Here is a 144179-nt window from a genome sequence, read left to right as displayed (position 1 = left end):
GATGTGGCTCAGTAGTTAAGCACCCCTGGGTTCAATCCAGGGTCCCAAATAAAGAAAAACAAAAAATGAAAAGGAGAGTTGTTGGCCATTCTCAAGACCTCTGGGGCATGTATTCTTCATCTCCCCAGCTCTGCTCTCTAATCTCCAGTCAGAAAGAGGGAAAAGGAGGAGAATGATAAGGGACCAGTCTACAGCCTAATAGACAGTGCTCTGTTTTGGATTCCTCATTGTGCTGCTTGGGCAGTGCATTAATTTTAAGAGTGCTTCTCTAGTTTCCTGCTGCCAGTAGCACAGGAATTAACTTTGGTGGCCTCTCATTCAAAGAATCACATCATTTAGATTTTACACAATAGTAAACCATATCCTTTTATAGATCCACATACACGAGCGTACGCACACATACACCATACACAATACCTTCCATTCACTATAACCACAAGATTGTTACCCCCAAAGTCTTCCCATATTTCTGGGCCTTTGTCCAAGTCTTTTCCATGTCTCGTGGTTCTCAAATCCACCTACCCAAACCCTAAATTACCCTGTCCTCTGGGCTGTCAGAATACTTTATAATAGGACTCTCCACTGTCTGCGTAGCACTCAGGATAATTGTGTCCACTCCTGCCATCCCCACCCCCAATGCCCATGCGCATAGGAGGCTGAGTTCTCTGAGGGCAAACTGTCTCTGTGATGGCCCAGCAACAGGGGATTGGGCACCCTCAGAGAATCCAATTTAAGATGTTTCTAGTTCAAAATGATGCCAGGCTAGCAGTTCCCACCACAATACCTCTAAATTTCCTTATGAAGGCTCTGGAAAGGTGGAAAATTCACATCTTTGTTTTTGAAAACAAAGGAAAACTGACATGGGACCTAGAACTTGGGCATGTGAAATACCCTCAACTGTGTTCCCAGAACATGGTGTCCTGATACTTGACCAACACAGCTACCCGAGCACAGGCTTGGAAAGGGGCACCCTTCCTCTCTTTGATCCAACAATTCCCCTTCTAGGAAATTTGTCATAAGATATTGTTAAATATGTCAGTAAAGACTTGACCATAAAGGAAAAACAGAAACATATTACATGCCCACCACAAAGGACAGACGGAAAACTTGTGGTATATTCATGTAAGGATGTACCACACATCCAATAAAAATTATATTCTAAAGGTATATTTACTGATAGGGAAACATGGGTGTGATTTATTATTGAGGGAAAATTTTAGTTACAAAACAGAACATATTATCTTTTTTTGTGTGTGTGTGTGGTGCTGGTGATTGAATCCAGGGCCTTGTAATGTGAGGTATGCACTCTATCAACTGATCTATATCCCCAGCCTGACCATCCAATTTTGTTTTTTATTAAAAAACAAAACCCTACACATACACACACACACACACACACACACACACACACACGATAAAGATTGGAAAGGTGTTTGTCTAAACGTTAACAGTGGTTGTCTCTAGGTAGTGGAATTATGACTCACAGTTACTTTCTTTGATTATTTTTGCTTCATCATTAATATATGGAAGGACAAGAACTAGAGAGACAACAGACAGACACGAGTAAAAATGTAAGTTCGTTGGCAGACCACTGAGTTAAATTTCATCCACCAATTACTTATTGGGGGATTCTGAAGAAAGTCTCTTAACTTTTCTTTTTCTATAAAAGGTACATAAACATAGAATCTAAAGCAATGCAATGAGGAAAAGATGTTTGTTTTAATACACAATGCTGAAACAACTGGAAATCTATATTTAAAAAATTCATCTAGACACAGATCCTGCATAAAAATTAACTTAATGAATCAGAGGCCCAAACTATGAAATTCCTGGAAAGATAACATAGGCAAAAACTTAGATGACCTTTGGGCATGGTAATGACTTTAGATACACCACCAAAAGCAACCATCCATGAAAGAAAAAAAAAACTGATAATCTGGACTTCATTAAGATCAAAAACTACTCTATGAAAAACAAGGCCAAGAGAATTAAAAGACAAGCCATAGAAAATATTTGCCAAAGACCCATCTGATAAAGGACCGTTATCCCAAACAATCAAAGAACACTTGAAACTCAAGAGTAATAAAACAAACAACTCTCCGGTGCACTAATGTATGCCTATAATCCCAGTGGCCTGGGAGACTAAGATAGGAGGATCCTGAGTTCTAAGTCAGCCTCAGAAATTTAGCAAGGCCCTAAGCAACTCTAAATAAAATACAAAAAAAAAGGGCTGAGATGTGGCTCAGTGGTAAAGCACTCCTGGAATCAATCCCTGGTAGAAGAAGGAAGGAAGGGAGGGAGGGAGGGAGGGAGGGAGGGAGGGAGGGAGGAAACAACTCAATTTAAAAATGTGCAAAATACCTGAACAGACACTTCACCTTAGAAGTTGTAGGGTTGGCAAATAAGCATAAAAAAGGATGTTTAACATCATATATCATCAGGGAATTGCAAATTAAAGTAAGGTTTTAACACTACCTATCTATTAGAATGGCCCAAATACAAAACACAACATCAAATGCTGGCAAGATGTGGACAAAAGAAACTCTTGTTCACTGCAGAGGGAGGGCAAGAGGAAATGGCCATTTTGAAAGATAGTTTGTCAGTTTCTTACAGAAACTACATATATTCTTACCAAATATATTAACTCAGGTTGCCACAATAAAATACCATATACAAAGTGACTTAAACCCCTTATACAAAGTCACTTCTAGAGAATGGGCATTGAGGTGACAGAGAGAAAGAGGGTGAGGGAGGGATGGTAGGGAGAGTGGGGGTGGGGGGTGCTCTCTGGTGTCTCTTCCTGTAAGGACAATAATCCTACAAGATCAGGTCCCACCCTATGACCTCATTTAACCTTGACTACTTCCTGTGACATAATAAGAAATGCATGTTTGGTGTCTGCCCTTAGTTCCTGACACAGAACTCCTAAATCCTTTGGAATTTCCTGGGTGATAGGCACATCTATTGTCCTAATGAGGTAACTCCTGGTGAGCTCTTGGGTGTCTTCAGAATACTAGGCTGGTCACCAGAAAGACCAAGCCATGACTGGAAGCTTTCAGTCTTATCCCCCATCTTCTGGGAAGTGGAGGAGGACTGGGAACTATTAGTAATAAACCATGCCTACAAAATGAAGGTTCCACAAAAATATCCTTAAACTGTGAGGCTGAAAGAGCTTTAGAGTTGATAAATGCATTCACATGGTACATCCCGACTCCATGGGGACAGAAGCCCCTGTGTTTAAGACCCTTCTGGACCTTATCCTGTGTACCTTTTCATCTAGCTGTGTATCTATATATGCTATGGTCTGAACATTTGTGTTCTCTCAGAACTTGTATGTTTAAATCCTTACTCCCCAGGTGAAGGTTTTAAGATGTGGGGACTTTAGGAAGTGATTAGGTCACTGGATAGACCCCCATGAATGGGATTAATAACCTTTATAAAAGAGATCCCAAGGCTGGGGTTGTGGCTCAGTGGTAGTGCACTTGCCTGGCATGGGTTCAATTCTCAGCACCACATATAAATAAATAAAAATAAAGGTTCATCCACAACTTAAAATATATATATATATTTTTTCATATTTATATATATATATATAAAGAGAGACTCCCGAAAGCTTGTTCATCTCTGTGTCACCATGTGACCACACATTGAGAAGTTGGCTATTCATGAGGAAATAGGTCCTCACCAGACACCAGATCGGCAGGAACCTTGATTTTGAACTTCCAGCCTCCAGATTGTGGGAAATACATGTCTTATGTTGATAAACCCTAAATCAATGATATTTTGTTATGGCAACCCAAATGGGTTATCATTATCCCATTTGTTATTCTATCCTACAATCAATTGACAAATATTAATAAATTGCTTCCCTGAGTTTTTATAAGTCATTCTAGCAAATCACCAAAGCTGAAGGCTACTTTATCGCCATGTGTGGACTCATTTAGTTGTGACTAGGATTTAAAGTAGAAGTCTCTTGGTATTGAGCTCTTTAACTTGGTATCTGATGCTAACTTCAGGTGGTTTGTGTCAGAATTAAACTGACATTCAGTTAGAGTCTGGAGAATTGGTGGTTGGTGTGGAGAAAACATACATGTTTGGTTATCAGACGTGTTGTGAGTAGAGAATTAGTTTTCCTTTACTTCCTTACAGGGTCCAGCTCCAAATAAAGCCATTCCAGGGTTATAGAATCGACATATGAATCTGGAAAAGACACAAACATTTAGTCCATAACACCATTTAATCTGGCAATTGTGTCCCTTGATGTTTATCCAAATGAATTGAAAACTTACATCTACACAAAAATCTACATGTGGACACCGGCACCGTGGCACAAACCTGTAATCCCAGCCACACGGAAGGCTGAAGCAGAAGACCCTCAAGTTTGAGGCCAGCCTCAGCAGCTTAATTAAAAAAAAAACTGTCTCAAAATTAAAAATAAAAAGGGCTGGAGATTTGGCTCAGGGGTAAAGTGCCAATGGGTTCCATCCCCCCAGTATAGGAAAAAACATCTGTATATGGATGTTTTATTCATAATTGCCAAAACATTGAAGAAAACAAGGTGCCCTTCAGTAGGTGAGTGGGTAAATAAACTGTAGTACATCCAGAAATGGAATAATATTGTGCCCAAAGGAAATGAGTTATCAAGCCATGAAAAAGCATAAAGGAACCCTAAATGCATGTTACTAAGTGAAAGAAGCCGAGTTGAAAAGGTTAGGCATTATATAATCTGACTTTATGACATTCTGGAAAAAGCAAAACTGTGGAGACAATAAAAAGATTAGTGTTTTCCAGGGATCAGTGAGGAGGGAGGGAGGAAGGAACAGGTGGAGCACAGAGGATTTATAGGCAATGAGACTCTTCTGTATGATACCATCATGGTGGATACAAGTGGTTGTGCCTATTTTGAATGTCAACTATAGAATGTCCAAAACCAAGAACCAGCTGGAATAAAACCTATGGGCTTTGGGTGATGATGATGTGTCAGTGTGGGTTCATTAATTATCATAACTGTACCTCAGTGTTGTGGGATGTTGATAATGGGGGAGGTTATGTATGGGGAAATGGGGGACACGTGACTTCTCAGTGCTTTTCACTCCATTTTGCTGTGAAACTAAAACTGCTGTAACAAACAACAACAATAACAAAGACATCATTGCATTTTTTTAAAAGTATCTACCTCATTGGGTAGCAATGACCATAAAATGACTTTATTCTTGTCGAGCTTTTAGAATAGCTCCTAGCACAGCACCCAACACATTTTAACTAAAATTCAGTGAATAACAGCACATACACATAAAGGAGAAGACAATTTTTTAATACAAATGAAAGCAGATTCCTTATCTGGCTGGAAAAGAAAGCCCAGGTGTTTCCTACTCAAGGCCACAGACTCTGGCACATTGAAAGTGTTCGATGAATCCTTGTCAGCTGGTGGGCAGTGGCTCCATCCCAGTTTAAAACCGAGGACGAATGAGATAGGTCAGGGTAAAGTGTTGTATGAGAAGAGAAGAGCCCAGGACTGAGTCTTATGGTCCTCTAAATGTAATAATCAGATAGAGATAGAGAAATGGGGGCAGAGGCAGACAAAAAAACAGAAAGTGGCCAGAGAAGAAACAGGAGAGTACAGTGTCTCCAAGTCAAGAAAGGAAAGGAGGAAGCAGTCAGCGGTGCCTGGTGCTCTGTTGAGCAGCCAAAGAAAGAGGAGTTATGGAAGGCACAGGGGCACACGCCTGTAATTCCAGCAGTTTGGGAGGCTGAAACAGGAGGATCGAAGTTCAAAGCCAGCCTCAGCAATTGCGAAGCGCTAAGCAACCCAGTGAGACCGTGTCTCTAAATAAAATACAAAATCGGACTGGGGATGTAGCTCAATGGTTGAGTACCTCTGAGTTAATCCTCAGTACCAAAAAAAAAAAAAAAAAAGAGAGAAGAAGAGGTTTGAACACAATTTCTTTCAGTTCTTATAATGACCACAGGATCCTAATTTCTGGGCACTTCGAACCCTTTTCTCTTCCTCTCTAACCCTCACCCTACTAATCCCTCATCTACCTTTTATCTAACTAATTAAAAAAGCCATCACTTAAAATTACTTAATCAAAGAAGCTATCCCTGATACCTGAAGAAAATGACCTCTCTCTACCATAGTATTTATCACACTGTGTATGTGCACTTATGTGCTTGTGTGCACGCCTGTACTGCTGGAGATGGAACCCAGGGCCTCTCTCATGCTAAGCAAGCACCCTACCACTGAGCTACAACTCCAGTCCTTTATTTATTTATTTATTTTTTCCATTTTTGAGATAGGGTCTGGCTGAGTTGCTGAAGTTGGCCACTTGAGATCCAACTTCCCTGAGCAGCTGGGATTACAGGCCTGTGCCACCACACCCAGCTCCGAGGAAGGTTTTCATTTGTTTTAAATTTTATTTATTTGTTGTGGTTCTGGGGGGGTGAAACACAGGGTCTCATCTGTGCTAGGCAAGTGCTGTTCCCCTGAACCAGATCCCCAACTTGACATATTCAATTGAAACACCAATAAGAAAAATGCTTCCTCCACGTATTGCAGGGAGGGCGGAGCATGGGCACAGATGAACTGGTATGAGATTGGGTCAACACACATCAGAGATGTCATTTTTCTTTGTGAAATTGGGAACCAGATAACTTGCTAAGAGTGAGGAGAATGGGGTTGATTTGGGATCTCAACATAGTGGAGATTAGAAAAGTTCTCTAGGGAGAGCAGGTTGAGCAAAGACAAAAATATAGAGGGAGGACTATCTTCACACATTCCTCATGTCTTCTGCCTCACCTGTGATTTTGCAGTGAAGGATGTGCAGGTCTAGAGAGGAAAAGCAATTTGCCCAAAGTCATGGAGCAAATTAGTAGAAATGCTTTGACTAGAGACCTGGAGGGGAGGTCTACAGTTGAAGACACTTCCCTCAGGCAGCCAGCCGTGGTGTCCACCGTGGGGCGTGCAGCTCAGCATCCTCCTTTCAAAGCACGGAGTCTTCCTATTCCACGTTCCATCACCCCTTCACACACAGCCTTACACACAGAAGGGACTCTAGCAATATTTTCCAATAAATGATGATTAGAATGATCCAGCTAGCCTTCCGTTTCACTCTTCCTTCTGCCTCCCTTTACGCACTTCCTTTCTTGCACCTATCGCTCCTATTTTTGAACACGTCACGGGTAAGGCAGAAAGGACACCTCGTCCCCTTGGTTAGAAATGACCAGTATCTGTAAGAAATCAAACACGTGTCGAAAGTGAGTCGGCATGGCCAACCTTGACTTCAGGTAGAAGAGCGTGCTAGGGGAACCGTGCTAGCAAACTCACCTGGGCTGGCACGCCTTACTCAGATCTGGAACCTAACGCAGCGCTGCCCTTCACTCTGATTGGAGGAGTTCCTGGTTACCGACTATGCGATTGGCTAATTTTAGAATTAGGGAGGGCAAAAGGGAAAAGTTACAGTTGGATCCAATTAAGTTCAAAGATTAGATTTTGAAAATGAATTTCTGTTTCTCACACCTTAAGACTTGGGGCAGCAAACTTAGATTCTTAGAAAATTGCCTTCCCTAAATTGGGACATAGATAACATGTTCATTTATAGACACCCTACCTTATTCTGGGAAGGATTTCTAGCCTCAGGATCTATCAATTGCTAAAAAAACAAAAACAAAAACAAAAAAAAAACCCCAAAAAACATATATAAGTCCTGTTTATTGTGAGTGTCCAAATGTTCCACATAACTCAGTTTAGCCATTATGGATGCTGCTATTTAAATCACGGTGTTTCCTAAGGGCATCAGAGCTCACTATGTACATGAATGCAAATACATTGCAAATTAGAATTCCTACCACTAAAGCTTGTCACATTGGAAAGAGGAGTAATCACCATTTATCTCCTCAACAGACTAGCTGAGCTAATAAGGTTCTCTGCAGCTACATGGATGTGAGTCAAAGAGGAGACTTTGTTACCTTGCTGTGGAAGGAAACAGGCTCTTGCCCATGAGAAACCTGAGTAGAGCTCAATCTAGGGCTGCAGAGAATGTGACAGATCAATAAACATGGGGTTGCTAGGCGCCCTCTATTCTTGGCTTTTTTCTTTCACTATCTTTCTAAACCAGTTCTCTTCTGGGTCTAGTTCTTGATGGAGTAGATAAACTGAAGCATTCTTGCAGCTCCAACACTGAACTTTTAGAATCAAAACCATTTCTGGCTGTGGATAAGGCCTTCCACAGTTTCTAGGGTGCTGAGGGCACAGAAGCCACCTGCTGGTCCTGAAGGCAGTGTCCGCACTTTCACGTGAACACAGAGCGGCTGCTTCTAAATGGTCAAATGACTCCCCTGTGACCCACATAGGCTCTGGGCTTGCTCCTCGGTACACATCCTGGTTTCTAAAACTCTGCCGCACTCTAATGCAGGGTAAACTGGCAAGTGTGTGTAGCTTGGTGGCATTAGCTTTCTCTATCACCTGCTAACTAAGCAGGACCTGCTCCTATCTACAGTCTGGCCCAAGGAATTGCACACAGGAAAATAAGCAAAGACCTTAAAGTAGCCTGCCTGGGAAAAAGTCTGCCAGTGGCCTGCACTTCTCTATTTCTGCTTCCACTTCCTGAATCCTTACTATGAGCATTGTGCAAACTTAGGCTAGGGTTCATAAAAGCAGGAGGAGGCCCTCAGGCAGGTGGGTGGGTTCTGCCTTCAGCTGAGGGGGCTCCAGCCTCTGGTTAAGCCTCGGGGTCAGGCCACCAGGCCCTGGGAAGGGTGCTACCCCTGTGGAGCAGGAGAGGGTGCTCTGGCTAGATCAGGGTATGCAGGCTGCCTGAAACCAGTTAACCGTGTTGTAAGCAGGCGCTCTGCTGGGCACCAGGAATTTAGAGATGCATAGGACAGGATCCCTGTCCTCAAGAAGTTCACAGGTGGCCAGTCATAAAGAGGTATTACTTCCAAGCCTGAGAAGTTCCAGAAGTGGCTAACACCACTGGACATGCAGAACTGAAGACCAGACTCTTAATACTCTTTAAACCCAGCATGAAGTTGCGTGCCAAAGAGCTGAAAAGCCAGCTGGACTTTCTCCCTTCCCTGCCCAATTAGCAGACTGGATGGCAGTAACCACTTTCCCCTCTAACCAGGCACAGGTTTATTAGTATGTTAGAATATCACGGTTTCCTTTTATATTTAACTTGCAATTGGCAATGCGTCTGCCCATATTCTAACCATTCGCAGCTGAAAACCAAGAGAGGAAGCAGTGTTCTTTGTGTATCTTCCTTATTATTATTATTATTATTTTATTTTTTTTAGCAAAACTAGAGATTGAACCCAGGGGCACTTTACCATAAAGCCACACCCCCAGCCCTTTTTATTTTGTATTTGAACCAGGATGTTTTAGTCAGCTTTTTTTTGTTGTTGTTACCAAAAGATCTGACAAGAACAATTTTAGAGGAAGAAAGTTTATTTGGTGCACCAGCTCAGAACATGACAATCAGGAAGCAGAGAGAGAGAGAGCCCTGCTCACCAGGGGAAAAATATATACCCCGAAGACATGCCCCGTGACCTACCTTCTCCAGCCACACCTAACCTGCCTACAGTTACCTCCCATTTAATCCCTATTAGAGGATCAATGCACTAATTAGGTTAAGGCTCTCATAACACAATCATTTCACCTCTAAAGTTTCTTGCTCTGTCTTATACATGAGTTTTGTGGGGGACACTTAATATCTAAACCATAATACAGGGTCTCACTAAGTTACCCAGGCTGGTTTCAAACTTGTGCTCCAACAGCTTTAACCCCTCAAATTGCTGGGATTACAGGCATGCACTAGCATGCCCAACTCCAGCTTTTAAAATTGTAACATGTATCATATTTACAGAAGTTTATATGCACAGTTCAAAGATAAGTAATAGAACAAACACTACTCACTAGCACCTTAAGGCCTGGCAGCCTGCCTATGTATACCTTTCTAGTCTTTGCTTCCCTCAACTTTCTCCACCCCCAGGTAAACACTCGGCTGCCTTTTTTTATTAACCATTCTAGTTTTCTTTATGGTTTACTCCCTATGCAACATATCCCTAAATAATGCATTACTTAAACTTGAATAACTGAGTGGTTAGCATAAACTTAGCTGTGAAAGAAAAGAGCACTATTTACTGCCAGTTTTCAATGGGATTTTCCAGGAAAACAAGCAGAATGGAATGGCTGAGTTATAGTGTAGCATTCAATTTCCTGAGCTTTCAAAAGCCTCTTCTAAGCTAGGCATCGTGGCACATGCCTGTAATCCCTGTAGCTCAGGAGGCTGAGGCAGGAGGATTGCAAACTCAAAGTCAGCCTCAGCATTTTAGTGAGGCCCTAAGCAATTTAGTGAGACCCTGCCTCAAAAAAAGGGGGGAGGATGGGGTTGTGGCTCAGTGGCAGAGTCCTTGCTTAGCATGTGTGAGGCACTGGGTTCGATTCTCAGCACCATGTATAAATAAATATATTTTAAGAATATATTCTGAGGGAAGGCAAAGGGCAAAGTCATAAGCAAAGCAGATCCAGGATTTGCAGAGCCTAAAATCATACAATTTGGAGGACCCATTAAGAAGATTATAAATCAAAATGACATACACTAAATTATATACAGGGTACAGGGAGGGGACATTACTGAGGAAGGGACATAAGTTTCATTAGTAATGTCTCTAGCCATGAGCGCCCACCTGTGGCTGAGCATCTGGCAGGTCTGCAGTGTGGCCAAGCCGGGAATACCCTATAGAAATAGGGTTAGTGCAAGAGGGATATTTTATACTTTCTGTTTCTAAGCTTACCACAACCTGTGGCCCACTCTCAAGAGCATGTCAAAGAAGAACACTTCAGAAATGGGGATATTTTTTTGTGAAATGCATATCCTTAGCTAATTCTAGCAGCAGGGCCTAGAGAGGTGAACAGGAATTTCCATATTATATGATGAAGCTATGACAAATGTAGGTAAACCTGTCCTCAAGTTTGAACAAGGGTATAATATCAGTGGAGATTGTAATCATGACAGTTCTCAACATATCTATTTTTATTTATTTATTTTTGTTCTTGTTGTGGTTTGTTTGTTTCTTTTTGTTTGGTTTTTGCAGTGCTGACGACTGAACCATGTCTTACACGTACTAGGTAAGCACTTTCTCTGGGCTCTGGGCTCTGGGCTCCAGCACCAACTATTTCTTGAGTTATACTTTGAATGGAAATGTTGCCCTCTACATATTAGACACAACTGTAACCGCAGGATTTCCCTTTATAATCTTCTTGGGGAATCTCTTTGCCTCTCTGCTCTTTAGCTCCTCCTTCTTGATTTGCTCCATCTTTGGGTGGAGTATATTCTTCATTAGTTTATTGAGAAATATTGGGTGATAGGTAAAATTTTTAAGAACTTTCATATGTGAAAATAATCATTTCTACTCTTATACTCAATTGATAAAATGGCTGAGTATAGATTATAAACTGGAAGTTATCATTTTTTTTTTTTGCATTTTAAAGGCATTGCTTTATTGTATTTTGGCTTCTAGTGTTACTGATGAGAAATCCAAAGTCATTCTAATTCACAAACTCCATATATGAACCACTCTCTAAAGGTTGTAACATCTTCTTTTGGTCCTTAAAAAATAGTACTGGCCTTTAATGGGCCTCTCAATCTCCCATTTCATTCTGTTTGTAAATTATGTCATTGCTTGTTTTCTCCCGTTGTTTGCTCTTTCTCTTTCTGGAAGCACTGATACCCAGATGTAAGACCTCCTGGACTATTAATCTAATATTTTAATCTTTTCTCTCATATTTTCTTTTCTTTGTTATATTTTGGGTCTCAGTATGTTGCCCAGACTGTCCCAAACTCCTAGGCTCCAGTGTTTCTCCTGCCTCAGCCTTTAGGTAACTAGCACTTTGGGTGAATTCCTTCACTCCTCACTTTTATCTCTTACCTTCTATCTGTATTTTTGGTTCATTTTCTGGGAACTATCCCAGGTGTTATAGTTCAATTGCTGTGTTGAGCATTTTTTTCCTCCTAAATGATAATTCTTCTTTGCATATATCCTTATCATTTTTTCCTTACCAGAAAGCATTAGATGTACATTATTCAGAAATGGAGTATTGCAAACAAACAAATGAAGTATTGCAAAAATCAGCTGAAAATTCCATCAAGTAGATGATGAAATAGATTAGAGTCTAAAAATAGATTCACATATATATGGCCCAAATCTTTGTATATGAACCACATTGTATTTATATTTTTGACAAAAATGCCATATAGTAAGGAATCCAGACTCCAAAAAGGAGTCTGGCCTTTTCGAAAACTTCTGGAGGATACCTCTAACGCCCTTGGAATTTCCTGACTGATAAGGTTGTCTTTGCTATTCATGATGGGTCTTTGGAAGTAAGCATGACATTTTAGGCTAATGAAGTTCCTCAGGATAGGATCTGGTCATGGCAAAAAAGACCAAACGTGTTAGAGGATTGGTGTTTTGGTACACGTGATATCAGCCCAACTTCCAGAAAGAAGGGGCTGGAAATTGAGTTCAACCACATACTCAGTGATTCAACCAATGAAACCTCAATAAAATCTCTGGACACCAAAGCTCAGGTAACTGTCCCTGGTTAATTCAGGTAGGAAAAAAAAATTACTGAGGACAGTAGAAATTTTGTGTTTGGAACCATCCCAGAATTCAGCCTATGTATCTATTCCTTTGGCCGGTACTCAGCGGTATCCTTTTGCTAAACTGTAAGAGTAAGAATAACACTTTCCTGGGCTGGGGATGTGGCTCAAGCGGTAGTGTGCTCGCCTGGCATGCCTGCGGCCAGGGTTCGATCCTCAGCACCACATACAAATAAAGATGTTGCGTCCGCCGAAAACTAAAAAATAAATATTAAAAAAATTCTCTCTCTCTCTCTCTCTTAAAAAAAAAGAAAAAAAAAGAATAACACTTTCCTGAGTCCTGTGAGTCTTTCTAATAAAGTATTCAGAAGTTTTGAGAAGCTCCCAAACTTGCAGTTGGTGTCTTGACTGTTCTCTCTGATTGTGCAGTTTCACAAACTCCTTACAAATGCAAAGACAGTTTAATGAGAATGGGGCACTCTTTTCTCACAAGGAGGGCAGCAAAGATTGATATTCATATGTCAACAAATGAACCTCCTATTATATGCAAAAGTTCACTTCAACTGAATCAGAGACCTAAATTTAAGGGCTAGAGGTAGAACATTCCTAGAATAAAAAAATTGGAGAAAATCTTTGTGACTTGGGTAATTTTAACATATTAAACAGACCACAAACAGCAGGGGGAAATGCTGAGTTCAACTGCATAAATTTTTTTTTAAAACTTCACTTTTTAAAAGCTGCTGTTAAGGGGGCTGGGGTTGTGGCTCAAAGGTAGAACGCTTGCCTAGCATGTGTGAGGCACTGGGTTCCATCCTCAGCACCATGTAAAAATAAAATAAAGGTATTGTGTCCACCCACAACTAAAAAAATAAATGTTAAAAAAAAGATGTTGTTAAGAAAATGAAAAACAAAAAGACAAAAAAGAAAAAAAGAAAAAAGAAAATGAAATGGTGAGCTGGGGCTGTAGCTCAGTAGTAGAGCACTTGTCTAGCATGCACAAGGCCTTGGGTTCAAACCCAAGCACCACATACACACACATGAAAAGGTAGAAGTTATTGGCAAAACACATACCTGTCAAGGGACTTGTATTCAGACTATGTAAGGAATTCTATGGCAATCAGTTGAAAACAAACTTATTTTTTATAATAAGCTAAAGGTGTGAATAGATAATGGCTATATTTCAAAACTGTCTCCCAAACTTCAGGTGTTAGAACCTTGATCTCCAGTGTGATGATGTTGGGATAGGAGACCTTTAAGAGGTGAGTAAACCATGAGAGCCCTCAGGAATACATTAATGCTGAGATGATGAGAGCGGATTTCTTATTGTGGGAGTGGGTTCCTTGTAAAAGAATAATTTGGCCCTCTTTTCATAAAAAATTGGAGTCTCCCCTCCTTTCTGTGGTTCTGGGCACCAAACCTAGGGCCTCACACATGCTAGGCAAGTGCTGTACCACCGAGCTGCATACGAGGAATGGCTGAATTTTAAAATATGAGTCATAAGCAGTGTTGGCAAGGAAGTGGAGCAAGTGTACTCTCATACATTGCTTATAGGAATGCAAAATGGTACAGTTTGGAAAACAGTTCTGTAGTTTAAAAAAAAATAACATTAAATACATATTTACCATATGTCCCAGCAATTTCACTACCAGGTTTTTATTTCAGATAAATGAAAACATATGTCTACATTTTAAAAATCTGTGCTAATCTATAAAAGGGAAAATTGATGAGTGAGACTTCATTAAATTTTTTTCTGTGAAAGACTGCTGAAAGGACAAAAAAGCAATGTACAGGGCATGACAAAAATCTCTGTTAGGACCCAGGGCTTCACCCATTCTAGACAAGCCCTCTGCCACCAAGCTACATCCCTAGCCCTGGCAGTTTCTTATAAAATGAAACATGTGACTCCCACGCAATCCAGCAATTGCTCTCCTTTATCTCAGAGAAAAGAAAACGCATGTTCACATGAAAACCTGAACACAAACATTCATATCAACTTTGTTTATATTATTTAAATACTGAAGTGAAACTCGATGTCTTTCCATAGGGGAATGGTCAAGTGTACTCTGGAACACCCACGCCATGAAACACTACCAAGCAATAAAAAGGAACAATCTACTGATGCATGCAAAAACTTGGATGAATTTCCAGGGAATTATGCTGAGTGAAAAAAGCCAATTCCCCAAATTACATATTATTTGGTTACACTTACATTTCATTCTTGAGATGACAAAATTATAAAAATGGCGGTGAAATTAGAGATTGCCAGGGACTGGGGAGGAGGAAAGGGAAATGAATGTAGCTATAAAGGACAACACAGGGATTGCTATGAGGAAGGAACAATGTTGAGTCTTTTTTTTTTTTTTTATTGTTGGTCGTTCAAAACATTACATCTAATTTGATATATTTCACAGTTTGATTCAAAAGGGTTATGAACTCCCATTTTTACCCCGTATACAGATTGCTGAATCACATCAGTTACATCAATTACATTTCCATTGATTTACATATTGCCATTCTAGTGTCTGATGAATTCTGCTCTCTATCCTATTCTCTTTTTTTTTTTCATTTTCCATATTTTAATTACCATTATTGCACCAATACAGCATACGCTTTATATACATATATCTTAAACTTCATTTTCAATTTTTCAGCAATTCAAATACATAATATATTATCATCTTGAGAATACAAAGAACACAACATGGAAGAAGATTGAGAAAATAGGTTCCCAATAGTTAATCACTAGTGATTCTACAGACTTTCTTTTTAGTGTTTTCTATTGGAATTTTAAAATGTCCTGCCATGGCTCTGCAAGAATAGAGCTGCCTGGAAGGGGAAGCAATGAAAATTATGGACCCAAAGTTAGAAAGAGTTAAGAATGGAATCCAGGAGAAACAATATATTTTCAAACTAAATACAAGGATCCCCCTTCAGCCAGAATGTAAATCTCCAAATAGGTGCTATATCCTATTCTCTACTATCCCCCCTCCCCTCCCCTCCCCTCCTCAATGTTGAGTCTTGACTGTATTAATATCACTGTCCTGGATTTGGAGCTGGAGTGTGGCACAGTGGTAAAACATGTGCAAGGCCCTGGGCTTTATCCCCACTATGTGCGTGCATACACATGTAAGTGCACACACACACACACACACACACACACAATTCTTCATTTCAGTAATATTCTGTACTCCTACAAATTGTGACCACTGGGGGAACTTGGATAAATGGACCCTTTTTTTTTTGTATTATTTCTTACAACTGTGTATGAATCTATAATTTCTCAAAATTAAAAGTTTAAATAGGGGCTGGGGATGTGGCTCAAGCGGTAGCGCGCTCGCCTGGCATGCGTGCGGCCGGGGTTCGATCCTCAGCACCACATACAAAACAAAGATGTTGTGTCCGCCCATAACTAATAAATAAATAAAATTTAAAAAAAAGTTTAAATAACATTTACATGAATGTTTATGAATTTATTCCTGATCTTCAAAAACTGGGAACAAGCCAAATGTCCATCAGTTGGTAAATGAAGGACATCCTCAACATATGTGATAGTGCTCAGCAGTGAAAAGGAATGAACCATCAATATGTAAAAACAAGTGAATCACCAAAGCACTGTGCTAAGTGAGAGGAACCAGGCTCTAGTCCAGATATCTTATAATTCCATTTATATGAAATTCTAAAACAAGTCAAATACCTTAAAAAATCAGATCAGTGGATGCCAGAGGCCAAAGGATAGAGATATAAATGATTACAAAATGTTCAAAGTCACTTTTTGGGTAATAGAAATGTTCTATCAATACTTGATTGTTAGGGTTACATGACAGTATAGATTTTTTACAACTCATCTAATTGTGCACTTAATATAGGTAAATTTTATTGCATTTAAATTATAACTAAGAGGCTGTAGGTGTAACTCAATGGTAAAGTGCTTGCCTATCTTGCGTGAGGCCCTGTGTTTGATCCTCAGAACCATTAGTCTCATTTTGACCATGAAATGAGAATAATACTTTTAGACTATTTTGCCAATTGCTATTTTCATTTAAGTGTGTATTTTGAATTTCTGGCTTTGGACATATAGCTTTGCCTTCTTTTTAATAGTTGCATAGATTTTCATTATACGGTTATATTGCAATTCCACAATTGATTTAATTAGTGCTCCTTTGATGAACATTCTGAGCTATTTCCAATTTTTTATTCTTACAAATAATGTTGTAATGGTCAACCTTTTCATATGCCTTCATACACGTGAGCATTTCTATTAAGTGAATTCTTCATAGTGCTTCATCACTTAAAATCTATTTCCATTTATAATTTTAATCTGAAGTACCAATTGCCCTACAGAGTAAGGTTGTGTCAACTTGCATTATCCCCAATGGTGAATAAGAGTCCTGTGGTTATTTTTAAAGCATTCTTTGTAAGATTATTGACTTATTCCTTTTCCCACAGCATTTTTATCCAGTTGATGTTTCCTTAATCACAACTCTATAGGATCTGTAGCTCCAAGCTTTGATTGTTAATGCTTTGGTAGGGCTTGTAGAATGACCTAGTTATTTGATGATCATTCAGTTAACCAGGAGCCTATGAGTTGGTGAGGAGACACACATCAAAAGCAATACTACAAAGCATTAAAAAACGACAACACATATTATACATACTGATAATTATGATGAAAGAAGATGATATTGATGAGGATAATAATAATCATATACCAAGAGGTCATTTAAGAACTAACTACACATTAACTCATCTCATTTTCACAACTCTCTTTGGCAAAAATTACTACAGTTGTCCTCATATATAGATGCCTGGCTGGGCACTGAAAAATGAGTGGGTGTTAACTAGGTGAAGAAAGAGTGTGAATTAGATGGAATCCCAGGAACATAGAAAGTAGACATACAGCACCAAGCTATAAGAAAGTAAAGTGTATTCAGTAGTTCTGTAAGTTCAGATAGCAGGCACCCAGGGGGACCATAGTCAAGGGAAAGAAGTTGGAGGGAGTTCATGAGTAGGTGAATGTGGATGTTTCTCATATTCTCTTGCTAAACACACACACTCTATCTATCTATCTATCTATCTATCTATCTATCTATCTATCTATCTATATCTGTCTGTCTAAATATCTATCTAAATTTTGCTGGCCCAGTCTTCCGCAGTCAAGGGGAAGACTCCTCATTAGGCAGTGATACCTGACTTGAGATCCAAAGGTTAAGAGTCAACAAGATGATTGGGAGTGGGGGCACTTGCCTGTAATTTCAGAGATTTAGTGGGCTGAGGCAGGAAGATTGCAAGTTCAAGGCCAGCTTCAGCAACTTAATGATACTCTGTCTCAAAATAAAAAGCATTGGGGATGTGATTTGGTGGTAAAGCACTTCTAGGTTCAATCCCCAGTATAAGAAAAAAAATTTCAAACTTCAAGGTGATTTCAAAAATCAATAAATGAAAAAGAAATGATTTGGCACTGGGGCTATAGCTCAGTGGTAGAGATACTTGCCTAGCAGGTATGAGGTTCTGGATTTGACCCCAGCACCACACATGAACACAAATTATCCAGTCTCAGGTATTTTGTAATGGCAGCACAAAATGGACCAAGACACTGGGCAATTTATAAAGAACAAAACTTTATCTTTCAAAGTTCTGGGTTCTTTATTTGCAGGGGGAGGGGGTACTAGGGATTTCAGGGGCACTTGACTGCTGAGTCACATCCCCAGCCCTATTTTGTATTTTATTTAGGGACAGGGTCTCACTGAGTTGCTTGGCACTCACTTTTGCAGAGGCTGCCTTTGAACTCACTATCCTCCATCCTCAGCCTCCTGAGCTGCTGGGATCACAGGTATTCCCAGCTCAAAGTCCTGGATTATTGGAAGTCTAAGATCAAGATGTCAGCAGGTTGGTCTCTGGTTCCAGGATGGCTCCCTGTGGCAATGTCCTCACACAGCATAAGGTAAGGGGCAAGAGAGGACAAATGTCATATCCTCACATGTCAAAACAACAGAAAATAACAAACCCACTCCTGTGAACCCTTTTAATAGCAGCATTAATTCCTTCCATCCTCTCCATTCCCTCCCATTAGGTCCCACCTCCCAACAGTAACACTTTTGGGGATAAAGTTTCCAGCATGAATTTGGAGGGACACATTCAGACCATAGCAGGTGCGTAAGGTCAGATTGCTCAAGGTCCCATGCACAGTGCTGGAGAGTTTGAGTTGAATCTCCTGAGGGCAAAGGATCATTCTCCCTTTCTCAGTAGGAGACAACTTGATTAAGGAATTGTGTTTGATGATTAATCCTGCACAAAAGAGAAGCAAGTCTGGGAGACAAGAGATCAGTGGAAGTGCTAGATCAGATTGGTTGCAAAAAGGAAGAAATGAGGCCTGGAGAGGGGATGAGTGTGACTGATATGAAAACCACTGGGCAGGAAGGCTGCTTTCTTCCTTGCTGGTGGAATCTGTGCAACAGTATGGTGGTTTTTTTTTTTTTTGGTGTTTTTTTTTAATGGTGCTGGGGATTGAACCCTGGGCCTTGTGGATACAAAGCAAGCCCTCTACCAATGGAGGAGCTCTATGCTCAGCCCTGGTATGGTATCTTTTATCAATGTACATTCAATTTCTCCAAAAACACTCCCTCTCTCCACCCCCTCTCTCTCTTGATGTGTTCACTTACTTTAATAACCATATGTATACCATGTTATCACCATCAAATGACAGTATTAAAACATTCTTGATACAAAGATAAATAGATAAACATTAATTAAAGGGATATCTCATCTTTTTTCTAAGGAACTCTTACTGTTTCTCTTTATTTGTACCTCTTCTACCAAATGTAGTAGTTCTTCTCCTTTGTTAGGTCAGGAACCCATGAGACTGTGTGTGTGTGTATGTGTGTGTGTGTGTGTGTGTGTGTGTGTGTGTGTGTGTGTGAGTGAGAGAGAGAGAGAGAGAGATTTGTTTTGTTTTTCTTTTTTGTTGTTGTTTTTTTGTTTGTTTGTTTGTTTGTTTGTTTTTTAGTACTAGAATTGAACCCAGGAACCCTTTACATCCCCAGTCCTTTTAATTTTTTGAGACAGACTCTCGCTAAGTTGCTGAGGCTGGCTTTGAACTTTCTCAGCCTCCCAAATTGCTGGGATTTCAGGCCTGAGCCATCATGCCTAGCAGAGACTATATGTTTTAAAAACATGGATCATCACCCTGTACAAGAATGTATGCAATCTGAGGGGTTCATGGACTGCTGAAATTTGTAGCCTCCAGGTTGAGAATCCCTGCCCCTATGTCCAGTAGACAAGAGCTGCCTGAAGGCCACGCAGAACTGAGACAAAATTCTATCACCTCTACATTACTAGGGGAAAGGAAGAGAACGTATGAAATAAATCTCAATGAGGAAATTGAATAGATTTTTTTGGACTCCTGATTAATCATTTTAGTGAAAATCTATTTTAAAGACACCTAAAGCCATAGCGTCTTAGTACAAGAGGCCATAATGTTTTCACTTTACCTTAGGAAGGGCCAGAAGCGTTAAGTGATCTGTCAGTGATGAACCAGACAGTGACAAGCAAGACTAGGACACAATCCTTCAGACCAAAACTTTCCTCAGGCTGTTATGTTAGACTTCCCAATGGAGGCTCAGGGCACTGTCATGATCAAGTTACCCTGTTCTAAATTCTAAATCTCTGTCATTTTAAATTCTTCCCTGATCATTTCTTGTTCCTGGTCATACTCATTGTCCTAATGCATTGTTCTTTTGTATTGTTCTCCTTTCCTTTCTTATTTTGTCACCATTTGATTTGTTTCCTCTCTCTGTCACTTAAACTTTTCCTTTCCTCTTCTGATAACCTCTTCTTATTCTACTCTTATCTCCGTTCTCCTACTAAATCATCTATTTGCTCTTCATTTTTTATTATTTTTTTATATGACAGCAGAATGCACTATAATTCATATTACACATATGGAGCACAATTTTTCATATCTGGTTGTATATTGAATAGATTTTTGAAAGGGAAGGTTAATAATAACCAAAAAAGTTCTGTCTATAGACACTGTTAAGATGTTACATAAATTTAAGGGATTCAGTGTCCATTCATGTGTCATATGTGCAGAGCTGAAGGAGGAGGAGAAAGGTTATCCCTTTACTTTCTGTCTGCACATGCACTTGGCCCTGCTGGGGCAGGGCTGGACAGATTTCCAAGATAGTCAGCACTTTATTGAGGAAAATTAGCCCACAATGCAATAATGTTGGGAAGTCAAATCCCATGGTGATTTCAAGATCAATCAATGAAAAATAAGTGATCAAACATGTGCACCAGGCAGCCTAGTGAGAGACTTTAGGGGCGGGACTGTTCTGGGCATCTGAGTGGAAAGAAAGACCTTTGCCCTGTAGTGATGTTTATAGCCTGGGAAGTGGGTAGGAGAGAAAAAGAAAAAAAAAAATCACACTAGTAAAATGTGTCATGTGATGCGCTAAAACAGGTGTGTGGAAAGCTTTGGAGGAAGGCGGTGGTACTCATCCTCTCCACCACACACACACTCATGGGGCTCATTTTGTTTGGAGACAGAACTTGGCAAGAGCCCAGAAACATGGAAAGAGGGGGCAGGTGGAGAAGTCGTCTCTTTTCTCCTTATAGCAACAGGAAGAGAGAACTCCTGGGCCACCTATGCTCTCCCACCAGGCTTATTGCCAGCTGTTTCCAAAAGGGAAAGGCCAAGGAGTACTCCCCCTCCTCCTAGCAATACACAGAAGAGGTCACTGAATGTGAGGAGCTCTGCCAAGCTTTGCCCAACTGTGCTCTCCATTCTGACAATGACAAAATAGTATAACTATTATCACCATTTACCATTGTACTGAGAACTGCGGGTGACAGAGCTGAACCTGTCCATGGTCACGGTGGCTAAGCCAGAACTGTGCCAAGACAGCCTCACTTCAAAATGCACTTTCTTTCCTTTGTTTCATATGGCTGCTTTGGGTTGATTTTAACAACTTGTGATAGTGCATGGCATACTCAAAAAGACACACATAGAGCCGAAATTTAATACTTGTCTAGTGAATAAATGGAGAGGTAGAAAAAGAACAAAAGACTACACTCAGTAGGGAAGTTACCCAAAGGTCCATTCTCTGCACCCTGCAGAACGATCTCATCTGCCTTGATATTTCCTTTTGTCAGCCAGCCTCCAGGTGCATAGGGATACCCCAAACCAGGATAAAATGTGTGGGAGCAACCCTTGAGCTTCAAGAGAAAAGACAGCTTTTGAGCGGTGGAGGCTGTGCTTGGGGCTGCAATTCAGGAGTGGGGCACTACCATCTGAAAATGTCTGTTTTGTTCTGTTGTTCAGCTTTTCTGAGGCTCCATTCTTTATTTGTCTTTTCTTTTTTTCTTTTTTGTACTGAGGATTGAACTCAGGGACACTCTACCACTGAGCCACATCCCCAGCCCTTTTTTGTATTATATTTAGAGACAGGGTCTCACTGAGTTGCTTAGGGCCTTCTAAGTTGCTGTGGCTGGCTTTGAACTCATGATCCTCCTTCTTCAGGCTCCCAGGCTGCTGGGGTTATAGGTGTGTATCACCACGACCAGTGACTATGGAAAATTTCTAATATAAAAAGACAGAGTGGGGCTGATGAAGTGGAGTGCTTGCTTAGAATATAAGGCCCTGGATCCAACCCCTGAAAATGGAAACAAAGAAAAGAAGGAAAGAAGGAAGGGGGAAGGGAGGGAGAAAGGGAAAGAAAGAAAGAAAGAGAAAGAAAGAAAGAAAGAAAGAAAGAAAGAAAGAAAGAAAGAAAGAAAGAAAGAAAGAAAGAAGGAAGGAAGGAAGGAAGAAGTTGGGGGAGGGAAAGAGAATAGTTTAATGAACTCCCATGATCTTATCACCCTGCTTCCATAACTCATTGCTAATTTTTTAAAAATAAGGATTTTAATTGGCTTTATTTTCAGTTCTACAGTTGGGCAACACTTCATTCCATATAATAGAATAAGCGTTCTCGCCAATATCATTTTATCACTAATCCCTCCCTAGATTATTCTGAAACAAATCATGTCATCAGATCACTTTCATCTATGAAGATTTTTAGTTATGCCTCTCAAGTTTCTTTCACTTGGTAGGATCCTCCTCCCTATAATTTATTTGTTAAGGAAGCTGGATCAGATCTGGTACAGTGGCACATGCCTATAATTCCAGCTACTTGGAGGGCTAAGGCAGGAGGATCACAGCTTCAATTGCCAACCTCTGCAACTTCGTGAGACCCTGTCTTAAAAAAATAAAATTGAAAGGGCTAGGAATGTAGCTCAGTGGTAAAAGGCCCCTGGGTTCAATCCCCAGTACCAAGAAAATAAATAAATAAATGAAATTCAGGTATAATCATTTGGGATTGCAAAATTGTGATATTTTAATTCTTCTAGTCCTTCTTTATTTAATAGTTACAATTCACTCATAAATAGAGTCTTTCCTGATTGCCTATGTGGTTTACCTAAGATATATTTACCATTGCAAAGTTAGGAAAACCTTTCTTCTTTATTTATCCATTTTAAAAAGAATGAATTCATTACAATTTATTTAGAGCCCATCAAAGGTGCCCATTGGACTTGAGTTTTAAAATATTATGAATTTTTGGCTTAAGATATATTTGATGAATTTGAATCCATTGTAATAATAATTGTTTTGATCCCAGTTTTGCTTAGTAGGAGCCTCTTTGATTCTTCTGTCCTTTTGATATCACAGGGTTTTTACTATCTGGTGTATAATATAACATTGTAGGCCCATCTCATATATTTCCTTACAAGATGCCCAGATGTGGAATCAGCCATTTTTCTAAGAAACCCTGGTTTCAAAAGGACATTTACAGACCACATTCTGTGTGTGAGGACTGCTTGCTCCTGAATTGACTTTGTTTTCTAGAAACTTTTTTTTTTTTTAATAGGACAACAATCCATGAGTTCTTTTTTCTTTTGTGCCGCTGGGCAAGGCAGGGGCTTGGAATTTAACCCAGGACCTTCCTGGTGTTAGGTGTGCGCTCTATCAGCTTATTTAAATTCCTGATGACCTTCTTTCCTTGATAGGGTCTCACTAGTTACCCAGACTGGCCTTGAACTTATCATGCTTCTGTCTCTGCCTCCAGGTACTTAATGATATTTCTATTTCAAGTTTAGGACTAAAGACTTTGTACCTAACATTTGATTTTACGGCCATACTTCCTTTCTCCCATATCAAACATCCCATGATACATGCAAAAATAGTTTTAGAACAACAATACCATCACTGCCACGTTTCATTACCCTTTTCTTTTTTTTTTTTTTTAAAGAAAAGGTCTTATTATGTTGCTGAGGCTGGTCTCATCTGCAAAAATCTTCCTGCTCCAGGATTATTGGTGTTCACCATGGCACCTGGCTTCACACTTCATTACTAAAAACAATGTAAGGTGTTGGGGTTTGATTTGGTTTGTGTTTGGTCACTAAGTGATATTTCCCTAAGGATTCCAATTCCTGAGTTTTAGGGTCATGTGCAGTAGTTCCTCACTGTACAGTTATGACACCAATTTAACAAATTCACTTGTTTCATTTTGTCAAGTTGAATTTTGTCTTATCATTTAAAAATATTTACAAATTTCCAAAATAAATCTACAAAATAAGATATCGTTGGAAAAGACTATTTCTATCCTAGTCCTCTCTTTCTCATATATATATGTTCATATTTTCTTCCCCATCGATAGCATACTATGTGGAGGAAGGAAACCAAGACTTCCCTGAAGGATTGATTTTCACCTCTGCAGGAGTGACTCCACCTGGATAGGTGGCTTGTTCACGTGTTGCTGCAATTGGGAGTTTTCCAACCTTCCAGGCAGGAGAAGCCCCTCCCAAATCCTCACCAAGATGAGATGGGCTGCAGCGCCAGGGGGTGCACTCCTGTAATCCCAGCAGCTCAGGAGGCTGAGGCAGGAGGATTGGGAGTTCAAAGTCAGCTTCAGCAGCAATGAGGTGCTAAGCAAGTCAGTGAGACCTTGCCTCTAAATAAAATACCAAAAAGGGCTAGGGATGTGGCTCAGTGGTTAAGTGCCCCTGAGTTCAATCCCCAGTACGAGAGAGAGAGAGAGAGAGAGAGAGAGAGAGAGAGAGAGAGAGAGAGAGAGAGAGAGATGGAAGGACAGCAGTGGATATGTTATACCAAAATCAGTCTCATAGGCTAAAAAGTGAGAAATAATTTATTCTGTCAAGTTGCAGCCAATTCTCTCCCTCAGGACACTAGATTGCAAGAGATGGTGCCAAGCAACTGGACAGTATGATTGAAGAAGGCAAAGAAGGCCATGTCCTTTAGTTGAAAGATGACAGTACCTGTTTCTCTCAATGCTGACCTTTCAGCTTTTGTTGAAGTCAAACATCTGGAGATGACCCTCGCAGCATGAGGTTCCAAATGTCTGCCTTCAGCAAGGGTGTGCCCTATCAGCCACAGCACTGTGCAATGATGTGGAGCTCTGCCCATCCAGTTTACATCCTTGTGCCTGCAAACTGACAAGCTGACAGCACTATCTCTAACGCCTCTGCCAGACTTTGCCACTGTGCATATCAAGATCTTGCTTTGCATATGAAATTGATCTTGCTTTATACATGTCCTGATGTTGAAAGTCCTGCCTGCATCATCCTGAGCTTCCCCCAGGCTCTATAGGACTGTAGGACTGCCACTGAGTAGCTGGCAGAGCTGGAACAGCCTTGAAACAGGAGCCCCCTTCCTTTTGTGAGGATTTACAGATACATGGTTTGGCATGATGCCCTCTGTACAAAGTAAAAGGTCAAATACAGTTATTGTTATTATAGAGAAGGCACTTGATAGATTTAACAAGTTTAATGAATGATTTAACAAATGGCAGTATAAAAAAAAAAAGTATAGTGGGAGTACGTGCTTCAGGAGTTTAGATGGGAGTGGGGAGGACTGAAGGAGGGGAATTTGGAGAATGGAAGAATTTGGACATGTAGGCATACAAGCATGGAGAAAATTTCCAGGAAGGAAAAAACTGGCATCAACATTTGATTCAGCACTGAGCACGATTTATTTGCAGTAACATCCTGGTCAAAGGAGTCCTATAAGGAAGGAGTGCAGAATAGGGTCCAAAGGTAACTACGTGATAGCTAACACTGATCAAGTGTCATTCTGTGCTGGGGATGGAGCTAAGTGCTTTGCCTGGGTGACCTTGTTTAATCCCCACGACAGCCCCATGAAGTGACCACAATTATCATTCTCAACTAATAGAGAAATTGAGACACTGGGAAGTTCATTAGCTTAGCTCCAGGCTGAGGGGAACCACTGAGTGGGCTGGAGTGGAGATGTGACATGGAAACTTGGGTGCTTCAGAGAAAAGCCCTAGAGTAAGGTAGTAAAGTCTGGACTTTGGCACTGAACTATCTGGTGTTTCAAAATGCCAGTTGTGCTTTCTCGCTTTATGATCTTAGTCATATTCTCTGACTGCTCTGTGCTTCATCTATAAAATACAAATGATAAAGACATCCAGGTTATAGGGAGTTTTGCTTCTTTTTATGGTACTGAAGCTAGAACCCAGGAGTGTTCTACCTCTAACCTACATCCCCAGCCCTTTTATTTTATTTTGGGACAGGGTCTCACTAAGTTACACAGGCTTGCCTCAAACTTGCCATCCTCCTACCTCAGCCTAGCTAATAGGTGGGATGACAGATATGTGCCACCATACCTAGCCAGCTTATAGTAATTTTATGAGGAGTGAATGAGATGTGTTAGTCAGCTTTCTGTTACTGTAAAAACACCTGAGATAAATCAACTTACAGAGAGAAGAGTTTTATTTTGGTCTGAAGTTTTGGAGGTTTCAGTCCATGGTGGATTGGCCTTGGAGCTTTGCACCTGTGGCAACACATCATGGGGAGTGCATGGCAGAGCAAACATGGTCACCTCATGGCTAAGAAGCAAGAAAGCAAAAGGGACCTGGATCCTACCATCCTCTTCAAGGAAGGACTCACCCTCAGTAACTCAAAGAACTCCCACTACACCCCGCCTTTCTGTGTACAGAGTACTGGGGATGGAATCCAGGATTGTCCTGCCACTGAGCTACATTTTTATTATTTTTTATAATAAAAAATTTTATTTTTTATTATTTTTTTATTTTGAGTCAGGTTGCCGAGGCTGGCACGGATCTTGAGATCCTCTTGCCTCAGCCTTCTGAGTAGCTGGAATTACAGGTCTCTACTGTCATGCCCTCTTACTTTATTTTAAAGTAAGTTTCAACAGGACTCATTAACTGGAAATGTGGGGTAAAAATGAGTTAATCATGACCCTTGGATTCCAATTTTATTACTGTGAAGAAAAGAACTTTTCATGGAAACAGGAAAACCAGGGTAAGGAGCTAGTTTTAGAGGGCAAGACTACACTTTAGGAAAATGTAAATGGGGTGGGTATGGGTGGGGAAAGGGGTCCAAAGGACCCTGGGTTGCATTGCCAGTTCTGCCCACAGCTTTCTGTGTCACCTTGGTAAAGCCTCCTTCCTCCTCTGAACATCAGTTTCCTGTCAGTCCAAAGAAGCTTTACACTTGAGAACTCGACATTTTCTTCCAAGCCAGATATTCTCCAGTGTCTCCTGGGATACCTTACAGTTCTCCAAAAGAAGGATGGTACTGACAGCCCAGTTCTTGGTACTTTTTATTTGGGGTGGGGGATGGCGTGTACTGGGGATTGAACCCAGGGGTGCTTTACCACTGAGCCACATCCCCAGACCTTTTTATTTTTTATTTAGAGACAAGGTCTCACTAAATTGCTGAACTTATAATCCTTCTGTCTCAGCCTCCAGAGCCAGAGAATTATAGGTGGGTGTCACCACACCTGCCCAGCCTATTTCTTTTTTTAATTTAAATGTCTAGTGCCCTCTAAATGTTTATTGGTCCTCTGCTCCCCAAAGATCCCCTGCTCCTGCTGTCTCAGCACTTTGGTGCCATTGGTCTCAGTCACCATTTTGCCATTCACGATCCTGTGGGTGATGGTATTTTGGATGGTTTGCATGGAGTTGCTGATGTCTGGATCATCACTGAGTTTGAAGTCCTCCTCTATCCTCCAGCAGGCAGCAGTAAGTGTCGATGATCTCAGCCTCCAACTTGACCTTGATGTTCATCAGGGCCTCCTAGTCCTGAGTCAGGCACTGTTCCTCTGCCAGTTCTGATTCCAGATGCAGCAGGACCCTGATCTGCTCCATTGCCACAATGTAGCGGGGCCTCTATGTCCCTCAGACTCTTCTCTAAAGCTGGCCTTCAGATTCCTCATGGAGTCCAAGTGGATCTCCAAGAACTGGGCAGTGTGTCTCAGCCCCGTGGGTGTCATCTTGGCAGCTCTGATTTCTGCAAACTGAGAAGTGGCCATCCTGGTGCTCTTCTCCATCTGCTGGGACCAGTACTTTTCCAGCTCCTCTTGGATCTTCTGAGTCAGCTTATCATAGAGGCCCAGATGACTGCCATGATCTTCTGAGGTTCTGAGATTTGGGGGCATCTACCTCCATGGTCAACCCAGAGCTGGCAATCTGGGTTTGAAGGCTTTTGACCTCCTCCTCATGGTTCTTCTTCATGAACAGCAGCTCCTCATTGAGAGCTTTGATTTCCATCTCCAGCTGCAGCTGAGTGATGTTGGTGTCATCAGTGACATTGCAGAGCCTATGGACGTCTCTCTTCATAAACTGGCACATGACCAGCCTTGTCTCATAAAGTCATCAGCAGCAAGATGAGCCCTGACAACCTCCAGAATGATGCGGGCATTGTCCACAGAATGTACGAAGATCTGAGCCTGCAGCTCCTCAGTTGTCTTGAAGTAATGCCCCCAGTCTCTGACCTGGGGCACCTTTTTCTCCAGATGTTCCTGGATTTTGTCCTCCAGTCTCCTCATTCTTTCCAGGTAGAAGGCCAGGTGATTGTTCAGATCTTGCATGGTCTCCTTGCTCTAGATGCCACCCATTCCCAAAGACCCCCAGCCATCCCCTGGGACACGTAGCCACCCATAAAAGTGGTGGAATGGTACATGAAAGTCCAGGAACCTGAGCCCCTGGGGCATCTGCATAGATTCTAGCTGCATTGCTGGTGGGTTGGATCCAATGACTGGGAGAATTGCCAAGCCCCAGGGACCAGTAATTGACAGAGAAGGTGGTAGAGTGAAGTTTATGCTGTCCAGAGAGAAAAGCAAGAGACCAGGACTCAGTTTGGGCTACACTGTTTTTTTTTTTTTTTGTTTGTTTGTTTGTTTGTTTGGGGGGGGGACCAGGAATTGAACTCAGGAGCTCAATCACCAAGCCACGTCCCCAGCCCTATTTTGTATTTTATTTAGAGACAGGGTCTTACTGAGTTGCTTACACCCACTTTTGCTAAAGCTGCCTTTGAACTCACGATCCTCCTGCCTCAGCCTCCTGAGCCACTGGGATTACAGGCATGTGCTATAGATCCTGGCTTGTTTTTTTGTTTGTTTTTTAGATAGGATCTTACTATGTTGCCCAGGCTGGCCCGGCACTCCTGGGCTTAAACAATTATCCTGCCTTAGCCTCTTGGTAACTGGGATTGCAGGTGTACCACCAACCAGGCTTCTTAAGACCCTTTTTGAGTCCAGCGGTAGGTGATGGGAGGAGATAGCAATACGGAGGAGAAAACCCTTTCTTTTCTTCATCCTCCCTTAACTGTGGTACCTGGGGCCCTGCAATAGCCCTAGCAGCAGGTGCTCCCAAGTAACCCCAGCCACAGATTGTTACACCTTTCCAGAGGTTCTGAGAATTGGCGTCAGAGAAAATCAAGCGCAATATTATTTGGCTTAGCCTCACTCTCCATTTGATTGGTTTCTAACTCAGGCTTTGTTTTTCTACCAGATTAAAGAAGAAAGGGAAGGCTGTTTTGAAAAGTTCACTATCCTTACCACTGACATCAGAGTCATAGCAACAGTGAAACCAGAGACCTTGGTGGTGGCTGCAGCCCAGCAGAGCTTGTATTTACCAGAGGATACACCTGGTGTGTGTGTGGGGGAGGGTGGGGATGGGATGGTGCCCAGGAACGTCACCTGTCCAGGTGTGGGTCCTGGAACTAGCCTGAGGCAGTTGCAGAGATCCTCCTTTCAGAACACCTGTAAAATAGCAGGCACTCTTCTGAGAAGAGCTACATTTTGAAACAGAGGTTTACATCAAATAAAGCAGAAAGATGAAACTGAGGCTGAATAGCACACATGTTGAATGCATGCCAGTCAGCCTAGCTAGAAACCAACACCTGAGGAGACAATTTCTTTTTCCAAATAAAGTACCAATTACACAACAGAGCAGAATAGGACTACAAAGAGACAATGCTCTTTCCCCTTTGTTTTTAGCTGATCTCTATGCCTAGACCCTTCAGGTTGTGAAAACATTTAGTAATTAAATATTAATTCTAGGGCTGGGGTTGTGTGGCTCAGTAGCTGAGTGTTTGCCTAGCACGTGCGAGGCACTGGGTTCGATTCTTAGTACCACATAAAAATAAATAAATAAAGTAATTGTGTCCATCTACAACTAAAGAAAAATATTTTAAAAAATTAATTCTAACATACAGTGATTGATAGTCCTCTTAAAAATTCTAATTAATGATGAAAGGAAACTCTGACCTTAAGGAGACTTCTTTCAGCTCATATGGAATTGTCATTGTCATTCTTGTCAGCAAACACACTTATTGGACATTTTTATATTAAATAAGATTTTGTTTCCAAAAGTGCCATGCAAAGATGTTAATGTGCTTGCTGTATTCATAGATTCCCAAAATAATATGACCCACCTTTTTTCAGACAGAGAAACTGAGGCCCTCAGAAGCAAAAGATTTAATTATCTTTTCTTATTTTAAATGATAACATCAGCCTCTGATAATTCAAGGAGATGATATACCCAAGTAGTTTTGGTTTTGTTTTATTTTTGGTACTAGGAATCAAATCCATGCCTGGTACATGCTCAGCAAGTTTTCTACCACTGAGCTACACACCCTTATCCAGAGACATGCAAGAATTGATAATGTTGCTCAAGAAAAAGACCAAAGAGAAATTAAACCCACAGAGTTTAGTTTCTCATTTGTCTTCATATGAAGAGCATGTCCTGGTGCCTCTCAGAGTGAATTGGTGAGCCAGGAGTTGAAATCTTCCCAGCAAGTTTGGAAAGACAGTAGCAAAATCTAGAAGAGGAGAGGTGTGAGAGTGACTGGGTACAGAGAGCGGGCTACTGAAGATTAGTAGCGATGGAGACCCTTAAATGAGGGATAGTCTTCAGAGAAGGCACATGGGAGGAGACTAAAGTGTCAGATGTCTGGCCTTCCAGAGAGCCTCAGCAAGGTGCAAGGGCACCTGAAGCATACCATCATTCAGACTCTCATTCATTCATCACATTCATGAAGTTAGTTCCTATTCTGTTTCAAGCCATAGATCCTGGCATATACAGCAAATGGGAGTCCATGGAAACCAGCAGTCAGCATGGGGACAATCATGAACAGTGGTGAGAAAGGTAAGGGTGGAACTGGGAGAATAAGAGTCATTCATTCAATGACAAATATCCTCTATATACCAAGAACATCTCTAGATATCAGTGAGAGAGCCATGGACAAAATGGCCTTGGAGACATTACATTCTAATGGATAGACAATAAATAAAATGCTATCTATAACATGGCAGGCGCAATTAATGCTATGGCAAATCAGGAGATGGAAATAAGGAGTCTCGGGGTGCGGGGGGGGGGGGTGGACATCATGGTGCCACCTGTAATCCCAGCAATTTGAGAGTCTGCGTTAAGAGGATCACAAGCTCAAGGCCTACCTAAGAAACTTAGCAAGACCTTATCTCAAAAATTAAAAATAAAATAAAAAGGGCTGCTGGGTGCAGTGGCACATGCCTGTAATCTCAGCAGCTTGGGAAGCTGAGGCAGGAGGATCACGAGTTCAAAGCCAGTCTCAGCAATTTAGTGAGACTGTAAGCAATTCAGCGAGGGCCTGTCTCTAAATAAAATATAAAAAAGGGCTGGGGATGTGGCTCAGTGTTTGTAAAACATCCCTGGGCACTCCGCAGTGAAGTGCCCCAGAATATGACTGTTTGGAAGTGAGGCTTCTAAAGAAATGATTAACAGCCAAGCATGGCGAAACACACCTGCAATCCCAACAACCCAGGAAGCTGAGGCAGGAGAATAACAAGTTTAAGGTCAGCCTCAGTAACTTAATGAGAACCTCAGCAATTTAGTGAGACACTGTCTGTCTCAAAAGAAAAAATCAAAAGGACTGGGAATGAAGCTCAGTGGTAAAGTGCTCTTGGGTTCAATACTCAATACCAAAAAGAGAGAAGAAAGAAGAAAACTCTCATTAAAACTCTTTTCCTTATGTCTGTAGCAATCCAGCAACATATGAAAAGAGGCAATGGTTTGTCACCATGAGTGAAGGTCAATATGATGATTCAAGTTACTTTGCACAAAAAAACAGATAGGATGGGACCACTGGGATTTTGTGATTTGTGCAACAGGCTGAAGGTTGGGCTCGGAAACTTGGCCACAATTTGCCAGAGCTTTTTGAAATCTCCTACCAGTCTACTTGTTAATGTGTGACTCCAGGTCATGGAGAGACAATACATACATGCTTACAGTGAAAAGTCACTAGCAAAATATAGCAGTGAAGCTGGGTACTGTGGCTCACACCTGTAATCTCAGCAATTAAAGAGTCTGAGGCAGGAGGATCCAAGTTCAAAGCCAGCCTTAGCAACTCAGCAAGGCCCTGAGCAACTCAGCAAGACCTTGTCTCAAAATAAAATATAAAAAAGGGCTGAGAATGTGGCTCAGTGGAGAAGTGTCACCCTGAGTTCAATCCCCCGTACAAAACAAAACAAAACGAAAAAACCCCAAAATCAAAAAACAAAACAAAACAACAAAACCCAAACAAAAAAAAAAACCCACAAAAATCTATGAATGTTAGTTGCTAGAGGCTAACACTGAGGACTAGCTTCAATTCTAGTGATATTTAGCAGTGAATACCCATTCCGACATTTGTAGATGAGAACAAACCATCTCCCTCAATACCACACTGTGTCTTCCTTTACAAGCTTAAAAACTGCAGAGTAGGTAGACCTACCAACAGCAGGCTTAACACACTAGCTTCACCTTAGCTTCACTCACATGCTCAGAACAAGGTTCACTTAGCCCACAGCAAAGGTGGGAATCTTAGAAATACAGCTGCAAGTTTTAGCTTGTGTGTTCTGTATCATGTGCTGGCTGTTTTCTGATTTGCTTGGCTCTGAAAGCTTAGCTTTTGGGTTTTAAACTTAATCCCAATAGACCTGAATTGATGCCTCTTAATTATATTTGTGATGTAGTAAATCAACACCCTATTAGGAAGTCATTCAAATATTAAATATTTAGGAACTTATTACAAGAGAATTGCAACATGGAAGCCCTCAGGCGGAGAGAGATGCGGCTAATCTGTTTTCTCTGAGCAGTGCTAGCTGACACTCTGCAAAGCAGGGCTGAGCTCCTTGGTCAAATGTTCATTTATATATTTCATCAATCCAAGGGTTTAAGCCCTGACTTTTAAATAACTATAAAACATCTGTTGCAACATCCTCACCAACTTTCCTATTTTTTTTTTTTGACTCTTTGTGGTCTCCTCATCAAGAGTTAAGCTGAAATGATGTCCTGATTTGCAGAGAAAATATTCACTCATTCTGCAAAAATTTCCAGGATTGAGTACCTACTTTATGTTAGACACTGCTCCAAACACTTAAGATTTATCAATAAACAAAACAAGGATCTCTGGCTGGGGTTGTAGCTCAGTGGTAGAGCACTTGCCTAGTATGTGTAAAGTCTTAGGTTCAGTCCCCAGCACTGCATACCAAAATGGATCTCTGTGGAGCTTATATTCAAATGGGATATAAAGTATAATAAACAAGAAGATTGTATAGGATATTAAAATTGGACAAGTGAAACGGGAAAAATAAGCTGTAGGATCATTGCTGGAGAGGTGAAAGAAGGAGTTGCAGTAGTAAGCAGGGTGGTAAGGGCGCTTCCGACGGAGAAGATCAAATAAATGGATTTGAAAAGGAGGGTGGAACTAGGCACAGTGGCATATGTCTGTAATTCCAGTGGCTTGGGAGGCTGAGGCAGGAGGATCACAAGTTCAAGGCTAGCCTCAGCAATTTAGCAAGGCCCTAAGCAATTTAGTGAGACCCTAAAAGGGGATGGGGATGTGACTCAGTGGTAAAGTGCCCCTGGATTCAATCCCCAGTACGGGGAGGGGGGGGGCGGGGGAGGGGGGGCTTGTGGGGGGAGGTGTGGGAAGTTAACCAAGCAAATATTTGGAGGAAGAATTCTGAAAAGAAAGATAGGGAAGATAGGGACCAGGCAGAGCAAAAGTCCCAGGGCAGTGTGTGTCAGAATCCTAAGGAAACTGAGTGAGTCTGGGAAGGACTTTTGTGTGCATGTCAGAGAAGAAAACAGGAGGAGAAACAGATCAGGTAGCCCTTCTGCAGAAGAGTGCTTGTTGACTTTTTTTAGTTTCTATAGAAACTGTAATGTGATGGACAAAGTTGGTTCTTTGAGGATTTTCATTTGCTTTTTGCTTTTGTGATGTTGAGATCAAATCCAGGGCCTCTGAGCATGCTAGGCAAGAGCCCTACCACTGAGCTAAATTCCCAGCCCTTCTGTTGCTTATATGAATGAATGAATGAATGAATGAATGGAGACATGGGAATCAGAACACCTGGACTTTTTTTTTCTCCTTCTGCCACTAATTTAATCATATCTCATCTTTTCTCTTAGATAAGGCCTATACCTCAGACTCTCTTCAGTTTTAAGATCCTGACTTCAAGCAGCTATCTCCAACATGTATTTGAACAGTGGAGAAATATTGTCCTGCAGTCCAAATGTCTCAGACAGCTCTAGCCACCAGACATACTTTGTCTAGGAAAGCCCCAAGGCCTCAGCCTTTCTGGAGTCATGGGACCTTTTTGAAAAAAACCTGAGTCACATGCAGTGGTGTGTGCCTTGCCTGTAGTCTCAGCTTCTCAGGAGGCTGAGGTAGGAGGGTGGTTTGAGCCTAGGAGTTGGAGACCAACCTGGGCAATAGAGTGAGACCCGTCATAAAAAAAGAAATGTCTGAATGTCTCTAATAGTTGTAAGGAAGAAAGTAGTGGAGTCATGGAGTCCTTGAAGCACAAACATGGACCCCTTTCCAAGTGATTCAGGGTCTACTTGGAGTAATTCAGAATCCTCAATCCTCCCAAGTGTGTGTGTGTGTGTGTGTGTGTGTGTGTGTGTGTGTGTGTGTGTGTCTAGGATCAAACCTGGGGTCTTGCCCACTCCAGGGAACACTCTACCACTGAGCTATCCCTGACCTCTGAGCTATACTCCCAACTTATGCCCCAACTTTCTTTAATGAAAATATTTTCTACATTCAAAGAAATTGAAAGGCTAGTAAAATGAAATCCTGCACATCTTACATTTAAATTTTTTAAAATGTTAATATGCTATGATTATATTTACTCTATTTATCCTCTGATTTGTTGTTGCTGCTCCTTTTGGAAGTTACAGATATCATGACACTTTGACACAAAATAATTCCAGTAATATTTATTATATAAGAATAAGAACAATCTATTATACTACAAAACCATTATCACATCTAAGAAAACTGCAACTGGCTCTACAATCTTACATCTAGTTACATTTTAATTCCCTTCATTTCTAAGAATTCCTTTTACATGCCACAGGAGCCAATCAAGGTTCACATCTGCATTTGATTGTTATGTTTTGCTGCTCTGTTTTATTCTGAACTAACCCTCCAGAGTTCAGACTAGTTGTCTTATAAAATGTCTCTACTTCTGGATTTGACTGATTGTTCCTCATTAATGTCCTTCAACTCATTCCTCTATATCCTGCCTCCCTTGTAAACTAGACATTAGATTTAAATAAAATTTTTATTTTAATGATATTAATGTAAACATAATCCAGGAAGGGGCAATTCACTTTCTAGGTATTGACTGGATGAGACATAATTTTGTATTGTTAACACTTTTTTTAATTTTTAAAAAATGTTGGTAGACCTTTATTTTATTCATTTATTTATATGTGGTGCTGAGAATCAAAACCAGTGTCTCACACATGCAAGGCAAGTGCTCTACCACTGAGCCACAACCCCAGTCCTAGCACTTTATTTTTTAAATTTAATCTATTATTTATTTATCTGTGGAGATTGAAACCAGAGGCATTTAACCACTGAGTCACTTCCTCAGTATTTTTCCCTTTCAAATTTTGACACAGAATCTTGCTAACTTGCTTAGGGCCTCACTAAGTTGCTGAGCATGGTCTTGAGCTTTCCATCCTCCTGTCTCAGCCTTCCAGAATCACTGGGATTACAGACATGTACCACCACAGACAGTTTGTTAGCCCTTCAGAAGAGTATCTTGAGCTACGTAGACTCCATCCCTAGGGAGGAGCACAAGGGAGGGACATGTGATTATATAGAGACACCAGGGTGGAGGCAGGGGGCATGTTTCACCTATCCGTGAGAGAAACAGCACTGCATTTGGAGTTTAGTTCTGAAATCCATCATTATCACTTTGCTCAGTTTCCTCATCTAAAATTGTGAGTAGTAATAATTTTCTCATTAATGGCTTGTTAGGTTCAAATGAGATAATAGATCAAAATTGTTTTTTATGTAAACTAATATGCAATCAGCTATGATGACATGTCTCAATGCATTTCCTGCATAAGTGAGCAAAGTGTGAATTTGTCAATCTTTCTATTGATCTTAGGGATGCATTTCTGATACTTCTTAAGAGTTACTGGAAATGGTAGGTGTCGGTTTTTCAATGATGATTTGTTACAGTGGTTCTTAGCCCGGCCCAGTTTTTCCCTCCAGGGGATATTTGGCAATGTCTGAATACATTTTCAGTGTTACAAGTGAGGAGATGCCACTGGCATCTAGTGGGTAGAAGTCAGGGACCCTGCTAAGCATCCTACAGTCACCAAGACAGGGGTTCCCACCCAACAATGAATTATATAGCTTAAAATGTTACTAGGCAGAGAAACCTTGATTTCATGTAAGGCATGATTCTCTCAAAGATTGAGAGAATCACAGCGTTTGAAACAGGAGTCCCCTGTATTTCTCCTTTGCTAGCAAAGCCATAAACCTTCTTTTCCCTTTTTCTCAAAACCATGTCCTTGTTATTGTATTGGCATCAGGGACAAGGACCGAGCTGTCAACAACAAATTTGGCACCCCGGGTGGGACCCGAAAGCAGCCCCCACTCCAGCTTTCTTCTTTTCTAAGGAACCCCACTTCCATGCTGAGGAGGCAAGGTGGCTGAAGAACTTACTGAGAGCCAACTGCTTGAGAGTTAGGAGACGGGGTGAGTTTGACTCAGGTGGAACCCTGGAGCTATTCCTGTGAGTAAAGGGAGGGACTGGGGGACCATCCCTGCAGCTGCTGAGGCTCCTTTTGCTTTGGGGGACTCCCACCTTCCTCCCTGATCTGTACAGGTTGCTCCATTGTGGTCCACTTTGAGAAAAAGGAAACTGAACTCAGTAAAGTCTTGACACCCTTGGCCATCTGAGACCCTTTAGTCTGCACATCTGGTTCCTCTTCATGAGAACATCTGGTCCCTTATTATGGGGACGTCTGTGTTGCCACTGGTTTAGGAGTTATGGTTAAGCGGGATTCAAGAACATAGGGATATTTACTCTCTTTGGGTCTGTTCTAGGTCCTCATCTGTTTGTTGGCATTGGGTTTGGGAATTCCCTCTGATTCTCTGTGTTTTTGTTTTGTTTGTATCTGTTACTGCCCCCTTTTAAGACATGGGCAATACTGCAGTGATCCTATAGGTAGTCTCTTGGAAAGGTCTTGGCTGGTCAATTTAAAAGTTCTCCTTTGTTGGCCATGGTTTTGGAGCTTCTCTGGTTGTCTTTCCCTGTGTTCCTTTCTGTACAATCTTTCAATTGGAGTTGGTCTGTCAGAGATAAAGTAAGTTGAAGAAAAGGCCACCTATATATGTCTAAGATAATGTTTTACTGTAATGATCTGGCTTTTAAATAGCTTTCTAGATTATTGTGTAATCTTGCAGGTGGAGTTGGGCTGTCAAAGGTAAAGTAAGTGGAAGAAATTTGTAGGTGCGGGTCTGTTTTAAAGGTTCGTGTCTGTCAGTCCTCATTTTGGTGATCCTCTCTTATCTGTCTGGGTTTTGTTTTGTCTGTTTTTGGCCCTTTAAGATATGAGCCATGCTGCATGGTAGTCTCTTGAGTAAAGAGATCTTGGCTGCATAGGCCACCTATAGGTATAAGCCTGTCTAAGAGAAAGATAATTTACTAGAATACAATCTGGCCTTTGGTTTTTCTGGATTATTATACAATTTTGAAATTAAAATTAGTCTATCAGGGGTACAGTATATGAAAGAGATTTTATATCTTATATGTATAGGCATTTTTGCAGTTTCAGGATAAGGGGTCTGAATAGTCAGAAACTTTTAATTAATTTGAAGGTGCCAAAAGGCACTGCCCCAGTGTACAAGATAGCAAGACATCAGAAGAAAGGGCTAAAACAGATTTCAATCTGTTAAACCCAGTGGTGGCACTCCCAGGACTGTTTCTCAGCCTGGCCCCAGGCAGCCGAAAATAATCTCACTGTGGGTCAAGGACACCAGAGTTAAACTGGGGAAGAAAAAAATCCCAGAAAAATGGCTGAGCTATAGAAAAATGGGCAAAGAGAATTTAGCCTCTGTCCTGCCTTCCAGCCCCTTTTACCCGTGGAGGGTGGAGGCTGCTGGCCACAAAGGATGTGGTGGTAGGTTCCAACATTGTCAGTTTATGACCTGGAGACAAGACTACTTTCCCCTTTTAAGATCTGACAGGACACCCCATTTGGCCAGGGAATATCCATCACTGGGGCAAAGCAAGCAGTTCTTATAATAATATTCCATCAAACTAAATGCACGGGGAGACTGGCAGGGTAAACAATGGCACCTAGAAAAGAAAAAGACAGAAACTAAGGCCAACCTGTGTTTTGTAAGCAGCCTCTGCAAAGGGATCTTTAAGGAAACCTAAAGAAAAGGATGGAAGAGGCCTCCTCCATTGAATATCAATATGCCAAGTACAAGAAAAAGGCCCAAAAGGGATCTCTGGGTACAATTGATAGTGGGGAACTCACTTAATGTTGATGACATCATAATAATAGGGCAGACAGGTCAGGCTCAAAAATATCCTGTGCTCCAACATCTTGACTGCCCCCTGGGAGAGAAAAGATTAAGGCACAGTTTTTTGTGTATGCCAGGTTGTCCTGGTGAACATTTGTTGTGTAAATCACATGCACAGATAACATTCATAGGGATTGTTTCTGAATATGAATTTTAAAAAGGGTCTGAAACTAAAAGAAATAAAATAAAGTTATAGATGTGGAAATATTTTAGTATGGAAAATTAGATAGTAAAATAAATGTTTCTGGATGAGGAAGTATTTTGTCTGGTAAATTAATATTCTTGTGCTAACGTCCAAGATGAAAGAGGACAAAAGTAATGTGAAGAAGTTATGAATGTTTAAGTCATAGAAAATTTGGGGAAGGTAAATCTCAAGAAGTTTGTGTTTGGAATTACATTGGCTATAATTAGGACTATCAGTCAAAGTTATTTGAACTTTAATGTACTGATATGAAACAAAGTCTGAAACATTGATCTTCTTTTATCAAGATAATTTCCTTGTATTTGTATTTGTTAAGTTTTATAATTTGGGGAAACTAAGTCTTAAAGGAATTAGAAGTTTGTACTTGTTTTAAAGTCCTAAGTGATTACTTTGTAACTGATTAAACAAACCACTGTTATTTAGAGTATAACAATATAGTTAAATGTTATACCTTGAATATATGTGACTAAGTATATGGATGCATCTGAGAACTATATCTGTCTAAGCCTTGTCTAAGTATTATGTAAAAGTTTATAAAAGTTTAAGTAAGTTTACATGCAAGATAACCAATAAGTGCTGTCTTTTATACATTGGATCTGACATAGAAAGGCCACACTGTCATTTAAAGACATACCTTATATCTGTTTGCTTTAACTAAGTCAATTTCTGATCATTAACATTGTTTCCTAAATGTATAAGAGATTTAAGGCTATCCTTTGATTTTTACTATGTGATTATTGTTATCGTACACTATGGATTCTGACCTGTACTTTTAAAGTTAAACTTGGTTAAATATAAAGCTTAGGAGAGCACTTTGTCAAACTGGTATTCTTCAAACTAAAATTATCTGTAGCAATAGTCTCAGATTTGTATAGAAATAAAATATTTGATTGGTATTTTTTTCACATCATTTGATGCTTTATACTGGAGAAAGTATCCTGTTGTCAATAAGTTATATATATAATTTTGTGTTACTCTTCGCAATGGAATTAGAATTTAAATGTATTTTTTTTAGAGGAAGGGGTTGACAACCTCCATTCATTTTTTTTAGTTGTAGTTGGACACAAAACCTTTATTTTATTTATTTATTTTTGTGTGGTGCTGAGGATTGAACCCAGGGCCTCCAATGTGCTAGGCGAGCGCTGAGCCATAATCCCAGGACCCAAATTTAAATGTATTTTTGGAAGGTAATAAGGAGACCCTGATCTGTTTAAATGTGACATTGTAAAACATAAAAGCATTTCGCCACTTATTCCACAGAAAGAAATTAAAAGCTCTCTTAGCTTTTGTTTGATTCATGTTTTAGATGTAATGTTGTGTTTGTTATTTGGGAAGAGCTCTGCCTTACCTGAGGTAAGGCTCTGCTTCTCCCCTTACTCCATGTTAAAATGGCTCCCAAATAGGCTAGACTTGAGCTCATTTAGTGTTGTGTTTAAAAGATCAAATTTTGTTGTAAAGATTACTGTGATCTCAAAATAAAAAGGGGATATAATATGTAACTAAGCAAAGATTTATGATCATAAAAAAATAATTAAATATTGACTCTTAGACCAGAATTCTAGACCAGTGCCTCAAATAAACTCAAATGTTAAAATTTGAGGTGATTTACACCCAAAATCCATGCAATAAAATTGTAAAATATGAATAGAAGTAGAAAGACAGAAAGAAAAAAATGGAGGTACAAACATGTTAATCATTTCAACCCACAGAATTGCTATGGTTCCACTCAGCTTCCTCCAAGGCTGAAAAAACACCAGAATCAAGTGTACAGTTTGATTATTAGAAAAGATGATTCAGAATGTGCATTGCTTTTCCTAAGATAAATTGTAACAAAGTTTTCATGAAGGCAATGAGTGATGTGGTGATGGTGTGGACGATGTCATCAATATTTGTGCAAAAATGCAGAAGGAAGTTCCTCATGGCTATTTATTTTAGCAACTTTGATAAAAGCTATAGGGAAAATATTAAGATGAAGCTCTGTTAAGGTGATTCTGTGAGGCATTGTATTACCATGATTGCATATAGAGACTTCAGATAGTCTCATTTGAGCAAATAATTGAATTATATTACCCAGGTGGACGTAAGATTTAAGCAAAATCACAGCAGACCCATGGCCGGGAGCCTTTATTATGTTACTTTAAACCCTCTGTAAATATACTGTTTTTACAAATAGCAGCATTATTGAAATATTGACCTACCATAAAATTTCTCTTTTGGCATATACAAAGTCAGTGATTTTATTATATCTTTAGAATAGTTAAACCATAATCACTATCTAGTTTCAGAATATTTTCATCACCCTGAAAGAAACCCTGAATCCATTAGCAGGCAATCTCTTTCTCAAACCCCTTCCCTGGCAAGCATTAATCTACTTTCTGCCTCTGGATTTATCTATTCTGGACATTTCATATATTTGGAATCAAACAAGATATGATCTTTGTTGTGACTGACTTATTTTACTTAGCATATTTTCAGCATATGTCTGTGTTGTATCATGTACCCATACCTCATTCTTTTTATTACCAAATAATATTTCATTGTGTGAATTTGCCATATTTTGTTTATTTAGACATCAGTTGATGGACATTTGAAGTTTTCCCACTTTTTGGTTATTATGAATAGTGCCAGAGTGACCATTCGTGTACAGATTTTTGTGTAGATCTAGGTTTTAATTTATTTTTTGGTACAAAAGATCGAATCTAGGGACACTTAACGAGCCACATCCCCAGCACTTTTTATTTTTTCTTTTGAGACAGGGTCTTGCTAAATTGCTTACAGTTTCACTAAATTGCTGAGGCTAACTTTGAAATCACAATTCTCCTGTCTCAGCCTCCTGAGCTGCAGGAATTATAGGCATGCACCACCACACCAGCTTCAATTTCCTTGAATATAATAAATACCTTGAAGTGGAATTACTGGGCTGTAGGGTTATTCCAGTTAGCATTTTTGGAATTGCTAGATTTTTCCAAATTATAATTCTAATAGCAAAGTACAAGGATTCCAGTTTTCCCCACCCTTGTCAACCTGTTCTGTCTTTTCTTTCTTTCCTTCCTTCCTTTCTTCCTTCCTTCCTTCCCTCCCTCCCTCCCTCTCTCCCTTTCATTTATAGTTCTGGGTATCAAACCCAGGGCCTCATACATTCTATATAAGTACTCTTTTTATTGTTGAGCTTTAAGAATTCCTTATTTTTTTGGACAATAAAAAGAAAATTATTCAATTTAGAAATGGACAGGGCTAATGTTGCTCAGTGGTAGAGTGCTTTCCCAGCATGCAGCTCAGGAGGCTGAGGCAGGAGGATCACAGGTGTGCACCACCACACTTGGCTTTTCATGTGCTTTTTGTCTATTGGTATATTTTATTGAGAAAAATATACATTCAAATTCTCTGTATTAAGTAATTAATTAATTTTTATATGCTAGAAATTGAACTTAGTGCCTCATAAACGCTGATCTTTCATTGTTTTTTCCCCACCACAGTGGTACTAGGGATTGATTCCAGGAGCACTCTTCCACTGACCTACATCCCCAGTCATTTTCACTTTTTATTTTGAGCAGGCTCTTGCTAAATGGCTGAATGTTGAAATCGTGACCCTCTTGCCTAGGCTTCCTGAGTTTCCAGGATTACAGGCATGCATCACAATGACTAGCTAGTTCTATATTCTTGGGGTGTTTTTGTATGATTTAGGTATCAGGTTAATACTGCTTCATAGAAATAAGTTGAGGAATATTCAGGCTCCTATTTTGAGGAAAAATTTGTAAAGAATTGGTATTAATTCTTCATAAAGTTTGTACAATTGATCAGGGAAGCCTTTTGGCAAGGATTTCTCTTTGGAGAATTTTGATAATTAAATTGATTCCTTTTATAAATCTGTTTAAAATTTTCTTTTCCTTCTTCTTCTTTCTCCTCCTCCTTTTTTTTTTTTTTTTAATAGAATCTCATTTTATTGCCCTGGGTGAGCTCCAACTTGCCATTACCAGTCTCAACCTTCCAAGTAGCTGGGATTTCAGGCATGCACTACCATGCCCAGATGTATTTTTGTTAGTTTTTATAGTTTGTCTTTCTAGTAAGGTACGTATTTTATTGAGTTATCTAATTTGTTGTCATATAATTATTTATAGTATTAATCTTTATAATTATATATTATTCCCTTCCTTTATACATATATTAGTAAAACTTTGTACAATATCCCATAATCTGGCTATATTATTATCTAACCCATTCTAATTTTGCTGAATAGCTTTGGAACTTTAGATTTCTCACTTCTTTTTTTCCCTTTATAAATGATGTTGAAATGACCAACATTTTCTGTTTCAGTTTCTGTATTGGGTAGTAGTTGGAAGAAATGGCTTTGGAATGCCACCCTGCTCCCTCACTTTACCCAGCTGTGACCTTGGACAAGCTTTCATATTTGGGTTACTTTATCTGTGATGGGGGAAATGATAATCCTTTCCTATGTACCCAGGTTGTGTTATTATTGGGATTGTTTTGTATCATTGAGATACTTGGGGCAGAGCATGTGAACATTCTAAGAAAATTTGACACACAAAACAATATTTTCTACTAGCCATTTGTCTAAGGAAAAGGAAAAATTATATATGGAAGTATTTATTTCTCAAGCTCTAGAACAGGTTTTTGAGGAACTTGATGGTTTGGTTATTTTTTATATGTCAACTTCACTAGGTTATGTCCTTAGTTATTCAATCAGACACTAAACTAGGTTTTGCTATGAAAGCATTTTGTATATGTGATTCAATTATATAATCTCTTTTTTTTAAATTGGGGAGATTATGCTAGATAATCTGGATGGGACTGACTGAATCACTTGAAAGGGCTTAGGAGCAGAGTCCAGGATTCCTTGAAGAAGAAATTGCAGCTAGGTACAGTGGCATACTCCTGTAATCTCCGTGGCTTGGGAGGCTGAGGCATGAGGATGGCCAAGTTCAAAGCCAGGCTCAGCAACTTAGTGAGGCCCTAAACAATTCAGCAAGACCCTGTCTCTGAATAAAATATAAAAAAGAGCTGGGGATGTGGCTCATTGGTTAAGCACCGTTCGGGTCAATCCCCATTACCAAAGGGGGGAAAAAAGAAAAAAGAAGAAGAAGAAATTTCAGTCTGCTTTTCCTTGGAACCTGTCCTACAAATTTCAAAGTTGCCAATCCAGCCCCCCGTGATCTTGTAGACCAATTCCTTGCAGTAAATCTCTTAATATTTAGCCAGACCAATTCTGCTTACTCTTAAAAGGAGGACTACATTAACTAGAAAGTTAAAATTTTAAAACCTCCTTCTTTGACATTTATTAAGGATATGGCTAACCTATTCAATCTTTTTTAGTGGTCACTACCTGCTGGTTACTGTCCTAGTTGCTGGGGTATAGAAGTGGCCAAACAAAGCTTTTGCCTTCATGGAGGTTACATGTCAACAGTAATGTGTACTGACCACTTACTACTATATACAAATAGTCTGGTACTTTTTTTTTTCCTTCCTTTTTTTTTTTTTTTTTGGTACCAGGGATTGAACTCAGGGGCACTCGACCACTGAGCCACATCCTCAGCCCTATTTATTTAGAGATACCTCCCTTTTGCCGAGGTTGACTTTGAACTTTCGATTCTCCTGTCCCAGCCTCCAGAGCCACTGGGATTACAGGCATGCGCCACTGCGCCCAGCTAGTCTGGTACTTTGGAAACCCCACAAAGCTATTCGGCATCTCTTGAAGGAATAATCTTAGGGTCTTGAGTCTTTTTAAAATGCAGGTATACAGACAGTCTTGACCTAAGATGATTTGATGTGATTTTTAAAACAGTGCAAAAATGATTACATTCAGCAGAAACTTTAATTTTCTGAATTTTGAATATGGATTTTCCTGGGCTAGCAGTATGCAGTATGACATTCTCTCATGAAGCTGGGCAGAGGCAGTGAACCACAGCTCCCAGACAGCCAGGTGATCACAATGGAAACAACCGTTGCCCTAAGGGTACTATTGCTAAGCTATTGTTTCAGCATGTTAGGTGCATTAAATGCATTTTCAATTTATGATATTTTCAATTAGCAATGGATTTATGGGGACATCACTTAGGTCAAGAAACACCTGTATTTGAAAACTGAAATTAAGGTTAAAATTTTATTTAAAGGTACCCTAAAGAAATCACATTTACTTAAATTATACAAAGAATTTTAGTAACATCCAAAGAGGCTTCACTTTGATCATCTTTGCTGGTAATAGGAGCCATGTAAGTGTATTCAGGGAGCATAGTGACAATGAGCATGTGGAAATAGCAAAATGTTTTTGGTTTTCTCCACCCTAAAGCCATGTTCACTTTCATTTTGTGGCGGCAGCTGTTGTGCCATTTGCAGAACCTCGAGCTGTTTGGACTCTGCTTCCTAGACTGGCTTAAATTACAGGTGGAGGCGTGTTTTGGATTGACTCACTTTTGAAATTCACTTTTGCACTCCCACATTGCACCTGGCCATCAGTGTTGCCTTAATTTACCAATTCTAATAAGGCATCTTTGCTTTCAGAAAAGAAAAAAAAAACTGAAGAAGAGCTAATGGCTCTTTGTTTTTATGATCATAAGGAAGCAACAGTCTTTTCAGCAAACAGAAGATAACAGCTCCCGGGTCTCTTGAGATACTGACTAATGGTTTCTAGTGCAGGAACTATCTACCTACCTCAGTGTGGCAATCAGGTGCCAATCTGACCTACCATCCTTTCACTGAGCAATTCTGTTTGTGTGCCAGGAGCCCAGAGAAACTCAGTAGACCACCTGTAGCCTGGGCTTGCTCTGCATTTGCTCTAGAAGTCAAAGCTGCCAGCTCTGAAAATAGGTCACGAGTGACTGGCAGTCCCTGAGCGGCTCACAGGAAGTAGCTACAAAGGTCAGGGGAAGTTTTTAACGACTATTCAGGAGGCCAGTGAATGACAGGTTTTGAGTTGCTTCTCTGCTTGGCATCTGAAACAGACACTTGAAGAATCTGCCTCATAGATAGAAGAACAGGGGTGCAGATACGAGCCTGATGTCCCAGCCCCTTGAAAAGCTGCCTGTGCTCTGCTGTGCAAGAAGCCCATCTCCCTATAGGGGAATCATCTTGCAGGACTCAAGGGATGATCATGAAGCATTAACTTTAGAATCCCAGTGTAGTGCCAGGCACAATGGTGCATGCCTGTAATCCCAGCAACTCAGGAGGCTGAGACTGGAGGATTGCAAGTTCAAAGTCAGCCTCAGCAATTGAGTGAGGTCCTAAGCAATTTAGTGAAACCCTTTCTCTAAATAAAAAATAAAAAGGGCTGGAGATGTGGCTCAGTGGTTAACACTCCTGGGTTTAATCCTGGGGTACCAAAGAAAATAAATGAAACTCAGTGTAGTGATCCTAAGAGGAGAGTCAGGATTGGGATGAACAATCTTTGAATTAACTCTAACAGGGAGATGTTGGGATCCTATGAGAAGTCAGACATGTTTCTATTGATACACATATCATTGTTACTAAAGTCCATACCTTATGCTCAAGAATGTCACGGACAGAATTGTCATAGTACAAAAGTTAGGGCATAGTCACAATCTTAACATTTTTTACTTGTCTTATTGGCCAGCAACACAATTTCCAAACCAGCTTTATCATGGGGACTATGAAGCTCCAAATAATAATCAATGTCTCCCCTGTACAAAGTCAGGCTGCCATAGAACAGAGGAGAGTGAACCTTCTCTGTAAGGGGCCAGACAGTAAATGTTTTGGCTATTTGGGCTATTTGTCCTGTTGTGACTCCTCAACTCTGCCATTGTAACATTGACAATATGTAAATGCACGAGCCAGGCTGTGTTCCAGTAGAACTCGGTTTAGAAAACTAGTGCATTTGTGGGATGCCTCAGTGGTATGCCAAGTACTAACCAGGCATGTGTGCGGCCCAGAATTGATCCACAGCACCAGAAAACAATAAAAAGAAAAACTATGCACCTAGCTTTGACATGGGGCCACAGAGGTTTTTAACACATGCTCTAGAGCCAGGTTCAAATCCTGTTTCTATTTACTTGCTAACTGTGTGAACTTAGTTATCTTTTCTGTGATTTTAGTCTTTTCACCTGTAAACTGACAATATCACAGTGTTGATAAAAAATGTAAAAATGAGTTACATTTGTGTTAAGTACTGAATGCCTAACAGATACTAAATACTGTAATAGGTAATTAAACATCCTACGAACTGCATGATACTATTCTGACTAAATTAAGAAATAAATACCTGGGAAAAAAAAAGAAGTAGAAGACTTGGGCTCAGTTTTCCCATTTTAGCACAACTGCTCTTTTCTTATCAGAAGTCAAATCACTACATTGAAACACAAGGACATTCTCTATAACAGCTGAAGTGTCAGGCATTGGATTCAAAAAACATAATTTAAAGAACTGCTTGTATTTCTCTTGTCCCCATTCACACGAAGAAGAGTTACTATGAGCAGCAGTGTGCTGGAGCAGATTGTATGTGCTCACTGGAGCTTATCACTCAATTTTCAGGGAATGTATGAACCACTAGTCAAACTGTTGGTGGCTTGAAATTGTCTGTGGTGGGACTATTTACATCATGAAATTGGCAGGTGCTAAGAATCAGGGCTTTTTAATCTATTGGAGAGCCAGTTTTCCAGTACACAGTTGTGAACAAGTGTTGCACTCCTCCTGCAGGGCACTATATCCTAAAATAACAAGTTCATAAACAATATTCAGTGGCATGTGACCCACCAGGCCCTAGGACATAATGGCCTCAGACGCAGATCAGGCCCGTGAGTTTTGCTTCATGTCGGAGGCAAACAAATAAACAAAAAATGCTTTGTTTAGCAACAGAAATGTGCCAGTGGATTCCGAGTTCTAGACATCTGACTTTTAGCCCTGTAACCTGTTCCAGCACATACACACACTCACACATATGCACATGCACACAAACACACTCACAGATATGCTCAAATAATGAACTGTGGAGTTCAAGCTAAATAGGCACAGAATGGCTTAGGAGGCACTAAAAGAGAGACAGAGTTTGTTGGACAAACATCATAATCAAAGTACTTTTTTTTTTAATAGTGTTTGAATCAAACCCAGAGCCTTGTGCATGCTAGGCAAACGCTCTATCACTGAGTTGTGTCCCCAGCCCTCAAAGTAATTTTAATGGCCACTTCTTTTCTAGGAAAAGCAGTGAATGCTGTGGTTGTTTTCTTTTGCAGTACTAGGGGTTAAACCCAGGGATGCACTACCACTGAGTTATATCCCTCAGCCATTTTTTTTCTTTTCTTTTTTCTTTTTCTTTTTTTTTTTTTTGTATTTTGAGGCAGAGTCTCACTAAATTGCAAGGCTGGTATCTAACTTGTGGTTCTCTTACCTCAATCTCCAGAGTAGCTGGCACTGTGCCTGGCTTGTTTTTCTCCCTTCTTAAGGTGAAATCTTCCTCATCTAAATGTGTGTCTTCTGAGTTTTTGTGGAAGCAGCAGGTGGAATACAAAAGACTCAGAGGACTCGGGAAAATCAGTTTCTCTTGTAAAACTCAATTTTCTTCTTTATTAAATGAGAATCATTCTATCACAATTGTCTGCCATATTGGAAGTGAAGCTCAAAGACAATTTGTTATTCACTAACTCGGCAGACTTGGTGTTGAGTGTGATGTACTGAGTTTTCTGAAGGGGTGGAGGTCCAGAGGTGGGTGAGGAAAGTTCTTGTTCAGGAGGAAGTTAGAGTCGGGGTACTTAAACAAACAATTCAAAGAATTTGGATGCCAGAGGATGATTGTTATGACTTCATTTGGTCATGGGAGTCAAAAGTTTGGCTCTAGACATGAGTTGCTTGGGTTTAAATCCTGGCTATGCTGTTCACTAGCTCTGCGACCTCGAATGGGTTATTTAGCCTATCTTCCTATTCTATCAAATGGGATTTTAAGCTTTCTTCAGTTTTTTTTTCCATAAACAGAGATAATAATAGTATCTATTTCTTTGGATTGTCATAAAGATTAAATGAGATAAAAATGTGAAAGTATCTAGAGCCTTAGAAACAAAACAAACAACAAAAAAGAGTAAGATACAGACTAATGGAGACACCAATGTGAACTAGATATTTAGGCAAGGCTGTAAATGCAGCAAAAAAGATATTCAGAGAAGTGCTTCTTAATTTTTACCTAGGAGTTAGGGAGGGCATTTGGAGGAGATGATGCTTGAGATTACAAATTCACTCACTTATGTGCTATTTCATATCAGACAGCAAACATTGCTTTATCTCGTGCTGGGCATACAGCAGTAAGCCACATTGACTGACTTAGTCGTTTTTTAGTAGTAGCACCAAGAAATGATTTGGGAAGGGGGAAAGTTTTATGTGCTTTTCCCATAATTAATAAAGTCCTTCTCTCTATACAAAAATGGATAACCAATATATTTTTCTTTTCCTTGAGGTATTGGGAATTAAACCCAGAGCTTCATACATGCTAGGCAAGCACTCTACCACTGAGTTACATCCCTTGCTGTTTTTATTTTATTTTGAGACAGAGTCTCACTAAGTTGCCAAAGTTGACCTCAAACTTGTGATCTTCTAGCTGCTGGGATTACAGGTGTGTATTGCCATGCCTGGTGGACAACTGATACTTTTTCAATCCTACATGAAAACACAGTCTTAAGCCCTTCTAGAAAAATGCTAGAGCTGCAATTGGTTCCCATCTTCAGAGTTTCCAGTATCATGAGAGAGACAGGTTTTTAAAAAATTTTTATTCAAACACTATAAAAAAAGGCACTTAGCCAATGAGCCACATCACCAGACTGCCCCCACCCCTTTACTTAGAGACAGAGCTTCACTGAGTTGCTTAAGGTTTCACTAAGTTGCTGAGGCTGGCTTTGAACTTGAGATCCTCCTGCCTCAGCCTCCCTAGTCTCTAGGATTACAGGTACAGGCCACTGTGCCCAGCTTGAGAGAGACAGGTTTAAAAAGAGTATATGCATAAGCACATAGATAACTCAAATTGTGATAATGGTTATAAAGAAAAAAGGAAGTCATAAGAAAATAAAGGGAAAATGAGTGGCCAGGCAAGGCCTTTTTCAAGAACTTATGCTTATATATTGGAGTCAAGAGCTGAGTTTATAAGAGTTAGCCAGGCCAGGAGAAAAGGGAAGGAAGAGAAAGAACAGGTTGTGCAAAAATTTTGAGGCAGGGGACAGCTTGTTGTGTTGGAGGAACTGAAAGAAAGCCTTGTGGTTGGGATGAGGTCAGGTGGGGAGGAGATCTGCCGTGAGAGGATGGTGAGGTGGAGGAGTTCCAGCAAAGGGGAGTGGCAGGCAGGCCGCATCCTACACTGAGCCTTTAGGCCAAAGAAGTTCACATTTTATTCTCAGTGAAGTGGGAAGTGGTTGAAAGCTGCCATCAGGAGCTACACTGCAAGTCATGCACAGCAATACTGTGCTGCTTTGTGAGAATGGATGGAAGGGACAAAAGTAGGGGAATCACTTGGGGTAAATGCAGTAGAGTCCCAGATGTTATGGACGTGGCTTGCATTATTTTGGAGATAATGGAGATGGAGAGATGTGTAAGGATTTGAAATGGACTTAGTATTGAATTGGATGTGGGTGATGAAGGAGAGGAAGATATGAAGAATGACTTCTGAAGGAAGTAGAATCATGTAAAAGAGACACCTGCACTCTCATGTTATTGCAGCACAGTTCACAATAGCCAATATATGGAATCAGTCAATGTGTCCATCAATGGAGAAAAGGATACAGATAATGGGGTATATAATAGAATATTATTCAACCATAAAAAGGATGAAATCCTGTCGTATGTAGCAACATGAATGGAACCAAAGGCCATCATTGTAAGTGAAATAAGCCAGGCACAGGAAGACAAATACTGTATATTCTTATTTATAGAAACTAAAAAGTCAGTCTCATAGAAGAGGAAATTAAAATAGGGTCACTAGAAACTAGGAAGGGAAGGAAGAAAGAGGACTGAATAAGAAGTACCAAAATAAGGTTATTTAGGGTAATTAGTTCTAGTGTTCTGTGGCACAGTAGGTTGGCTGTAGTCGATAACAATTTATGATATATTTCAAAATAACCAGAAGAGTCCAAAGCTTGCCAGCACAGTGACATAGTAGGTATCTGAGGAGACAGAAATGCTGTTACCCTGACTTGATCATTATACATATATTGAATTATTGTACTGTAGCCTATTGATATGTAGAAATTAAAAAATAAAGTAACCTTTAAGTAACCTTAAAAACAAAAAAAGAATGCCTCCCAGGTTTCAGGTTTGAGTACTGAGTAGTTGTATGGCTGAAAATGTCCTTGCTAAGGTCAGGAAGCCTGGGAGAGGAGCTGGTTGGGGAAGAAGGGAAAAGGTGATTTGGGCATAAGTGACTTTAAGAGATGCTATGAGATCCCCTGTGGAAATGGTAGGCATGTATGACCCAGGGAGTCTGAAAAGATGTCTGGACCTGAAGCAATTTAGTTCAGTTCCTAATGTTCGGGCAGATGATAGCTATAACTGAGATGTCACTTGGGGGAGAACATGTGAATCAGAACTCTTTATCTTTTTGGGGGGCCCTTGATACTCTCTCTCTGTGTGTGTGTATGTATGTTTGGTGTGAGGGACAGAACTCAGGGCTTCATGCATTCCTGGCAAGCACTCTACCACTGAACTACATCTCCAGCCCTCCCAGATATCTTTAAGAAGGGGACAAAAGCTCCTACTCTTCCTTTTTAAAATATTTACTTTCAAGTTTAAGGAATTTATAAACCCCCTGCTACCCATCCACAACTTTAAAAAAGCCTATAGATGTCAAATTAAAAAATAAAACATAAAGCAGACTGGGTGAAGGGGCATCTGCCTATAATCCCAGTGGTTCAGAAGGCTGAGGAAAAAGGATCACAAGTTTGAAGCGGGCCTCAGCAACTTAGTGAGACCCTAAGCAACTTAGGAAGATCCTGTCTCAAAATAAAAAATAAAGAGAGCTGAGGATGTGGCTCAGTGGTTAAGAGCCCCTGGATTCAATCCCTGCTAACAAAACAAAACAAAAACAACCACCACCAACAACAAAAACAAACAAACAAACCAACAGAGTTATGGTGTATTTAAGTGGAAAAATGCATTCTTAGCATGTGCCAGAGTCCGGGTTCCATCTCCAACAAAAAACCAAAAACTTCTGTAGAGAGAAGAATGGATGGTGGATCAAGCTCTGGGAAATAGCAACTTTTAGAGGCAGGATAGAAGAAGCATCTACAACAGGTTGAGGGGTGGACAAAAAAGAGAAGGGGGAAGAATTACAAAAAAGAATTCATTATCAAATGGAAGAAAAAGTGTTTTGGTGCTGTGGCACATGCCTGTAATCCCTGCAACTCAGGAGGCTGAGGCAGAAGGGTTGCTTCAAAGCCAGCTTCAGCAGATTAGTGAGACACTTAGCAACTCAGCGAGACTCTGTCTCTAAATAAAATATAAAAAAGGGCTGGGGATGTGGCTCACTGGTTAAGCGCCCCTGGGATCAATCCCTGCTACCAAAAAAAAAAAAAAAAAAAAAACTTCCAGAAGAATAGAAAAACAAGGTCCACAAAGTGCCCACTAGAGTTGGCCATAGTGGTAATCACTGGGAGGCCAAGTAGTGTACTTGTGGAGGGTTAGCTCTGTAGGAGGGAGCTTTGCTCCTCAAGAGCAAGAAGAGAGACATTGGATGCTGACGTGGAATGATGTGTAAATTTGTGGGAGGGTTAGCATTTTCCTAGTGAAATAAGAGGTAAAGAGATGGGGGGTGAAGGGCTAAGTAAGGATAGAAATTTTGAGGATGAAGAAATACTTTTTGTGTAAAGTCAGAGCTTTCTGAATTTACACAAAAAGTATTTCTCCATCCTCAAAACTTCTATCCTTACCAGTAAGACTGTTACCTATTTGGGGTTGTAGTTATTAGATGAATCTCTTTATGTTGTCCAATCTGGTCTTCAGCTCCTGGGTCAAGGGGTCCTCCTGTTTCAATCTCTCCAGTAGCTGGGACTATAGGCACATACCATCTCACTCAGCCTGGGCTGGGTCTTAAGGAGTAGCATCAGAAGACAGAAGGGCTGCGCCCAGCATGATCAGGGTGCAGGGTCTAGAATCCTGTTGGGTTTGAGTATCAGTACACCTTTCACAACTTTCAAGACTTCTCCACCTCTTCCCTTCCTCCTGTTTTGGACTCCGCCCCCCCCCCCCTTTTGTTGATCCTTTTTCCTCTGCTTATAAACATGCTCAAGTCTTTCCTGTGACTCAGTATCTCCTTCCAAGTCAGTGGCCAGGTACTTTTTACTCCATACCCAAAGTATCTGCATCAGGATACTTTAAAATATTCAACAGCTCTTTTCCTTTTCTTTCTTTCCTTCGGAACTGGAATTTGAACTCAGGGGCATTCTACCACTAAGCCACATCCCCAGCCCTATTTTTTTTTGTTGTTGTTTTGCTTTTTTTGTATTTTATTTCGAGACAGGGTGTCATTGAATTGCTTAGTGCCTTGCTATTGCTGAGGCTGGCTTTGAACGCTCAATCATTTGTCATTTGCAGTACTGAGGATTAAACTCAGGGCTGTGCACATGCTAGGTAAGCACTCTAACACTGAGCTATATCCCTGCCTCCTTCCCCCTTTGACCCAGGACCTTGCTGAATTGCCCAGGCTGTCTCAAACTTGAGATATTCCTTTCTAAGCCTCCAGAGCAGCTGAGATTACAGGCATGTGCCACTCTCCTGGCTCTTTTTAGTCTTTTAAAAGCCTAAATGCATTGCCAGGTTTGTGCTGCACAGGTTGGATGTACACACTGCATTCAGAAACTCAGGGAACCCCTAGGTAGCTCACTCTGGAGGCCAGATGGAAGATGACTTTTTCCAAAGGAGACTCTTTTTTGTGTGTGCCAGGGATTGAACCCAAGGGCACTTTACCACTGAATTATATCTCCAGTCCTCTTTATTTTTTATATTTGGGGTACTGGGGATTGAATCCAGAGTTGCTTTACATTGAATTACACCCTTGGCCCTTTTTATTTTTTATTTAAGATGGGATTTCACTAAATTGCTTAGGGCCTCACTAAGCTGCTGAAGCTAGCCTCCAACTCGTGATCCTCTTGCCTGAACCTTTGGAGTTGCTGAGATTATAGGCATGCACCACTGCCCCTGGCCTGAAAGAAACTCTTAGGAAGCTGCTACAACCGTGCAACGTAGAAATGATGGCTACCAGTGAGAAGGGAGGAAGGAATTTGAGGCTTATAAACGAGGTGAAAATAGATAGGACTTGATGATTAATCAGGGATGACTCACGCATTCCTGACTTTCTAAGTCTGATGACTGTGTGATGCTGGTGCCAACAGTTGAGGGAGGGGCCAGAATGAAGGAAGAGGATGAGTTCTGCTCTGGACACACCATGTTTAGGGTGTCCCTGTGAGTTTAGATAGAGCTGCTTGCCAGGCAGTTGGATATTTGATTCTAAATTTTGTGGAAGAGATCTGGGTTAGAGATCTGATTGCTGATTTGGCAGTTGAAAGCATGAGGGTGGAGTTGAGCCCTCAGAAATGAGTGGAGTGAGAAGAGCTATGGGTTTAGAGCAGAGATCTGCATTTAAGATTTGCAATTGGTGGCACTTAGGATGCCACTGAAGGAAGCAGTGAGCTTAGTTATTGAGATGTGACAATTGGGAGTATGCAATCTTCTGGAAATGAAGGTAGTAAAAATTTTCAGAAGGTGAGAGCATCCAAGGTGTCCCACATAGCAGAGATGCAGAGAGGACTGAGGAATGCCTGACAAGTTTGAGAACCTGAAGGCCATGGGTTACTCTTGCCTGAGCAGGATGAAGAAGGATGTGAATGGGGAGGGGAGAAGTCAGATTGCTAAGTGCTGAGAAGCGAGGAAGTGGAGGCCAGCAGGGGAGACCACATGAAAGGGAGAGAAGCACTAGGCATTTAATCAGAGAGGGTATTCTGATTGGACGATTGGCTTGATAGTTTTGCTTTTAGGGCTGGGAAAGATATGAGGGGGAAACAACTTAGAGCTAAAGGAATTGGGGAAGGTTCAGAGGAGGTTTTTCTGGCCCAGCCCTATCCAGACTGCTTTCTTTTTTACCGTTTGCCCAACACTTTCACACCCCTTATCTCATGTAATCATTTCTACACCTTGAGGTTTGAAACTGTGAGCTGAGGAGTTGGTAATACACAGCTGTGGATCATTTCGGCTCAGTGGCAATCTATACCACCATTGAGAGGAAATGCCACAAAATTCTCCAGGCCCACGGAGGGGGACAAGGGGCGCTGTGTTTCTTGCCTTCGATTAGGTGTCATCATGGACTTGAGACAGTGATTGCCTCAAATGAGATGTCACCCTGAGTTGTGGACCCGTGGGGGCAGTCCACAATAAGTGTTCAGGCTGAAAGCTTCTTGCACCTGGTGAGGTCTTCCCAAGTGTGGAAAACAGGCTGCACGCAGGCGGTTCCTTCTTCTAAGATGCTCAGTCATCTAAGAGTTCTGTTAGCCGCAAGGTGGAATAAGAACTGTGACGACCAGGAGTCAAGGGCGCGGGCTAGATAAACGCAGGGCAGGAAGATGGCGGGAGCTATAGGCAGCAGGTGGCTTAGCGCGCTCCCTGCTCCTTTCGCCGCGGCCAAAACCAAACCCGCGATTTGAACAACGGGCCTGGGCCCTACCAAGAGATAAATCTCCTGCGGAGGGAAGCATTCAATTTTTATTCAGCGTGGTCGTAGGATTCCTTCCCCTAGGAGGCGGAGGAAGAGGGTAGGTGCAGGAGATTTCTCGTGCTCCTCCTGTTCTGCCCGAGGCAAGGACGCAGAGCCCTGATCCAATTCTAATTATAGTATTTGGTTGGTTTATTTGAGGGGAGGAGACCTAAAGGAATGAGAGACCTGGATTTGGAGCTAGCACCTGGTTTCCTCTTCAGCACTTTTAGCTCAAGCTTCCTCCTTTGACCGTGACTCAGGGCAAGTCTGCACTAGTCACTGGGCCTCAGTTTCTCTGTTCGCAAATGGGGATTTGGCCTGTGATCTTGCCTCTGCACGGCCGGGATGGCGAATTCCACTCCATTCCGCCAGAAGGAGCCGCCCTGCTTTATCCATCCTCATCCGATACCCAACTTTTTGCAAATACCTTTTTCTAAGCCGTTCTCCCCTAGGTAGGTTTGCGGCCGAAGATGATGTGGTGGGCGGGGTAGAGCCATCGCCCCGCCCCCATCCCGCCCCGCCCCCTGACGTCCCCTCCGCGCCCCTCCGCCCACGGCGCTGGAAAAGGCAATCACGTGACTTCACATCCGGCGCGGGATTCCCGAGCTAGCGGCGCGCGTTCCCCCGCCTGCCTGCCGGCTCTCCCCGCAGCGTGATCGGGGCGCCGCGGCCGAGGGGAGGGGGGTTCGCTACGTCGCCGGCGGCGGGAGGCCGTTTCGGAGTGCACACCGCCCCCCTCCCCTGCGCGCCTCCCCTGCCGCCTTCCCTTGTTCTCGCCCTGTCCGCTTGCACGCCGCCGCCGCGGGCGCCGAGGAGCACAGCGCGGACGCCCCTGCGCCCGGCCCGGCCCGGGCCCCGCCGCGGCGCCTCCCTCTCCTCAGTCTGAGCCGCAGCGCTCGGCGGCGGCGGCGGCGGCGGCGGCGGCGGTGCCTCGAGCCCGAGCGACCCGCGGCCGCCGGCGCCGGCCGAGAGCGATGGGACTGGGCTGAGGCGAGGCGGTGGCGGCGGCGACAGCGGCGGCCCGGCCCCCCGCGGCCTCTTGTTTGCTCGGGCCGGGAGGCCGCAGAGGAGACGGTGCGGCAGCGTGGCGGGTGAGTGTCTCCAGCGAGCGGGGAGCGGGCCGGGTGGGTGGTGGCGATGGGGAAGGCTCTAGCAGGCCAATGATATTGTCGATGGCGGGTGCCAGGTGAGTTTACGGGCTGCCTCCTCGAGCCGGAATTGGGCATCACTTGTCCGGGAAGGTGTGTGTGATGGGGAGGGGGCGCTAAGACTCCGGAATCTAGGACAGGTGAGGCGAGGAAGAAGGGTCCACGTGTTGGGTGCGATGGCCTGGTGTGGACCCGCCGCTTGCGAGGAGGGCAAGTGTGTGAGGAGGGCAAGTGTGCGAGGACGCCAGGGCGCGGGATGGTGATCCAGGGCCTCCAGAAAAGTCCAGGAGATGGCGTGGTCGAAGATGGAGTGTTGGCAGGGCTCTTGATGGGTTTGTGCGGGTGCTGACTATAGGAATCCATGTTCGTCTTCACCCGCGGATTAGTAGAGTCTCTTGCCTTACACCGCATTGTATAAACTAATGCCCAGAGAGGAAAAGCGACTACTTTGTTAAGGCCTCCCTTTCCTACTCTGGTAGTATGGACTAGAAAAACCCAGAGCCATTTACTTTAGTACTTTCCTGGCCATTCTGTGGCATTTCTTTCCCATTTTCTTCACAGGGTCAGATTCTGGTGGAAGCATGCCTCTGGGTTTTGGGGGGCGGACTAGGGGTGATTTTAGAGTCGGGGAATGGGATTGGGAATTGACAGTAACTCAGTTCGGGGCTTCCCAGTTTGGAAAGCTCTGGTGACAGGTGTTTATTGTTTCCTCTTCCCATAGATCTGACAGAAACATCCTAGGATCTTGGTGTCTGGACATAGGAGGTATGAATCATTCTTGTAATTAACCACTTCTAATCATCAGTGTCTTAGAGCTATATTTAGTGGTTATATTAGTGCAAAATGAATGGGTATGGAGTTGTAAACCTAGAAACCTGTGTTCCTCTATACCATTCTGAACTAAATGAGTAGAGCATACTTGAGTATGTAATGGCTATTTTAGATCTATGAGGCAGGAAGTTAGAATTTAAGAAATGCACTGTCTTCAAAAGGTTTTTTTTTGCTAAAATTAAGGTGTTCTGTGATTCTTTTGAAGGGCGAGTACATAATTAAAAGTGCTGTGCTTTCTCCCTTGGTTAAAACTCAGCTTCTTTGTTAAGGCACATGCATTAATTTTGTTCTGGTGGCTTGTATGTTGCTTTGCTGAATAGGCTAAAGTTGCTAGAATACATGTGTGTGGGTATACCATATTGGTTTAATCCCACACCTGAACCCAGGGCATCATGTACTCTAAATGTTTCAAATGCTTTGTTACTAAGCTACAGCCTTAGCCCTTTTAGAAATCTTATTTTGAGGCAGGGTCTCACTCTGTATGTCTTGAACTTGTGATTCTTTCACCTCAGCCTCCAGAGTCCCTGGGATTACAGGCATGTGACACCAAACCTAGCTTCAGCAACCTCTTTTTAAAGGCACATAGTTCCTGGAAGTTCTTTGAAACAGTAAACTTATTATTAATGATTGTTGTAGAAGATAATTTTTTTTCTCCTTTTTGAGTTATAAAGAAAAGAGGTTTATTTTGGCTCATGGTTCTGTTCTAAGGTTAAGAGGCTATATCTAGTTTTGTTGGGGGAGTCCTGAGGTGGCACATGTGTCATGTAATATGTTGAAAGATAAGGTGTCAGAATGTAACTTTTTAATTTTTTTTGGCATTGTATACCATTAGGTCAGGCAGAGAGAGGATTAATAGTTAAGTGAGGTTTTTTAAACATTCTTAGAACAGTACTGCAGGAATGGGCAGGAAGTGATACTATTTGATTGCTTCAATTAAGTAGTATAATAAAAAATTAGTTTATTTTGAAAATAACGTCAGGCTTCAAGTTGATGTAGTGCTTTGTTGTAGGAGTACTGATTTCTTTGTCCAGACCAGCCAGTAAGCTTTATTTAGATAACTTATGGTAATTAAAATTTTAATTTACAAGTGTTTTTTTTTTTTTTTTTTTTTTTTTTAGTTGATGGCTTTTTTTTTTTATTTATGTGTGGTGCTAAGGATCGAATCCAGTGCCTCACCATGCTAGACAAGCGCTCTACCCACTGAGCCACAACCCCAGCCCCTACAAGTGGTTTTAAATAGAGTAAATTCCTGTATGGGTAGGAAAATAGTAATAGTGATTAGAACAAATTATGTATTCCTGAATGTCTAAACAGTATTTTCTAATGAACTATATGATCTTGCTTTTCAGATATTAGAGCTAAAATACTTAAGTTGGTTTAGTTAGCTCTTAATAGATTTAGATATTGTCCCTTTCCTGTCATTTTTTTTTAATGTATTGATTCTTATGTAGCTAAGAACTATCCCCATAATCTGTAGCAGATTTTAGTAGAAAGAGCATGGACTTGTGAATCAGACCTGACTTTGATTTCTTATTTTTTTTAAGTCTAACTTTGACTAGTGCTAATAGTTATTGAGTGAGGTTATTGTGCTTAGGTTCTAGAAAAAAAAAAAACACTTAACATGAATTTTCTCACTTAATAAATCGTATTATCCAGATGAGGAAACGGAGGCTCAACAATGTTGTTACCCAGTTATGTACAGCTAACTTGATTAAACCTAGAAATAAAAACTTCTAGGACATAGACAGTAATATAGAACTTAGATTCTGGCTGTCTTTGAATCCCTTAGACCATAAGTTGCTTATTTCTTTTTTTTTTTTAAGTTCACGTAAAAAGAGGCAGTTATTATAATTTGCTTGAAAGCAGAAGACTGTCCAAGCAAAGATACCATGTAAAAGAGAAATGATGTTTATAATAAGTGACATTAAAGATGAATTCTAATATATCTATTAAGGAAAATGAACCATAGGGCTGGGAATGTGGCTCAATGGTAGAGCATTTACATAGCATGTGTAAGGCCCTGGATTCAATCCCCAACACTGCAGCAAAACAAAAACAACCCTAAAAAGCTTTTAAAACCAGTAGATGGCATTTTCTCTTTAATGCTCTTTCTTGTGTTGTTACGAGCCTTCTTCCTATCTAACTGATTTTTATTCATCTTTTTTGATGATAGTCTTTTCCTCAGGGAAATCCTTCTTGAACTTGCAGAATTTTTTTTTCTTTTTCTTTTTTTTTTTTAAAAAAATTTTACTTTTATGTACCAGGGATTGAACCCATAGGCACTTAACAACTGAGTCACATTCTCAGCCCCCCCGCCCCCCCCACCTTTTTTTTTTTAAAGAGAGGGTCTAACTGAGTTGCTTAGGGCCTTGCTAAATTACTGAAGCTGACTTTGAACTTTCAATCCTCCTGCCTCAGTCTCTTGAGCTATTAGGATTACAGTTGTGCGTCATGGCACCTGGATTTTTCTTTTTTCTTTTTTTGATGCAGTACTTGGGATTGATCCTAGGTGCTGTACCACTGATCAGTTCTGTACCCTTAGTCCCTGTGTGTTTATGTTTTTTTGAGACAGAGTCTTCCAAAGTTGCTGAGGCTGGCCTCTGAATTTGTGACCCTCCTGCCTCATCCTCCCAAGTGGCTGGGATTAAATCTAGCCAAACTTCTAGATTTTAATGGGTCTTTTTATACACCACTAAGGCTAACTGCTCTTCTCATTCCACTCATCTGTTCAGTGTCTGTTATCTCCACTGGCTTGTAAATTTGATAAAGCATGAATTGAAACTTTTGTTCAACAATATGATTCTTAGCATCTGACAAAACGCCTGACATAGGATAGACATTCAATAAGTATTTGACAATAAGTGACATCCTGAGTAATAGCCAGGAAATAAAATGACTTATCAAAAACTAGATAAAAATAAAATAGCATGATTATAAGAAGTCAGTACCCATGAATAACAAGTTCAATATAGCCATACATGTAATCAAGAAATGCAATTGAGAAAAATTTATATGGCTGAAAATGAAGGCAAAAATAATGATTCAATGCTAGTGAGATTATGGTAAGTATATGGAACTAAAGTGGTTATCAGTTGTATATGTGACAGAAAGAAATGTAACAAAATATTAATTCAGATACTCATACCTTTTAACACAGATTTCATTTCTTAAGAAATATCAGATGTGTATTAGTTGCTTAATGTCTCAGATTTTTTTCTTTTTTAATTAACAAAGAATATTAATATACTTCAGAGAGGTTTTAGAATTAGCTCATAATATAGGTTCTGAGTACTATTTATTATTGGCACTTAGTAAGTAGTTCCTTTCTCCTTTCCATTCAATATATTGAATCAGCATATGCTTCTGATGGTTTTATGATCACTGTTAATATGAGACTTTAAAATGTGAACATGCTTTATTCCTAAAATGAATAGTAATCCTAGGAGATATGTCCTAGATGATATTACTATAGACTTATAACCTACTCAGCGGTCAAACAGTGATATGAAAGTACCCTGTAGAACTTTGTTTTAATTTATTTTTTCTCAGTACTCTGGGTGTTGGTGAAATAAGAACTTTATGCTTGTGAATGATAACAAAATGATTGTAATTTCTGAAAACATGGAAGACAAAAACAGAATTTCAAAATGATCTTGATAAACTTGATTTATCTAAAATGGGTTCTGTCTGCTGGTATATGTGGTGACCTAAAATAACTATATAAATAAATGGACCATAAATGGAACAGGAGTTAGCAGGAGCTTATCACTTATTAAGGAGAACATTATTAAAGAGAACACTTTTTTTTTTTTTTTGGTACTAGGGATTGAACCTAGAGGTGCTCAACCACTGAGCCATATCCCCAGCCCTTTTTTATATGTTTTTTTGATACAGGGTCTCACTGAGTTGCTTAGGGCCTCACTAAGTTTGCTGAGGCTGGTTCCGAACTCTCCATCCTCCTGCCTCAGCCTTCCAAGCTGCTGGGATTACAGGTGTGGGCCACCATGACATCTTAAAGAGATCATTCTTAAAACTCTAATTATAGAGGTGTGCTGAAAGATGATAATCTAAGCCTAGCCTAGGGATACATGCCTGTAATCCCAGCAACTCTGGAAGGCTGAGGCAGGAGAATTGCAAGTTTGAGGCCAGCAATAGCAATTTAACAAAACTTAAGCAACTGAGAGGGCCCCTGTCTCAAAATTTAAAAGGGTAGGGAGGCTGGGAATGTAGCTTAGTAGAAGGCACCCCTGAGTTCAATTCCAAGTACTGGGGTGGAGTTGGGTAGTTAATCTAATGTCTGACATTTCTGAAGGTTACAAACCTGACAGTAGTCTCTGCTTACTTGTTCGTGATTTCACTTTTTGCAGTTTGAATTATTCTTCAGTCAACTATGGTTTATGAAGAGTAATGGTTTGGGGCTGGGGTTGTGGCTCAGTGGCATAGCGCTTGCCTCGCACATGTGAGGCTCTGGGTTCGATCCTCAGCACCACATTAAAAAAATGAACAAAATAAAGATATTGCATCCATCTATAACTAAAAAATATTTTAAAAAAAGAGTAATGGTTTGAAAGTATTAAATGGAAAATTTCAGAAATAATTCATATGTTTTAAGTTTCCTGCTGTTCTGAGTAGTGTGATGAAATCTTGAACTGTCTAATCCTTGTCCAGGATGTGAATCATGCCTCTATTCTTCATTTCCACACTGTGTATGCTACCTGCCTATTAGTTGCTTAGTAGCCATCTCTATTGAGATGGACCATCATGGTGTGTCAATGCTTATGGTCAGGTGACACATTTTACTTAGTAATGGACCTAGGGCATTAGAATAGTGATGTTGGCAATTCACATATGTCAAAAGGGAAGACACAAAGTGCTTCCTTTAAGTGAAAAGGTGAAAGTACAATGAGGTATTTTGAGACAGAAAAATGGAGACACCAAATTTACATAAATGTTATTACAAAATATTGCTATAATATTTTATTGTTAATCTTAACTGTGCCTAATTTATAACTCACACTTAATCATAGTTGTGTGTGTATATGTGTTTGTGTGTACACATATTTAGAGAGCAAAACACTGTGTGTGTGTATATATATATGATTAGTAATATCAACTGCTTCAGATATCCACTGGGGGTGTTATATTGTGTCTCTTGCTGTAAAGGAGCAACTTTATGGCATCTTATCTGAATAAATCTGGACCTAGAGGTAGCTGACAGGATTTACCTTTTGATTTTGGAATTTTATGAGTTAAAGTTAATTGGCTTAGAGAGAGAACAAATCTGTAGTCATCAAAACTGTTCTAGTTAACCTGTGTTAACTAGATAGTTCAGATAACGTGCAAGAAGCCAGGAAATAATTCTTATGTACTTACTTGAATGTATTTTCATATTTTGAGAGTAAGAAATAAGAGAAGTTGAGAATTGGGGCACATTTTAGTTAAGATTTATTGAAAAAAAGGGTTCTGAGATTATTTAATCTTGAGAAAAGTAGGTATTTTGTAAGGTAGAATATCCTGAAGTTAATGATAACTAGTGGTAGGGTAAGTTATGAATTAATATCATTTGCATTACTAAGATTAAAAATAGAGGTAATGTTGTTGTATGTGGCATAGGAAAAGTGGTGCGTATCTTTTATCCCCTCTACTCTGAAAGAGGGAGGATCATTTGAGTCCGGGGGTTCAAGGCCAGCCTGGGCAACATAGTAAGACCCTGTCTCAAAATAAAAATTTAAAGGGCAGGTAGCATTTTGTAGCTCAGTGGAAGAGTGCCAACAGCAATAACAAAAATACAAAACAAAGTATGGGGGAGAAAGGTAATGTAAAATGTCATTAATGAATGGTATCTGGAAAAAAATGATCAGTGTTACAGTAGTTTAAAAAATATTTTTATGGTACCAAATAAGAAGGGAGAAAAACAGAATGAAGGAGAGAGCTATCCAAATAATCAAATGTCTGAGACTGAGAGAAGTTATATTAGGATTGAGATTGCTGGAGAGTATCAAAGAGCAGTTCTCTAAGAAAGATACCCCAACACTAGATCTGTAAACATCTTAGACTCACAGGTCATATTGGGACTTCTGCTAGGATTAAAGATGGTAAAACATTAACTCGAATAGCAAACTTTTAAGATTGCCAAATTAATTTGTTAATCAGAATTTTGTCTTTTACGCTTAGCTCTGTGGATCTTGATTGGAAATGATCGGGTGACACTCAAGAGACTAGTCAGAAAAGAAACTAAATTTCCAGGAGAAGAGAGTTAGCTACATAAAGTAGAATTTCTTGATTACATACTATGGAATTTGCTGATGTTTATAGAATATCAGAAACTTGAAATACAAATACTTATATAATATTGTTGGATAGTCAGATAAAAGATGATTTCTGCCTAAGTAATAGCAAGCTATATTAATTGACTATTGTATTTAGTTTTTCTTATTTTCTTGAACATTGAAATGAAGAGGGAAGGCTAGAACATAATAATACTGATAATTTAGACTAAACACTTCTTAGGAAACTGGAGAGGTGCCACCATGTTAGTAAGGAATCTGAGGTTAGAATTCCTATCTTTCTCTTAGTTGGGTATTCTTTTCACCTTTGCCTTTATTTTGTACTCTGTAGTAATGGCGCACCTCAAAACTCAAAATGTTTTTTTAGGGAGAACCAAGTTTTAAAATTTTATTTTATTTTTTAGTACTGGGGACTGAATACAGGGAATTTAGCCACTTGGCCACATCCCCAGCCCTTTTTATATTTTATTTTGAGACAGGGTCTCACTGAGTTTCATAAAGGCTTTCTAAATTGCTGAGGCTAGCTTTGAACTTGGAATCCTCCTGTCTCAGCCTCCCTAGTTGTTGGTATTACAGGTGTGTGTCACTGTTCCTGGCCTGAGAACCAAATTTTAAGGTTTGATTGCTTGACAAACTTCTTAAACTATTTTTAGTTTGTTTTAAAATGAGTCATGGAATTGCTCCCCTATATGTGTCTTAGGTGGCTTTTTTACAGCATCTCTGAAGCTTTGTTTTTTCCCATTTAGGAAATTGAATGAAATTCAGTAATTAATTTATTTGAATATAAAATGAAAATGCTTTGGCTCCCAATTATTTGTGATTGATCTAAACAGCTAAATAAAGTGAAGTCATGTTTTTATGTGGGGCCTTTGAGCTTAAATTCTCATTTTAGATAAAAATTCTGTGTAGTAAAAATTACCCTTGAAAAAGTCATGTAAAAAGTCACTAGTTTGAATCCCAGCAACTTGGGAGGCTGATACAAGAGTATCACAAGTTTGAGGCCAGCCTTAGCAACTGAGACCCTCTGTCTGGTACCAAAAAAAAAATTTTTTTTTTTAACTAGTTGACAGCTGGTTGGAAGCTCATGGTCCATGAATTCCAGCAGCCAGGTTTTTTTTTTTTTTTTTTTTTTTTGGTACCAGAGATTGAACCCAGGGGCACTTAACCATTGAATCACATCCCCACCCTTATTTTATATTTTATTTTGGGACAGGGTCTCACTGAGTTGCTTAGGGTCTCACTCACTTGCTAAGTGACTGGAATGGCTTTGAACTCATGATCCTCCTGCCTAAGCCTCCTGAGTTGTAGGGATTATAGGTGTGTGCCACCACACCCTGCCCAGTTTTTCCTCTAGCTTTAGAACAGGTTACTTTCTCTTCCTCTTCCTCCTCCACTGCTGCCTCCTCCTCCACTGCTGCCTCCTCCTCCTCTTCTTCCTCCTCCTCTTCCACCTCCCCCCTTCTCCCCCCTTCTCCCCCCTTCTCCACACTTTTTTTTTTTTGTTTCAGGATGCAGTTGTGGTGTAATCTTTTAAATATTTTAGTTAACAATTTAAACTCAACATTGTACTACCAACAATGCACATTACTTAATTGGCAATAAGAAGAATGGAGACACCAACTTTGCGTAAGTATGTGCAATGACCCTTGCATCACAAGCAGTCACTTGCTGACCATAACAGTAAGGTTTAGTATGAGTTGCATCTGAAAAATATTCATCTGAGAATTTAAATTTCAAAGACCATCTTTAAATTGTGAATGAAATGTTAAATGTTATTAGGGTATTAATAGCATTGCCTTACAGGTTTTGTGTGTATGTATTTGTGCATGCGTGTGTGGTACTGAGGATTGATCTCAGGCCCTCTACCATGGAAGCCACACCTGAGCCATTTAATTTAATTTAATTTATGACAGGCTTTTGCTAAATCACTGAGGCTGGACTGGAATTTATCTATCCTAGTACCTCAACCTGCTAGGTTGTTGGAGTTACAGGCGTGTTCCACCATATCCTGGGTCATTACAGTTTCAAATAGTCAATAATTTGTGTTAAAATGGAAGAAACTCCTTTTATATATTGCTGAACTTTGTGGAAATAAGGCTTACTTATCAGTTTGGTTTGTTTACACAAGCTGTTACTGGAACTTTTTTTTTTGGTTACTGGAACTCTTGATTTGTCAATTCTCATTGTGTTAATTACTCATATCACCAAATTTCTTTTGCTCTTTAAAAATATTCTCATTTGGTCAACTAGGTGATTTTGCCTCCAGGTACCCACTCTCACCTCTAAAGAAAAATAAAAGCACAAAACTGTTAAGTCTATTTCATAAGTAACAGTGCAGCGGTTTTTGAAGTATCTGTTAACTGGTAACCTGTGTCCTATAACACACATACCCTTTGAGATAATGTTAATAATTTTATGTGTATTTTATACCTTTCTCTGCTTTAAAAAACTACAGTTTTTTGGTTGTTAAAAAATGGTATATTTGTAATTTTTCCCCATTTTTATATGTTGTGTGGAACTGTCTTGGATTCTACTCATAAATCTCATTTTCCTTAATTTCATGAGTTATTCATCCATTCTGTTAATGGACAGTCAGGTGTTCTAGTTTTGATTTTTTTTTGTTTTCCTTTAGTATAAAAAGATAGCCAGATACATATTTTGTATATACATACTCATAAATAAGTAATGTGTTATGGATTTTTAAAATTGCAATTGTTGGATCAAAGTATATATAGATTTTAAATTTAAATATACTATAAATTGATCTTCTGAAAAGACTTACTCTTAACAGCAGTGTTATAAGGGTGCCTCTGGTCTGTTTTCTTTTTCTTTGCCTGTTTAATGGAAAGGTAATGTTTTACCACATACTATTATGCTTTATTTATTTACTTTTATTTTTTTGGGTACTGGGGATTGAACCTGGGGCATGCTACCACTGAGCTACATCTCCAGCCCTTTTTATTTTTAGTTTTGAGATAGGGTGTTGTTAAGTTGATGAGGCTGGCCTCAGACTTGTGATCTTCCTCGAGTTGTTGGTATTATAGGTGTGTGCTATGGCACCTGGCTCATATTATACTTTAAATATCATCTTGTCCTCCAGTAGATTTCTGTGTTCTCTAATTGTTATGGTTTTCCCTCCTTTGCTCCATAACATTGTAAGATGCTTGAATTGTAGTTTCAGACAGTTGTAAATTTGGGAGTAATCTATATAAAGAGAGTAATAATATACCTGTCTTCCTCTCCCATTATTGTTTGTTTTGTGATTATTGCATACTTTATTTTTCTGTGGAGACACATGAATACAGTGGCTCTTTTAAAAGGGAAACTTATTCTTTCCTTATGATCTCCAGTGGTACTAAAAAGTCTTATATATAATTTTTTTCATCTTTAATCACTTCTTTGATTACTTGGAATAATTGCAGCTGCTACATTTATTAAGGCTTATTAAAACTGTCAAACCCTTTTCCTTACCAATGTTGTATCGCCACCTAGGGATTAAAAAGTGCATCATCAGGCTATACACAAAGGCCAGTGGTCCTGTAGGCCAAAACATTCATGATTGAAATCTGTCATAGACGGTATTCCTCTTGCTTCATGGGAGTGGAGAAATTGAGACCAAGAGAGGTATAATAATTTGTATAATAGTTCATATTGAATTGTCATTTATGAACGAGTTAAAGCTGTTACCCAATTTCTGTGTTCATTTCATCTTTTTGTTTGTTTCTTTTGGAGTGGGGACAAAATTATATCTTTCTGTTCCTAATATAATAATGAACATGGCATATATGCTCACTTAATCCTTACAAGTGAATTATTTTTATAAAGTAAGAATTTCCTGGTACTTATGCTGTATTATTAGATAGTACTTTTTAAAAATGTAGAGGAGATAAATAAATCTGATCAACTGTAGCTTCATAGAAACGGCTTGTTAAAGAAACCTTTATAATGACTTTCTCTTGCCTGAAGTAAAATGACTTGTGAGATCCTGGCAGAGATGTTTTTAAGGTCCATATATCTTCAACTCAGGGAAATGTTAATTGAAATAGAAAAATCTTTTATTCACAAATCTTTTATTCATTTTTTACTAAGTACTATACAATTAGACAAAAAGCTACTATTTTGTCTCATGATGACAATCTTACCATGTATGTAGGGTATTTCTGAATAAAAGGGTTGATTTCTTTTTTAAAAGTCATGTATGTAATAAAAGTGATAAAGATGTCTGCAAGAATGGTGTAGTACAGGCAACATTAATTCTTCATATTGATCCAAATACAGGTAATTTTATTATCATTCCTAATTATAACTTATTTTGTTATAGCTATCACATTGTTTTATAATATACAAAAAAGTGTAATTATACAAAGGCCTCACTTTACAAATGTAAATACAGTTTTGGTTTGGTGTATATTGGATACAATGGTCTTCCTTAAGCCTAAACACAGAAACAAAAGCATGTATTATAAGAGAAAGTCTAAGATGGGAAGTGATAAAATGGGTATTGAGTTAGAGCTTTGTTAAAATTTAGCTGGTATCCTTGTAAAATTTCCATGTATTCATTAAATTATATTATGTCATGCTTATTGTTAGGAGCTGACTTGAAGTTTTAAGTTTTGCATTCAAAGAGTTGTCACATTCTGGTTACTGCAGTTGAAAGATTTAGATATTTTTATTCTTTTTTTGTGTAAATATTTATGTGGATATTAAATTGAGGTGGTTCAGTGTGTAGAGTCAGGATTTTATGTATATTAGGGCACATTTTATTTCCATTGCAAAAGGTAGAACTGCTTTTGAATCACAGGTCATTCTTTTGTTGTGGATGCTACAAAATAATGTTCAGAATGCTAGCTCTTCTGTTCCTGTTTCACAGCCTTTGAAGCACACTTTGCTCATATAGCCCTTAAGATGGGTTTATCAATCTCTTTATTTAGCATCAGTAAGTATTGGTTAATTATCATCAAAAAAATTATAGCTATGAAACAAAAGGAACCATTCCTTCTCTCATTCTAGTAGAGGTGTCCCAGAAGACTTAGAGTAGTTTTTTAACTCCAGAGGTATATATGTTACAAATGTTTGAAAACACCATTGAAAGTTCAGTTGCTTCAATTTCTTCTATTCTTATTTAGTTTTTGTGAATTCTGAATGATACTTTAATTTTAGCATTTTAATTGGATCCTGATTAAAGTGGCAAATAGAATGAAGTAAATAATTAAATTAAAAGTGTATTCAGCTGGGCACTGTGGTACATGCCTTTAATACCAGGGACTGGGGAGACTGAGGCAGGAGGATCAGAAGTTTGAGGTCAGTCTCAGCAACTTGGCAAGACTGTCTCAAAATAAAATATAATAAGGGCTGGGGATTAGTTCAGTGGTAAAGTGCCCCTGGGTTCAAAAAACAACATCATTAACAACAACATTATTCAAAACAAAATTGACCAAATTACCAAAACAACAACAACAATGACAATGACAACATTATTCAAAACAAAATTGACCAAATTATATTGATATAGTTTTTGCATGTACAAATATGTAACAATGAATCATACTATTGTGAATGATCATAATGAACCAATTAATTTTTTTTGAATTACTAAAAATTGAATGTATTATTTAGAATTGTTTGTTTGATGTTTTACTTGGGTAACAGATCATTCTCTAAATCACCTTGTAAAATAACCTACTTCTTAGTTCTAGGCACACACATAGATTATCCTTTTTTTAGAAAAACTCAAACTCTACTACACAGTTAACTATTACAGTATTATTGTTATATAGCTTATGAAAAGTTCAGGTTTGAAGCAAAGGTGGGTTGGAGGTTTGGAACCTGTTGAAGCCAGCTTATCTTGTTATAGGAAATGAAATCTGACCATCTTTTAATTTAAACACCATGGTCCTTAATAAAAATTTTATAATGTGAAAAGATAAGTAAACTTTCAAATATAATCATTATGTTAAATTTCATGAGAATGAATTCTGATAGTTTCACTTTGTCCTGTATTGCCTTTTTTTTTTTTTTCTTAACACAGCAAGTCAGGTTCATTATAAATTCAAGGAAGGGTTTGGTTAAGCACAATAGCCTATAAGCTCCTTGCTATTAACATCAAGACTCAGGCATGCACCGTGGAATTGGAACTTCAGAGAGCTAGCAAGATAGTATTTATTCAAATAATAGGATCTCTACCAGTGACAGATCTTTTGAAACCCATTTAAAATTGGTGAATTAATTCTAAATTAATTCCAAATTTTAAAGCTTTAATCATTTTGAAAGCAGTTAAAACAATTAAAATAAATATTTGGAGTAGAATTCTCATTTGAATGAATTTTTATGCTTAGTTTTATTTTCAGTAAGAGTCAGATTTTGAAAGCCCTATTAATGTCAATAGTTGAGAGGAATGATGATATAATGCTATTGGTAAGAAAAATTTCTTTATTTTCTGTGATTTAAAAATTGAATTGTTTAGAAAATACACCAGCAAACTACCATAGTTATACTTTGTTTAGTATATTTTAAAAGTTTGCTATTCTTCAAGTAAGAATCTAATTAGATATATGATAGAATGGTATTTAATGTGTATCCTGATAAGCACTGTTTAAAATATTTTAGGATATTTTATATAATTCTTTATTTTTATGGAGTCATTGATAATTTTTATGCACATGTTCTTAAAATCTTAATATGCATTTATAATATACCTATGTTTTAAATAAGTGGTGTTACAGTTATCTCATTGAAGTTTTCTAAAAGATTATGTAAAATGTGAATTCTTGACAATTTCCTATCAGGTATGTATAATATGCTTAAAGTGAATAATTGGTTCTTAGAGTAAATTTAATATTTAAATTATTTTTAGCACTTTTACTTTGGCAAAATTTGCTAAGACGTAAGAATTTTGTCTTAAAAAGCAACTGAATTCTGGAGAAATAATACTCGTAAAATGAGTGATAATTATAATATGGTCAGTAATTGTATTTAGAAATATATGAAAATAAGATTGCTAAGGCTATAAATTGTGATAGCTCATTTAAAATAATTGTAGTATTTCTTGGTAAGTTTTTTTTAACTATTGAAGATGAGAATACAGTTATGCTGCACTAACTCATTCATATTTAGAGAAAGTTTTAAAATATAAATACATAACTTTAATCAAAACATTGAATTTTAATAGCATTTCATTTTCTAAAATTGTGAAAACCATGTTTATTTATCTACTGGTGAGGAGGTTATTGTAATGAGTTAAGATAGATAATGCCTGGAATGTAGCAGATTGAGCAGTAGATTTGGGACTCCATAGGCAGATTTCTCAAGATTTATGTCCCCTTATGCCAGGAATAAATGTCTTCAAAAATTTTTGTTTTCTACCTGAAAACTTCGCTAGGTAGCTTTTGTTTATTTATTTTTTTAATAAAAAGCACTTTTGTTATGGGCAAATTCTACATGCTAAAATGTAGAAAGATTGGTATAATGAACTCTTATGTACCTATTAAATTTTTAACTCAAATTTAGCAGTTGTCATTTTATGGCAACTTTAACCTCTAAAGATGAGTTTATTTATTTAAAATTTTTTTTTTATTTGGAAGCAACAGAAAAGTTGGTATACTAATGTAAAGTTGTTCACAAAGCTCCTTGATTAGCCTTCTCATATCTGCAGATTCTGTTAGAGAATTTGTCTGTCCTCATATTCCTGGGTAAATTTGGATCTTCCCCAGCTCTTTGTCTTTTAGATGTGTCTCTCTAGAAATTATTAATTTTAATGAATCTAAAAAGATCATCTTTGGACTTCATCACCTTTTCTCTATTTTTGTTTTTTATTTTATTGATTTCTTCTCTGAACCATCCTTCCCTTTTAATGCTTACTTACTCTCTCTCCTCTACTGTTTATTATGGTGGTAGTTGCTGGCCGAGATCATGACCTTTCTTCAGACATCGGAATTTGTTATAAATTTCCTCTAACTACTATTTTAGTGGCATTCCACAGATCTTGGCATGTTACACCTTCATTTTAATTCAGTTCAACATACTTTGTATTTTCTGCTTTAATTTCTTTGGCCTATGGTTTTTTAGAATTTTCAAATTGTCTTCCTATTATGGTTTCTAATTTAATTACATCATGTTAAGTACACGCTTTGTATGACTTGAATCTTTTTTATGTTCTAGAATGTGGCCTTTCTCTGTAAATGCTTTGTGTATGTTAAAAGAATGTGTATTGTGCTATAGTTGTGTAGAGTTTTATGTAAATGTCAGTTAGGTCCACTTGATTGTTTTTTAAATCTTATATGTTCTGTTTTTGTAATTTACTATTGAGAGGAGTATTAGGAAAATATCCAATAATTCTGAATTTTTTCTTACAGTTTTTTCTGGTCTTGCTTCAGATATTTTGAAGGTCTTAAGTGCATACATTTTTAGGATCATTATTTTATCTCTATGAATAGACCCCTTTTTCATTTCAAAAGACTACAATAGTCACTCCAGATTAAAAAAAAAATTAGTTGTAGATGACTGGATTACCTTTTATTTATTTATATTTTATGTGGTGCTGAGAATTGAACCCCGTGCCTCACACGTGCTAGGTGAGTGCTCTACCACTGAGCCACAACCCCAGCATCAGATTTTTTTTAAATGTATTGGCATATTGTATCTTACTTTCTTTTACTTTTAACCTTCTTGTGCCTTTATATTTAAAATGCATTTCTAGGACTGGGGATGTGGCATTTGCCTAATAAGTGTGAGACCCTGGGTTCAATCTAACACTGCACCACCACCACCACCAACAGCAACAAAAACCAGGTTTCTTGTAGGCAGAATATGGTTAGGTTAAGGCTGTTTGTCAAGTGAGGTTTTTTTTTTATTAGAACATTATGATTATACGTAGTATTTGGATTTATTTGACAAAATCATACTTGTAAGCAATTTTATTGCAGTCCCCATTCTTCCCCCTTTTCCTCTCCCCCATCCTCCTACTCTCTTCTAAATTTCTAAATATATGTGAATATAACATGATTTTGTTAAATTCATTTCATTTTTCTTCCTCTTTTTCTTTGTTCCTCCTTCATTCTCATTCTTCTCTACCAATCTTCCTTGTATCTTTATGGTATTCAGTCCCCCCCCCAGCCACACCTTCTTTCCGTGATTTTCTGAGCCCTGGCTTTCAATTGCATGTTTCTTTTTATGGTTCCATTTGATCATCTTTGTTGGTTTTTTGGCTATGAGTCTTTGTTTTATTTTAGTGCCCAGCTTAGAGTTCATAATATATATTTTTAATTTACCACAATCTACTTTCAAGTGATAATAAACTTTTTTGTATATTCTGTGAACATTTTATAATAGTATAGTTGTTTCTTCCCTCCTTCTTTGTGCTCTTGTAATGTCTGTTTACCTATGTAGTTACCTGTTTCTGATGCTCTTCATTGCTTTGTCATCTGTATTTTCATTTGGTGTCCTTTTTTTCCCTTTCTGCTCAAAGGACTTAACACTTTTTTTTTAGGCTAGGTCTGTGACTTATGATCACCCCCTCCCAAGTTTTATGTCTGAAAAATCTTTATTTTATCTTCAGTTTTGAAAGATATTTTTTCTGAGCATAGCATTCTCTTAGTGGTTTCACTATTTTGAAGCTACTGCTTTGACAGATTCTATCATTATATACGATTATAATGTACCGATTTAAAAAAAACAGTCATGTTGTGGTAATTTTCATTTGCATTGTTTTGGACAAGAAGGATAACATCTTATTTGTCTTGTTATTAACATGTCTATTTTCCTATAATTAGATTTTTTTCCCCCCATGACTCTTTTGGGAGAAGTTTGACATTACTTCTTAATGTTTCTTTAGTACTTTATTAGTTGAACTTCTTGGCTCTGTTGGTTTGTAGTTTTCATCTAATGTGAAAAATTTTGACCATTACATTATACATTTTTGGGTCCAACCCTCTTCTTACATGTATATTAGCATGCTTCTGTCCCACAGCTTAGTAATGCTGTGGGGTTTATTTTCCCCTCTCATCTTTTTTCTCTTCATTTTTATTTTTGAATAGTTTCCACTATAATGTCTTCAAGCTCATTGATTCTTTTTTTCTTCTGCAGTAATCTAATCTGCTGTTAATCTCATCTAGTGCATTTTCTATCTTGAACATTGTACTTTTTTATTTGCAGTTTAATTTTGTTCTTTCTTTATTCTTTGGGGGCAGTACTGGGGATCAAACCCAGCACATGATAGGCAAATGCTCTACCACTGAGCTTCACTGCCAGCCATTTTAAAATTTGAAACAGGGTTTTCCTAAGTTGTGTATGCTGGCCTCAAATTTGTATCCCTCTTGTAACCTCACAAGTAGCTGAATTACAGGTGTGCATCACCATACCTGCTTGGTTCTTATTTTATGTCTTTGATACTTTATACATTCTACCTTGCTTCTCTGAATATATAGAATACAGTGACAATAGCTGTATTAATATTCTTGTTTAGATTCTAACTTTGTCAGTTTTGGGTCCTTTTTTGGTCATTGAATTTCTCATTATTGATTGACTTCTTTTTTTTCTTAATGACTTTTAAGTTACTTTTCAGTTCAGTGCCAAACATTATGATTTAATGGATGCGAATATTGCTGAACTTTGTTCTGTTAATTTAACTTGGAAACAGTTTTATTCTTTCATGCTTATTATTTTCTTTTTTTAAAATTTCATTTCAGGTCTTATTTTTAAGCTTTATTAGGCAGGACTTGAACAGTTTTTGTTCAGGGCTAATTTTATCCCAGTATTGTAGCAAAAATTTTTTGAATACTCTTCCCTCAGTTACTTTTTCTTTTTATTGAGGATGGAACTCAGGGGCACTTAACCACTGAGGCATATCCCCAGTTCTTTTTGTATTTTATTTAGAGACAAGGTCTCACTGAGTCGTTGAGGCTGGCTTTGAACTTGACATCTTCTTGCCTCAGCCTCCCCAGCCTCTGGGATTACAGGCATGCACAACCACTTGGCCTCATTTACTTGTTTTTTTTTTAAGCTGTTGATAGAACTTTAATGTTATTTATTTATATGTGGTGCTGAGAATTGAACCCAGTGCTCACAAATGCTAGGCATGCGCTCTACCACTGAGCTACAACCGCAGCCCCCTCATTTACTTTTTGACCAGTGAGGTTTTCCTTTCTGGTTGGTGGGAATGGGTACTATTCCCATCCCTGAATGAGCAGTGGTTTCCCCCCCTTGGTCACTTTGAGTTGTTCTTGTTCTGGCCTTTGGTGGTTTTCCTTATAAGCTCTGAACAGTCCTTAGCTGAAGACTAGAGTTGGGGGAATCAACCATCTTGCTGATCTTTGGAGTTCTTTCTTTGTACAGATCTCTCTTTTTTAGAGATGTGACCTATAAATTGAGTTCCTTTGATGCCTCCCCAGAGACTCCCAGCTTATCTCACTGCTCTCTTTGGTTTCCTTGTCCTCCCTTTTTGTGGATAAACTCTTCTCAGTTAATAATCTGGAACAATTGTAGAACTCACCTTGTTTATCATTTCCCTTCATTGTCCAGTGCCCAGTTCATTGAAAACCATTATATAGTTTGTCCATTTTCTTGTTGCTGTTTTAGGCAGTTGGGCAAATCTGATCTTTGCTTTCCATCTGTTGAAAACCAAAGTCTCTCTATGTAAAAAATTCAGTTCCTTTCCTCAGGAAACATATAAAGGTGGTGGAAGTGGGAAATGAGGATCAAAATTGGCTATCAAAAATGACCTCAGAAGGACCCGATCCTAGTACAGTATCCTTTAGTGAGAACAGTTTTGGAAAAGAGGGCTTTTGCCTTATCCTTTGTAGGTTGACATGTGTGATATTGGACTATACCCTACACATTTAGATAGTGACTATTGATCTTTTTCACAGGGAAAAGAAGTTGGGCTCACTTAATCTTTCCATGGTCTATAGCAGGAGGCATAGACTTTGAGAATAACTGCCACTTCAGGTCATATTGATTTGATGGGTCACTGTTATTGTAGTGGAACACCTTTAGTAGTATGTTTTAGGGGCCACACAGTGTCCTAGATTGAGAAGAAATTCTTAACTGAATTGCCAAAAGAGTTTTGTGTAATTATGTGACTTACTTTGGAGAAGTTGGACCTTCACAATGTCTCCTTTTCTAGTGTGGCACCAGGTCTGATATTTTTATTATTTGGTTAATGAGGTTTCAACAGTTGTATTAGGGGATTATTTTAAAATTCTACATTTGGCTTTTATTTGGCAATTTGTATCATATAAGAAACAAATAACTTTTGTTATCTTAGTACAAATGTCTTCCTTAGGTCATTTATTCAGACAGGTGTTTGAGTTTCTGACATGTGTCAAACCTGCTTTAAAATGAATAGAGTAGTAGTCAAATATAGAATCTGAAATGGGGGGCGGGTAATAGTCCCACTGTGTTCTGTAAAGATGAGCCTAGATGCTAAAGAGCTTTTGTTTCTGTTTATCAGTTTGTACCATATTATGAGTTAAAACTTATATTTAAATATAACTCATCTCTTTGGGGGTTTGCTTCCAGGATTCCTGTCAGATACCAAAATATGAGAATGCTCAAATCCTTATATCAAATAGTGTTTTATCAATTATAAAGTATCTGCATTTAACCCATGCATATTCTCTTGCATACCTCATATCACGTCTAGATCACTTATAATAGCTAACGCAGTACAAATGTTATATAAATAGTTGTTATGCTATGCTGTATTGTTTAATGAATAATGATTCAAAGTCTGTACATGTTCAGTACAGATCCAATTTTTTTCAAGTATTTTTGATGCTATTGTTGTAATTAGCAATAGTAATTTTAGCAATGATAGGTAAGCCATGTTAATAATAGCTAGAGGGTTTTGTAACCATGGGATACAGAAAATGTGTAGCTGTATATCTAACATTTGATTTGTAGATAAACAGAAAAATGTATCAGTAGGCTCAGTGAGTTTTCTTGCCTGACAAGTTTCATGGATGTTAGAAATAATCACAAGTTTGCTTAGTAGACTTGGAATCTGACAGGGGAGTCAACTGAGTGCTTTCCAGTAGGAATATGGCTACCCTAGCAGTTGACTCAAGGCCAGTGATTCCCATTTGTGTAATAGATGCCCAGCAAATATTTGTTAGGTGATTAATAACCTGTGAGAAGTTTTGGATAGGTTTTAAAATTGGTACATTACTTGACAATAGTTTAAGAAATAAAATTTAGTTCTGTGAAGTATTGTAGCTCAAGGTTAAAGTAGGCTACTTTCTTGAATCTAGGGGATGAACTTTTGCTTTTATTTACTTATTTACTTATTTATTTCTTGCACTACTGGGGATTAAATCCAGTGTTTCATGCATGCTAGGTAACTTTACTCTGCCACTGAGCTACATCCCTAGTCCTGTTTCTGGGGATTGCACAAAGAAGATTCTGTGTAATTGCTCTCTGAATTTTAGTTCTGTACCATGAGCATAAATTAACTAATGACATACTGAATTTGATGATATTAAATAAGGCAGGTTCACAAACTGAAATACCATTGGAACTGTCATTAGAACCAGCTAGCATTTTAATGACTAGGAGATCAGTTGAACTTTAATGCATGTATTACAAGAAATCTCCCATCAGCAGGTGTTCATCATTGCTTTGGAGGTATTTAAATTCTTTCAAAGTATTTTAGAACTTTTTTTGGGGGGGAGGGAATAAGGTGTACCAGAAATTGAACCCAGGGGCGCTTAATCACTGAGCCACATCCCTAGCCCTTTCTTATTTATTTATTTATTTATTTATTAATTTTTAGACAGGGTCTCACTAATTTCCTTAGGGCCTCGATAAATTGCTGTGGTAGTGTTGAACTTGCAGTGCCTCCTGAGCCACTCAGATTATAAGCATGCACACTGTGCTGGCTTTTTTAGAATGTTTTGATGGTATAGTAGAAACTTGATAGAGTAAAGTCTACTAAGATTAAAAATAGTTCACTGACAATCTTTTCTTTCTTTCCGTCAGTTCTTCAGTTGTTGTGAAGCATAAGACCTTTCAAAGCACTGTAGATATGGACAAAGAAGAAAGGAAGACTATCAACCAGGGTCAAGAAGATGAAATGGTAACCACCTTTCATGATTTACTTGTGAAATATAAAGAAGTAATCTCTTCCATTTATTATTCTAAGGAGTAGAAAAGTACAGTTATGAAACAAATCTAAATCAGTGAGTTTCTCTCCTCATCATGTTCTTCAGTTGGTATTATGTAATATCTATATTTGTTGTTTTTAGTATAATTCCTTTTTTTTTTTAAACCTGTGAGCTGCTCAAACTTGGGAAAAGAAGTTTTACATTTTTACATTTGGTGATTTGATTTGCTACATTAACTAATGTTTAAATATAACTCCAAAAGAAGATTTGTAATTTTGATTTTAAAATTTAAGAATCAACTTTATAAAAACAAAACAAACAGAAAAACCCAACTTTAGCTGCATGTGGTGGTGCATGGCTAAAATCCTAGTGGCTTGGGAGGATCGAGAGTTCAAAACTAGCCTCAGCAATTTAGTGAGGCCTTGAGTAACTTAGTGAGACCCTGTCTCAAAATAAAAATTAAAAAGGTCTGGGAATATGGCTTAGTGGTTAAGCGCCCTTGGGTTCAGTCCCTGATATCAAAAAACAAACAAACAAAAAATCCAAACCAAAACAAAACAACTTTTCATGCTGAGGATAACAGCTCATTGTAGAGCGCAAGCGCTCTACAATTTAGCTGTTATCTCCAAGTTCAATCCCGACACCACAAACAAAACAGAACAAAAAATAAACTTCTCAACTCTGGTGAAGTTCAAGTGGAAATGTGCCAGATAAGATATAAATTTTTCTATTATATGTAAATTTCAGATAATCAAGAAATAAACCTTTAGTATTACATATACCCAGAATGTTGCATGGGACCAGCAGTTATTTGTTGCTTATTTGAAATTTTAAGTGTAAATAGGTGAGGACCAGGCATACACTTATGCCTGGCAACCTCTGTGTATGTGTGCATTTGTGTTTCTGTTTTAATGGTAATATTTAAAATAATTTTAGTCAGGGGTCTAGTTTATCCAATTATAGTGTTACTGAGACATCAAATTACTTGGGAAAAAATTAAAACCTACCTTATCTAGATGCAGTGTGATATTCTGGATTATGTCCTGGAATAGGAATAAGATGTTAGTGGAAAAACTTGAAATTCTAATATTGAATTTAGTTAATAGTAATATAGCAGTGTTAATCTTTTGGTTTTGACAAATGTATCAAGATGTTAACATTAGGGTGAAGTTGACACAGGAACTCTCATTTTTCTAACTTTTCTGTAAATAAACTACCTCATAACAATGTGAATACTTGAAGAATTATTAAGACTTATAAAAATTATAATAAAATATACTTATTATGAATATACTGTGTCAGTGGAAAAGAACTTATTAAACATCAAATACCATGCCATAAATTATAAATAGCCAATTTAACTTTAAAATTAGTTAATTTTATTCATAAACTTGTCAGGAACAAAATATAGATTATTGATTGAGAAAATACTTACTATTTGTGTGACAAAGTGTGTGCTTGGGGTGAAAAAGCATTTTTTAATTCATTTATCTGCTGTATAATTTGATACTTAGTCATCTGATCATTGTGTCCATACAGGAGATTTATGGTTATAATTTGTGTCGCTGGAAGCTTGCCATAGTTTCTTTAGGAGTGATTTGTACTGGTGGGTTTCTTCTCCTCCTCCTGTACTGGATGCCTGAGTGGCGGGTGAAAGCAACTTGTATCAGAGCTGCAGTTAAAGACTGTGAAGTGGTGCTGCTGAGGACTACTGTAAGTCCATATATTGACTGATAGCTGCTTATTTGAGGAATAAAATAATGGTTTTGTATTTACTTTGTTCAAAATCATGCTCGAATGGAACATTAGGGGGAGGTGCCAGAATATAATGAATTTTGAGTATGGTATTTCTAAAGTATTTGTCTTTAAAGTGAATATTATTAGAGTGATTAGAATTTAAAGGAATCTTTAAAATAAAATGGTCAGGTTTCTCCCCTTCTTTTATAGCTCTTGATGCCCCAAGAGATTAGAAAAAGTGTGGTCCTTTAGGACTCTCTGGGCTGTTTCTCATTTAGTAGGCCAGCTGCTTATCTACTGTGTGAAGCTGCTTTATTTCAGATTATTTTGGTTTGTTTGTTTTTATCCTAATTTGAAGCATTTTAAAAAAAGGTTTTAGTTTCTAATGCTCATGTACAGATTCATGAGTAGATTAAGGAATTAGTTGTGATCTTTCATGTAGTATATTGATGTTTGTACTGGTGAAATGTGTCATAAAATTCGTGAGCAATGAAATATACTTCATGTTTGAATTTATTCATCTTGTAGTTTAACATTTAGTGAACAGGAAATTATGTTTTTTTGCCAGGTACCATGGTGCATACACATAATCCTGGCAAATTGGGAGGCTGAGGCAGGAGGATTGCAAGTTTCAGGGCAGCCTCAGGAATTTAGTGAGACTTTCAGAAACTTAGTAAGACCCCCATCTCAAATAAAAAGAACTAGGGATGTAGCTCAGTAAAACATCCCTGGGTTCAACCCCTAGTACCAATAAATAATAAGTAATGAAAGAAAGAAACAGACAGACAGATAAAAAAAAAGCCTGGGGATATTGCTCAATGTTGAAACAGCTCTGGGTTCAATCCCCAGCATGGGGTTGGGACCATTTGGGTTGGGGAAGCAGGAGGAGAAATTATGCTTTCGTAATTAGAGGTGGGTAAGTATGTACAAAATGGAAATTAAAAACAGGCAGTCATATAATATACATAATTGACTCTTTTCCCCTTTCTTCTAAGGATGAATTCAGAATGTGGTTTTGTGCAAAAATTCGTTTTCTTTCTATGGAAAATCATCCATTTTCAAATCCAAAATCTGTAACTGATAAGATTTCAAATGGCCATGCAGTTCATTTAACTGAGAATCCTGCTGAAGAGAATAGGCATGAGATGAGTAAATATTCACAGACTCAGACACAACAGGTATTGTGATCTAGTGTCCAAATTTCTTTATAAACTAGAATTGTGAATATTTTGTGCTATCATATGTAACTTGTAGGATACATATTTTGGGTTTACTGTTATTGCTTGAGATAAATTTATATGCATATAAAATAAAATACCTATCACTAAATGTAACAGTTTAGGTGTTCCTTAAAAAAAATTACACGTTACAACAAACGATGATATGCTTTGATGTAACATTTATGTATGTTCTACAGATTCGTTATTTCACCCACCATAGTGTAAGATATTTCTGGAATGATACCATTCGCAATTTTGATTTCTTAAAGTAAGTATCTTTCTTTTTTTGGACTATGTTAAGAATTTTTTGAAAATGTTCTAAGTAGAAAAGAATGTATTGTAATTTTACATAGAATTGAAGGGATTTTTATTGCATAACTTTTATTCATTTGTTCATTAACAACTTCTGTAGTTTTTTTTTTTTGAACCACTGATTAAACCCAGGGTGCTTAACTACTTAGCCACATCCCCAACCCTTTTATGTTTTATTTTGAGACAGGGTCTCACATAGTTACTCAGTGCCTCATTTGGGTTGCAGAGGCTGGCTTTGAACTTGAGATCCTCCTTACTCAGCCTTCTAAGCCACTGGGATTATGGGCATACATCACCAGTCCCAGTTCCCCCCAGTGTTTTTGAAGACTTGGTATTTTTTTTTTTTTAAATCCCTACCTGTAACTTGTATTGGGTAAAATTTACATAAAAGTTAGAAGCAGTATGATACCAAAGTATTCTGAAGTCTGAGGTCTTTTGATTTTCACCTCAAAGTGATTTTTTAAAAAAATTATGTCTAATAGCTTGTTTAAAATAGATTTATTCATGTAGGTGGTGCTGGGAATTAAACCTAGGGTCTTGAACCTGCTAAGAAGGCATTCTACCTCTGAGCAGCATATGTAGCTCGCTATGATTTAATTAGAGGATCTGAATTATTACTTTCTGATTTGTTGACAGTCCCATCCAGTTGTACTTGAGGACCATACTAATATACAGAAATAGAAATTTAATTTTACTGTTTGGATAAAGAATGAAATGTTGTCAGACGTGTTATCTTTGGGTAACATACATTGGAGTAATACCTTAAAATTTATTTTTGCCCAGACTGGCCCCAAATTCTTGAGCTCAAGTGATCCTCCTGTCTTAACCTCCTGAGGACTGATGGAGGGACTATAGGTATAGTTCAGTGATAGAGCACTTGCCTAGCATGTATAAGACCTTGGGTTTCATCCCCAGCATGTGAGTGAGCATATGTGTGTGCATACTCACATGCACATATAACTTTTAAGAAAGTGGAAATGGATCGAAATTGAATATATGTAAGGTTCTGTTTGTTGTGGAGTACTGTGCTTATACCTTAGTTAAAATAAACATAAATAAGACATTTTGGGGAAAATTAAATGTTAGTTGGGTCCTATTTAAGATTTTTACAGATTTTAGACATTATCTGACTCATAAATTCTGTACTTCTAACCTATGCATTATTTAGCTCAGGGAAGGTTTTGAATTGATGCCTTTCTGAAAATGACAGTCTATGCATAGTATTTCTTAGTTTGATGCTAAAGGTATAAAGGAGAAACTACAAATAGAAACTAAAAATAATTTAATCTTTAGTTTGGAATTCTCAAGTCAGTTATGCTTAATCTTTTATTATTGACTCTTATAGTTTTTGCATAGCCTTAAAAGGATAATGGTGTTAATAAACAAGAATTTAGAGCCATCTTATGTGAGAAATACATTGATTAACTTATTTGTTATGTTTTAGACCATTCATAATTATTTATGTTAAGATTTTGAGATTTTTAATTTTCGTTTCTAAATTTATGGTAAGCATTTCTAAGAAGATTATAAGGAAGTTACACTTTTAAAATCAGCCATGTAGAAACATGAGACATTAAGAAATTTGGATATTTTAAACTTTGTTTACAGTGAAAACTTTGGATTTATTTAGGGGGCTGGATGAAGGTGTTTCTTGTACATCAATTTATGAAAAACATGGTGTGGGACTGACAAAAGAGATGCATGCTTGCAGGTAATTTTTATTCAACTAAAGTTAAATCTGTTCTCAAAATTTTTAAACTTAGAAATATATATGTGTATGTGTGTATACACACACACTAGGTCCTTTGCCTTGTAGTACATATTAACAGGTGTTTGAATACTACAGACTAGTTGTTGAGAACTTAACTTATTTCATTTGAGTAAAACTGTCTCAGTTTTAAGAATTATAAAAATGTTAAAGCTGAAGTTGAAGTTGATGTACCCAAAGTTCTACAGTATTTCTTCAATTCTAAGGTGCACATTTTTTCCCATTTTAATATCTCTAAAATTGAGCCATTCCACGTAGCTGTTTGAATATTATCCTTTGCTTGACTGAAGATTTATCTTTCTCGATCATATATAAAATAGTGGTGTATCTTGTAAAAGGATAACATCTTAGATTTTCTGAAATATATTTTCAGATTCACACAAGGAAAATTTGTAAAATGAGAGTTCTACTCTTTCATGTTATTAAAGCAGGAAATATACATATTGTATGTTTTATACTTATATTTGTGAAGTATGCATATTGCTTATTTTAGATAAATGCCATTTTCAGATTCTAATAGAAATTTTATTGTATTTGTGTAGCATTTTTTTTCAAAGAGTTGGAACAAAAAAAATCAGTCAGACTTACACTTTCCTATAAAATGCAGAATTATTATATAGAAGGTACCATAAGGAATTATCTAAAAGGATTTAAGGAACATTTTAAAAATATTTTTTCCTTATAAGTCAAATGTACAGTGTTTTGAAATAAATACTCAGTACAATATTCTTATTAGAGGAATAATATAGGATTCCTTAAATTTATTAATCTCTTGTAAAACTGAATTGTAATTCAAACTTTGTTAACATCTGTTGCCTTCAAGGATGGAGATCCTTTTGATTATTGACTAGTGGGATTATTATCAACTCACATGTAAGATTTGAATAATGAAATGAAACAGTATAAGTTATCCAGGATTGACGTCTTTGATTTAAATACAGTAGGTAGAGAATTTTTTTCATAGAGAATTTTAATTGTAGAAGCATGTTTTTTAAAAACATAAATTTAAGAACAGTCTGTGGTTTGAATCTTATCTATTGCAATCTTTCCTAAATTATACTGTTATTTCATGATACAGTGTAATACTATTAATTCTATTTTCCTGTTACAGAAAATTGCTTTATGGTGTAAATGAAATTACTGTGAAAGTGCCTTCTGTTTTCAAGCTTCTAATTAAAGAGGTAAGACCGTATAGAACTCAATATTTGTGATCAGTGAATTTGTCTATTAAGAAAGAGTCACAATTAAGCAATAGAATATTCTTGGTTTCTGTTTGCTAACTTTGCTTGCCATTTTACAATGGAAAAACCTTGGCAGAGAAGAATTTGGGGTATGAATTTTTTATTTTGTTTAATTCTGTTTTTATTGGTTTTTTAAATTTTCAAAAAGTTGCACATGTAAATCTTTTCCTATGTTACAGATGTAATACCTTTCTTCCTTTTTAAGAAAAAATTGTCTGTTTTCTTTATGGTATTTCATGGTACATTATTGGAGACTAAGCATTGTACTAGAACTTTGAAAATCAGCACATGACATGTATGATGCTTGATCTTGAGGAACTTGCACTGTATTCTGGGAAGAACCATGTTAGTGGTTATTGTGATGAGGGTTTGTTTGTGCCATTAGAAGCATGAATAAAAGATAATGGGCATGTCAAGGCAGGGTTACAGACTAACCAGCAGAGGAAGACTTGCCTTCCCTATTTTTTTCTGTCTTTTTTACTTTGAAAGCATTTTCTCTGCTGTTTTTTTATCTACAAAATTAGAATAAGTTCTTTCTAAATATCTCATGGTTTTGAGTAAAGTAGAACTGTATATATGAAAGTGCTTTAAAAAGTGTAGAATCAGTGTTAAGACACCAGAGAGGTTATTAATGAAATTGATAAAATACCATGAAATTTGGTTAAATGAATTTTATTGTCAGGGCTCCCTTATTTTTATTCAGGATTTAATCCTTAATTTCCTTTAAGAAATAAGAATAGTTTAACCAATATCTCCTATTTGTTTTCCCTTTGAACTTTGACCTTTTGACATGAGTAGATTTGTTCCATTTGATAAAAGTTTTGTATCTTTACAAATACTGAAAGGCTGCTTCCATTATTTTCTTTCTTTTTTTAATAATAATTTTTTACTTGTAGATGGGCACAATACCTTTATTTATCTTTTATTAGTCCAGAGCATATTAATTATTGAAAACAAATGTATTTTATTACTGAAGCAGAATGCAGAACAACTATTCATATACTTTAGCTTTTTCTATGCAAATCATTCAAATCAGGCCAAATTCTAGTAATTTCTTGGTAAACAAGCATACAGCCAGGCATGGTTGTATTGCATACCTATAATCCCAACTACTCAGGCTGAGGCAGGAGAATTGCAAGTTCAAAGCCAGCCTGGGCAACTTAACAAGATCCTATCTGAAAATCAAAAAGGGCTGTAAACATATCTCTGGTAAAAGAGTCTCTGGGTTGGTTTAATTCCCAGTTCAGAAAGAAAGAAAGAACATACTAATATACTGCCCTACTCTTTAGAGTAATACATGTTGCCCTAGGCTACTACAGAGTTTATATCTAGTTAAGGTCGAGAATCTACATGGTTGTAAATATGTCATTCAATTTACCTTTCAAAAAAAAATATATTTTTTTTTTAGGTTCTCAATCCATTTTACATTTTCCAGCTGTTCAGTGTTATACTGTGGAGCACTGATGAATACTATTACTATGCTCTAGCCATTGTGATTATGTCCATAGTATCAATTGTCAGCTCCCTATATTCCATTAGAAAGGTGAGTCAAAATTTATGGTTTTAGAACTATATTTGTATTTTGTGATAACTCGATAAAGGTATGGAATAGTATTTGATAACAAAATGAATACTCAATAGTCATTATTTTAGTTTAATGGATTTATAAGCCCTTGTGCTTTTTTTTTTTTTTTTTTTTTAAGGTTAGGGAAGCTAGATTTGTTTTAGAATTAGATCACCTGCCATTTGACTATGGGAAATCTAGTTGCTTGTCACAGAGTGGAATACTGAAAGGCTGGTTCCACTATTTTCTTTCTTTTTTTTATAGTTTTAGTTGTAGATGGGCACAATACCTTTATTTTATCTTTATGTGGTGCTGAGGATTGAACTCAGTGCCTCATATGTGCAAAGTAAGGTAAGTGCTCTACCACTGAGCCACCACCCCAGTCCCACCACTATTTTCAGAACTATTGCAGAGTACTTCTTTTTTTGTTTGAGAGAAAAAAGTGAATGATCCTTCAATCACTGATTCTTGACATTTTTATAAAGGTGGAGTACTACGTATTTATATTAATGTACCTTATATTTTAGCATTCTTTCTAGTGTATTTAGAAGTTGATTTATATTGGCTGTTTTAAATTTCTTTTCTTTTTTCAGCAATATGTTATGTTGCATGACATGGTGGCAGCTCACAGCACTGTGAGAGTTTCAGTTTGTAGAGTAAATGAAGGTAGGTATTTCAGGTGACAGTTAAGAATTTTTAAAAAATAATCATTAAGTGCTAAAGTGTAAAGTAAATCCAAATTATACATATACATTTGTTTTTTAAAAGAGGTAAAAATACGTGTTTAGATTCCTGAGTTTATATCTAGTTCCTTCATTTATGTAAATTTTAAATTTTCTTTTTCTACAATACAAAAAGGTAGTGTAGTGTAGGCACTATGCGCTCTAGGGATTTAGTCTTTTTGGAAAGACAGATGTTAAACAGTAACAATAAAGTGTGATAAATGTGCCAGTAATGGTGCACACTTGTAATCCCAGGGACTCGGGCTGAGGCAGGAGAATTACAAGTTTGAGGACAGCTTGGGCAGCTTAGTGAGAACTTGTTTCAAAACAAAAAGAGTGAGGCCATAGATCAGACGTAGAGTGCTTCCCTAGCATGTGTTAGGCCCTTTGTTTGATCCCTAGCAACACACACACACAAGTAACACGCATAGTGTGATAAATGCCATGATACCTAGAGGTCATTTACTGCAGGTTTCAGGGATAGCTTCTTTGAGGAAGTGGTTTTAAATGGTGACTATTTGAATTGGCCAAATAAGATGAGAAATTGGTAAAGTGAAGGACAGAGAGGGCCAGAAGAAGATTCTAAGTGCCTAAAGGCCAGAAATTGCAAATTGTGTGGTCATTATAAGAGCTGAAAGAAAATCATTGTGGCACATATAGTAAGTGGATGATGGGCAAGGCATGTTAAGGAATTTGAATTCAATCCAACAGCAAGCCATTGAAAGACTCCTTTGTGTGGTCCTAATGTTTTATGGTACACTGAAAAGAACGGAATTTTAAGTAGTGCTAAAGCTTTAAGAAAAATAAAGTCTTAATTTTATTTTTTTTTGTACCAGGGATCGAACTGTTAACCACTGAGTCACAATCCATTTGCTTTTTTATTTGGAGACAGGGTCTCGCTGAGTTGCTTAGGGCCTCTAAATTGCTGAGGCTGGCTTTGAACTTGCAATCTTTCCTTCCTCAGCCTCCTGAGCTGCTGGGATTACAGGCGTGCACCATCACACCTGCCAAAGGTCATGGTTTTAAAATAAGGCTTTTATTATAAAAAATGAATTAAATATCATTCTTTAATAGTTGTTTAATCAAAATTTAAACTATATCCTTTTTTAGAGAAGTATTTGTCATATAGACTAATATTGCAAAACAATAGTGTTTTTCCTCACCCATCTTTGTATTCAAACTAATGTCACTCTCCTGCAAACAATATTAAATCTGGAGGGCTGGGAAATGAAGAAGTAAGAGGAAGAGAGAATGCTTAAGTATTAGGTGACTCAAGAAAAACCTCTTGTCCTTTGGAAGATCTTTTAAAAAAGTGTTTAGCTAATTTAGATTTTCAAGAAAATAATACACAAGGTAAAATGTTATAATGCTTAATTTATTTAATAAATTTAGTCATATTTAAAATAATATGTAAAAAGACTAAAGAATATTGAAGGCTATGAGACATTAGGGTTATAAATAGTATAAAAAGAATACTGGAACTGTATTCAGAAATAGTCTATGGATATATCTTTCATGTGCAAATTTTCAAATGCTGTATATTTCACACACACATACCATACATAGAAGAATATTATAATAAAAATACTCTTTAAAATATGCTGAATTTTTAATGTTTTCATGTTAATAGAAATTCGAGTTTGACGTGTTTCAGTGACTCTTCTGTATAGATGCATTGTGTTTATTTTCTGAGATGGATGGATGGATATGTTATAGCTAAAATTGATCATTCACAGGTGTCATGAATGTTAAAGTGTAAACACAGGCACTTGTCATCGCCTGTACACAGTTTATCCTGTCAGGAGACAAATTGACACACCCATGCTTTGTTGGTTTAATCCTATTTCTCAAAACATTGAATTTATGAGTATTTTTGTGTTAACACTAAGATCAAGAGACCTTTGAATGGATCATTGATTTGTTTGCCCTGCTTTTATTTCAAGTTTAAGGATATTCTTTTCAGATTTTTCTTTCTTAAAATTCAGAAATAGAAGAGATATTTTCTACGGACCTTGTGCCAGGAGATGTGATGGTCATTCCTTTAAATGGGACAGTCATGCCTTGTGATGCAGTACTTATTAATGGTACTTGCATTGTAAATGAAAGCATGTTAACAGGTGAGTTAAACCAAACCAGTAAAATTGTATCAATCGTTTATAACTGATACTAACATTAAATAGTTAACTGTTTAAATTTTTAAAATTAACTGTCATGTATATCTTTTACTCATAAATGTGCATAGACCAAATTCTGCAAAATACTTAGCTGTGATCCTAAATAACCATGCTGGTATTGGGTACGTGTGTTGGCCTGTCTCTTGCTATTTTTTTAAATATTTATTTTTTAGTTTTAGGTGCACACTTTATTTTACATTTGTGTGGTGCTGAGGATCAAATCCAGTGCCTCATGCATGCTAGACAAGCACTTTACCACTGAGCCACATCCCAGCCCCATCTCTTGCTATTTTTTGACATAAGGAAATGGTTTATAGTAAGGAAAGAAGAAAAGTCCTTCGCCTACAGAAAACATAACATATTTGCCTCCCTGTTTGTTTTGTAAAAAATGGGAATACATAATGATTTATATTTATGCTAAACTGGGGAAACGTAGACTTTTAAAAAAGTAGACTACCTCCAGACCATAATCTGGAGATAGATATTTATATCTTTTTAAATATGTGAATGTAGTCAGTTTGACAAGAAGATGTTTCCTATATAACCTTAGGAAACTAGAGTTTTGTATTAAAATACACAATCACATATACGCTTTAATATACAGTGCCTCCTTTGAACCAAATGATATAAATGGTACAGAGAACTAAATTTTGAAAAGAATTTGGCTGTTAGTGATTGCTTGGGATAACCCCCAAACTCCTTATTTTTATCTCCTTTGCCCAGATGCCTTTTCTTTATGTGTGTGTGTGTGTGTGTGTGTGTGTGTGTGTGTGTGTGTGTGTGTGTGTGTGTGAGAGAGAGAGTGTGTGTGTGTGTGTGTGTGTGTGTGTGTGTGTGTGTGTGTGTAGGGGTTGGCTAGCCGTGGGTATTCATATTATAGGGTATTTGAGGTAACAGTGCTTTCTAGTTCCATTGTTAGGGGTATAAGAACAGGTGCTAGGGTATTGCAACTACTCTGGTCATCTTCAAAATTATTTGAAACTCGATAGCACTATCATTTCCAAATATAGACATATACTACCTTTTAGTCACAGATCTCTTTCTGGAATTTGTATGGAAGACAAAACTTCATATCTAGGTGACAAAGTTCAGAGAAAAAGGCTAATTAATTCAGCTGTAATTCTTAACAACTATTGTAAGCAGTACTCTAGTATTTATAGTATTTCACAATTTAAGGTTTTTATGTTTGGTACTAATTCTGTGTGTGCTTTCATTTAATTTAATAATTTGTGATTTTTTTTTTAAATAGGAGAAAGTGTTCCAGTGACAAAGACTAATTTGCCAAATCCTTCAGTGGATATAAAAGGAATGGGTGAGGAAATATATAGTCCAGAAACACATAAACGACACACTTTGTTTTGTGGGACGACTGTTATTCAGACTCGTTTCTACACTGGAGAGCTCGTCAAAGCCATAGTAGTTCGAACAGGTAGAAAATACATCTCTTGCATATTTTAGCATGTTTGATACCTGTTGAATGTTTAAAAAGATATTCTGTTCTGGGAGATGATTGTTATTTCTGTATAGAAAATGTAAGTAATTTTAATTTCTTTTTCTTTTTTTTTTTCCGTGGGGGAAAGGATTTAGTACTTCCAAAGGACAGCTTGTTCGTTCCATATTGTATCCCAAACCAACTGATTTTAAACTCTACAGAGATGCCTACTTGTTTCTGCTGTGTCTTGTGGCAGTGGCTGGCATTGGGTTCATCTACACGATTATCAATAGCATTTTAAATGAGGTATGTATGAGGGCTCTTACTAGGGTTGATCCTTAACTATTTACCACATGTGACTGTTGAGAATTTTGAAATGTGACTAGTAAGACTGAGGAACTAAATTTTTAAGCTAATTTAAAGAAGACATATGAACCTAATAGTTATTGTATTACAAAGAACAAATATAGGATATTTCTGTCATAGCATTCAGGGTTTTTTTTTTTCTTTCGTTGTTTTTTTTTTTTTTGATGACTCTGGGTTAGATGGGCTTTTACTTGCCTTTTTTTTTTTTTTTTTTTTTTGAGCAGGGAGGCGCTAGGGATTGAATGCAGGGCTTTGTGCCATGTAAAGCAAGCACTCTACCAAATGAACTATGTCCCCAGTCCCTCTTGCCTATTTGTGACTTTAAAAAAGAAAAAAGAAAAAAAAGCCATATAAACCAAAACTTTATTTTTTATCTTTGGGATAGAATATACAGAATAAATTTATTTTTTGAACATTTAATTGAAAGGACCTTGTAAGATCTCTTTTTTTTCCCTGGTAGAGACTGGGTCAGTATGGCGCTTACCGGATGAACTATATATGGCAGATGTTTGTTGAACTTGTTTTAGAAGTGTGCCTTGTGAAAAATGTAGGAGTATAAAAATATAACTGTCAGAAGTTTCCTGTAGCTGGGATTTTACAGTTCTCTTGACCATTCATTGAGTTTCTATTTTGTAGAATCTCTGAAGGAAGAAAAATTAGATATCATAATAGATGTGTATATGTATGTATAAGTATACATATATACACTTGTAGCTACACACATGCTTATATATCAAATTAAAAATGTTTACAGACTTACTGAATAAATATCCACATTAATTTGGTAAATATTTAATATGGGGGTTTGACAGTTTTTGTTTCATTTGTAGGAAGAAGTTGGGGTAATAATTATAGAGTCTCTTGATATCATTACAATTACTGTGCCACCTGCACTTCCTGCTGCAATGACTGCTGGTATTGTGTATGCTCAGAGAAGACTGAAAAATGTTGGTATTTTCTGTATCAGTCCCCAACGGATAAATATATGTGGACAGCTGAATCTTGTTTGTTTTGACAAGGTTGGTTCAGTTTCATAATTGTTCTCAAAGGTTACTGGGTAGCTTTTAAATATTTAGATTGCTTTCATTTTTCTTTGTCAACAAATTTACAGTCGTTTTTTTAATGTTTCTAATTTTCCTCTTTCTCAGTTTGTTTACTTATATATCTTTTTTTTAATATTTTTTAGTTTTAGGTTTACACAATTTCCTTCCTTCCTTCCTTCCTTCCTTCCTTCCTTCCTTCCTTCCTTCCTTCCTTCCTTCCTTCCTTCCTTCCTTCCTTCCTTCCTTCCCTTCCTTCCCTTCCTTCCTTCCCTCCCTTCCTTCCTTCCCTCCCTTCCTTCCCTTCCTTCCTTCCCTCCCTTCCCTTCCTTTCTTCTCTTCCTTCCCTTCCTTCCCTTCCTTCCGTCCTTCCTTCCTTGATGGAACCCAGCACCCGTGCATGCCAGGCGAGCGCGCTATTGCTTGAGCCACATCCCCAGCCCTACACATCTTTTTTATATTTTTTTATTTTCTCAATTTTTAAAGCTTTGGGATGTTACTTATTTGCTCAAATCTGCAATTGATTAAGTGCATTCCGTATTATGCCTTGTTCTGTGGTAATAAGTAAGCTGGGCACAGTGGCATGCACTTTTAGTTCCAGTGCTTTGGACAACATCTGAGACAGGGCTCTCCTAAGTCCACAAGTTTGAGGTCAGCTTTGGCAACATAGCAAGAACCTGTCTCAAACAAAAATAATAGTAAAAAAGGTTCAAATATAGTAGCAATAAGTGTAAAAATTATGTGAACTTTGTATTTTTAGGTAGTCTTAATTTAACAGAATAGGCTCCATAGACACATTTGCTATGATTTTTTTTTTATTTGCTCATAAGTATATGTGTTTAATGTTGCTCTAATTTTGAGTACATGTTGCAAAATTATGAAGGTCAGAAATTTTATGAAAATAACAAATTGTGTACTTTTGTGAGATATGTTTTCTCTTAATGTTTCTCTCTATTTTTTTTTTTTTGGTACCAGGGATTGAACCCAGTGGCGCTTAACTACCGAACCACATTCGTAGCCCTTATTTACTTATAGATTATATTTTATTATACACACCCATTTATTATATTTGGAGACAGGCTTCAGTAAGTTTCTGAGGCTAGCTTTGAACTTGCGATCCCAATCCTCCCGCCTCAGCCTACCTAGCTGCTAGGATTACAGGTGTGTGCCACCATGCGTGGCCTATTTCTCCACTCTTGAAGGGAAGTTAGGTATTGCTGAAAGATTAAACTAGAAAACCTTTCTTCAAACTGTTCTAGGTAACTGGTAAAAGAATTTGATTTTTTGAGCACTTTATTTTCAGACATGAGAAATGCATGTTTTACTTAACACCAAAAACCCCCAAATAACCCAATCAATAAATGGGCAAAGGAACTGAGCAGGCACGTCACAGAAAGAAGAAGAAACGTGATTAGTCAACAAATATATGAAAAATATCTAACCTCTCTAACAGAGAAATGCAAATTAAAACTACATTGGGATTCTATCTCATTCTAGTCAGGCAATTATCAAGAATGCAACTAACAATAAATGCTGGCAAGGATGTGGGGAAAATGTACATTCATACATTGCTGGTGGGACTGCAGATTGGTGCAACCACTCTGGAAAGCAGTATGGACAGTCCTCAGAAAACTTGGAATGAAACCACTATTTGACTCAGTTATCCCAATATCCTCACTTTATACCCAAAGGACTTAAAATCAGCACACTACAGTGATGCTGCCACATCGTGTTTATAGTACCTCAATTCACAATAGCTGAACTATGGAATCAGCCTAGGTGCCCTTCAACAGATGAATGGTCAAAGAAAATGTGGTACATTTACATAATCAAATGCTATTCAGCCATAAAAAAATTAAGTTATGGCATTTACTGGTAAATAGATGGAACTGGAAACTATCATGCTAAGTGAAATAAATCAATCCCAAAGAACCAAAGACTGAATGTTTTCTCTGATATGTGGACACTAAATCACATTAAGGTGGCGAGGGTAGGAAAGAATAGAACTACTTTGGATTAGACAAAGGATGAAGAGAAGGTAGAAGGAATGGGAATAGGAAGTAGAAAGAAATCAGACATTACTTTCCTATGTGCTCATATAAATACATGACCAGTGAATATAATTCCACATCATGTATAACCAGAAGAATGAGAAGTTAAACTCCTTATGTGTATGATAAGCCAAATATATTCTGCTGTCATCTATAATTAATAAGAACAAATTATGTACTGTATGACTAATGTTATTCTACAACATGTACAATCAGAATAATGAGAAACTATGCTCCATTTACGTATGTTATATAAAAGTGCAAACATGTTTTCTGTTTCTCATGTATAACTAGAACAAATTTTAAAAATTAAAAAAAGTATGGTTTGAAAAATTAAAAGGTTATATACACCCATCACTTATTTATCTCTTCAAAAAATTTGTTTATGCTGTGTGTGTGTGTGTGTGTGTGTGTGTGTGTGTAAGAGTGCTGGGGATTAAAACCTAGGAGCTCACAAGCATGTATAAGTACATGCTCTACCATTGAGCTGTACCCCAGCTCTTGGAATCTTTTGTATTAAAGAAGTTAGTTAATAGATGCAAAAGTGGAGAAAAGATACAGGTATAATAAGCTCTCATCTACTTATTAAGAGTTATCAGCATTTTGTCTCTTACCCCACCTATTTTCTCCTTGTGAAGGAGGCAGCATCAGACATTGTAACATAACATCTACACCAGTAATTACCTACATATGTCTGGAAAATAAGATGCTTAAAAAAAAAAGTCATTACCACACCACCTCTATCACACTTTTAAAGTTTAACAGTTCTTAAGTTTTGTCTAATATCCATTTATATTCAGATTTCATTGCCTATCTCAAAAATGTCTCATATTTAAAGGTGGGATTTTTGTTTTGCGTTGGTTACATAACTAATCTTTGCCTTTCTTTCTCCCTCAACCTTAATCATTTTGTTGAAGAAACCAGGTCATTACATCTGGACTTAACTTCTTCCCCCAATACCATTTAACTTACTTCTCTGGACTCCCTATACCCTAAGCCATCTCAGCATTATAGGTATTGTTTACTGACTAATACATTGATTGGTACATTCTTTTTATAATATAAGCACATAAACATGATTGTTCAGATATGTCCACTTCGCTCCTACATGGTAGGGCCATATACTGACTACTGTTCTGAACCTTGCTTCCTATTTTAACCCTTTGTCCTAGAGACATTCTCTGTTAGTAATTGGTGATCTTTCCTGTTCTTTTCTTTCAGATTCTTTATAGTACTCCATTGTGTATATGTAGCATAGTTTTTAATGATATGTGTGTGCATTTTCTTATTTCTTGAGGTATAATCATTACTTTGTGCATATGTGCTCTTTTTATTTTAGACTGGAACGCTTACTGAAGATGGTTTAGATCTCTGGGGGATTCAACGAGTAGAAAATGCCAGGTAAATATCAGCTGGATTTGATAGTTTATTAGTTAATTTTTCATATTTTAGCACATGCAGCATTCAGTTATATAATAAAATGAGACAACTGCATAACTGAACAGTTATCATTTTGCCATATTTACTTTAGATCTTTACTTTTATTGTGTGTGGGGGGGTGGGTATAAGGGATTGAACCCAGGGGTACTCAATCAGTGAGCCATAATCCTAGCCTGTTTTATTTAGAAAAAGGGTCTAGCTGAGTTGTTAAGGGCCTTGCTAACTTGCTGAGGCTGTCTTTGAACTTGTGATCCTCCTGCCTCAGCCTCCTTAGCCAATGGGGACTATAGGCATGCACCACTGTGCCTGGCTATATTTACTTTTAAAAGATTAAAATATTAAAGAAATTGTGTAGAAATTAGAGTCCCACTCTCCCTTTCCCTGTTGCTACTACCATTCTTAAATTATTTTTATTTTTGTATATTTTATATTTTTATTACCTACATAATCTGAATAAACATACATGAGTGGAATGCTGTGTTTTTGCAGCTTTTTCTGCCTTTTAGATTGTTTTTAATATTTATTCATGTTGATATGTAGATCTAATTTATTAATTTGAATCAAATTATTCTGATATATAATTAAACATAATGTCTGTTCTACTAAGACAATATCATTTTTTCTCCTTGCACTTTAACCATAATACTACAATTAAAATTCTTGGACACAGCTTGTGACATGTGACTGAGTCTACATAAGCAGATCCTTGTAGGTGGTAGCCTGGATTTGGCTTCAGCTGTGCTACCAGATATTGCCTGTTCTCTGCCTGGTGATGGTAGTTCTTATTTATACTCTCCCTCAATAAAGAAGATTACACTCTCCCCGTTGCTGCATATCCTTGCTTAAGTTTAGTTTTGTTGGACTTGTAATTTTAGCTGAATGAACAGATATGAAATGGATATTTATTATTACTTTATTTACATTCTTCTCATTACTTACAAAGTTAAGCATCTTCATATTTTTGGGGAGGAGAGTCATTTGTCATTCTCTTTGTTACCTATTTATAACTTTTTGTGTGGTTATTCTTTTCCTTATTGTTAGAAGGCATTTGTATTTTCTGGGTTTTATATTAATTTTTTTAGTACTGTGCATTGCACATTCCCTTAGGCTCATCTATTTACTTTTTTTTTGAAGCTCAGAAGTTCTAGTACTATAGTTGTGCTCATATCATTTTTTAATCCCCTTAGAAATCTTCCAGATTTGGGTTTATATATTTTGGCAGACTGTATTATTTGGTTATGTAATTTTAAGAGTTGTATCTTCTTGCTTGTTTATCTCAGTAACACACATTACCTTAAATTCTATTTCGTTTAATATTTATGTAGCTACACACAGCTTTCTTTTGCCTAACACTTGCCTAAAATATCTTTCTCCATCTGTTTGCTTTTCAGTCATTGTGTTTGATGTACTTATTGTTATCGATTTACATATAAATATATTTAGATATATTTGAAATTATTTCTACTATCCTTCATCCCAAGTTATATGCATATTTTTTTATTTTCTCCTATTTCACTCATTTTCTCGGAATTTATGCATCCTTATCTTTACTGCTGGTTCTTAATTTCTTTTTTCATTTCTGCCTTCTGAAAACCCAGACAATAGATTACTTTTATCCTGCTTATTCCTCTCCTTTCTTAAGTATATTTATTACATAGTGTTTTATGATTTTGATTTTATAAAGTCTGCATGTTTAGATTTGCCATCTTACAAAGTTTCATTCCTCTGGATTAAGTTATCATTTTATGCAACTACATTCGTGGATTTTATTTCATTGTCACTCTTGAATGATTGTGTAACTATACAGGTATCTAGGTTGTCATTTCTATTTTCTCATCATTTTGAAGGTGTTACTTCATTTCTCCTGACACTTTTGTTTTGTATGTGGCTATAGCTTTGTTTCCTATTCCTGTATTATATTAAAATCTAAGTCCTTGGAGTATAGAGATGGCTTCCTCCCTCACGGGCCACAGCATCAGCTCATGTGCACAACCTTCCGCTTTTCCTTTCCCTCTTTTTCTGGCACTTGGAACACTTCCCTTTCTTAGGAGATCAGTTTTGGATTTAAAAGTTTGTCTCTCTTTCTCCAGCCCCTGCACTGGGGCTCAAACTCATGTATCCCCAACCCTTTATATTTTTTTTGAGTCAGGGTCTCACTAAGTTACTTAGGCTGGCTTTGAACTTGCAGTTGTCCTGCCTCAGCCTCCTGAGTCACTGGGATTACAAATGTGTTCCACTGTGCCCAGCTTGGATTTAAAAGGGTTTTGTTTTTGTTTTGTTTTTTTTAAGTGAAGTCTTGCTGTTTTGACCAGGCTGATCTCAGATTTGTGATCCTCCTGCCTGAGCTTCTCAAGTAGCTGAGATAATAGGCATGTGCCACCTTACCTGGCTTGAAAGTAATACAAAACTGAAATTGCCTGTTAGAATATTGTCTTGAGTCTAGGGATTTATGAACCTAATTCAGTGTATTTTCTGTTTAGATTTCTTTTACCAGAAGAAAATGTTTGCAATGAAATGTTGGTAAAATCTCAGTTTGTTGCTTGTATGGCTACCTGTCATTCACTTACAAAAATTGAAGGAATGCTTTCTGGTGATCCACTTGATTTAAAAATGTTTGAAGCCATTGGATGGGTAAGTTCAACATTTTAAAATATAAGTAACTTCAAAAAACTTATATTAAAAATAAATTACTCTGCAGTAGGATTATTTCTGTTGGTAGTTTTGATAACAGTCTATCTTAAAACTGTAAAAAAGAATCAACTATGAAATTTCTAATATTGGAGAAATATTTCTAATTGAATGAAAAGTATCTGTTTCAGCTGAATTAACACATTTAAATACCTTTAATAGAGGCTGATCACTTAGGCTGTGTTTAATGTTTATAAAGTAATTCAGGTATGTGTAGCTGGTGCAAGTATGTTAGAAGTCAATAAGGAGGACCTTAAATGAGTCAGTAGGATGACTTCAGACCTCAATTTCTTGGCATTTTTCAGTTTCCTTCTGTTTTGCCTCTGGTAATTTTAATTTGTAAGTACTTATGGTTGTTACACTTTGACAGCATTCACTTCTTGTTTTTTTTTTTGGGGGGGGGGACTGTGGATTGAACCCAGGGGGTGTTTAATTAACCACAGTCTTGGTAAGGTGCTAAGTAAGGGTCTTGCTAAGTTGCTGAGGCTGGCTTTGAAGCCTCCAAGTTGCTGGGATTATAGTCGTGTACCACTGCATTCAGCTACAGCATCCACTTCTTTTATAGGTGCAATAATAGTATTTTAAAGATCCTTTCTAGCTTCTGAGTTATTCATTTTGTCTGGGAACATTTCCCCTGTTCCCCCTTTGTTTGTTTTTGGTTTTTATTATTCAACTGGATGTTACTTTGCTATTCAAGTTTGAAGGTGTGATTTGATAATTCTGGGCAGTTGCAGTCAGATTTTTATTTTTGCCCATATGTCTCTTTTAAATCAGTTTTTATTAATCAGTATTTGAGTTTGCCTTTTGTTTACTATCTGAAATCTGCTCCAGCTCCTTCTTTGTTTTCTTTTTGTTGTTGTTTTTGTATTTTGTTAACATTTTGAAAGGGAGGGAGGTGGATGATACATACTCTGTCTGCCATCATTGAAAGTTCACAGTAAGTACTCTTCAGATTTAATTCCTGAAGAGACGCCTCACTTTATTTATAGAGAGAGAAGCAAAATGAGTTGATTTATCTTTTTTGTTCTTTAATGCTTTTCTCCAGTAAATGGGTTTTCAGTAGATTTAGTGTTCAATGTTTGATCTTTTGAAAATTTGTATAAATAAGTAAATTTGCATAATAGCATTTTTGTAGACCCTGAGATGTTTTGATACTTGACTTGATAAGATCTTATATATCAGTTGATGGTTTCATATTGCCAGGCACGAATGATCCTTGTAATTAATGTCATAAAAGTTACATCCCAATTCCAGAGACTTTAACATGTAGAGAGAAATAGAATTATATAAGATTGGTTAATTGGTCACAGTTTTCCTCATTTTTTCACTGATAAATCACTTCAATTATAGTCAAATTAGTGTGTTGTTTCTCTTGAAAACAAGTTTAATATAGGGTCTTGTTTGAGTTAATTTATTTATTTGATGTTGGGGATCAAATCCAGGGCCTTGAGCATAGTAGGCACATATTCTACAATTGAACTATATACCCCCATTTGAATTTTTTTTTTTAACTAAGGAAAATGTTTTTAAAGTAAATTTCAAGGGATTAAGGTAGTACTAGCCTAACAAGAAATGTTCATACTAAAACTCTAAACTCATTTTGGTGCCTTAGTCTGTTCTCTACCTGTTTTATTAACTATATCTGTGAGCTCCATATACTGTGGAATCTTCTCCTGTTGGAGGAAAGGAGTCCTTAGGAGCCGCAAGAACTCTATTTTCACAGAGCTATTACCTAAACCCAGTAGGTTACAGGAGCAAAATGAGAGATGTTTTTCTCATTTCTATTCTCAACTTCAAACCTTGTGTCTCCCTTATATCATGTGTTGCTAGGTATCTAACTAGTTCTCTTTGTATTTTGTTTTACTAATGTGAGATAACAGGTTTTTTTTTTTAATTGACTGAAAATGGCCATTAATTCCATTTAAAAATGTATTCAATGAACTGAATTTTATGAAGTGATATAGTGAATTGCCGCAGTCTGGCTGGGCACAAAATCACGAGCCACTCACAGCTTTGTAGATTCAAACAGCAATTCTTTATTCCCGAACTCACACCGGCCCTCTACAAACACGTTCTGGGGGAAATCCATGTTCTTCTCATTCTTCTCCAAAATTCACGTACTCCACCAGGCTTTGAATCCCAAATACTTTCTGAATCCCACAGAACTCAAGGATCGGGTGTGCCTGAGGCAGCAGGGTACACCTTAAACCTGGAACCGCCCTAAACCCAAGGAGCGGGATACTCCCTAAAACCTGATCCACCCTAAACCCGATCCGCCCTGGTCCTTGAGCAGGGTCACCTTACTCAAGCATACATGCAATGTCACTGCAAATGACTGAGTCTAAGACAAGTCCATTTCTACAATGGAGAGTCCTTCCTCTAAGCAACATGGGGTACGCTGTCAAGGAAATTTCGATGCGTCATTCCTACTTGGCAATGGCTCTCAGCAGTGAATATTTTCCTTCCAGATTCTGGAAGAAGCAACGGAAGAAGAAACAGCACTTCATAATCGAATTATGCCCACTGTGGTTCGTCCTCCTAAACAACTGCTTCCTGAATCTACACCTGCAGGAAACCAAGAAATGGTGCGAAATTACTTAATGCTGGATAGTACTATTGATGCATCCTTAACGTTTAATTGTCATTTTGAAATCTTGCTAGAAGAGGGAGTCAGATGTCTTTCTCCTATGCAGACATCTATGTTTTAGTTGATTTATCAAACTATACCTTTGGTGTGCTATGTGCATTCTTTATAAAATGTTGAGGTTTAATTCTCATGCCATTACTTTTCTTTCCTGTATAGTGAGCAGCTTTTAGTGTCTTATGACTTACGTACATGATCATTAATCCTTTAAAATTACATCTGTATACCTAGAATTTCATGAAAAGAATATTTAAGTAATGCCTTAATGAAAAAAATTTTTAAGTGATTTTTTTAATTTTCCCTTGTAGCATTTAATGTTTTAATATTTCTAGGATACTAGAATATTTGAAAATTTTCAAGAACATAATAGTAGAGAAGGAATATCAAGTCTTGACTTTCAAATAATGAGGGATCCTTGATACTCTCCCAATGTTTGTGGATGATTAAAGTTTTTTCTAACTTGACTACATTGATTGGCTTAATCTGTACTCTTTTCTTTTGGTTTTAGGAGCTGTTTGAACTTCCAGTAAGTGAAGAACATTTATGTGTTACCTAAATGCATTTGTTTTTATTGTTAAAGAATAATAAATGCTTTGTGCATCTTTTGAAATTATATAGGCTATTTATGAGATAGGAATTGTTCGCCAGTTCCCATTTTCTTCTGCTTTGCAACGTATGAGTGTGGTTGCAAGGGTGCTAGGGGATAAGAAAATGGATGCCTACATGAAAGGAGCCCCTGAGGTCATTGCCAGTCTTTGTAAACCAGAAACCGGTAAGGAAATAACTAGGATTTGGATAAAATTCTGGTATTTCTGTAAGCTGGTATTAGTAGTGTTAACTGTGAAATTTACTTTTTCTTTTAAAAGTTCCTATTGATTTTGAGGAAGTTTTAGAAGATTATACTAAACAAGGCTTCCGTGTGATTGCTCTCGCACATCGAAAATTGGAGTCAAAACTGACATGGCATAAAGTACAGAATATTAGTAGGTAAGGTTGGACAGCTGTCCCTACAGTTTTCTCAGTAATGCATCATATATGTTTATATGTCAGTAAATACACATCTTTATTGAATGTATGCAAGTATATGCACATGTGCATTTATAATGCAGTATGGTTTGAGACGACTGAGGTAAAAGTACATTTTTTTCCAATATCTAATTTTCTTTTATTATTTTTAATAAACTTCCTTTTTTTTTTCTTTCTGTATTTTTATGTGGTGCTGAGGATCAAACCTAGTACCTCATACATGCTAGTCAGGTGCTCTACTGCTGAGCCACAATCCCAGCCTCTAATTTCCTTTTTATTTAATATTGACTTTTTGCCTATACTATTATAACATTGTATGTTTTTCTTTAAAAATGATTGAAACTACTTTAAATTTGTTAAGTATCAAGTGTTTACTGTGTGTTAGGCATGTTCTTGAAACATTGAGCAATTCTACAGAAGTTTTTTCTTACCAGATGATCTTGTTTTGCCTAGTGTTTGGATCTAAACACTAATTTGGTAAAAAGTGTCATGAGTCACAGTACCCAATACCGTTCCTCCACCCCATTTATCTCTGCCTTTGGTCAAATGGCTTTACCAACATCACATTTATTTCTATATATAAATATGGGTTTCACATTCAAGAATTGCTGCTTTTTGACCATGAGCAGTGTCACATGCCTTTAATCCTAGTGACTTAGGAGGCTGAGGCAGGAGGATTACAAGTTCAATGCCAGCCACAGCAACTTGGGGAGGCCCTAAGCAACTTAGTGACTCTGTCTCAATAAATAAAAAGGGCTGGGGATGTGGCTCAGAGGGTAAGCACCCCTGGGTTCAATGTTTAATACCCCCCCCCAAAAAAAAAAAAAAAGAATTGTTACTTTTATTATAACTGGTTAAGACCTACCCCTTGAAGATAGAGTTTTTGTTTAGGAACCTTATGGTGTGCCTAATATTTTGCAAACAGAAAGAAATGTTCATTGGTTGTCCTGGTAATCTGTATATTTGGGGGTATTCTAAGCATATGTTGGTTTTCCTGGTAATTCCATGTATTTGGGGGTATTCTAAGCATGTGTTTTTAAACAAAACAACTTCTACTTAGTGATCTGATGCGCATGTATGGGCAGGAACCACAGATGTATTATACCTCCTAATTCCTGCAAAGGGCACGTTTGTCTCTTTTTTTTTCTTTATTACTTCACCTTTTGCTGTTTTCCTCTTAAAGATTAATTGGTGAATTAGCTGTAGTTCTCTAGTTTTTCATGTTTCACAGAGCCTTCCAAGCCTGTTGTTTCTTTTGCCCAGAATGTTCTATCCCTCCCTATCAACTGTCTCTTTCTATTTCCTTTATTCTTCATCATTTAGTCACCACGACCTCTGTTTTTGCCTTCTGCCTTACAGAAATAAGCCTTTCTCATAGCTTAATCTTTTATATCTTGAACAGTACAGTCTATTAGAGGTCATGATTTCCTTAACTTGTATTATTCACAGGTGAGTTAGGAAACCAATTGAAGCCAGGAAATAGAACCTTATAGGAAACCTGGTACTGTTGACCCAATAGTTTCACATTGGTACAACTTCATACTTAAGACAATATCAGGCTTCAAAGCTTTTTCTCCTTCCTTTACTATAGAGTGTCTTTCACTTTGTTTTCTATCTGTTCTTTAATATCTTTACTGTTTATTGATATAGCATTTAGGTTGCATAAGTGTATACTCAGCTCCTTTACTATTGAATTTTTATGTAGACAAATTACTTAGCTAATTGCAAGTCTGAAATTCTAGTTGCTAACTTTAAGTCCCCTTTCCCTATTGAAAAACATTTCTATGGTATGATTTTGGTAAGATGAAATTTCTTGAGAATGTGACTGTCATTGAACAGACTTCTTCTTCATTATAACTCTGAAGTACACATTATTTTTACATATTTCTCTAGTTACATGTCATTTCCCTCACTAAGTGTCTTAAAAGTAGTCATTATTTATGCCTTTTTGTCTTTCACCTCCCAGTGATTGGCATAGTGGTGACTAGCATAGTGCTGGTGCATTCAGCTATTTGAAGACTAGCATCTTGATAATTTATCAGTATTCTCAAAGGCTCATCTCTGGATCTTGAATAGATCTCATTGTTGTACTTCTAATGGTTCTTAAATTTTCTAGGATTAAGAACTCTATTTCTTAGAAATTTTATAGTATTGAGACATAATAATGAAAATAATATCAAATGTGCTTGTGGTACAGGTTTTTTCCCTTTTTCTCTTGACATTTAAATTAGGTTATATTTTATGAAGGACAGTAAAGAATATATTTATGCTTATATTTGGATAGGATATAAAATGAACATTCCTAGACTAGTATTCCTAGTGCTAGAATAGATTATTGTTTCACAAAGATAGATTTCCAAATGTTCCTTGTTTTTCATGTTTCAAAGTGTGGAATTTTATTTCAATATTTCAAAAGTATAGTTCTTGGAAATTGTTTTCCAGGTTTAACTTTTTTTGAAATATTGAACTTAGATGCACACATGATTTATTCAGCATATAAAATGTTTTACTTTATAATTTATAGATTTTAAAATGTTTTATCAACATAAAGAGAACAACATTGTTCTCTTGACTAAACCATTATGTGTTAACACTTTTTTTTCCTGCAGAGATGCCATTGAAAACAACATGGATTTTATGGGATTAATTATAATGCAGAACAAATTAAAGCAAGAAACCCCTGCAGTACTTGAAGATTTGCATAAAGCCAACATTCGCACTGTCATGGTCACAGGTTAGACTTTGTAAAAGAACACAGAAGAAAATTGAATGTGGCTATAAAGTCCAAGTTATGTAATACTGAGGAATGATAAGTTAGTTATTAAAGTATATCATGTAGTGGCTCCATCCTACATTGTCCTGCTTCAGCTCTGAATATCTTTCCAAGGTTTAAGATAATCTTGGAGTACTCTTCTTGAGGTCTTGCAAATTCTGTTTATAAAAAGTATGATAAAATAATGAAGAAAACTATAAAATTTTCAACTTTCCTTTTTATTATTTCTTTAAATCATATATTTGTATAGCACGTAACATACCTTGCTGTATATTAGTTACTTGTAAATTAGTTTGTTAATTAGTTACTTTCTCTAGAATATGAAATTATTGAGAATTAAGAGCACGTTTTATCCATTTTGAGCTCCTTTACAATTTTCAGACCTGCAAGGTATATAGAAAATTATTAATAGATACTTGTTAGAATTAGATTTATATACATAGGTGTGTGTGCACATATATAAAATATTATCCTTACTTGAATTCATAATGACTTTCGAGGTTCATTTTGCTTTTTTGACACAATATTTGATTTTCTTTGGTGTTTTTATACTGTTGAAAATGTTACATAATTTCTATTCTTTAGCTGTGTGAAATTGTGCCAGCACTTTTCATAGTAAATAATCAGGTTTAAATTACCTTATTTTTTGGCATTTGTGTGATCAGTAAGACTTTTTGAGAAAAAACCTGAGTACATTTTTGTCTTTAACTCCCAAGATCTAATAGCATACTTCTTACTGCATGGCTTAAGATAACTAAATCTATCCGTGTTCTGAAAATTCTTAATTCTAATGTCTCCTTCAAGGCACTTTACATCTGTGTCTTCTTCTCCTTCGCCATGACAGAATGTGACTATTTCTCAAGGGCCACAGGAAGATACTCTAGGAAGTAGTCTATAGGAAATGGAGAAAGATATTTAACTCTTCAGTTCTGGTAGCAGTGGGATCCCCAAACCTTCGCCTACTTCTCCTGTCCTTGCTTCTCTTCAGTTCTTTCTTTCTTTCTCATGACGGAGAAGTTCTTTTTTACTTCTTATTACATTCTATTCCTATTACCTGTCTTAACTTTTTGTTTTGTGTAATCTTGATTTTCTATCTTATCTTTTTCTGTGATACCACCCTAGTATTCTTCCTCCTAGGATATTTCAGTGTTTATTGTGCATCTGTTGTATATTTTGCACTGTGTTGTTTGTTATGGGACACAAATAGTGTCTGGAAAAGATTGTATTTGTATTTAGAAGTTGTAAGATTTTAGCATATATGTACTTTGCATCATTTGAGGCTTCCTTAATAAGTGTGCCTATTGATTTGCTTATTTTAAAATTTCCAAGGATAGCTGGGCACAGTGGCACATGTCTATAATCCCAACAATTCTAGAGGCTAAAACAGAAGGATTGCAAATTCAAGGCCAGCCTCAGAAAGTTAATGAGTCCCTCAGCAATTTAGCCAGACCTGTGTCAAAATTAAAAATAAATAAATAAAAGACTCCCAAGGATCAAGGATGTAATCCTCATTCTTCCCAGCCCAGTCATAGCGACTCGATTTGATTCTCAGAAAATACTTGTTTGATACACATTCATGTTGTAATTTTAATCTTAATACATTGAAAATATTTCGAAAAATAGGTGACAACATGTTGACTGCTGTCTCTGTGGCCAGAGACTGTGGAATGATTCTACCTCAAGATAAAGTTATTATTGCTGAAGCATTACCTCCAAAGGATGGGAAAGTTGCCAAGATAAATTGGCATTATGCGGACTCACTAACACAGTGCGGTAATTCATCAGCAATTGACTCTGAGGTAATGTCAAAATTCTCTTTGAAAACTTGCTTATTTGAATTTAGTCTGGAAAAAGAAAAATGGTGTATTAAAACAAAACAGAACAACAATAACAAACAAAATCTAAATGAAAACAGAAACCTCAACTAACTTCCCAAAGATTCATTAGGACTGAGGAATCTCATTTTTCTTTTCTTTGAGTAAATGTTAAAGTCTTAGTATCTTAAATGAAATATATGGAATAATTTAGTTTTGGAGGCATTACATTTAACATAAGATTATGTTATTTGGTTTGGCTGTCTAAGTATTGTTCTGGATGTTTCATATACAGGCTATTCCAATTAAGTTGGTTCATGATAGCTTAGAAGATCTTCAATTGACTCGTTATCATTTTGCAATGAATGGAAAATCATTTTCAGTGATATTGGAGCATTTTCAAGACCTTGTTCCTAAGGTAAGTGATAGAAGTTTATGGACATGTTTATGATTATATTGTGAACAATATTTTTAATAAATTTTAATTTTTTCCAGTTGATGTTGCATGGCACTGTGTTTGCACGTATGGCACCTGATCAGAAGACACAATTGGTAGAAGCATTGCAAAATGTAGAGTAAGTATTGGTGGATTTTATGTTTTGGAATTTTTAAAATGGTACTTGTGGGTTTTTGGTTTTTTTTCAATAATGTTTATTACATAACAGGTTCAGCATTTTTAATCCAAAACTTCAAAACTGAAATGCTTTTTGAGGGTTCAGTAAAATTTGGAACATCTCAGATTTTGTGTTTTCAGATGAGGAATGCTCAACTGTTAAAATAATCTAAGCAGATATACCAAAATCTGAAAAACCTTGAAATCTGAAACACTTCTTATCCCAAGCATTTCAGATAAGGTATATTCAACCTTTGTATGTGTATGTACTTACATGCAAATAAATAAATGTCACCTGTAATACAGGTGGTAAGAACTTTTAAGAAAGATTCATGCTCATTTGTTTCACTAAAAGTATAGTATCTACCCTTCCTCTCTGGGTAATATCTAGGTAGAGTTCATTCATTCATTCATTCAGGTGCTCTATCTTTTTAATTTTAGTGAACAATTGTTTTAATTTTTTAAGGAAAAATGGTAGCCTATATAGAATATATAGGCACAAGTATTTTGCTCTAAAGATGAGCAAATGGAGATATTAGCTCATTTTATGACAAACAAATCTGTATCCCAGGTCCTTTCACTTTCAGGCCAATTCTACTGGCAAAGCATTGTGCCCATGTTCACTGTAATGAAAAGATTCATTAGTTTCATCCCAGAAATCTCTTAGTCTGTTAGCTTTTCATAATTCTGTATTAGAGAAATCTTATTAAGTTAAACACTCTATTTTAAGAAATTAAAATCATAAAATTGTTTTCTTTCTTAGTTACTTTGTTGGGATGTGTGGTGATGGTGCAAATGATTGTGGTGTAAGTATAGATTTTCTGATTTACTTTTGTAGTTCTTGCTGTAGCCTAAATTACATTCATAAAACTTACCAGTTTTCTTAAAACCATTAGGCTTTGAAGAGGGCACATGGAGGCATTTCCTTATCAGAGCTTGAGGCTTCGGTGGCATCTCCGTTTACCTCTAAAACTCCTAGTATTTCCTGTGTGCCAAACCTTATAAGGTAATAAAAACCGAAAATTTTTTGTATTTTGTACTACTGATAAAAAAGGGCAGATTATGATTAAAAGTAATGCCAATTTTTTAAAAATAGCACATTTGATCTGTAATTTATTAGTTATTTGTAGTTTATTAGTTAACAGATTGCTACTACTCATTTGTTTCAATTCTCCTTTCGATTAGGTTTTTTTGGTAGACAGATGCTTTGTTGTAGCTGTCAAATGTTGTTCATCTGTCAAGATACAGTTGTGTTTTGGAGGAGGAGCTTAAAATGCACTTATTTACATGCTGACCTTTCTCTTCACAGGGAAGGCCGTGCTGCTTTAATGACTTCCTTCTGTGTGTTTAAATTTATGGCATTGTACAGCATCATACAGTACTTCAGTGTTACTCTCCTGTATTCTGTGAGTACTAACAGTGTGCACAGAGTTGGGGCTTTATGTTAAGACACTTTAAGATATTAGCTATTAATGCAGATTGGACAGCTTTGTTTCACTCTTCAAAATGTGATTCCATGGCATATTTTTATATGTTCACAGGAAAGGCCAGAGTAAGGAAAGATGTTTTAGCAATAGTTTGCAGAGGCCAGGCACAGTGGCGCATGCCTGTAACTCCAGCTGGTTGGGATGCTGAGACAGAAAGATCTAGAGTTCAAAGCTAGCTTCAGCAGCAGTGAGGTGCTAAGCAACTCAGTGAGACCCTGTCTCTAAATAAAATACAAAATAGGACTGGAGATATGACTCAGTGGTTGAGTGCCCCTGAGTTCAATCCCCAGTACTCCCTTCTCAGCCACTGCCGCCACACACAAACACGCCCACACACACACACACAAAAGTTTGTAGATCTGTGCATTTGCAGAAGAGAGTAAACAGTGATGTCCATAGGTATCAGAGTTTATAATTGAAGTGATTTTAGTGTAGATTTTTCTCCTAATGAATGTTGATATCCCAAGGAATTAGTGTGAGCTATCCCCTTTAAACCATTTGTAGAAAGTCTCATAAAAGATGGTGTTGCATATTAAGAAAGTTTCAAGATACTAATTTCCAAGTATATTGAATAATTTAAAGTTTGCTTTTTGCACCCCCAACCCTCCACCCACAAAAAAAAAAACTCAAAAAACTTTTAAGGTTTTTACTGAAATAATTTTAAGAGATGCCTTTTATAGTAATATCTTAAATCAAATTTTTATAAATGTGTTAATGTGGATTAACTTCAAGGCAAATATATTTGAGTTTTTAAGCAGGTCATTTTGAAGTTGTCATAATGGGGGAAAATAATCTATGACTTGGGAATAATGCTGTAAAAGTACTTCTTGGAAAGTAACTATGTTTTAAAATTACTTCTACAGATCTTAAGTAACCTAGGAGACTTCCAGTTTCTCTTCATTGATCTGGCAATCATTTTGGTAGTGGTGTTTACAAGTGAGTATCTTGCTTTATTACTGGTTTCAAAGTATTATTAAATTCTGATGTGATTTATTAATCTTTGGTAAATTTACATCAGCAACTGTAACACAGTTCATCTCTCCCCAGAATGTCTGTAAATGTGCTCTTTTATTGCTAATTGTTTATATCTTGCCTCATTTGTTTTATTGTTCTCCCCTTCCCCCCCCTTCCCCCCCCCCAAATATTTGCGAGTAAGTTTTAAGTTTTGAGTCATCATGCATGCCCCTTTGCCACTGAACGTTTTAGTGATTCTTTCCTTTCTGTTTGTTTGTTTTTTATTTTACTTATTCGTTTTTTCATATATGACAGCAGAATGCATTACAATTCTTATTACACATATAGAGCACAATTTTTCATATAATCTTTTTTTTTTTTTATTCCCGAATAGTCCCTCAGTTTTTTGTGGGTTTTTTTTTTTTTTTTTTTTACATTTATGAATATGGGTTTGTCTGATTTATGCTCTTTAGATGCAAGCTATAAATTTTTGGAGGGAATGTAAGAAGTGATGCTATGTTCTAAATGCATCACATAAGGAGACACAAGGTATTAGAATGTTATAGTATGGGTGATGCAAACATCCAAATAAATAATGGTGATAATGGAGTATGGCCCATTGAATCAAATAAAAATTCACAGTTCCATCTGTGCTATAAGCAAATAAATATTTGGGAGATAAGAGAAAGCTCTTGTTTAAGGAAAATGCTAATAGAAGAAATGATTGACTTGGACCATAGTGAGACCCTGTTCTTATTGATATTTTAAGCAGATAGCTCATTATGGGGAGCTTTCTGTGTACTGTAGGATGTATAATAGAATCTTTGTTTCTCCATTACCTGCTAGTAACCCTTTCCAAGTATGCCAACCAGAATATCTCCAGGCATTACCAGATCTTCACTGGAGGTGTAAATCATGATTGAGAACTACCAAATTAGACTAAAGACTTTAGTAGTTGATAAAACTAGCGAATGAAAGAGGATCAGGACTTTGACAGTCTCAATATAACTTTTCACAAGTTATTGATTAAAAAAAAGAAAAATAGGTGGACTCCACCTTAATAGGTTTTCAAAGCCTCTTTAAATGTTACTTTTAGGTTTATATTTTTTTTCAAACCTTTATGGGTTTTTTTGTTTGGCAGTACTAGGGTTTGAATGCAGGAGGACTATGTGAGCTATATACTTGGCCCTTTAATTTTGAAATTTTGAGACAGGGTCTCAAGTTGCCCTACTGGACTTGAATTTTGCCATCCTATTCCCTCAGCCTGCAGAGTTGCTGGGATTACAGGTACTTGTCACCGCATCTTTGTTAATTTTTCTCCAGAGTAGTTGTAGTTTTGCAATTGAGTATTCAGAAAATAATGAACTCTTTCTTAGTTACATAAAGGTGGTGATTAATTTTATAATTTTTGTACTTTTAGGTTTTTTTTTTTTTGAATTTCAGTAGAAATATAAAAACTGCTCCTCAAGCATTTTTGCAAAACCTAGATTGTTTACTTTGAGAGATTACTTAAATATGTATACTATCTGGCTTGGTGTTTGGAAATTTTTCTTATTAAAGAAATTTAGACCAAAACAAATTTAAAGGTTTCCAAATGAAAACATGCATGGTGATATATGTCTGCAATCCCAGTGATTCTGGAGGCTGAGGCAGGAGGATCACAAGTTCAAGGCCATCCTCTGCAGCTTTTGGAGACCCTATCTCAAACTGAAGAATAAAAAAGGGCTGGGGATGTAGCTCAGTGGTGAAGCACTTCTGGTTCAATTACCAGTACCAAAGTAAAATTTCCAGATGTTTTTTATTATATCTTTTATTGTGACTAATTGAGATACAAACCTCTTCTCTTTCTTTTCAATATAGTGAGTTTAAATTCTGCCTGGAAGGAACTTGTGGCACAAAGACCACCTTCAGGCCTTATATCTGGGGCCCTACTCTTCTCTGTTTTATCTCAGATAATCATCTGCATTGGATTTCAATCTCTGGGATTTTTTTGGGTTAAGCAGCAGCCTTGGTATGAAGTATGGCATCCATATTCAGAGTAAGTTGGTTACTTCCTGTTACTTCTTTGTAATATGTGCAATATGTGTGCATATAAAAATGAGTCCAGAAATGTATATATAAAAGTTTTCTTGTGGCTTGATTCAAACATGTAATTTGGCCTATATTTGCCTTCTTGTCACAGTAACTCCTATCTGTAACAATGTGTCTTAGTCTCCTTTTTGTTGCTAATAACACAGTACCATAGACTAAGTTGTAAAGAAAAGAGATTTTTGAGTATGGTTTTGATCCAGGTTCGAGGAGCTATATCTGGTGATGGGTCCTTGCTAGTAATATCCCTAGGCAGTGTGGGACATCACATGATAAAATACAAAGAGCTCAAGAGAGACATAGCCAAACTGACTTTTCTAACAGGCCACTCTCAATAGCCCATTGATTCATTAATCACATAGTGGATTAATCTATTCATAGGGTCCTAATCACTTCTTGAAGTTCCTAATATCTCATAATGGGGATTAAATTTCAGCATGAGCTTTGAGGGGACAAGCCATATTCAAACCATAACAGTATATTCAGGCAAAATCCTGAGATCTTAGATAAAAATGTTGCTTAATTTGCTACTTAGCTTTTGAGTTTCTTATCTATACAGTGAAAAAGTTGAAATTGATCTCTAGTGTTTCTTCTAAAACCAGAATGTTTGTGCTTCTAACTTTTATAAACTTGGTTTAGGAAGTGGCATTTTAGAACATTCTTAAAAAATGATATTAGGTATTTCTATTTATTTTTTGGAGTACTCTACATTTCACAAATTATGAACATTTTTTTCATTACGCATGATTAACTATCAGATTAAATTTTGGGATGTAAATATTTTTTAGTTTCCTTGAATAAGGGAGATTGTCATTTAAAAAATCAGAAACATTTAAAAATTTAATTTTTTATATGTCCATACTAACACTGTCCACTGTTGAATCATCTTGAGACTCTCTCCAGAATTAATTTGTAAACTTGATTAATATTTTGTTACCACTTACCTGTGTACATTTAGGTAATGTTTTAATCATGGGTCGAAACTTCTGATAGTTATTTCGTGCATGCCTGATAGTGCTGCCCACCTAGAAATAGAATTGAGAGTGAGCTATCACTAGAGAATATTGAAGGCCCCCAGTTTTTGTTAGCCACTTATAAAGTCTTCTTAGTTCAGTCCTCACAGTAACTCTCTTAGAACAGGCAGTAACCACAGGTGAGGCTGTTGACTCCTTGTAATAATGGCAGAACCAACTGGGCATGGTGGCGCACACCTATAATCCCAGTGGCTCTAGATGTGGAAGCAGGAGGATCAAGAGTTGAAAGTCAGCCTCAGCAAAAAGTGAGGTGCCAAGCAACTCAGACTGTGTCTCTAAATAAAATACAAAATAGGGCTGGGGACGTGGCTTTGTGGTTGGGTACCCCTGAGTTCAATCCCTGGTACCTCACCCCCACAAAAAAAGGGCAGAACTAAAGTCAAGTCCTTGTTGTTTATTGAACATTTTTTCAAATTTGATATCAAATTAACTCATTGTAATGTCTGGCTACTGAGAAAACCCTCATTAAATTCCTCATTATTGTCCTACCTGTTGTGTATCTTACATTGATATAGTTGCACCTTTTGCTATAAACAGAACCTTATTTCTATTTGTTATGGTAATAATTCGAGGCATCTAGGGTAAAATTTATTTCTTTGTGGGAAATGGGTGTTGTGTTTACTAACACAGATTTTTTTGTGTGTGTGTTTCTAGTGCTTGTAATACAACAAGAAACCCACATTGGAATTCTTCACACATGTATAATGAAACTGAACCTGATTCACACAATATACAAAATTATGAAAATACCACGGTGTTTTTTATCTCCAGTTTTCAGTACCTCATAGTAGCAATTGCCTTTTCAAAAGGAAAACCTTTCAGGCAACCTTGCTACAAGAATTGTAAGTTTGACTTTTATTGTGATTTCCACCCTGCGCCTCTCCTTTAAAAATACTGGTGAAGAGTTTTTATTGTCTTCCCCAAAGTTAAAATAGATCACAGATGGAAAGAACTTAATGATTTAAATGCTTACTGTCTTATTTTACTTTCATGAGAGTTGCCACCCTAAATTTAAAATTAAATCCACCAGTATTAAATATTTCTGGTATTCATGTTCTGTTATCTTTCGCTCTTTTATTTCGGCAACCCATTACAGAGGGAGTTAGGATTGCAAGGAGGATCAGATGTCCTCGAGGGAGACCGTGGGTGTTATACTTCCTTCTGGGTAGTCTGCGAAGCACCTACTAACTTTTTATATTCTCTGACACTGGTATGGCCAGTGTTCACCTCTAGAATTCTTCATTTCTGTCACCTTTACATACTGCTGCAGAAGGGGTCATTACAATGAAGGTTTGTGCCTGTTTGGACTTATTTGCCTGTGGCAATAGCCCATACAATTTTAAATGATCAAAGTTAGTATTAATGGACAAAATCACTAATTACGTAATTGAAGTCTTTAAAAATTGAGAACATATTATTAATGTATGGAACAATATTTAGACTTTTGCAGTATGTTGGAGTGAATAGTATGCTTTACTTATTTATTTTTTGCTATAGTTGTGGAGAGACATCAGTGTTATACTTGGCAAAATGCCAGCTCATAGATTTTCGAATGTCATGGGAATAATAACTATCACAATCTCTTCAGTTAGAGTTGACAAAGCATTTTCACATATATTATCTTATTTATTTATTTTTTACTTCCACCCTGTGTAGTTTGTAGGGCAAGTTTATTTTGGAAGGGTAAGATTGAAATTTGTTTTTATGGGTGACTTTTCTTTTTGGAACTGATGTTTCTTATTTAACAAGTAACTATATTATTATATTATTGTATTTGTTATGTATATTACTAGTAACTATGTTACTGAGAACCATATAAAAGCCATATCAAAGAAAGACTTATCACTATTTCTAACAGGACTTTATAACTAAAGATAATTTGTTATTATAAGATGATCTTAATATCAAAGCTGATATACGTATCTTATTTTTAGTTCAATATTTTTAAATTTCAAGGAAATATTAAGCATGTTCAAAGGCAGCTGTAAATATCTACAAAACAACAATGCCTTTTTTCCCTTTAATATGAAGAAAACTGATACTCAGACTACTTTGTAAGTAAGGTGGCCCTATCAGGAATATTAATTGTAGGAATCTAAATAAATGTACTCTATCCACACATCTTTTATTGGGAAAAGAGCTAGAGGTGAATATTAGTCATTTTTCCCCTCCCTCCCTTCCTCTCCCTCTCCCCGTCTCCCCCACCCCACTCCTGTGGCACTCCCCACCCTTTACAGTGCAACCCAGGGCCTTGGGTACCCAACCACTGAGCTGCAGAGCCATAACTCCATTCCCAAGTTGCCTATTTTTAAAATGTATCTTTTATGTGACTTGGAAAAGTTCAAAGGAGTTTTGTACTCCTGTATAATTTCAAATTGCATAGATAATACTTTATTATTGACCATTGGACTAATTTTGAAGAGTATTAAAAATTCAATTTTAGGAAATATAATCACAAAACCATTGTCCTTACTATAGGAAGCTGTGCACTTCTGACAACGAATAAGGATAACTACATCCTAGTATAAAAAATGGTGTCTGGAAGATACAAATGGAACTGTACAGTGTACTGTATATTTTTGTTAATTTTCACCTCTAGCCTATTTGTCATTGAAGTGCATTGTTATTGGAGTTCATTGTAACAATTCTTTGCTAGGATATGTTGGTTCTTGTTCTTTTTCTATCTAGGTATTATAATACATTACATTTATTTTGAAATTTTTTTAAAAATTAATCTCCATCTTAGGTGTTTAAGGCATTCTTTCCTAAGCTCTTAATCCTTTTCTGTTTCAGTTTCATTTTAGATAAAATTTAATTTCAGCCTATAGTGGAAATTTGTTTTCAATTTTAGCTTATGCAGTTACATTTTTCTAGTATGTTTGCCTATGCTTTTATTGCAACAGTTACAGTTATATACACTTAATTCTTCTACTCCAAGGAGGTGTAATTTCTGAGGACTCAGCTAGTTTCTTGCTTGGTCTTTATAGTTTACTGCTTGTCAAATTCAGTCCCTTTCTCTGTCGTAAAAATGTTTTTACTAAAATGCTAATTTCTCTCCTGTTCAGGGCTTATGTATTGTTTTCCTGTTCATTTGACAATGTCTTAATTGGTGGGAACAGTTCAAGTACCTTATATGCTCTACAGAATAAGATGCTTTTTCAAAGACAAGTAACTGAGCAAAGGAAGAGAGGATAGCAATAAAAAGACTTGAAGTGTGGTTATAGGTGAGAAGGGCCAAGTTATTGAAGAAGGAATGGGAAAGAATAAAAGGTAGAAAGGTATATATCAGGGTTCAATATTATATGTTTATTTATATAAAACTGCCAACAATCTGCCTCTCCTATTACATAATAGCTTTTTAAAGCAGTGCCTCTTCTTTTCTCTAGGCTAAACAAAAATAGACTCAATTATTTATTTTCCCCTTCATATTGAAGGCTTGGCAGATTTTTAGGAGCAGAATCAAGGACTGGCTCTGGGAGTAGAGAGGAATTTTTGAGAAGCACTCTTTAGGTAGATGTAAAGAATTTCTAAGGCTGAGTAATTTTCTCTTTCCAATTAACACTCATGTGTCAGGAGTCAGATGAGAGATCTAGTTTTTCTATTGTTTTCAAAATGCAGTAAATTTGAAAAATATTTGGTATGGGTCATTCTTTATTTGAAACTCTCTCCATGTTTTTCTGACATTTGTTTTCTTATCATGTCTTTCAGTTCTTTTCTCATTTGATCCTTTTTTGTTTGTACTTCCAACCCACACTTTCAAAATACTTTCATTGACTGTACAAGCTTCAATGACTAACTTACATATTACTTTAGTTTCTGCATTTTGGGAATGGAACATGACATGTCCTGATTGCAATTTCGTAGAATTTTTAAAAAATTAAAAATCTAGTAAAAGTGCTTTTTATTCGGCACAGGTCCCCAATTTTTAAGATATCTCATAGTACAATACTTTCCCTCTTTTTGGCATGACTGTCAGTATAACTTTCAGCCAAAGCTGTTAGATATCTACTGTATGTATCACACACATGCTCACAGAGTGTAGTTTCTGTATAACAGTTTCTATAGAACAATAAGAATTGACCTGTGGATTTAAACTGACATCAACAAAGTTTTTATTCACAGATTACCCCTACATTTAAAAATAGCATTGAGAGCCTTCATTTACTGTCACTAAGAAGGACACTAACTTCTTTAACCCTATCTGAAGGCTTTGTGATAAGGTCTTGGTAATATGTGGCCGTAGTTAAAATTTGATATTGAAGTTGACTTCAAATAGCAACTTGTAAATAAAATGCAGATCAAAGAAAAAGGAGGGAAAATGTTGGGAGTTGCAAATACAATTGGGACATTTCTGAGCCTTTCGTGGCTATACACGGGGATGTATATGTACATATATATATATATATATATGTATACACACACACAAATATGTATGCACATGCTGAACAAAATTACTGTGTATATGTGTATGTTTTATTTTTGAGTTAAGAAATGGACATCAAGTGTTACTGGAGGTCTTTGCCATTCCTAACTTCCATAGTAAAGCCATAAGGTTGCCTTCATTTAAAAAACAGTAGATCAACTCTTTCTCACCCTTTTTGGCTAACACCTTCTGAAGGAATTTTTCATGAGTAAGTTAATGAAAATGGGGTTCACTTGCCAGAGATATACACAAATTCAAATTAGAATGCCTTTATTTAGGATTGTGGCATACCTAATACTGAAAATGTCATTCATCATTTTTAAAATCAGTAGTTGTCATTGAATACTAGTTTTAAATGATAATCTTGTTTTGCCATACATTGACTGGTCTCATTTGTAATTTTTTTTTTGAATATTGTTGTTTAGCTATCTCTGGAAGACATAAATGTCAGTAATCTGAATTTTATTCTTAAAGTATTGATTATTTTCTGAAATTTTAAAGTTTAAGTTAATGGCTTTAAAATATGTATATCTCATCACATACATGAATTTATTGGGGACCTAGAACAATCTCTCCCATTGTAGGATATAACAGCAGCACATGCTTTATATATTTCATCAGCTAAAGGAGAAGTATCCAAATGAATTTAGAAATGACAGTATACCACTGTTGGATCCCATTTTATTTAAATGAACTTCCTAATTTGTTTTACTTTCTTTTCCAGATCTTTTTGTTGTATCTGTGATTATTTTGTATGTTTTCATATTATTCATCATGTTGCATCCAGTTGCCTCTATTGACCAGGTTCTTCAGGTAAGGTTTAAGCACATCATTTATGACTAGTCTCATGGTTGATAGTAATTGAAAGTGACACTGAAATATTACATGAGATCTAAATGACTAAATGAAACTTTTGGATGTTTGATGGAAGGGCTTAAGATCTGTCCCCCTCCTTTGCTTTTTTATGTTACTAAAAAAGAGACTAAACTGCGTCCATTTCATTTTTCCAAGATCTCTTCTTTTCCTGTTTTCTAAAATAGAGTAACCTAAAGACACTGTGAAACAAGTACAGAACATAACTGAAAGAACAGCTTTTATTGACTATACATGTTCAGTCTGTTTCTGGTTCCATTCCCTTTGTCAAGCAAGTGTTCCTTGAACTTTAAAGACTTTTTAAAAAGCCTTGATCCCAATATGTCCTTACTTTTTCATCCTTGATACTATTTCTTGAGTGATCTACATGTGTTCTCTTCTTGTTTGCTTGCTGGTCATTTAGTTCTTTCTTTTAATTAAAATTATGAATGATGACATGAAAATATATCTTTATAGAAAAGAAAATACACATATTTAAGATGTAAAGCATCATAAAAAGTTAGTAATAAATTAAAACCACCATTCAGCCTAAAAATAGGTAACATCACCAATCAAAGGTGTTTGTGTATCTTTCTTCAAATACCGTGAGGGAACCTGTATTCTACTTTTTTCTCCTTATTCTGTTTTTTTTTTTTTTTTGTATTTACTATATATGTATGAGGTCATAAAAAACAACTTTACTTGCTTTCAACTTATGAAAATATTATGCTCTTTGTATTTTTGTGACTTTTCATCATAAATACTGTTTCTAAGATTGTCCCTATTTATAAGTTTATTTTATTTTCACTATATAGTATTCCATTTTAGGATACTGTAATTGACTTTTCTATTCTTTATAGGCAAATAGTTGGGTTGTTTTAGTCTTTTCTTATATTAACAGTACTGCTATGTCTCTTATTGTGTTAGGGTAAGTAATGATGTACCAAAGAGCTGGTACAAGCAACAAGGGAATGGTACAGTACTGTAGAGAATTCAAGATAGTAATAAAACCCACCAAAAATCCATCTGCTTTTAAATCTTACCAAGTACTGTTGATTCCAAACAGTGTCAGTGATATATACTTTTTCTATTGCTACGTATCTTATTCCTACAGTGTCACTAGAGATACAGAGTTTCTCTGGTGAATTCTGGTATAATTTTGAGTTCCTACTCTTCCACCTTCTAACGTATGCTAAGTTGCTTTCCAAAATGATTGGATCAATTTATACTTCCATGCTGTATGAAATCCTGTTGTTCACACCATTGCCAACTAATCTGTCTTCCACCCCTGCCAGTCTACAGAATTTTCCCTTACCAAGGTTATTAACAGCCTTCTTACTGATGAAGTCCAATGGACTTGTGTCCTTAACATTTTCCCTCCGCTGTCACTGACCTCCCCAGCAGTGTTGACCTATGTACCCATGTCATTATTCTTGAGCCATTTGCCCCTTGGATTTTGTGATACTGTGTTCCCTTCAAGCCCTTTCATGCCTCTGTGACTCCTTTTTCTGAGTTTCCATTTTGCTTCTACTCCCTCCATTTATTCCTTAAACATTAATGGTCTTCACCTGTGTGATCTTATGCTTCTTTTCACTCTAAATTCTCTCAATCTCACTTATAGTCATAGCTTTACCCACAGTTGCCATCCATATGTTATAGACTCCCTGTTTTTGTTTTTGTTTTGAGATTAGACCCAGGTGTGCTCTGCCACTGAGTCACATCTTCCAGGCCTTTTTACTTTTTATTTGAGGCAGTTTTTTTATTTTGAGGCAGGGTCTTGCTAAGTTGCTGAGCTAGCCTTTAGCCTGAGATTCCCCTGCCTCAGCCTCCTGAATTGCTGGTACTACAGGTGTCCTCCACCACACCTGGCAAGACTTCCTACCTTTATACCCCAAGCTTATCCCTCATTATTGAACTTTAGACATAGCCATTTATATATCGATTATTACTTACATGCTTCAACCAACAGTTCCCCAAATACAGCATTTTTAAAACTAAGCTTACTATGTTCTTCTCCTTCCACGCTGCTTCTTCCCTTTTTCTTGATATCACCATTTATCCAAGTTGGAAGTAAGTTTGTGTGTATCTGTCTGTCTGTACTTGTCTTTGGCAATTGTTAGTTTCAGTTTCCTTATTCTGAATGTAGTTCTGTCTTTACTCCAATCCCATTTGCCATCCCTCTAGTTGGAGCTCTAATTGTCTCTCACCTGGGTCATTTTACCAGTCTCCTCACCTCAGGACCTTCTTAATGGAGCAATATTTCTCTAAGTGTATTGGATCATGCCACTTAGCATATAGCATAATATCTTTGGTATTCAATAATATAATTTAAAGGTAGATGCATTAGAAGGATTTTTTTTTTTTTGCTTTTATTTTTTAGACCTTAGAAATTAATAAGGTTTTAGTCTGGTTCAGTAGTATGCATTTGTATTCCTAGTTACTCAGGAGGCTCAGGCAAGAGGATCACTTCAGTCTAGGAGTCAAGAGCAACCTGAGCAATATAGCAACACACACACTCTGTCCCCTGTAAAAGAAAACCAGAAATAGAAATGAATTGTATTTTAAAGTGAGAACTTTATTGTATTTCTTAAATTGATCTCTAGCGTTCTTTTATGAGTTTTCTTTACAGTAACGTGAGATTTGACCATTATTTCAATATTAGATTAGTGTCTGCCTCAATGTTAGAAGATAGGTTTTTATTTTTAAAAATAATGACTTGTTAGAAATTTGTCATCTGGGCTTTCTAGTCTGAGTGAATAGGATTTGATGCCAAGTTCATCCACTTGGTATTATTTTTAACTTTGAATTACTTAAAATATTATCATCTGAAAAGATATAATAAAAACTTTGTGCCATTGTTGAGGGTTAAGTGTATAATGTGTTTGTAGGTGTTTGGTACAGTAATAGAAATTCAGTAAATGCAGAAATTATGATGTAATGTCAATTAGATAAAACAACTTTAAAATTTTTTGTCTTACAGATAGTGTGTGTACCATATCAGTGGCGTATAACTATGCTCATCATTGTTCTTGTCAATGCCCTTGTGTCTATCATGGTGGAGGTAAGCACTTCAGATAGTCAAATGGCAATCTTGTTGTTTTGCATTCTTGGGTGATTAAATGGTGAATGGGTGAAAGAGTACAGGTAACATTATAGAAGCCCACAGTCGTGAGTTTCATTTTAGGCAAACTAATTTAGCCCTCTTTTTTTTCCCTGACTTTTTCCTTGAAAAATATGATAATAATATTAAGAGGTTTGACTTAGCTGCACTCTTGCAGATAGTGCATGAGACACTATAAAGAGTGAGGTAGCAAAACTGAATGTTGAGTAGAAAGGAGAAAAGTTTGGTGGCCAGGCAGCCCTTGAACTGTCTAGTGGCCATGAAATCAGAGTGGGCATAAAATATTTTGTGTTTTATGATGTAAAGTAGAATGCCTAATTTAAGGATTTAAGTCGGTGGGGAGGTTCTTTGGGAAACATAGTGACTATTATGCTGAGTTTATTGAAAGTATAAAATGATGACCATTGTGGACTTAACTAATTTTGCCATTGGTTACTGGCACTTCCTCCTTGATATTTACTTTTAAGCGACCTTTAGAAGTCTTAATTACTCTCTGATGCATTGTATATATTTTATTTCCTATTATGATTGCCTTTAGGTCAGCATCTCTAAAAGGAATTAGCAAGTTCTCACTTGCTGCTTATTAATCAACTTTACTCTGCCCTCAGAACTATGATCAGAATTCACTTGTACCATAGCAATATAAGAAACAGAAGAGGGAAATAAAGTTGTGATCTTTAAGTTTAAGGAATAGGCTTTTGAATGAAAATTAGATAATTTGTGGGGAAATGTGTGTTTTAGAGATCATAGTTCTAGACTTAGAAATTATGCTCAATTTCAGTCATTACACCAAAAGATGAGTTGGTTTAGAATTTGAGATATGATTTGTAGAATAAATATTCTGGTAAATCTTTTTAGCTTGCCTAGTGGAATGCATTTTTCCACTGAGGATGCTAGAAAGCACATTTAAGAGAGAGTATCCAAAAATGTACCTTTGTCTGTAGTATACAATTTCACTTTTTCACTCATTTATTATTATTAATATCTAATATATTTTTTTGCGTTGGATGCTAGTGAAATCATACTTGTGTATAGGTATAGACAATAATAGTAGATATTCAGTAAAAATGCATTGTTAAGAAAAAGGCTTCAAATTAATAAGCATTGTTTTAATATGGATAAGCACTGAGGAGTTACATAAAAACCACTCTTTGTGGAGAATTTGTAAGTTCCATTTTATTAAGAATTTTATGGTTTGTATATGTTACAGAAGTCCTGTTATTCTTTATCCTTTTGTAGTATTAACTAAAGTTTGCTATATGAAAACCAAATCATGTTTTTACTAATGATGCAGCATTGTGTGAATGTTTATTCAATGTGCATGTTAAAAAAGAATGACTTAGTCATTTTTAATTCTTAATTCACTGGAATATCTCTCAGAGCTTCTTCCTTGACATGGTCCTTTGGAAAGTTGTGTTCAATCGAGACAGACAAGGAGAATATCGCTTCACCACCACACAGCCACCACAGGTTGGAAATCAGCAGTTACTATCAATTCTTCACGTATATCTTGGCTCTTCCAGTGTATACTCTGTGTTCTCAAGGGTATTCTGTGTGTATTGCTTCAGTCTTTTCCCCTTGCCTGGCATTTCATTTTATTTCTCTCTCCTTTCTCATTTTACTTATATAGAATAATGGGTTACATTGTGGCATTTTTCATACACGCAAATAACACTTGGGTCATATTCCCATCATCCCAATTCAACATTTTAGGAAAAACATGATTCTTTTCTTTCTGCATCTGGCTTGTTTCACTTAACATTAAGATCTCCAGTTGCATCCATTTTCCTGCAACTGTTGTGATTCCATTCTTCTCTGTGGCTGAATGATACTCCGTTGCATGTGTGTGCATGTATGTATGTATATATATGTACATATATACATACACATACATATATGTAATCAGTGGAAAATTATACATGTCACGTGTGCACACACATGTATCACATTTTCTTTGTCCATTCATTTGTCATTGATAGGCACCTCTGCCATTTTTATTTGGATATTGTAAATTGTTGGACATTTCAGAAAACTAATGGCAAACATTTGTTATAGGCTTTTCAGGGGCTTTAGAGATATCTTTAGTCTCTTGCATTTCAATCCTAATCTTCTGTGTGTAAAGGTCTTGTCCTCAGAGATATGAGTTAATTTTTCCATTTTTGTCTATACTTTATGATTATATGAATCCCATTTGAAGCTAAAAGAGATTCATGTAAACAAAGTTTTTTTTTGCGGGGGCAGGTACTCGAACTCAGGGGTACTCGCCCACTGAGCCACACCCCGAGCCCTATTTTTTATATTTTATTTAGAGACAGGGTCTCACTGAGTTGCTTAGTGCCTCACTTGCTGAGGCTGGCTTTGAACTTGCAAGCCTCCTACTCAGCCTCCAAAGCCACTGGGATTATAGGTGCGTACCACCATATCTGGCTACAAAGGTTTGAAATAGTAATGGTTTCTACTTGGATCAGAGTCCAAAGGCCAAATTTTTAAGGGATTATTTCTGATATCTTATTAATGCCTTAATTTTGGCTGGCTTTTTGGCTTTCCCCAACATATGTGCCTCATCATTTAGAAAATGTGTTCGTTTTTATGCAAGCCATGGTAGGGCTTATTTCCTAGTGTCAAAACGTTAAAAGTATAGTTCTAGATAGAAAACACAGATTAGACTTACTTTTCAAACTGCCATTCATTGAATGAAAGGTTTGTGAGCCAACCTTTCGAGTTTAGAGAACTTGAAAGTATAAAATGTCACCCCTGTTATCTTGGGTAGTGTACTTTACAAATGTGAGTTGTATCTTCACTCATCCTTGAGCCACAGGGAATTTTGCAGAGCTCATGAGAACTCCCTTGAAGGGTTCAGGGGTCTCCCGGACAAGAATTTTAGTCTTCCATTTCTAACTTTGGTTACTCACTTGTTTTTAACTGCCTTTTACTTAGGTGGCAACTTAACTTACCTAGTTAAGTATTTTGGCAATTAAGCAAGCCTGATGCCCAGGTAGAGTACCACAGCATTGCTGTATAAGAGGTCCTATAGAATACCATTTTCATTTTCTAGTGCTATATGATGAAGAGTGATGGTTCTTAAGTGATGGCATGAGTCTGTAGTTAGCCTCAAAGCAGCATAATACCCATTTGTCCCTAGTAGTAGATGTGTCCAGAGCTGTACTAGGGACTCAAGTATAGGGGCTAAATCTCTGTGCCTGTATGTTTTCATTTTGTATTATTTCAGAGATTTAAGTTTGGCTCATATCACCAGTTCCAATGTGAAATATTTGTTGTGGCAAAACTTTGATCTAGGGAACATTTCAGTTGTTTTCAGCTTCTCCAAAGAGATCTTTGACTATTAATGTAAACAAGAGATGCATGTTCTAAAGAAGAGTTATACTTAAAGTAAGACCCCCTATAAAATATTTGAATTGGAAATCCCTCCTTGCCTTTATTTATTTATTTGTTTGTTTATTCCTGCACACCAGGGATTGAACTAGGGGCATTTAACAGCACTGAACCACATCCCTAAGCTTTTATTTATTTTATTTTTTTATTTTGAGACAGGATCTTGCTAAACTACTGAGGCTGGTTTTAAAAACTTGTGATCCTCCTAAGTCACAGGGATTATAGGCATGTATCACCAGTACTCAACTGCCCTCCTTATTTTTAAGAGTTTGTGTCTTATGTGAACCCTCTAAAATGCTTAGGGTACTCAGAAGTAAACAAGATTTGGCCTTTCAGTTCTGTGGTCATGATTAAGAAATTACTTTTTAAATTGGTTTTAGAAAAGAGAATTCATCTTAGCACAGAATGATATACTTTAATGTTTGGACAGTTCTGTGGGTAATGTGGTTTCACTGTTTATATTTGTGGTCCAGCAAGAGCTAATTAGTTAATCATATTAGTTTATGGTTCTCAGTCAGGGGTGTTTGTCCCCCCTGGGGAACATTTAGCAGTGTTTGGGGACATTTTGGGTTGTTCACAGTTGAGGGAGGGAGGTTGCTACTGGCATATCAAGTGAATAGAAGCCAGAATGCTGCTTAATAAATAGCATAGTTCCCAAGACAACCCTATCTAAGATGTCAGTAGAGCTGAGGTTGAAAAACCATGCCGTAAGGTGAAAAGCGAAGTCAAGATGAGCATGACTAGCCACCCGAAAGACTTCTGTGAGGCTGCAATTCTTCTTATATAGTTGGGGGACCAGTGAGGTGGGTTGAAAGTTTGCAAAGTCAGAAACCACAAACTAGGCTTCAGGCCTCAGGTAGTTGAACTGGGAAGTAAAGAAACTCACCTGGAAATCTCTAGTAACTGAGTTTGAAATACCTGGTGATCTGCAAGGCTCCATATATAACACCTTCAAGATCCTCCCAGATTTATATTAACTACATTTCATACATAAAGAAACTACAGTCAGCTTGCCAGGGTTATGCATCAATGAATGGTAGAGGTTGAAACCAGGATTTCTGATTTTAAGAGGAGTGTTTTTTCAACATTTTGCCAAGCTGCCTCTAATACACCAGTTTCAGAGCCATAGAGGTGCAGACTAATCTAAGAATCAAATGACAAAATAGAGACAAACAGTAGCTACTATTATTAAGTATACCTTCTCTGTGGTATACTACCGTACCTTTATGGTGAAGCATTTTGTAAACACTAATTGTTACAGCAATCTTAAAGAGACAAGAATATTTTTAGGATAGTGCCTGTCTTCCACTTTTCCCAGATGAGGAAACCGTGTCAGAACTGGAATTCAAATTCAGATTAATCTTGACCCAGGACCATCACATTTCTTTCTACAAAGCCCCCATCTATTCTTTAAAGACCAGATAAACTTAGAGGTGTTATTTTACTGGAGGCTTCCACCTTGCTCACTGATTACTCTTGCAGCTAGCCTCATTTAGTTATAGGAAGTAAGATTTTTACATAGTAATTTGTTTCCTGTAGTGGTTTTTACCGATGCTCACTTGACTCTATTGAATCAAATTGAAAACTAAGTTAAGTCATTTGCAAATTATTAAATCTAACACTATTATGTAGCTACATATTTTTCCTATAATGTTATTTAGCAGTTCCAGATATTCATACTTACTTTCTTCCAGAAAAAGATTGTTTCTGTATCAGTGATTTTCAAGTAAGGATATTAATCAGAAATGCCTTAAGGTTTTACTCCTGTGCAGTCTGTTCACTTTAGAAGCATTTGTGCCTATGTCTGGCTAATAAAACTGAGGCTACTTAAAAGTAGATACAGAATTTGTCATCTTGTCATGTAATTTGATCCCACTGAGGCTAAGGACAAGTGCCTGACTTTTTTTGGTGAAAAATCCAAGGGCTAACTGTAGTCTTTAAGCCACTTAGGATATTATTTGAACTTATTTAGATAGGATGCTAATTCTGATTGTCTGTTTTATATTGAAAATTGGTATAGAACATTTTTGTGAAAACCACAGTACCATGAGACCATTTTCCCCCCTTCAAGCATGGCTTTATATTTTATGTGTTACTCATAAAAAATTTCCTAAAAGACTGGGAAGAGTAAACTTGAGTTCTAGAATGAACAGCTTGGGATGGTCTAAGAAGCAAGAGAATTGTAGCTACAAATCTGTGGAAAGTTCTTTATGGTTTCTCTGCCAAACCCTCTTTTTTCTATGAGGGGATAAATTTGGTCACTTAACATTCCTTTCAGAAATAACAAAGATCCAGCTGGGATAGCTACTGTGTTCTCCTGCTTCAGGGATTTGGGTCTTGGATATTTTAGAGAGACCTAAGTGTTGATTCTGAGCTTTTGCAGTACTGTGCCTCATTGCCTTTATGTTGTACAGCACTTGCTTTCTTCCTTAACACCAGCCTCTCTCCCCTGATTGATTTCATATTCTAGCATGCCCGCAGCACCTTTTATTTTCTCTTCCAGTGTTTGAGGATGTATGTGGTCTGTTTGTGTTTGTAGACTAACAAACCTATGCTTGTATATATTGTGTTTTTTGTGTATGATATTTGGGGAACAATAAGGGTACAGAAATAATGTTTCTAATTATGGTGGTGGTGGGGAATCCTTAGTGTTCCTTGACTTGATCTTTAAAAAAAAAAAAAAAAGAAATACAAATGTACATTGTGCTTTGGTAGTACTGGGGATTGAACCAGGGCCTTGTGCATGCTAGGCAAGCACTCTACCAACTGAGCTATATCCCCAGCCCCTGGACATTATTTTTAATAAGGATTAAAAAAAAACTTTAATGTAAAAAGAATACTATCCAGTTGTGACTGTTTGCAATTAAATTAGTTTTAATTTTATTGTTTGCCTTACTTTCCACAGATAGGAACAATGAACTTAGTGTGTCTGTTGGTGTATATTAAATTAGATTACTTTTTGCTTTGGCTTTCTTTAACTCGGCCATCTGTGCATTGCCCTTCAACAACTCATCTGGATAGACAAAATCTTTTTTTTTTTTTTTCTTTTTAAGTCAGCAATCAATATGAGCCTTCTTCAGTGATCCTTTAACAGTCCTACTTGCTATAAAATAAAAAAAATGACAGCTTTCACATTGATTTAGGAACAGTGATCTTTTCTGCATTTGGATTGAAGAGTTTAAACACTTCAGGAAGAGTAAAATCAAGTAATGAAACATATCTTTCAGATTAAACACCAAGTTTGTTGTTTATGTTCCTTCACTGGAAAGGAGCTGTCACCTGTTACTTGGATCACCTGAAGAATCCTACTCATAGTAACTTCTCTATCCTAATGCTGTATATTTTCCTTTGGATTTTTTTTTTTTTTTGGGCGGGGGGATGGTAGCATGATGACTTTGTATTACGATGATAATTAAGAGACTATTAGATGAATATTCCTAAATATTTTTTCCCAGGAATATTAGATAGCTTACCTGTGACCACAGGTAGACATGCAGCTTGACAAATTAAGCTAGAAGACCTTTAAAGTGAGAGCACTGAGTTTTTGTTTATCTTGCTCATAGTAGTATCCTGGAGAAGAGGGAAAGAGTTGTAATTCCTGGTAGTCAACTCAATAAGATGAGAAAGACCTCTCAAGTGAATGTATGAAACATTTTTTAAGAGCTTACAATTAAGAGTATTTTTTTTCTGCTCTCCCTGGCCTAATTTATAAATGTGTTCCACATCTATATTATAGAAGATTTGCCTTTCTTTGTTGTAAAGTTTTGGATATTCACATTAGAATATGTGTCTCTATGCTGAGCTTCTTTTTTTGTGTGTAGGATTACTTGAATTGGAGATTAGAACCTAATATATATTGGCTGGGTTATAAGTTGATTGGCAAAGATTGTTTATCTAAGGTCATATTCATGAATAACACCAGGATTGATCTGTAGGATTTTATAATACTAAGACAAATACTTGCTTTATACCTTTCCATGTATCTCTTCAAGTTGAAACCTTTAAAATGAGAATATTTTTGTATTAGTGAGAAATGTAGTTTTAAAAGATGGTGACTGATGTTAAACATGTCCTCCAAGTCCTAATTTTGACCTACCAATATTTCCTTTGTACTTCATGTTTTGAAAACTAATATTAACAATAACAGTGATATTTCCTACTGCTTTCTTCCCAAAGTGATGAGATGGCTAAGTTGTTGAGAGTATCGGTACCAAAAGATAGTTTGGGATAGCATGCAAGGATTTCCAAATTAAGTATTAAAAACATTTTCTTTTTCTGAATAGTTTGAAGTTGTTCTTAATATATTAGAAATTTTGTTACAGAATCCACATCTCCAAGTTATTTTAAAAATTGGATCAGTATGTAGAAGAATAATACATGAAACTAAATAAGGTGAAGTAAATGACATTGATAACCAGAAAATTTACTCTTAAAAAACATCAGTTCCTAAATAATTGAAAGCTGACTTTTTTTTAATATGGACTTTTAAAATTTGTTTATTGTTCCCAGAAGTCATGTCCTCTTATGTTTGTGTGTCAGTGTATGCTTTAACAAGCCTGTTCAAAACAAGAAGCCCTTAATCAACTAGGGTGTTCTTTTTTTCCCCCTCCCCTTGTTTTACTAGGAGTCAGTGGATCGGTGGGGAAAATGCTGCTTGTCCTGGGCCCAGGGATGTAGAAAGAAGATGCCAAAGGCAAAGTACATGTATCTGGCACAGGAGCTATTGGTTGATCCAGAATGGCCACCAAAACCTCAGACGACAACAGAAGCTAAAGCTTTAGTGAAGGAGAATGGATCATGTCAGATTATCACCATAACATAGCAGTGACTTAGTCTCAGTGGTATGCTAATAGCAGTATTTGAAGGAATGGTTTTAGGATTTTCTGGTCCTGTATGTTAGTGTGGCACTCTTTGAATTTATGTCCCTTCTGATAAGTATCTGATTCAAGAGCCTTATTTAAAACAAAACAAAACAAACAAAAAAGGGTATTGGTCTCATTGTTGAAATTAACTGTCAGTCCATCTATATCTTTCTTTATTCAGTAACCAAATATATACACTTCCAGAATTTTGGTTGTTACCCTTAGTCATACTCTTTATATTAGGTACAAGAAAAATTTGGCATTTGGTAGATATTTAGACATTAGCTTTTGGAACTAGTTTGCCTCTTTATTTTCACAACCTTCTTATTAGAAAAAGTTTATGTTTATATACAGGCCCTAAGTTTGTGGTCATTAAAAATAAAATGGGTGTCAATTAGCCTCAAGTGAAAACAGAGGTTGAAAGCCTGTTTTCATTTTATTCCAATATTTCTCCCAAAGAATTCTGTGTAAACCTACACCAGTTCTCTTTGATAGTTTAGAATTAGTAGTGGGTTTTTATGGTGTTGCTTATAGAACAACTCAGGTAATTCCTCTGTATGGTGTTATATTTTCTGTACAAACTGCCTGGGTTTTATTTTTCTAATCGGCAAGGTGCTTCACTGCCTTCTTAAGATGTCCCTCAAACCTGTTAAGTGGATGTTGTTTTCTGTCTGGTGTCAGTGGTCTAATTGGTTTGCTTCATTAAATGTTGTGAAACCTTTTTTACTAGAAAAAGATGATTTCTTTTTGGAAGTAAATGTAGATCTGTGTAACATCTCAACATACATTTTTTCCCCCTTCAGGATTTATATTTATTTTTTTTTTTAATTTTCTCCAATTTTTTAATTATCTAAAGACATAGGATAATAATGAATTTTGTTTTTTTTGTGTTTGAATTTTACCTTGAAAGATTTTTTTTTTTAAGATTAGGTGTATCTCTTATCAATAATAAGGCTTAAAAAATAATGAGTATTGGATTTGAGAGACTGCTATTTTTTTTTTCCAGTGATGTAAACTTGGTGAGAGCTTGTTATATGCCATTAGGTGGCGCCAGAGGTCAAAGCATACCTACTTTGCTGTAAATAAACATACCTGGTGTAGCAATTTCTGGGAGGAAAAAAAAATAAGGAAATAAAGAATATAGACATTCATTGAGCCGTAAGAAATGTAGGAAATTACTTTTCACCTTTCTGTTTTGCTTGATTAATGTTTAAAGTTTTCAGGAATTTAAAGTAAACTTTAAAATGGATCTATAGGTAGGATTCAGCAATTTGGCAATGCCCACAGTTATGACAGACACAGGAAACTGTAAAACACACCCTACTCTATTAAAACAATATAATATTCTATGTGCTTTCTTAACTAGACACATACTTGTGCTTTCCACTGATCATTTTTTAGCTGATCATTGTTTTCCCAGTACATTTTTACCAATTTACCAAATGTTACCTGGAACTGTAGAACCAAATGGTTCTCATTCTTTATGCTGCAAAGACCTGAATGGTGTTTGGTAACTGTAGAAAAATGCAAGTTACACTCAGGATCACTGTTATTGCTGTTGCCACTGATGATTCTTACAAAAAATATAATCGAAGTTTTCCATCAAAATGTATAATAAGATATTAATACACATTAGATGATAAGAACAATTTTTCCATGAATGATTCTATGAAGCTATGCATCTTAGACCTCTTGAGCTGTGAATTAGCACTGTTTTCTATAGTTACTTAAATCTCTTGATTGTTTTATAATTTCCATATTCATTTTAAATATACTCAAGTGTTATTCTTTGGTGATTTCTAGAATTGTAAATTTTATTCTTTGGTTTAAATACTGAAGCATATAAACAAAGTAATTGCTAAGTAGCAGATTAAAAATCCAGTTATCAGATTGTATTTAACATCTTTAAGAGCATGATCATAAAGAACTATTTTTGACCACGCACACCCCTTTTAACATTTAGAGTTAGTAAGGGTTTTATATCTCATCTGTTCATACTGTTTTCCAGGGAATGATGTTTTAGATAGGTGGAAAAGCATTTGTAGGAAGTTAGAGTGAACATAAACAGGGTAGGTTATTCAAGTTCAGAATGTATTTGCAGAATGTCTGAATCCAGGTGTGGGTCCTCCTCAGTGCCATAGGTAGCCTGAGCCCTCTCTGTAGGTCACCGTTACATAGTAATTTTGGTTCTGAATTTTACATTAAATTATTTGAGTGTATACAGAACTAAATTTAAAAATCTGTACATATATTATTTTGATGTATTAAGATTGATAAATATTGCTGATTTAAATTTTATTTATGCACATAAAGGACAGAAATGTCCAGGAAAGTAATTGTTAAATAATGATATGTAACTTTTTAACTTTTTAAATAAATAACAAGATTTTTAATGTGTGTCTCCCTCAGGGTTGTTGAAATTTTTTTTCTTTCTCCCTCAAATATAAATAGTGGTAACTATGTTTTCTATCTTCTAGCACCTACTGCTGTAAAGCAATGCTGCAAATAATGCTTGAATGAAAGTGGCTAAGCCAACAACAAAATAAATACTTTTTATAGTAGTTTTATAATTCTTAAACTCGAAAGCTTTCCAAATTGCACTTGCATTTAAACACAACTGTTGCAGCTTTTACTCATTTATTTTGTTTCCCATGTTGATGAAAGTACTGCACAGTTTCAAAGGCATGGCAAATAATATATCAGTGTTCATGTAGTTTGTCCCCAAAGTGCAGCTATAGATAACAACATCCAGTGAAGAGCAAAATGCAGGCTTTAGAAAACATTCTAATAATTCATGCATGTAATTTTGACATATCTGAAATAGGTTTTTGTATATTTATGGTGGGAGGTGGTTGGGAACTTTCAGCAAAGTGGGATGTTAATTTTTGTACAGTCTATGGGCATTTACACATTTTTAATGTATTAAGATTTGGTAATTATGTGCACATGAAATTAATAAAATAGTTACTTCCTGTTATGATTTGTGAATTCCCTAAGACCTTGGTTTTTTAAAATAACTTTATATCGGAAATGATACTGCATCTTTATATTTTTAAAATTGTATTGCTGCTCAAGAATGGTACCCTGTTGTCAAAAAGACATACATTCATAATTGTACATTCAGCATTGTAAATAACCTTATGAAATCCTTTTTGATTGAAGCTATTCAAAATAAAAATTTAAATGAATAATATTTTTATAATTCTTTTTGTGTCACGATACATTTGTTTACATTGGAGCTCTCTCTGGATTAATTTTTGAAATTTGAAAATTTTGGGTTTTCTTAAAACAGTAAGTACAATATTCCACATGTCACATCAGGCCTATGCCCATCCTGGAGAAGCTTATCTGTCAGATGCAATGTAGAGTCAAATGTTAAGTGTCAGGGGGTCTGAGGGAAGTAGTGAAATATAAGACTGAAGGACCCATAGTCCAGTGGTAGTTAGAAAGATCAAGCCAAAGCTAGCCATGTAAGACATGGTAAACCTGTAGTGGCATCCATTGGGTGCAGAAAGAACACTCGGGGAAAGACAGACAAGAGAAACTGGAGCTAAATAATGATTGCAGAAATAACGGAGAAGGTAGTGGCTTTCCTCTGTGGTTTAGAACTGTGTGACTTAGAAGGTGATTTCAGTCAGGTCAGCATTTTCTTGGCTGCCTGCAGTTGGCTACATCAAAGAGTGATTGAATTCCAGTATTTTTTCTATGACACCTACAGATGTCTTGGATTGAGAGACTTCTTCCCTAACCTGGATGAAGTAAGTTAGGAAGTACCTCTGCTTGACCATTCCATTCTGTAATTCCAGAGAAGAATGTTTATTTTTTTATCAATTCAAGCACTGACCTTCACTTTATTTTTGTGTTAAATTCTTTAAAATCAGTGATATAAGCACAGGATTTTAAAAAATTAATGTTGCAGGGTGCATGCCTGTAATCTTAGCGGCTCTGAAGGTGGAGCAGGAGGATCAGGAGTTCAAAGCCAGCCTCAGCAAAAAGCAAAACACTAAGCAACTCAGACCCTGTTTCTAAATAAAATACAAAATAGGGCTGGGAATGTGGGTCAATGGTCAAGTGCTCTTGAGTGCAATCCCTGGTACAAAATAATTATTATTATTCAACCTTTTAGATATATACAAAGAAGTCTACTTGTTTCCTGGACATATCTTTGTTGTATCATTACAGGAAAAAAAAAGTATATTATGTTTTTTAAAATTATATAAATAGGATTCCATGTAAACATGTTTTGTCATTTAGTGAATCTTAGACTAAGTCCACACTTAACACCTCAACTTTTTAAGTTTGCAAGGCTTCCCATTGCATGCATATTCCATAATTTCAACAACTATGTCATTTTAGGCTTTTTTTTTTTTTAACCTGCAATAAATGTTTTTGTGCACCCACCTTTAGTGGGGGGTGGTGCCAGGGATTGAACTCAGGGACACTCAACCACTGAGCCACTTACCTAGCATGAGTGAGGCTCTGGGTTCCAACCCTAGTACTACAAAAAATTAAATTTAAAACAAAAGAATCCAGAAACAACCATTCATGAGATACTGATTTTGACAGTGCTAACATTGCAACTGTAGGGGAAGAAGGGATTTCCATATTTAGGTTAGCAAGCAGCTAGACAAAAAATTGAATCAATCTTGGGTGGATTAGAGATCCAAAACTAAAATGTAAGGGAATATAGGGGAATATTTTCTGACTTGGGAGGAGAACTTTTAACAGATGCAAGTCATGAAAAGAAAGATTAATAACCTTAACTGTATTATTTCAACCAAAAGACAAACCCCAAACTAGTTGGAGACATTTGTAACATTAACTGACAAAGGATTAACAGCCAGAATATAAAGAATGCCTACAGTACAGCTGCATATAGAAAAATGGGCAAAAATAATTAAATTTCTCAGAAGATGAAATAAAAAGGGGCCCTTAATATTATGCAAAGTTTAAAAAGTCCATCATTAAACAGGAAAGTACAAAATGAAGGCCATGAATATTGTAAATGATGAAATTTCTAAAAAAACTAAACAAAGATGTGACGCTCGGGAATCCTTTCAGACTGTATTGTTTATCAGCATAACCACTTTAAAGTGGAAAGCAGCTTGACGAGTTAAAATGAACATGTGAACGCCCTTCAAACCAGCAATGCCATCACTGAACAAGTTTGACAGTGTTTTTCTTCCCCTCCCCCCCCAAAAGTGGAGCATTTTAGAATGTCCTTAGCTTCATCCCTAAAAGAAGGGGAAAATGGAGCACAGTATTGTCCAATGTGGCATGCAAAGGAAGTGTGACCTGTTTAGGGGTGTGGCTGCTTCGATGATCCAGTGAAACTTTTCTAGCATCACAGTCATCTTGTGCCATTTATGGAAAAACTTTCCCTCCTATCACTCAATTTAGACATTAGAATTCAAGTTACATATGGTCTCTGAAGATATTTGTCATTAAAAACCAGAATATGCCCTCTGATAGGGTCCTTTCCCTGACCATACTCTGGAGAAGTCTTTATCCTCAGGATGCAAGGATGTTCCCTCTTCCTCTGCAAAGTGCAGAATGACATGCACAGCTCTAAGCCTTTCAGTTGCTTTGGGGTGCAGATCCATTTCAGGTAAGGCCAAATATATATATATATATATATATTTAATTAGTATAGGCAAGTACAGGGCTCAATGTATGCATAAGAAATAAAATTTGGTACAAGAAACAATTTATGTAAAATTCTGCTTGGGAAACATTGTTTTTCAGATTGGTATTGTATTTCAGATAATTCAATGTCCTGTTAATTTTTATTTTTTAAAAAATTCTTATGCGTCCTGATTAATTATACACGACAATAGAATGCATTTTGTTACATCAAACATAAACGGAGTGTAACTTCTCATTCTTCAACTGTTAATTTTTATTAAAAATCATAGAAATAGTAGCCCCTTATTTATGGCTATGTCAGAAACACTGTAGACAAAATTTAACTGTGCTATTCTAGTTAAGTTACTTGAACTTTCAGTGCCCCAGTGTCTTAATAATCCTAGAGGATAATTATAGTACCTATGATAAATATTGTAAGGATTAAATGAACATAAAGTGCATGGCATAAAGTGATGGGTATTAGTCTGTGTTCTTAGCTTGGCTGTAAACACGGTATTATTCCCTGTTCCTTTTTTTTTTTTTTTTTTTTTAGTGGAGTAAATTGTACTTTGAAAATAAATGACAGAAAACAAGTCGGATGGGGGTGGGCACAGACTGTCCTACTTCCTGTCCTTGTAGTCATTGCCAGTCCTGTCCCGGGTAAATTACAGCCAGCCTTGGTTAAATAATGAAGTCAAGAACACAGCCATTTTCACAATAGACTTGGCTTTGTTAGATCCGTGAACCTGAATATGAGAATGATTAATTCTCTTCATGTGAAGATTTTAAAACATTGCCTATTCTATATCTTGAAAACGCTTTCATTTCAATATTTTAAAACAGTGAAAATCAAAAGCGAGACCAGGTAGTGTAGAATAAATGTCTTTCACCACTCAAGCACACCTGCATTCCTAAGAAAAGGAAATGACTAAGTTAAATCTAAGCAAAATTGAAAGGCAGTGGGAATCTTGGTGAAAGGGTTGTGCCCATGCCAACTGCGTAGGATTACAAAAGGCGCCAGGAGCAAAAACGCCCGTATGTTTGTTGCCTTTTCAGATATGCTAAGGAGCATCCTGCTGTGCGCATTGCTCCTGCGCGCCCAGCCTTTCCCCTGCCCTCAAGCCTGCAAATGTGTTGTCCGCGACGCCGCGCTGTGCTCCGACAGCAACGTGGCACACATCGCGGACCTGGGTCTGCCCACCAACCTCACGCACGTCCTGCTCTTCCGAATGGGCCGCGGAGCCTTGCAAAATCACAGCTTCAGTGGCATGACCGTCCTGCAGCGCTTGATTCTAAGGGACAGCCACATCTCTGATATTGCCCCGGGTACCTTCAATGACTTGATAAAACTAAAAACCCTCAGGCTGTCGCGCAACAAAATCACCCATCTTCCAGAAGCTCTCCTGGATAAGATGGTGCTCCTGGAACAGTTGTTCTTGGACCACAATGCACTAAGGGACATTGACCAAAACATGTTTCACCAATTGGCTAACCTGAAGGAGCTCCTTTTGAATCAGAATGAACTCACTTTTCTTTCTGCTAACCTTTTCGCAAATCTGGGGAACCTGAAACTGCTGGATTTATCGGGAAACAATTTGAGCCACCTGCCCAAGGGACTGTTTGGAACACAGGCGAAGCTTGAGACACTTCTGCTCCACTCCAACCAGCTAGTCTCTCTGGATTCGGGGCTGCTGGACAACCTGGAAGCCCTGATCGAGCTGCAGCTCGACAAAAATCACCTCCGTGCCATCGCGGCTGGTGCCTTCGACCGTCTCCGGAACCTGAGGACCTTGACTCTTTCGAGAAACCACCTCGGGTTTCTGCCCCCCGCACTCTTTCTTCATTCTCACAGCTTGACTCAGTTGACCCTGTTCGAGAACCCGCTGGAAGAGCTCCCCGACGTGCTCTTCGGGGAGATGGCCGGCCTGCAGGAGCTGTGGCTGAACGCCACCCAGCTACGCACGCTGCCCGCCTCGGCCTTCCGCAACCTGAGCGGCCTGCGCACCCTAGGGGTGACAGTGAGCCCGCGCCTGAGCGCGCTCCCGCAGGGCACTTTCCAGGGTCTGGCTGAGCTCCGCGTGCTGGCCCTGCACTCCAATGGCCTCGCCTCGCTCCCCGACGCCTTGCTGCGCGGCCTCGGCAGGCTGCGCCAGGTGTCGCTGCACCACAACCGGTTGCAGGCCCTGCCCCGTGCGCTCTTCCGCAACCTCAGCAGCCTGGAGAAGGTCCAACTCGACCACAACGAGTTGGAGACTCTGCCTGGCGATCTATTTGGGGCTCTGCCTCAGCTGACAGAAATCCTGCTGGGGCATAATCCCTGGCTCTGCGACTGTGGCCTGTGGCCATTCCTTGAGTGGTTGCGACAGCACCCGGGTCTGGTGGGTCGAGAAGAGCCCCCGAGCTGCCACGGCCCTGTGGAGCGTGCTGGCATGTTGTTCTGGGCTCTCCTGGAGGGTGACCCCTGGTGCCCGAGCCCTCGGGGCGCGCCTCCCCGCCCTCTAGCAGGGAACGCCCTGGAAGTCCCCATCCCCTCCTTGCTTCCTAACAGCGCAGAACCTGGGGCCTGGACCCAGATGGTGGCTACCAGCGAACATCAAGATCACAGCCTCTTCTGGGGTCTGTATTTTTTGCTTCTAGCTGCTCAGGCCGTCATAACCGGCATCATTGTGTTTGCTATGATTAAAATAGGCGGGCTCTTTCGAAAATTAATCAGAGAGAGGGCTCGTGAGTCAACTGGAAAACCTCGTCATTAAAACCTGACCAGGGTATTGTCAGATGTGGCTCTGGGGAGAATCCAGACGGGGCTGCTGTTCTCCCTTTCCTCCTCTCTGCCACCTTTCCCTCTCCCTTCCCCCCCCCCTCCTCCTCAGCCCTTCTCTTTCCCTCTCCTCAGAACTAACCTTTCCATTTTTGAGTTACTACCACCTGCAGGCCTCTGTCTCCCCCTGTTTCATACACTCCATGGACTGTGATTGGCCCACACTGTCCCACTAGCCCCGCTGGTGTCTGGGGGAGAGAGAGAGTTTTGAAATGTTTGAGGCTGCACTTCCAGCCAGGGACTGACTCCCGCACATGGCAAACCTCCTGTAAGTGTTTGTGAAATGAATGAATAAAATAAAACCTGGGATCTGAGTGATGCTGCCATTTCCTGAGAGAAAGGATGGGTTGTTCTCCTTATCTACTTATATTTGAAAAGCAGAACTCTTCCAGTTCTTTGTTTTGTTTTTGTGTTTTTGGTGGGTGCTGGGACTGAACTATACCCTCAGCTTCCAGTTCTTTCTCTTGCCTTTTACTTCTCCCTTCATATATCTCTGAAAGCACTGGACTCCATTCATTCAGCAAATAGTTTCAGGGTAGGCCTCCTCTGTGACAGGTTGAGAAAGAAGGAAAACATTGAACCTTTCCTTCAGGGATGCAGCACCCAGTGAGAGCAGCCATCAAGCCTGCCATGACCGAGAATATAGGAGCTTACCGGGTCACAGTGTGGACTGAGGAGGGTCCCCTAAGTGAATTCAGAGAGCCAGTATGTGACTGTGAAGGCTGGGAAACTTCTCAGCATGCTTAGTCACCTCTCCGGAGTTTCCACTTGCTTTGCATCAGTGAAATATGTCATTTGGTTTTCATTTCCTGGAACTAAACACCACATCATTTCATAAGCATTTATGGAGCAGCAAACATATGACAGGTGTTCATGAATGTAATGATAAGCTTGGTTCCTGGTTTATTATGCTTGTATCACATTCTCATTTATTCTTCCAATTGAAAGCAGTTAAGCCCTTGTTGCTTTAATTGAATGGCTGTGCTTGTAAGAGGCATTGGTTGACACAGGGCTGCTAAATTGACAGCTGTGGGTTCTGTCCTGGCTTCTCAACATACTGCAGAACACCTTGGGCAAGACACCTACACACATTGTCTAAGCCTTGGTTTCCTCACCCCTGAACGGGGATAAAATAATACCTGCCTCACAGAGCGGCTGTGAGGATTAAAGGTGATAAAGCATATAAAGACTTAACCCAGTGCCCTGCATACAGTAAATGCGCAATGAATGGCAGTTATTATAACTCAAGGGTGAGCAATGATTGCTGCATCATGATTTCTAAAGAAGAGTTTTGAGTTGTGTTTTTCTTTGAATATAAAAGAAAGAGCAAACTTTCTCAAACTGGAAGTTCCATTCAAACCCGTCATCCTCACCTGTGGGTGGTCTCAGGGCTGTGTGGTGAGGCTGTGTGCTCACAGAAGAGCTGTGGATCCCTGCAACTGGATGTGGAGCAGGAAGACCTGGATCCTGGCATTTGTAGATGTACTTCTCTTTCAAGGACAAGTACAAATGTCTGCTTGCATGGTAGACTCATGTGTTCCCATGGTGCTTTCTACCTGGCACTGGGCACCTCTCCCACTAGGTCCTGGACACCCTTTACTTCAGAGTTTCGATTTAGGGTATCTGTTTAATGCGACTCTTGCACTGTAAACTTCTTAGCTGGATGTAGTCTTATTTTCAAATTTTGAAATTACTTACAGCTAAAAATCCAATTTTTTTTTTTTTGATGGAATACTGACTGCTTTCTAACCACTATACTCTCAGGCAAGCTCCCTAGCTCTCAAGCCTCTGTCTCTTCACCTGCACATGAAGATGATAACAATCCCTATTACTGTTGCAAGGATAAAATGAGATAATCCACTTGAGATAAAGTCAGTGGCTGGTGCCCTGGGGCTCAAAATAAGTTAACAATTCTGATTATCTATTTCCGGAACTCCTCTGTATTCTAGGCATTTCTCAAGGCTTTGGCATGTGTTCATTCATTTGGCAGATATTTATTGAGCACCTACCTTATAACCCTTCTAAATGGAAGGACAGAGCTATGGATAAAACAATGTGCACACTTCCATGGGTTTGCATTCTACTGTCCCCTCCCACAGTAACTTTGATCCAGAATTCTTGGCCATTATCTTCCAATATACAGAAAATTATGGAGGACAACTTTGAGCACATTGGCTACTATAAAATGTTTATACTTGGCTATGCTTGCTTCACAATTAATTTTTTTTTTTAGTTGTGTAGATGGATACCATACCTTTATTTTATTTATTTATTTTTATGTGATCCTGAGGACTGAACCCAGGGCCTCGCACGTGCTAAGCAAGTGCTCTGCCACTGAGCCACAACCCCAGCCCTTCACAATTTTTTTAACAGAATAAAGTACAACAGATAAAGTTGAAGGCTCCTGTAGATATCTCTTCCCTGATTTCATTCCTTTCCTTTACTCCTGAGAGATCACCTACTTAATAAATGTGGTGTTTTGCATCCATCCCTGTGCATGCTTTTAGATTTCTACTTTTGTTTTGGTAGAGTATTTTGTTGTTGTCATTGTGGTTTGTTTTGGTTTGGTGCATCCTCAGCCACATCCCCAGCCCTTATTTTTATTTATTTATTTTGAGACAGGGTTTGTTAAGTTGCTTAGGGCCTCACTAAATTGCTGAGGCTGGCTGTGAACTTGGGATCCTCCTGCGTCAGCCTCCCAAGCTGCTGAGATTACTGGCACGCCCTACTGCGCCTAGCTATTTTAACCTCATGTATTAAGATGCTCAGTTTTTTTTTTTCCTCCTTCAAGGTGTTGAAATGCTAAATAAATTTACAGATTTTGAAAAGCAAATTCATGTCCACTTTCCTGAGGTAAACCCAGCCTGGCCATGCATTCTTAAAATATATTAATAGACTCAGTTGGTTAATGTTTTGTTTTGAACTTCAGTATCTATTCATTAGTTAGATTTACTTATAAATTTTTAAAAATAATATCTTTGCGTAGTTTTGATTTGGGATTTTTTTTCTCTCACTCTACTTTGTAAAACTGGGGTCATCTTTTCCTTGAAAATATTTGTAATGCTCCTCTGAAAACCCTTCTTGGCCTGGTTGTATGTGTATAAGTGTGACATATCTATTGTTTCAGAACAAATGCTCCAAATCTTAGTGACTCCAAACAATACGATTTATTATCTCACATTTTCTGAAGGTCAGTAATTTGGCAGTAACTTCATTGGGTGGTTCTGGCTCAGGGTCTCTCAAAGAGTTTTCTTTGAAATCTTTGCTGAGGCTATCATCTGAACAGGAGGTGGACAGTCTGCTCCCAGAGTCTCTCACACAGTTGGTAGTTTCCTTGCCACATGTACACTTGTAGTAGTTTGTTTTGTGTTACTCTGACAAAATACCTGAGGCTGGGAATGGAGACTGGGGTACTTTATAAAGAAAATAAATGTATCCAGATGTGGTGGCCCATGCCTGGAATCTCAGTGACCCTGGAGGCTAAGGCAGGAGGATCCCAAGTTCAAGACCAGCCTAGGAAATTTAGCAAGACCCTGTCTCAAAAAATAAAAAGGGTTCATGATATGGGGATGTAGCTCAGTGGTAGAGAGACCCTGGGTTTAATCCCCAGTACTGGAAAAAAAAAAAAAAGAAAAGTATATTTAGCTCACAGTACTGGAGTCCAAGAGCATGGTGCTGGTGTCCTGGTGAGAGCTCCTTTGGCAGAATCACAACATGGTAGAGAAGCTGGAAATGCAACATGCAGAAGAAACCAAGCCCATGAAGCATCCTCATGATCTGACCTGTTCTCATAGGACTTCCCAAGAGAGCAAGAATGGGCCCCCATGAGAAAAGCAATAAATCTTTTTGTTCTTTTTAAACTAACACATACTTATTGTACACATTAATGGGATTGGATGTGATATTTCCACGCATCTATACAATATGCATGGATTGTATTCAGCCACCTTTCTGCTGTCCCCTTGCCCCATAGTAACCATGATTCTATTATCAGGTCAACTTAAAATAAAATCTGATGTCATGTATAACCAAAAGGAACAAATTTTTAAAAAGGTAACAAAATTTTTAAAATAAAATAAAATTTGAAAAAAAATACTAAACTGTATACTTTAAAATAACAAATTTTATTATATGTGAATATATATCAGATTTACAAAGTAAATTCAAGGAAAGCAAATAGGATCAAGAAGATATTCATGGTAAAAAAAATGACCTACAGAGAAGGAATGTCCCTGTGAGAGAAGGAGAGAGGCATCCATTCCTTCCAAAGGTGGGGCCTGGGTGGTCTGATGGTCCCCCAGCAGGGCCCACCTCTTCAAGATCCCACAGCCACACTAGAGATGCACTTCCAAGCACATGAGCCTTTAGGGGACAAACCATGTCCAAACTGTGGCAACTTCTTTTGGGGCTGCTTGAATGTCTTCATGAGAGGGCAGCTGACTTCCCCAGAGCAAGTGATTTAAGAGCAAGATATCAAGGCAGAAGCCCACGGTGCTGTTTTATGGCATAGCTTTGACGATCACAGTCGTTTCCACAGCAGCCTCCTGGTTTGCACAGGCAGGTCTGTGCAGTGTGGGAGGGCCTTACTCATCAGGTGAACGCCAGGAGGCCAGAATCACTGCGGTCACTTTGGAGTCGGATTGCCACAGTATACATGACTTGTGTCTGTGTGTGTGCAATTTATCTTAAATACTGATTGAGTTTTTTTTCCCAGTGGTTACAGATTTATTCATTCTCTACACCCTCACGTTTATTACAATCTTTATTTTGAAAGTGTCCATTTTTGTCCTAGCATTTTTATTTAGCTTTAAAAATCTCCACCAGATCTTCAGTTGTTCCTTTTTAAAATCCCTATTATTATTTATATCCATTTTTATCTTGTTCACTTTTACAACATTTCCCCCCCCCCCATTTTATTAGCTTTTCAGTAAGGTAAGACTTTGAGCTTTGGTGACCCACTGTATTGTATCATTGTTTTTGTTTTCTATATCATTCATTGTCAATTTTTGTTTTTTTCTTTCCTATTTTTTTTTTTTAAACTGAGAAATGAACCCAGGGGCACTTTGCCACTGAGCCACATCCCCAGCCCTTTTTATTTTTTATTTTGAGACAGGGTCTCACTAAGTTGCTTAGGACCTCACTAAGTTGCTTAGGGCCTCGCTAAATTGCTGAGACTAACCCTTGAATTTGGGATCCTCCTGCCTTAGACCCCAGAGTTGCTAGAATTACAGGTGTGATTGACCACACCCAGCCTAAATGCATTTTTAAAAAAAAAAACAAAAAAAAAAAACCTTTCTCTTATTGATTTTAAAACCAGTTGTGGTCTCTATGATTCCAATTCTTAGGACTTGTTTTAAGGCTTAGTACATAGTCAGTTTTTGAAATTGTTCTCTATGTGCTTGAGAAAAGAATACATAATCTCTTCCACATTGGGTTCAAGATATTACATATCCATTAGATAAATCTTGTTAATTTTGTGCTTAAGGCTTCTATAAAGCCACTAAGCTTTGTTTTTCTTGTTAACTAATTTTTGAGAAAAAGTTGATGGTGAATTCATTGATTTTCCATCGTAATCCTATACATTTAGCATATATTTTACTGTAAGTCACCAAAAGGCTTAATTCTGAGATGTCATAAGAGGTTTGATTTTAATTTAAATCACATAAAAGCTTAATTTCTAATGAATTTAACCTTTTATAGTTATGTGGTATCAGTGTTTATCCCCATATTTTTTAAAATCTGTTTTGTCTGATTTTCCCGTTTTTGTAGGTCGCCTGTTTTCTTTTGGCCGGCATCTTTATAGTACTTTCGTTTTTCATTCCTTTTTTTCACCTTTCCTCTTTGGTTTTACTTTAGGTGTATCTTTTGTAAGCAGCATCGGTTGTGTTTTTCTAAACTTTATTTAGATAATATCTTTCTGCCAACAATTGAAATTGATCTGTTTACATTTAGTTACCTGCTTGCTGATGTATTATTATTAGAAAGTCACTGTGTATTTCCTATTTTCCATTTTTTTTTATTTCTTCTTCTCCCACCCGCTTTCATGTCCTCTGGTAGGTTGATGAAGTTTGATTATTATTTTTCTCATATTTTTAAAGGTTCTTTTTAATGGTTATCTTTTTAAAAAACATACTTAATGATAAAAATTTCCAACAAACTCGAAAGTATTAAATTTCTCTTTCCAACCGTGGCATGGATTTTATTGTCTACCCCCCTTCTGGCAATTTGGGTCCCTTTTATATCAATTTTGATAATTGTTGAGAAACTTGAAAATGAATAAAAAGGAGCAAATGCCATTATTTCTGTGTAACCCTCGTTTACTGCGGTGTCAAGAGTATAATGTCATTCCATGTCCGTTCTGTCACTTCCTTCTTGTTTCTAGAAATTCTGGGCCTTGTGCCAGCTGATTCCTGGAGCTTCTCTCTACAGCCTTCCTTAGTTGCTTCCCCAGTTTCCTGAATTCCATGTCCTCTTCCTCCTTGTCTACTCCTGGGAAGCGGGAGACAGAGGGCATCTCTATACTTGACTGCTATTTTAACTGGGAATTCTACATTCAAATCATCTTGCATCAAGATTGCTGGTAAGAATTTGTTGTCATTATGGATAGGTGATCCTTTATTCTTTCTTTTTCTTTCTTTTTTTTCTTTTTTCTTTTTTTGTACCATTGAACCCAGGGGTGCTTAACCACTAAGCCACATCTCTTTTTAATTTTGAGACAGGATCTTGCTAAGTTGCTTGAGGGCCTCACTGTGTTGCTGAGGCTGGCTTTGAACTTGTGATCCTCCTGCCTCAGCCTTCCGAGTCGCTGTGCTGGGATTACAGGTATGCACTACTGCACCCGGTACATTGTTGAGTTTTAACATTTCCTTTTACTTTCTGAA

General features: G+C 37.4%; 2 protein-coding genes and 1 pseudogene across 6 annotated transcripts; 2 read left to right on the top strand and 1 right to left on the bottom strand.

Moving 5' to 3' along the window:
* Positions 1–27435: 27435 nt before the first annotated feature.
* LOC101963365 (keratin, type I cytoskeletal 18 pseudogene) lies at positions 27436–54354 on the bottom strand (annotated as a pseudogene).
* Positions 54355–56233: 1879 nt separating this feature from the next.
* On the top strand, positions 56234–132048 carry Atp13a3 (ATPase 13A3). Of its 5 annotated transcripts, XM_078043888.1 has the most exons (34): positions 56650–56745; positions 57524–57567; positions 77892–77988; positions 79556–79729; positions 80749–80931; positions 81171–81241; positions 82916–82996; positions 84165–84234; positions 85703–85837; positions 86452–86524; positions 88566–88697; positions 90004–90183; positions 90335–90492; positions 91383–91571; positions 94983–95044; positions 97564–97714; positions 100240–100356; positions 100924–100941; positions 101034–101187; positions 101282–101402; positions 104051–104175; positions 105838–106013; positions 106324–106446; positions 106524–106603; positions 107405–107447; positions 107538–107647; positions 107951–108047; positions 108992–109064; positions 110943–111120; positions 112859–113046; positions 117352–117440; positions 120460–120540; positions 121981–122070; positions 128618–132048. In XM_078043888.1, exons 3-34 carry the CDS (start codon positions 77938–77940, stop codon positions 128813–128815), a joined length of 3771 nt encoding a protein of 1256 aa, XP_077900014.1. In that variant the 5' UTR covers positions 56650–56745; positions 57524–57567; positions 77892–77937; the 3' UTR covers positions 128816–132048. The 5 variants fall into 5 exon arrangements, with proteins under 5 accessions (XP_077900016.1, XP_077900014.1, XP_077900017.1 ...); XM_078043890.1 differs by lacking the exon at positions 57524–57567 and having other exon boundaries at positions 56234–56745; XM_078043891.1 differs by lacking the exon at positions 121981–122070.
* A 60-nt stretch (positions 132049–132108) lies between these two features.
* Gp5 (glycoprotein V platelet) lies at positions 132109–141332 on the top strand. The gene has a single exon (XM_005338428.3). It carries the CDS (start codon positions 135518–135520, stop codon positions 137231–137233), a length of 1716 nt encoding a protein of 571 aa, XP_005338485.2. The 5' UTR covers positions 132109–135517; the 3' UTR covers positions 137234–141332.
* Positions 141333–144179: the final 2847 nt, after the last annotated feature.

Source organism: Ictidomys tridecemlineatus, chromosome 3, assembly GCF_052094955.1.
Source record: "Ictidomys tridecemlineatus isolate mIctTri1 chromosome 3, mIctTri1.hap1, whole genome shotgun sequence".
In the NCBI taxonomy this organism is placed as follows: Eukaryota; Metazoa; Chordata; class Mammalia; order Rodentia; family Sciuridae; genus Ictidomys; species Ictidomys tridecemlineatus.
Note: the sequence above shows the minus strand (reverse complement) of the source record. Positions and strands in the feature narration are given on the sequence as shown.

Coding starts and splice junctions, on each gene's coding strand:
- Atp13a3 (XM_078043890.1), top strand. CDS start 77,938: ATGGACAAAGAAGAAAGGAAGACTATCAACCAGGGTCAAGAAGATGAA. Junction 81,242..82,915: donor CGCAATTTTGATTTCTTAAA/GTAAGTATCTTT, acceptor GGATTTATTTAG/GGGGCTGGATGAAGGTGTTT. Junction 111,121..112,858: donor GTATGGCATCCATATTCAGA/GTAAGTTGGTTA, acceptor GTGTGTTTCTAG/TGCTTGTAATACAACAAGAA.
- Gp5 (XM_005338428.3), top strand. CDS start 135,518: ATGTTTGTTGCCTTTTCAGATATGCTAAGGAGCATCCTGCTGTGCGCA.